This window comes from Suricata suricatta, chromosome 10 (genome assembly GCF_006229205.1).
Source record: "Suricata suricatta isolate VVHF042 chromosome 10, meerkat_22Aug2017_6uvM2_HiC, whole genome shotgun sequence".
Classification (NCBI taxonomy): Eukaryota; Metazoa; Chordata; class Mammalia; order Carnivora; family Herpestidae; genus Suricata; species Suricata suricatta.
In genome coordinates this window covers 98,069,070-98,212,903 of record NC_043709.1, presented here as the reverse complement: position 1 = coordinate 98,212,903, position 143,834 = coordinate 98,069,070, and the positions used below count along the sequence as shown (strand labels likewise).

The following is a 143,834-nucleotide window of genomic DNA, read 5'->3' as shown; positions in this document are numbered from 1 at the left end:
ATGCTTCTTTTAAAAATTGCACAGAAGAGGGGCACCTGGGCAACTCAGTCAGTTGAGCATCCAACTTTGGCTCAGGTTATGATCATGGGATTCGTGAGTTTGAGCCCCACATGGGGCTCTGTGCTGACAGCTCAGAGCCTGGAGCGTAGTTCAGATTGTGTCTCCCTCTCTCTCTGCCCCTCCCCTGCTTGTGCTCTCTCTCAAAAATAAATAAACACTAAAAAAATTTTTTTAATTGCATAGAAGATAAACTGGCTGGTTGACCATCCATGAGCCAGACTAACTGACCTAGCCCTAGTGCCCCCTTTCCATCTAGTTCCAGAATATTTCCAGTATAGTGTAGTGGGCATTGGAAGTTCCTAAGTGACCCTAAAGCCATAGGCCCCAAATATGATCCTAGTATCCAAGCTCAAGCCCCTGTTAGCCCACCAAAGTCAATGTGGCCTCTTGGGGCCTAAGGGAGGGGAGACTGTTATCTGGCTATTTGTCTTACAGTTTTTTATTCCACTATACAAACCATGGGAACCCAAAAAGTAGTAGCCAGCATATGAGCTGAGGCTGAGCTGGTCTTTAACTAAATGTGGAGCCTCTCCAGAGCTCATGAAGGATGGCAAAGACCTTCCTGCAAAGGAATAGATTGAGGTCCGGGAAGGGGAGTAAAGAGAAGGACAAAAGTAGAAATCAGATAGTTGGAGTTTGAATCCTGTCATCACTTCTTAGCAGCTGTGTGACATTGGGCAAGTTACATAACTTCTCTGGCTCTGCTTCCTCTTTTGTAAACCTCAAATAAACTGCACCTGCCTCATAGACTCACAGGTAATGCACCTAGCACAGAGCCCAATACATACCAAACACTATGAGCACAAAAGGAAAAATTATCAAGTGAAGAGCCAGTGTTATGAGGGGGGGGGGCAGAGGGGTGTGAGGCAGAAGGGAACTTCAGATGGGCAAAGTCTGCAGCAAATAGAACAGAGTTAGGGCTAAACAGAAGACCAAGTAAAGGGAAGAGATTATACAGCAATTTTTCCTAAGGAGATTTTCCAGGGAAAGGATGGGGTAGAAGAAATCATTTGAGGGTCTGATTTTCCTAGCTCCTGAGCCATTCTAAGATACTCCTATCAGGCATTCCAGAAACTTCTCACTCTGAGCTTAAAGAATTACTGGGCCCTTCTTTCTCTTAATTTTCAAAGAAGTGGCATCATCTTTGTTTAGTCAACTGTGACCTCACAGTCCTTACAGCTCATTCAACCATAATCCTTTGAGCAAACAGGTGACCAGAAAACAACAAAACCTTAGACCAGGTGCATTTTCCCCTTTCAGCTCCACAGATGTCCCTCTGCTGGCCCATGAGTGGGTTAGCACAGCTGGTATCGGAAACCACAGCTGTGTGCAGAGGCCACCTCCTCCCTGCCTTGAGATGTGGCCCTCCCTGTCTGGCAAAGATGACATACCTCCCCATTCAGAGGAGGGAGGGAATGAGCAAAAGGTCGCCTACCTGGGCATTCTTCATTGCTGCAGATCCAGAGGCTATTTCGGCAAATGCTGTTGGGGAGAGCAGCACAGGTCATGAGTAGTTGTGCAAACACAAGGGCACACGAACAGATCAGGGGCTCATCACAGATAGCACAGCCCCCGAAAGGAAGGGATCTGGGAAAAGAAGGGAGCTGGTGCGAGGGAGGATCCTTATGAGTTTGAAAGGGAACAGCACAGGGCTGTGGCCACAGAGGAATCTTGGAGATAATGCCAAGGGGAAGAAGCTCTGATGCAGAGAGAAAAGAAGAAAACCTAGGGGACCCAATGTCCCTGAAAATCCACCCAGCCACCCAGCAAATTCCTACCCCCCAACTGCCTCCTTCCCACACACACAGCTGGGGAAAGAGAGGACAGGGGGGCTGCTGAAAGGGATACCACCCAGGACCACGCCGGGCAGCCCATGGGGACTCCTGGGAGACAGCCAAGCAAGGAAAAGACAGCAAAGGAAAGAGGCCTGCGTGTGGAACGAAGGGTTATGTGCTCAAGGAGAAAACTGCCTGTGGCGTGGTGACTCATACAGCCCTTCCTCAGAGAGAGTCATTACCTAAAGCACAGTTTAGGGGAAAGCTAGAGATGATGTTTGCACCTAAAGGGTCCTTTCCTCCCTGACCCCCTCTCTAGGCCCATCTGTAACATCGTCCTTGCTCCCTGTCAATGACTTCCCCACCCCTCCCCAGCCACTCCCTCATCTCTGCCTCTTCTCCCTCACCCCAGCCAGGGCCTGTGGCACCTGCTACTACCCAGCACACCCCCGCCAGCCCACAGCACTCAGCCCTAGCTACCAGGTATTGCAGTCCTGCAAGAGGGAGGCTCCCGGGGGGTACCGCTTCCCAGCGTGCACACACGAACACTCAGCGCTTTCCAAGCAGCGGCCTTCATCCAGGAGCTGTCCGTCTGTGTTCAAGGGCATGGGGGCAAAAACTCAACTTACCATCATTGCTCATCTCCCAACTACAGAATTCCCATGGTGATCACAGCCAAGGGCTTCTTCCAGGAAGCGCAAAGGGCCTGTCCTGTCCTGTTGCCCTTGCTCCTTCGTGCAACCTGGGAGAGGGGAATTCTGAACCTCCTCTCTACTGCTGAAGAAATGGGGGACAGAGCTTGGCTCAGGGTCTGCCAGTGAGGGAGTCATGAGTCTAGGCTGAGGGCTTCTCCCAGGAAGTTCCAAGAACCTGTGTGATGTTGACCTTTCACATTAATGCAATGAAGAGAGGGCATTATTAATCTCCGTTCCCCAGGTAAAAAAAGGAGGCAAGAATTTTGTTCAAGATCTTGCAACTGGGCAAGTTAGGAGAGTCAAAACACACAGGCCTCATTCTCTGTAATTAAACAGGGCTTTTCACCAAAGCTCAGTCTCTCCTGAGAAAAACTTCCTAGTGCAAAGCTCTTTTTTAGCTGAGCTCACATGGCAAACCCAGGAGACATTTTAAAAGATCGTTCACTCAGACCGCTTCCCCGACACTTCCCTGAGAAAACAAAACCACAGCTCAGATTGGGTCACATGCTCCCCAAAGTCACTGTTGGAGCCCAGACCATCCTTCTGTTTCCTAGACACTCGCGCTTTCACGGGTACAGTACAACAGGAAAACATCAATTACAAATAAATGCCAGCTCAATCCTGATCACTTGGTACAAAGACTTTTTAAAAATAAATAAAAGGCTTCTGATTCCAGCAATGCGGAGCCAACACAAGTAGCCTTCATCTGGCTGCCCCAAGCCCAGGGCACTGGCAAGGTCTCGGATTTGTGAATAAAATGAGTTTATTACCAGGGCAGCTGCAGCCATCCACACATTGCTCCTGACACACTTCTTTGACGTGCAGGCTCTGGCAAGTTCTGGTGCAAGGGGACACGCACTCCTTATACTCCATGCCAGCGGGACACGCCGGTCCTGAAAGGGAAAAGCCAGGGGTCTCCCCAGGACAGCTCCCTCCCAGAGAGAGTCTCATATGTACTCAGAGCTCCATGATTTTTGTCTGCTCCCCTCTGTCTTCAGGGACCCAGGGGCCTTCTCCACCCCAATAGCACCCCAATGGCCAGCATGCCCTCCAAGACCACCCTGCCAACCACCCCTTGCCTGAAGGAACATCTTCCATCTTGTTGGGCCTGGCCAAGACTCAGTAGGGTCACCTGGGACCACCGCCCCTTCCCCTTGGTCATCTGGGATTTTTTTGTTCCCCAGTGCGCCGTCCCTTTCACCTAAAACCCTCTCAGAGTAATACTAAACTCCTCTAAGTTGAAAATAAATATCCTCCTGGGGGCCAAGCAAGGGGTAAATGTGTCCTCCATCACGTCCCTCCTCTAAGGGCCCCGTTTTTCTCATGAAATTGGCCCCAATCAAAGGCCCCACCCAGCATAGGGTGCACGCCATTCACTCCCACTTTCCCCACATGGGTGACATTCCCTCCATGTTTATCTTCCACTGTGTTGCAGGACTGCCTTTAGAGCCTTATCGTCTACACATCTGTCCCCTCCCACTGGACCCAGTTCCTCCTGGCCAGAGCCTGGCTCTCCTTAGTCTCTCGACCTCATGGCTAACTGATGCTCAGAGCAGCTGAAGAACCAGAACACATCAACCCTCTTTTCTGGGCTTCATAACACCAAACAGTCGCCCCCATACCCCTCCCCTCCAAGGTATGTCAGGCATTTCCCCCTACCCTATCTTCAAAAACCTAAAAAAAAACAAACAGCCACTCCACCTTGCAGAGGAGAAACCAGCGGCTAATAACCCCGTTCTCACACCCCCACAGCAAAGATAAAAGCTCTAATTTATAAACTGAAAAAACGCACATGGAGAAACGTGTGTGTGGTGTAAATATCGGGCCCCCCACTCTGTCTCTATCAGCCAGGATGGCCTGTGCAGTTATCGTAGACTGTCCACCTGCATGGCTTTTGATCCGGGGAAAGTCTGGGGGGAGAGAAAGCTTCTTGCAAGGTAACCAGAGAAGCTCCTACTCAATTACGATAATGTGGGGATGGTGACAATGACAGTGGCTAGGGACCCAGTGAGATTGGGAGATCCAAACCCCTGGTGTCACCAGGGGAGGTGGTGGTAAAACGTAAGCAGTGCAGCTGAAGGAGGGAAGACTGGGTTGATAAAAGGGCAGGACCTAACGACAGCCTGCCAGGCTCGCCAAGACCGCCCGGTGGACAGCTGGGACAGCGCCCCGCTCCTCGTCAATGCAGACAGGCAGGTGGTGAAGACGTGAACTGAGGTCAGGACAGCTGAGAGTCCCATGAGGGGAGGAGAATGTTTCCCGAGTCCAGGGAACAGATTTCCTGAGGGAGTCGGGAGGCACGGAGGCACAGAATAGAGGCACGGGAAGGTTGTTTAAGGGAGGGGACTCCCCTGCAGGCCAGCCCTCTGTGACCAGATGGTCCAAGCACAGGAGGCCCTGCAGGCACTGGCCAGTTGGAGTGTGGCAAAGGCCCAGGATTGTGACACAGTCCCAGGGCTTCCCTAGTGATGCCCCAGGACAGACAGCACTCATGCCCAGCTGGGAGGGGGGGGCACTGACTTACGGCATGCGGTGTGGTCGGTCCAGCCATACAAGACCATTCCCTGCTGGGCACAGGCCCGGGCATATTCCAGGAGGGCCGTGCAAGGGCACTGCAGCCCCTGGGCACACGTGCACAGAGTCTTCTCACACAGGGCCACAAAAGGCTCGGGGGCCACCAGGGGGTGGCAGCGGGCAAACACCGAGGCACTCTTCAGAAGCTGGCACTGCTCCCATGGGCCCTGCGAGAATGAGACACCACCTCAGTGCAGAATAGCACCCCGCAGCCCTGGTTTCCTGAATGCGGCTCCACGAAGAACCAGCCCTGCCCGGAAAACCGAGGAAGCTCCCTCACACCTGGCACCTAGGAGGTGCTTACCAACATCTGCCAGATTAACCGGTCCAGCCGTCAAAGGCAAAATCTTGAACTCATGCTACAAGAAATGGATGGACTCTCAGGTTACCTCCCAGACTGAGCCCTGAACAGGCAGAGCCCACAGTCTCTGAATGGAACAAGCAGAGGGAGGGGAGTGGAGGGCGCTAAGCTTGGAGCCGGGCAGTTCAGGAATGCTGATGGGGTGTCTGCTTCACACTGACCCAGCTGCCTCCTCTCCCTGGCTGGGTCTTCCCCACCATCCAGGAGGAGATGGCACCAGGAGCTGCATAAAGCAGGCACTGCTGAGATTTACCTTCAGTATATTGGGTGCAATACATTTTCCAAATGTCCACCAGGTGATTCCTGGGGCCAGACAGAACCAGTTCCCACCCGCAAAAACAAACTAGGATTCTCGAAAATGTCCCCAAGATCCTCTGCCAGGCAAGGGCTATCCTTGGATTTTACCGCCTTATTGATACCCTCAACCTAACAACACAGGACAGGTTCAGAGTTGTCATGGACTGCTCCAGTAACACATCAGCACAAACATCCCAACGTATTGTACTTGTAAACATCTCTGCGTTCTGTGTCTTAATGATCCTAAATGCACTTTTTTTTTTTGCAGTTTAAAATCTCTGATGTTGGGAGGCACGGCGTTAGAAGTCATTCCCCCATGAGCTCCTTCTTTGCTGCAAATAAAATTTCCTTTCTGTGATAAAATAAAAATATAATAAATCTCTGAAGTTAGTGTGCATCTCACAACAGATATCACACGTTAATTGGCACTTTTTTTTTTTGACTTCAGAATGTCTTCTGGAATCTCATCCTACAGATTTTCATTCAGCCCTCTTCATAACCACTAAGCCATTCGACCTGCTGTAAAAAACCTTCTTATTCAAATTGTCTAGAGTGGAATCTGTCCTCTGCGTCAGAATGTTGATCAGAACAAAACCCAGAGAGAATATACAGAGCACATAAAAGAATTTGTCTTTAATTTGTTCACAGTATTTTTAAAGTAAATCAGGCAACTAATAATCGCTCAGATGACAGGCGCCCCAGTGTGATTTCTCTCCCTCTCCCTCTCAGGTACCTCTGTCTCCTTCTCTTTGTTTCTCAGCGTTTCTTTCTTAGTGATACGCAGACTTGCCACAATACAGTATGGTCACCAGAAGTGCTCCCTGCTGGGGCATCAGCTCTTTCATGCACAGACTTGCTCTACGACTGGAGAATTAGTACCCGCACCCAAAACCTTCAGCCAAGGGGTGCCTGGCTGACTCAGTTGGTAGAGTATGTGACTCTCGATCTCAGGGTCGTGAGTTCAAGCCCCATGCTGGGCATGGAGCCTACTTAATAAATAAATAAAAACTTAGGAGAAAAAAAAATCTTCAGCTAAAAAGAAAGAAGTACAAGGGCATCTAAAGGGAAGGCTGAGTCCTGAAGGATTAACCAGAGCAAATCAGTATTCACAAAGGGGACAGTAAAAAAGAGGGAAGAAATTATAGGTTTGAAGAGAAGGAAATCCAATCTGCTTAAACTGTACTAAAGGATGGCCAGAGCAAGGCTGTGTAAATCAAGAGCCAGGAGTCAGGCCAGAGGGATGGGGTGGGGGTGGTGGGTGCTCTTTTGTGGCACCGTGGAAAGCCCAGAGGAATAGAAATCTGACCCGACGCTGCTCACCATCCAAAAGACCCACCCTGGCAGCTCCAGGGACAAGCTGTGGTGGAAGGGAAAATCCACATCCTGCCCACAGGGCCCCTGAGCTGGGGTCCCCGCACCCCACTGAGCCTGAACAGAGTCTGCCATCGGAACAAGACAGCAGGTCGGAATGTCACAGCTGCACCTGATTACAGCGGGCCTGGGGTGGGAGGGACTCAGAGGGAGGCCCAGGGCCAGCTGGCCCAAGCAGTTGGGTGTGGCTGGTTCCCTCTGCCCCTTAGAAAAGCTGCAGCTGAACTGTGAAGCTGCAGACTTGCGGGCACGGACAATTAGCAGCTCCATGTCTTGGAAGCCAACCTCTAAGAGCGGCACTCCCTCCAGGACTCCACCTTTCTGGCTTCCTTCCCATCAGCATGGAGACTCCAGGCCCACTGCATGACTGTAAGTGAGCTCTGGCCTGAGCCCAGCTCTGCTGCTTCCTGGCGGTGGGGACTGAGGCAAACCTCCTCGCCTCGCTGGAGAAGGGTATCCTTAGGTAACATGGGAATGACACCAACAGGCACTGCCTCGCAGGTAGTGGGAAGGTACCACAGTGCCTGGCACTGAGCAAGCAATCAATGAATGAAGATGGCTGTGGTGGGTCCCACGTCTGCTGAGGTCTTGGGTGATGGCACACATTCTTCCATTTGTGACACAGGGGAAACTGAGGTTTCTGAAGACAACTCCAGGAAGAGTCCCACCCTGGACTTGTTATGACTTCACAGCCCCAGATGTGAGCTTTGCCTCTTCCACCTGCTTAGCTGTGTGACCTTTGGCTATTTGCTTAAACCCTTCTCTTCTATAAAATGGGGGAAATAGTAACGGTTCCTATCTGATGAGATGGTAGTGAAGACTGAAAGAAATAACTCATGTAAAAGTTCAACCTAGTAAATGATGACTCCGTTTCATCATCATGGATCTTTGGCCACCAGAGAATCCTGGTCCCTCCTGTCCCTCCTGCCAATAGGCTTATCCTCCAGAATGGTGGGCAACTCACCAGCAAGACAGAAGGATTATCTTTGTCCCTTTCCCCCCATCTCCATCTCCCCAGCTGTACAGGGATGAATGGTTGCCATGACAACATTATCCCTCTTCTAGGGTCTTGGAGATTCCGAGGTAAACAGAGGGGCTGCTCTCCTTCATCTTGTATTTGGGAGGCTCACACTCCTCCAGAATGAAGTGAGTTTCTTTCAAGTGGGATGACAGGAGAAGCACCCACTCTTCTTTGCACTAGATAGGCCTACGACTCTCCTCAGGCTCAGGGGAAGAGGCTGAGGCCCACTTCCAGTTCTTTCCATTCTGCCACACAGCCTGCCCCATGAGAAATGTCCCTCAAAAAGTGAGGTTCCTGGACCCTCAAAGGGCAGCCAAGGGTGTCCCAGAGAGGGCCAGATGCTCAGGCTCTTGCCTACCTTTCTTCTTACCCACAATTTACAACCAGAGAAAAGCCCAAAAAGGCAACTCTAGAGGTTTTTTTCTAGTGATTCTGCCATTACCTGGGCTGTAGGACAGTGGCCCGGAGCAGCCCCTGGACCACAGGCACAGGAACGAGGCATCTAGGGTTCTCACAAGCCAAGCAGTGTCAACCAGAGGAAAGAAAAGACCCAGGAGTCCAGACATCTCCTCCCACTTTGCGAGTGATGTGGGGCAGAGGCCAGCCGGACGCATCTCCAGCTGGCCCAAATCTGTCTGTCTGCTGCTCAGAGGAAGAGTGGGACCAGTATTTCAGCACATTTCCTGGGAAGTCCCTTGAGGTATTAAATGGTTTACAGAAAGCTGCAGCAAGAAGGGTGTTTTCTAATTATTCACTTGCAGGATGGGAGTGGATTTCTGCAGAAACAGCCACCTCCCTCCTTAGAACAATGCCTTTGCCCTCTGTGTCTGCACCTGAAAATCTGACTAGGAATTCCTTCTCAACAGAGACTAAAGGAAAAGTTTGTCTTTCCATCTTGCCCTCCAGTCTTCCTCTGCTCAACTCTGGCCTAAACTTGGCCTATTAGGATGACCACAGTCAGACTGTGCACCCACGGTGTGGCATGGTGCCTCTGCCTCCCAGCCTTCCCACTCGACCACAGATAGCACTGCCAGGCCAGGCGCCGAGAGAGAAAACAGCCCAAGATGGAGCTGACCTCATGTCCTCTCAGATCCGGGGGAGAGATGTCATCAGGTAGGACCAAACCTTCACTCAGCAAGAACTGGTCATGTGGTCTCTAGGTCTCTAGCCTGTGCCCAAGTCAGGATACAAGGCAAATCTGACAATATCTGACAGCCTAAAGGGCAAAGTTCTAGCTCCTTAGAAAGGCAGTGAGGCCAGGCCATCCAGGATCTGACCCCGGCTACTCTACAGCTCATCTCTCCTACGCCCTGTCTCTGCCATCACCCATGTCCCTAGAGCAAATAGTTATTTCAGGGACTACCTCGGCACCTGCTCCCACAAACTGGCCCTTCATAAGCTTGCAACGCCTTCAAAGAACACAAATCCCCTCACAGAAAGGCAAGATAGACAGTCTTTCAAATTTGGAAACTGAGGCATAGAGAGAGTAAAACATTAGCTAGGTCAGTGGTTCACACAGTACGGTCCAGCAATCTTCTACAGATTCCCAAGATTCTTTCAGGGATCCATAAGATCAAAACTATTTTTATAATACTAAGATGTTATTTGGCCTTTATGCTCTCACTCTTTCATGAGTGTCCAGTGGAAATTTCCAGAGGCTACATGGTTATGTGATATCGCAACAGACTGACTACAGAAGCTGACATGGGAATCCAGCTGATTTCTCTTAAGCCAGATAGGAAAGAGATTTGCAAAACCATGAAATAATGCCATTCTTCTCTCTCCACATTTCCTGTTGGAATTTATACTTCTTTTTATTAAAAAGATGGCATCCATTTTAAATATAATGTGTTTATTATTTTTAAATGACTATGTTTTAAATTTCTGTTTTATTGTCTAATATAGTATGCACCAATAGATAATCCATAGAAAATCTCTTTCCCATCCTCTATCATTTTTGAGTGTCAGCTGAGTAATTTACAAACTGCTGCACCAAGCCGGGCTCAAAGCCTAATTCCATCCCACAGACCAGTCACCTGTCACCAAACCACCGGTTACATGACTTTCCACACCCTCAATGACCCCACCCCTCGCCACCTGTTTTCTCACAACCAGGTTAGACAACAGTGTAGTGCAGCAGATAAAGCACAGGTTTTAGAAGCATGTTGAGCCGCAGTCCCGACCCTGTCACTCTCAAAGTCTGCATGTGTAGGAAAATTATCTCATTCTCTGCACCTGTTTCCTCACCTGTAAGGAAGGCAGAATGTAGCAGAGATTGAAAGTTGCCCAGGATTTGTTCTTCCCTTTTTTCTTAATCATAGAACCTTCCATTTACAACTGTCCTCTGGGCACATGCCTACTAGGAACAAAGATTCCATTTCTTCACCTCCCCAGCTGCCAGGAGTGGACATAACTAAGCTTTGCCTCATAGGACATAAGCAGAAGAATCATGAGCAACATCCAAGCAACAGCCCCAAAAGGAGAGAATGCTTCTTTCTTAGCCCTTTTTCTTCTCACTGCTACAATGTGGTTGTGATGCCTGAGGTGTGAGCCGCCATCTTGGACCATGAAGTGGAAGTTCCACGTTGATGATAACAACAGAGAAACGAGACAGAAGGACCTTGGATTTCAACACTGTGGCACCCTGTGCTAGCCCTGGACATCGGTCCAAGCTGCTTTACACCAAGAGAAAAATAAACTTCTATGTTGTGTAAGCCCTTGTTACTTTGGGTGTCTGGTCACTCACAGCAGAACCTACTCCTAACTAACACACAGCAATACCTACCGAAGCTGGTTGCTGCAAAATAAAACTAAACGAGGTTACACAGGAAAGGCAATCAAGGGCTTATAACTACTATCATTGGCCTCTTGTCCCTACTAGCCACACAGCTCGAAAACGGCCACTCCCCAGCTCTCTGCTGAACCATTCTGGCAGAGATACTTGATGGTCAGCTCATTTGCACACTTCCAGCATCTCCCTGGCTCCAGTGCCCAGCATCGGCTACTTCTATCTTCCTTCATCTCTTGTCCGTGGTGCCAGGGGCTGGCAGGAGAGATCCAGCCCAGCTCCATCAGCCCATGACTTCATCCTGCCCGGATGGGTGTGCAGACCCAATTGTAGCCCAACTTAATTACATTTTCAGTTCATTAAAGAAGTCCAGGCCTCTTCCCTGGAGATGCCAAGGCGGTTCGAGGGAGGGAGAGAGAAAAGAAGCACATCTCCCCTGTGGCAGACAGCAGGGAAGAGAAAAAGCAGTGGCAAGAGGTCTAAAGCTTAGTTATTGTTTGTTCCCAAACAGCTAACAGAGAACAAGGGAGGGGGCATTCCTAGGACTGAAGTGAACAAAGAAAGGAGAAGCAAATAGATAAAGTACTAGATTGTTTACTCAAGCCCTGATCTTTCCAGCCCTGGGGTGGGTGTCCTGCAGCTGCCCCCGGAGGAGGTATGGAGTCCCCTGGCGCCTGAACTGGTCCAAAGTAGTGGGTTCAAGAATTCACCCCCGTGGCGGGGCACAGTTTCTCATTGGTCAGCCAGCAAGGATGGATTGGGGGGGGGGGTCTGATTCCATTATATCTTCTGGCTGGCCTGGGATTCACATCCACATTCCAAGATCTGACTCATAAAGCCTCTCATGAAACTGGTTGATAGGTTTCTACCAAATGGATGTTTTGTTTTATTTTGTTTTGCAGAGTCAGACATTTTTCTCTCTGAGATGATTGGGGTATAGCCCTCATGAGAAGTCAAGTAACTGGATGTGTCACAGAAGTCCCTATATCCCAAAGGACCCCCCTCATCCTCTGCCTTGGTCTCCTGGGAGGCATCTGAGCAATTGTTGGGGATCAGGGTGGGGCTTGGCTGGTTGGGAGGACAAGGGCCAAGCACCATCCCCAGGTTCCCAGTTTGTGGTCTTTCCAAGCTCTGGGGATGGAACCACACTACCCATCCTGCTCCCAGAAAGGAAAGATCTTAAGCTTTGTGATAGGAGCTGACTCCCTGAGCCAATAGCAGTCACCATTCTTTTGGTAATTCATCTTCTACTGACCCAAGATGGCATTTGTGTTGTTCTCTTTCATGGTTGTTCAATTTGTCATATGTGTTTTGTCCCCTGAACAGGACTGTGATCCAACTTTCACAGTTTGGTATCTCCCAAGCCACACAAAATACCTCAATAAATGGGCATCATTAGATTCTCACTCATTCCTGTCCTCACCAGGGGGGAAGAAAAAGGGAAAGAAAGCCACTTTTAAAGGGATTTTGAGATTCTTATGTTAGGAAGACCTTTGATTGAAAGCTTGAGTACTAAAACCTCATCTGACCCTCCTCAAGGACTCATCAAATAAGTACACTAAAAAGCCATGTTCTGCCTGATTTGAGGGGAATCTCTGAAAGCCCCGGGCAGCCTCAGTTCTGCTATAAAGCTAGCCCTGGTCAAGGTCACCCCCATCCCATTACAAGCACACGGGCTCACTGTCACTCTGAATTATGAGAAGCCTAAGATTCCTGACATCAGTAAAAAAAATTTCTTCTGCTCCCGACACCTGCCTGAGGTTGCTGCTGCTGCTGCTGCTGCTGCTGCTGCTGCTGCTGCTGCTGGAAAATTCACCACTGGAAGGCTGAGTGATAAATGGTATGCTCGGTTTTCTCAAGAAAGACTGGGCATCTTGAGGACCAACTCTGAGGAATACAGAGAGGACTCGGAGCCAAAGACATGAAAGCATCCTCACATTCAGATGGCAGCAGCAAAAGCAGGAGATGGCCTTCCCAGTCTGGGGGAGGTGATCCTGGTGAGGAGGGTGGCTGAAGCAACTCCATTTCCCAGTGGAAGTAAGGCCAAGGTCATGGCCATTGAGTAAATTTCCACAGGTCATACAGTGCCCTATGGCAATGTGCTGAGGGGTTATTGTTCACATTGTGGACACCATACATGTCCATGTACATTCTATGAACATTTCTAATGATTATTATGGTGATTTCCCAATAGGCAGAGGTAAAGTACCTTCAGGAAAGGACACTTTTTCCTAACTAGCAAGAGCACTGGCTGGACCAGCTGCAGCCTTGTGCTTCATGCTATAATGAGGACTGAGGACAAAGACAGTGTCCCTTTATAAGGTTCAACCCTTGCTGACAGTCCCCAGACTGAAAGAATGTGAATTTTTTTTAAAAAAGGCAACCTAAGAAGCTTTCCAAACTGTTCATTGTGGAGTAGAGTTAATTATCATTAATTATCTGAGCATTTAGAGCTTGGGGCTTCTTATTACTGGGTTTGCAACTCTGAGCTCCAGACTCTAACAGCCCTGCTTTCTGTTGTAAAGCTGAAAAAACTGTAAATTTGCATGCAGTCAAACAAGCCATTATTCAGTCCCAGTAGAGAGGCTCCGGGTTTTGTTGGCATAACAAGGAAACCTTCTTCCCCTAGGTATAAGTAATATGACCTGACCCAGAAGAAGCTGACTCCTTTGCTACCAGCCTGGAAAGAAGGTACACCAGAGAAGTGGGAGAATAGATTCTGGTGGCTCTCAAGAGAAGTTCTTAGGTCAATGCAGTCTTCCCCACAGAACATTCTGCCACCGCAAATCGTGTTTCCAGCCACAATGGCAAGCACTTGTAAATGATGCCCATTTACCAGACCTGACTCCTGAACCCAGGGGCCCAGGGGACTAATGGGCTAACGGGCTGTGAACAACTCCTTCCAAAGATGGCACTAATCACCTCCCAGGAGATGACTCACTGTGCTTCCCAACCAATAAGGGGGCCCCAGTCTTGAGTGAACACAAGATGATTGGCTGAGACAAAGCCAGGTCTCCCTTCTCAAGTAAACAACCCTGAAGCTAGTTCTGAGCTTGAAGAAGCTTGGGCCTCTGGAGGTCTGGCGCGTTTGGAGACCTTAGCCCAGCGCTAAGAACTTGGTAACCAATTTCTCAGGATGCTCCCTGGGCACTGGTTAGTAAGGACTTTAATGCACCCAAGAGACAAAGTGAGTAACTAGCCTGCAGCTGGAGCCTCCAAAAGGCACCCCCAGGGTGGGGGTGGGGGGCGGCCAGGAGACAAACAAGGTTTCTCATGGATTCTTCATCCCTCCCTCCCCTTTGTCTCCAGGAGACAAAGTCCCCTGTCTCCCTCCTCAACCCAGTCTGGTATCAAGTTCTCCATGTGAAAACCCTGTCTTCACCTCCCACTTCTCATGGGTAAATGGGAGTATTCCTTTGTACTCCGGGGGTGGGGGAATATTTGTCCAGCACTTACTCTGCCCTGGCCTGTGTTTGCAAAATAAAGTAATACAAAGCCCATGCCCTCAAAGAGCCATTCAATATTAGAAGGACTTATGTGGCCCCACCACCACCTCACCACTGAGGCATGCCCTGCCTTAATCCTACCCCTGCCTAGAAAACCCTGGAGAGCTGAAGGGCGGGCTGAGAGGGTGAACCACATCGGCAGCCACAAAATCATAAGTTAGGAAGTAGAAGACAGAAATAATGGAAAAAAAACTCTCTGTGCCCCTCACTGCACATGATTCCTTGAGGGGACTCAGTCTGAAATTCACTTGGGTTACCAAGCAGCTCTAGAAGAAAATATGGCTTCTGTCACTTGCCCACCCCTCCATGTGGCTGTGTTCAGACACCTTCTCTCTTTTTTTTTTAATTTTTATTTTTGAGAGAGAGAGTATGAGCGGGATAGAGGCCAAGAGAGAGGGGGACAGAGGATCCAAAGTGGCCCCATGCAGACAAGAGAGAGCCCAATGCGGGGCTAGAACTCATGAACCTCGAGATCATGACCTGAGCCAAAGCTGGACGCTCAACCAAGCCACCCAAGTGTCCCCAGACACCTTCTCTCCTAACCTCACGCTGGGCTCAGCTCCCCAAAAGGAACAGGGTTATAACTGGGAGGAGGGCAGGAGGAAAAAAATGAATTTCGGAGTTTATGCTTAAAGCCCTGGGGTGTCTGGCTTCATCCCTCTCCCAGGGTACGTTGCTGCAGCAGTGAGCAGACAGAGGGAGAACAGCAGGAGCCCATAAGTAATGATAATAATAACAAGAACGGCTCATAAGATTGAGCCCCACAGGGCTAAACACTCTGTACATATTCTCTCTCTCTCATCCTGAACGGTGGTCCTGTGCAGGGGCCACTCCTCCTGTGCCTGTTTCACATATGCAGAAACTGATGCTTGGAGAAGTCCAGTGTCTCACCCAGAGTTACAGAGCCAGGAAGTGGCCTGACCCCAAACCCATATCCTTAGCATAATGCTGAGGCTCATGGCTGAGAAAAAAAAAAAAAAAAACCGAGAAGCTACCAAAGGCAAGCACCAGATATTTCAAAGTTTTCCTGGAAAGAAGGGAAAGCGACCCTCTTCCACACAACACCCTCCTCGCAGTGTCAGAACTTGGTCTGCCTCGGTCAGTGGCCGGTACTGGGCTACGTTCCAGGTGCCATGGATGTTTATGGACTATCCAGAAACCTAGCATGGTTGAAAGACTGGAAACTCAAGAAAAAAGAGGCATTTGGAATGTATTTGTTTATAAATTGGAAATTGTGTTTAAGTTCTAGGCAGCTGGATTAAACATCAAGCTAGAATATTTTCCTGTGTCTGACATAGTCCTTGGTTCAAGAGATCAGATTGTTCCACAAAAACAGAAAAGACTCACTCACTGCATGAGTAACCAGCTAGTAATGAAGCTCTCCCATAGTGTGTGTGTGTGTGTGTGTGTGTGTGTGTGTGTGTGTGTGTGTGTGTGTTGTTTCTGGGGTAGGAGAGGGATGGAGTTTCTCTACTTCTGTGCAGACTCAGGAAGATCAGACTTCTGCAAGAGCTGACTGAGTGGGGTAAATACCAATCTCCAGATACATACCACCACCTACTCCTTATTTATCCACCCACTGAACATTTATTGTGATTTATTATAAACGGACTCTCTAGCCCAATATACAGAAACACACAAAGTCTTAGAGCTGAAAGGAACTTTAAGAATCCTGGAAGCCAACTCCTGAAGGAAAACTCAAGGGCCACACACAGAGATAACAAGCAGCCTGAGGCAATGCAGCCAGAACCAGGGGGTAGGGAGCAAGGAGGGTGAAGCCAGAGACAGTGAATTCGGACTCTGAAGCTTATTAGCCGGTGACTTTGGCAGCTACTTAACCTCCCGTGGCTGTGATTTCCTCATCGCCCTACAGAGTGGTACAGGCCCACTGTGGCCTGTCAAGCCCTGTTATGGCTGTGGTCCGGACTAAAGAAAGGACTGCCGCTCTCTTCCTGTGGGGTGAAAGAGGGTGGTTGCCCCCTGGGTGGGGGCTGGGAGATGACACTGTTAAGTGGCCGCCTCCACAGGGATGTAGGGTGCAGCTTAGATGCTCTTCAAAGCCAAGGACTTATCCACTCACAGCTTAAAGTGTTGGCTGCTAATTGCTCAGAGCTGAGTCACTCTGCAGCCATTGCCTGCAGTCCAAGCCTCTCTACACAAAGGAATCCTACATCCAGTGACCAGCAGATCAGTTCAGGCTTGTCCAGTGGGGCCACCCCAGCTTTCAGAGCTGAAAGGATCAGCTGAGGCCCCAGTTGAAATACGTTGCAGTTCACCTTCCCCACCGCCCAGCATGGCCTCTCTCTCTCCCCTACAGACGCTGCTCCTGGCAGGTCCCCAGTCATTCCCTGCACAGGGGCCTGACTTACAATACCTCCAAGAAAACCTTGTCCCCCAGACAGTGAGTCCCTGCCTCAGGAAGGCAATCCCTGTGCTGACAAAAGCCCCGCTTCACTCTCAGAGACAGGCTGTTTCTTCTCCCTCAGCCCCAGCAGCCCGACCCCCAGGGGAAGAGGGGTTATCCATTGAAGGAGGTCTTTCCCCACCTAAAGCATCATCTTCCCAACACCCTATCCACCAAGACGAAAAGGCCACCACCTGCAGAAGGTAGAGGCAGGATGCAGTCCTGTCCGCTCCCTCCTGCCAGGCCCCTCTTCTCCAAGGAGAAGGTTCTGGTAGTGGGGTCCTAAGAGGCAACTCTGAAGGGGAAGAAGCTTGTAAGGAGATACCAGACTGTTAGAAATACGGGCTGCGGGGAACGAGATGGGAGGTGCCACCATCTGTACTGAGTGTCAGGGCAGAGGCACACATAGACAATAGGAGGCCATGTGACCACAGAGGCAGCCACTGGATTGATGTGACCACAAGGAATGCCAAGGGATGCCACAGCCACCGGAAGCTGGAATAGGAAGGCTTCTCTCCTAGAGCCTCCCAAGGGAGAGCAGCCCTAGCAACACCTTGATCTTGGCCCACGGAAACTACATTCAGACTTCTGGTCTCCAGAACTATGAGAGAATGCATTCCTGTTGTTGTAAGCCACGAATTTTGAGATTAATTTGCCACGACACCTAGGCCCTCCTCTTACCTCAGCTTCCCTGACTATAAAGTAACCCCCTTCGGGATTTTGTGTCTCCATCTCTCTCTGGCCCTCCCTGCTCATGCTCTGTCTCTCTCTCTCTCTTAAAAATAACTAAACTTAAAAAAAAATTTTTTTTAAACAGAAAAGTCTATTTGTTCACTATACCAATTCACTGGAAAGACATTTTTAGAGTTCCAGGCCCAGAGCAATATTAGACTAGAGCTAACCTGACTCCAGCCATAGTTGGTTTTCAAGAGAAAAGGGGCCCACAGGAACCCTTCCTTGAAGATTCAGAGGGAACCGCAAGGGTAGGCCCACCCTACATCTCAGTGGAGGGCCAGAGACCAGATGATTTTCTGCCTCTTAATTCCAGAAGTCCCACTGCATTCAGACCACATACATCCTGGGCTGTACCCACCTTCTGCGTTTCCTCAGATGAGACGTTGCACGGGCTGCTGGGAGGGGATGCCCGTTTGCACTGTTGTTCTCCACTGCTCAGGGCCCAGGAGTTGGCAAAGTCATAGGGGTCTGAGGTCAAGGTCCCTGTGGAGAAAGTTTCAAGGAGAACGAAGTCACAGTTAAGCTTGACCCAGGACTTCTAAGGGAAAATTCTAGGTCTGTTGTCACCCGAATCAACCTTCCATTAGATTGATACATGGGCGTCAGGGTGGGGAGTAACATCCGTGCAGCACTCAGCATGACACCACAGTGCACGGGCTCCAGAGCTCAGCCAGTGTTTGGTGAGGGGGCGCCGGGCAGATGGGTACAGTGAAGAAGGCGACATGCAAGGCAATGCGGAACATGCCCATCCACTCTGTCTCCATGCCCTTGTGCGCCTTTCCCCTTTGCGCAGAACATTATCCACCCCCTTATTACCTTGACTCTCTCCATTCATTCTTTGAAATGCAGCTCCAGAGCCACTTCCTCCAGGAAGCCCTTCTGAACTAGTTCTACTCCCTGCTCCCCACCCGAACCTGTGCTTCCTCAGCACTATGGCTATCCTTCCATCAAAACTCTCATCCTCCTTTGCGTTTGTATTTCTTTTGTTTATATTCATACTCCATTCAACTGTGGGCTCCCTGAATCAGGGTACAGGCTGTGTCTCTTGTCTCTGAATTCTTAGCCAATGCATTGTAGACACTTGAAACATTTTTGCAGAATGAAGGTAAGAATGTGACATTAACCTGAGCCCCCGTCACCACATCCCCCGTGCTCTCACAGCATTTGTGCCTTAGTCTCATACAGATCATGCCACCATCTGGTCCCACAACAGAGGGAGGGCCTGTGGGCTCACATGGCAAAGGAGATACCTAATGTCACTGCTGAGTCTTCACTGCAAAGGGACTAATGAAGCATAGAGGCAAGTAGTGCTTTTGCATAGCCAGGTCCAGAAGAGTAAAGCATGTTTCAAGGTCAAATCATATACTCAAAAAAAAGAAAATAGAAAATCCTTGGGGAAAGAAAAGCAGGACCTTTGAAGTATTGTTAGTTGGCATCTGAGGTGTGGTAGGCAGGGAAAATGGCCCCCTTCAAAGATTCATTTCCTTATTCTTGGAACCTATAAATTATCTTATAAGGCAAAAGATGTGATTAAGTTAAGGATCTTGAGAGGAAGAGCTCATCTCGGATTACCCAGGTCAGGTTTAGATGCAATCACATGTATCCCTATAAGAGGGAAGCAGCAGGAGGTGACACCAAGATACACACAGAGATGATGTGGTGACAGGCAGAGATAGGGCTGATGTGGCCACATCAAGAATTTCTCACAGTAGTTGGAAGAAGCAAGAACAGATTCTCTCCTAGGATATCCGGAGGGAGTAGAGTCCTACCAACACCTTGACCTCAGACATTTGGCCTCCAGAAATTGTGAGAGATTAGACGTCTGTTTGTTTTAAACCATGGGAGAAACCAAAAGGAAGGGACCTTAAATTTAGGCAGTTTCTACTATGTACCAGGCATTATGATAAGTGCTCTCTGTGTTCTGAGTCACCATGTCACACAGGCTTATCTACTTTCTAACACACTGTGAGAACTCCAAAATCTTCAGATAATACCATTCTTGCATAGAGGTTATAAAAAAACAAATATACCTAAAATTCTTGTTACAGAGAAAAATTAAAACCTAATAAAAAGACAAGACAATAAGAAAAAACAATAGAGTTGAAAAAGAACCAGATTTACCTCCTAAAGTTACAAATATAGTCAAGGACATAAAAATAAAACTCAACTGATAGGTTAGACAGCATCTGGAGATTAGACAGAGTTGAGATAATTAGGGAAATAGAAGACAGATCTAAGTAGTAATGGGCTGATGTGCCAGCCGTCTGGAAAAAAGCAAAGCCTTGGTTTTTAGGATTTGCTGATTTCCGTGGTGCAAATACTCCAACCATGGCCAACTTCAAGGTACCAACATGACCGTACTGAATACAGATTTGAAAAAGATGCTCATAATCCATTCTTAGTAGCCAGCATGAGCACACCACCCAGAAAGCAACAAAGAGGAATAGAGAGATAGCAAAATAGAAGTAAGGCAATGAGAAAAAAAGGATGAAATATAAATATGCAATATACATCTAACAGCAGAGACAACGACTGGAATTTTTCTAAATATGATGGAAGATACAAGTCCTGAGATTCAAGCAGCACAGTCTCAAGCAAGATAATAAATGTAAAACCCACATCTAGACACAACATACACCAAAAACGAAGAGATGATCTACATACAATGATAGAAGATACTATATGTGACCCAATAACAATTGGACTGACAACCTTCTTCTCAACAGTATCAATAGAATGGCATCTTCAAAGCACTGTGAGAAATAACTGATGCCCAACAATTTGATACCAAGCTCAAGCATTATATAAGAACGCATGGCTGTTTATTTCAGTTATCACTAGTACCACTACCAGTCCCTTAATGAAGGAAGTACCAAAGGATATTTTTTAGAAAAATAGACATTGAACCCAGTAAAAAAAAGAATAAGATGCAAGGAGAAATAATGAGCTAAGAACCTGTGAAATATGAAGACATAGCTAAAGAAGCACTGATTGTATAAATCTATCATAGTAATGCCAAATTTAGGGGTATTCAAAAAAAGTAGGAAGGTCAGTCAGGTAGTAAGGAAAGAAATAGCATTTTAAAAAGCAGTAATGGTAGAAAGCACAAATAAGATGGTTAATAGAAACCCAAATACATCAACAACACAACTGAAAAACTGAATGAGAAGAAGCAAAACTTTACAGTGAGAAGACAGAAAAGATTAGTTTACATTAAAATATCAATAAGGAGAGGCGCCTGGGTGGTTCAGTCAGTTGAGTGTCTGACTTGATTTTGGCTCAGGGCATGATACCAGGGTCATGGGATGGAGCCCCACATTGGGCTCTGTGATGACAGCATGGGGCCTGCTTGGAATTCTCTCTCTCTCCTTCTGTCCCTCTCCCTGACTCACGCTTTCTCTCTGATATAGTGAGATACCATTACACATCTATTAAAATCACTAAGAGAATAAGAAGAAGATGAAGAATGTGGCAATTTCAATTTTTTTTAATGATTGTTTTTCATCGAGAGACAGAGCATGATCATGGGAGGGGAAGAGAGAGAGGGAGACACAGAATCTGAAGCAGGCTCCAGGCTCTGAGCTGTCAGCACAGAGCCTGACGCAGGGCTCGAACTCACGAACTGTGAGATCATGACCTGAGCCGAAGTCAGACACTCAACTGACTGAGCCACCCAGGCACCCCGAATATGGCAATTTCAAATGCTAGCAATGATTCGGGGCAACTGGAACTCTCACATTCCTGGGAGAAATGCAGATAACATGGCCAACGTAAGAAGCAGTCTGGCAGTTTATTATAATATTAAACATATGCTCATCATACCACCCACTAATCCCATAGCTACATATTTACCCAGAGAAACTAAAGTGTATTTCTAAACAAAAACCCACACATGAATACACCTCACACTTATTAGGATGGCAACTATCAAACAAAACAAAACAAAATAACAAATGTTGATGAGGTCGTGAGAAATTGGAGTCCTTGTGTACCGTAGGTGGTGGAAACTGTCAGAGCCACGAGAGAAAACAGTATGACAGCTCCTCAAAGAACTAAGAATAGGGGCATCTGGGTGGATCAGATGGTTAAACTTCCAACTCTTGATCTCAGCTCAGGTCATGATCTTGAGGTCTGTGAGTTTAAGCCCTGCATTGGGCTCTGCACTGATACTATAGAACCTGCTTGTGATTCTCTCTCTTTCTCCCTCTCTCTGTCCCTTCCCCATTCATGCACATGCACTCTCTCAAAATAAATAAACTTAAAATTTTTTAATTAAAAAAATTAAGGATAGAATTGCCACATGATCCAGCAATTCCACTTCTGGTTATATACCCAAAAGGATTGAAATCAAGGTCTCGAAAAAATATTTATACACCCATGTTCATTGCACCATTATCCACTGTAGTTATACATGAAAACAGCCCGTGTCCATCATTGTCTAAATGAAGAAGCAAAATATGGTATATACATACAGTGTACATTCTGCCTTAAAAATGAAGGGATTATAAGATAAATGGGATGAAGAGGTATGAATATCCAGCTACAAAACAAGTAAGTCACAGAGACTGTGGGGAATAAGTTTAGGAATGCCCTGAGCTTGCACCAATAGGTTAACAAGGCTTAGGAGGAAAGCATCCAAGACTAGGTAAACGGGATAAATTCCCCAAACATAGTACAAAGCAGAAAGCTGCTTTCATAGGACAGATGGTCCAGAATAGGTAAACAGGTAAACAGGGCAATAGACCCCTACAGCTGGGTCAAATTGCCAGGAGCAGAGCTAATTAGCAAAAGAAAGGTGCCTTGTTGACCCTGAGGTCATATGCTCGGTCTTGGCAAGTTAAAATAAACAGAGAGAGGGAAAAAAAAAAAAGGATAAACAGAAAGGTGCTCCACGCCTACCTTAAACTAAACAACCATCTGCTCCACACTGCGATTTTGTTTTGTACTGACCCAAATCCATAACATGGAAGATCTTCGAAACCCCCTTTTTCTCACGCAATGCATTCATGTTCACAGTTTCACTGTCACTTTATGCACGTCCGTCACATTTATAAGCCTTCTGATCCTAATAAATACAGAGTAAGGACCCTTACTTGGCACTCCTGTCTGCCCCCCGACATTAGTCTCTCTCGCAGTTAATTCTGCATTCACTGTCTTGCTGGACAAGAGAGAACTCCAGATTCAAAGTCTGTGACAAGAGACGAAAAGTACAGAATGGGGAATACAGCTAATAAGATTGTAAAACGTGGTTTGGTGGCAGATGATAATGACAATTATCACAGTGAGAACTGAGTAAGGTGTGGAATTGTTGAATTATTACTCTATACACCTGAAGCTAATATAACACTGTGTTAATTATACTGTGATAAAAGAAACTTTATTCCTAAGAGTTTATTATTAATAATAGCAGTACTGCTTCAGAATACCAATTTAAATGTACAGTGTGACTATGTAAATATTTTACTTTCCAAGTAAACTTGTGAGTGTATCACCACTTATCTTCGCAGCTCTTTGTGACAGGCACATGTATGTTTCTGAAACAGACAGGCCTTCAGCACTTTTATTAAATTGTTAACAAATAATCTTTCTATGCTCTTGTTCTCAAACCTGTTCTCTAGATGCTGAAATGTGTTACAAAACAAGGTGCAAATTTAAAACAATGTCATGTTGAAATAATTGATTTAAATACAAAAAAAAGGAAATTGTGACATGTTCTACAATGTATGGATGTATTGTAAAGACATTATGCTAAGTGAAATAAGCCAGTCACAAAAAGAGAAATACTACGAGACTTACATGTGGCAGTTGGAGCAGACAGAGTCACAGAGACAGAAAGCAGAATGATGGTTGTCAGGGGCTGGGGAAGAGGTCAGAAGCGGAAGAATGGGAAGTTTGGCTTAGTGGGTATAGGGTTTCAGGTCCAGAAGACATTAAGAGATGGATAGTGGTGATTGGTTACACCACAGTGTGAATGTACTTAATGCTGCTGAGGTGTGCGCTGAAAAATGAATAAGAGAGTAAATGTCATTTTATGTGTGCTTACCGCAATTTTTTAAATGGGCAGAGTGGCGCGCCTGAGTGGCTCAGTCGGTTGAGTGTCCGACTGTCTATTTCCGCTCAGGTCATGATCCCAGGGTTGTGGTATAGAGCCCTGAGACAGGCTCCCTCATAAGCCTGCTTGAGACTCTCTCTCTCTCTCTCTCTCTCTCTCTCTCTCTCTCGCTCTCGCTCTCGCTCTCGCTCTTCCTCCCTCCCTCCCTCTCTTCCTTTGCCCCTCCCCTGCATGAGCACATACTCTCTTTCTCTCTCAAATAAAAAAAAATTTTTAATGTCGATGGAAAGAACCCTATTCATGAATGTTTATAGCTGCTTTATCCATAATTGCCAATGACTAGATATGACAAAATGTCCTTCAACTGGTGAATGTATAAACAAATCGCAGTAGCACTCTTCAGTTATAAACAGGAACAATCTACTGCTACATACAACCACACAGATGGGTCCCTGGGGGAATGATATTAAGTGAAAGAAGGCAGAACTAAAAGGCAAAGTATTCTTTGCACAGTATTATTACAGTTACATAAATTTTGGAAAAATCAGAACTCTAAAAACAGGAGCTACCAGGGCTAGGAGCTGGGGGTCAGCTCAACTACAAAGGAGCACAAGAATTCTGGCGGCGAGGACTCTGCTCTATAGTTTCCAATGATTACACACTCTACACTTTGACAAAAGCTCACAGACTAGGAAGCATGGCTTTTACTACATGTAAAGGACACCTTGATAAATGTGACTTTTAAAAATAACAAAATAAAATCCAGCTATGTGCTTCTTTTATGCAATACATCTGAAACAAAACCTCACAGACTGCTTGAGAACATGAAAAAAGATCAAGCAAATACCGACCTAAAAAAGGTGAGGTGCCTATATATTACTGTCAGACAGATTTTAAGGCATTGTGAAAAATGACGAGTCATTACATAAGAGTAACACTCCACTAGAAAGATTCAACATCTCTAAAATCTAACTGCAAAGGCTTGAAACAGATAAAGCAAAACTTGACAGAATGACATGAAGTAATTGACAAATTCATCAGCATTGTAAAAAAAATTTAATACAGCTCCCTTAGTAATGGGTAATTGAAGCAGACAAAAAAGTAGCAAATATATAGAATATTTGCATAACACAATTAACAAACTTAATTCAAAAAGTTTATATAGAATCCTGCACCAATCAGAAAATACATTCTCTTGGAACATACATAGAACAATTGCCAAAAAGGTCATGTAGGTGGCCACCAACAAGTCTACCCAAATGTCTAAACTAGAAATCAATTTAGTTACAAAAGATGACTTTAGAAAGTCTAAACATCTGGAAATTTTGAACACACTTTATAGGTAAAGAAAGAATTCAATGGAAATTAGAAAAGCCATAGAACTAAATAAATGAAAATGAAAATATGTTACGTATCAAATTTGGTGTGGCTAAGATGGCATTTAGAGGAAAATTTATAGCCTTAAAATGTACATATTGGACAATATAAAGTTCGAAAAATTGGTGCTGGGAAAGATAAACATTATCTCTCATTATCTTCCAACATATACACTGAAATGAAAGGAATAGTCAACTGTTCTCTAGATACTAATTCCTTAAGCAGAGGGTAGTTGAGTCCTAAGAAAGAAGAAAAACTTAACATACAAATGTTCAGTTTTTTTAAGGGAGCACCACTAATTAAATGTTTATGTTGTTGAAATTATCTAAAAAAGATTAAAGGTTAGTGGTGGTTTCCACATGGCCATATTACCTTCTATTGTTCATAAACACACACATAAACTGGACTTTTTGGACAGCAGGCCACCCTTTGTAGATTTCATCCATGAAGTTCTACTGCCTCTACTTGAGGAGGGTCTGTTCAAACCATCCAGCATTTACCAACCATCTACCATATGTAAGCCGCTATGAGGAATTCAAAGTTGAACCAAGTCAGCTTTGAGGAGCTCCAAGATGCGATTTGCCAGGAGGTCCACGCAGTGGGGTGGAATGCTTCGAGATAAGGTTGGGAGGAGGGGCACCTGAGTGACTCAGTGTCTAACTCTTGATTTCAGCTCAGGTCATGATCTCACAGTCATGACTTCAAGCCTCACATCAGGCTCTGTGCTGACAGTGGGAGCCTACTTGGGATTCTCTTTGTCCCTGTCTCTCTGCCCCTCCCCTGCTCATGCTCCTCTTCTCTCTCTCTCCCTCAAAATAAATAAATAAACTAAAAAAAAAAAGTTGGCAGCATAAAGACAACATGGCAGGAAAGAAATGTTAGTGAAGGTTTGTAAGCACGGAAATTACATGTGTAACCACAGCTTCAGGGAAATGGTATTCTAGAAAAGCTTACCTTCTTGAGTCCTGAAGTCATCCTCAGCAAAGATGTTAAAGTTACCACACAGCCCACAGGTCTTGTTGAAGTATCTATCTGACAGCAGGATTTGAAAATTGCCACTGCCATCAATTCTGGCCACAAAGCCGTAGGCCTCACTGGACAGCTTGTAGTACCCAGCCTCGGTCTCTAGATACAGCCCGTTGGAGGCATAGGGCATGGAGATGCTAGAGGGACAAGGATGAGCTCAGGAAGTATGCTTCTCGTGAATTTCCTGGATGTCCCTCCCACTTTTCAACCTCATCCCCAGGCTCCAGGGTTGGGACCTTGGTACCAAGTCGCTGAGGACCTAGAACAGGAGACAGGAGACTGGCCTCTTGCCTAGCCGTGCCACTCACTATCCCTGGGCACATTTACTCACTCTCTCTGGCTCCAGTTCCCTCATTTCAAAAAATAAGGAGGGTGGCAAGAGGGAACACGGGGTCCTTTTTAATTCCGACCTTCAGGGCTTCTGACTTACCTTTGGTCCCCCTGCAGCACACTACCATTGACAAAAAAATGGATGTCAAAAAATTCCCCGAGATACACGGAAAGGCTTACTCTCTTGCCATTTTGGAAGTCTCCTGAAAGAGAAAAAAGTCAGTAGTGGTGATTATTATCAAAAAAGTTATACATTTAGTTCAATCATCTTATACACATCACTAATCTTCTCTCAGTGGGAAACTCCCCCCGAGGACATAACAGATGGGCAACAAAAATCTTCCCCAAAATATCATTTACTCACCCATTTTTTCATTCATCTAAAAATATTGAGTGCTCTCTGGATACATAACCCCCTAATAGTCTTCTATTTCTCAAATGAAAACTATGAAAGCATGACCCCTTCTTCTGGAAGCTTATGATCTAATAAGATAAGCAGGTGGCTATGGACTATACCGTAAAAAAGAAAATAAAAGAAACATTGTGAGTTACTGGTAACAGGTACCCTAGGATAGTGTAAAACTCTCTCAGGACAGCCCAAATCAGAATCCCTAGGCTCTCTGATTAAAATGGAGATTTATGGGTTCATGAAATCAGTTTACTGAATTTGATTCTCTGGGAGAAATTTAGAGATCCTGTCAGCAAAGTGCCTCACTCGGCTCGGGAAATGAAGTCAGGATGCAATAAATGATTGATACTGCCATTCGAGATGTGTGAATAGGTGAACACATGAGAAAATAGTCTGTGAACAAGGGTTCAGTTGTGAGGAAGAAACACAGAGGCCAGGGTAGGGGCAGTGACCTAAAGCAGGAAAAGAAGCAGGAGACCCATTTTCGCAGCACCATGGAGACTAATCCGACTGAGAGGCCCTGAGAACTGGCGGTCTCCAAAGATAACCGACTAGCCACAGGAAGTGAAGGAGCCAGAAGGAACAATGTAGAGTCTTCATCTCACGCCTTGGAGACTAAGAAGTTGATAAAAACAGGGAAGATGAAGGGCAGCAGTGAATACAGAGATAGAAGATACTGGAGAAAAGGGGGTCAAATACGGGACTCAGTGCCTGTGGGCCCAGCTGAAAAGGTTAACCTTGGAAATGAGGAAATATTCCCTCTCCTAGAAGAGCGAGGGCTCCAGCTGCTCAGCAAAGAGGCGAGAATGTCTGTAGAACTAAGTACAGGAGATGTGCATGAGGTGTGGCCGCCATGGCTTGGGCCACTGACAAAGATCTTGAGGAGGACTTCTCCAGCTGAGCCCGGGCTGGACCCAGCTGCTGGAGGACTGCGATTAGCTATTACACGCATGCGTGCACACGCGCACACCAACCAGAAAAATAGACTCTGGTGACATTTCTGTGAGGGAGTCACATGTAAATAACTGGCCTATGCTAAGAATAGATTCCTGAATGGTACACTGTTAGCAGCTCGGGGGCCCCCAGGAAAGGCCCACAGACCACCCACAGACCGCAGACCACATTTTGCAGAGCTCCGGACCAACGCTGTCAGGAAGAAAAGGAGATGCCAGCCACATTAAAGGGTTATTGTCTGTTAGCCCGAGGAGTGTTTTTCCCGTAGCCCTGCCTGCCCTGCATTTTCTCTTAGAGCAGTTTCTCAGCAAGCACATCTTTAAACAGTTAAGCAAACTTTCTGGCAGCAAGAAATTAGCCCAAGAAAAACAAACACAACCACACAGATAAGTGATCAGACAAATAGAGTCAAACATTAATGGTAGAATCTAAATGGTGGGCATATGAGTGTTCCCTGTCTTATTCTTTCAATGTTTCTTTTCTTCTTCTTTTTCTTTTTCTTTTTTTATTCTTTCAATGTTTCTAAATGTTTGGAAATTTCCGTGGTAAAATGCTGAGAAAACAAGCAAATGGGATAGCCTGGCGACGACCTCCAGTTGCCAGGCAGTCCTTCACCACCCCCTCGCCCCCGCCCCAGCCTTCCATGCCCCTGGGCATGCGCAGTGGACCAAAGACCAGCTGCCTTCCAGGGCCTGTTCTTGGGGCCAAACGCACTGGGCAGGGCAAGTCTTCACTCGCCACCTGCCTGCTGGAGACGGTGGGCAAGGAGCCCAAGAAGTCAGGGGCTCTGGGTCGCTTATGACCACAGAAACTGTCTCCTCATCAGTACAGTTTTCCCTGTCGTCCATGCCCAGTGTCACAGAGCAGATGGACAGGCCGGAAGTCCTGCCCCAGCTTCACTGGGTGACTCAACCAGTATGTTGCCTCTGAGCCAAAGGCCTCTCCCTGGCGCCTCTCCTTTGCAAGAGTCTCCCTCCCTCTCATGGAGATTCAAAAGGGCTCTGGAGAACAAGTCGGCCAGGGAGCAAGGAGCATGTGGCTGGAAGGCGGGTAGGGAATGCTATGCATGCAGCCAGGTGGCTTGGGGTGAGCCACTGCTCTGCGGATGCAGGTCTGCAGCTATTCAGAGCTTTCAAGTACATAGAATCACCCAAACAGTTGCTCTCCACAGAGGCCGGGTGCCATAGAAAAGCCAGAGCTCACTATCCCTGTAAGGTTGAAAGGCTCCCACTGTATGGGGGTACATGGGACCCCACCCTTTGCAAGTAAATGATGAAAGCAGCCTGCTCCCACAGACCAAGGGACTTGGGTTCACCCAGGTGGCTACACTCAGGGTAACTTGCCTGTCATCACAGAGCCAGTGAGTGGTGAGAGAGTCGGGGCTCGACCAGGCATTAGTTTAAGTATTTGAGGGGCTGGGATCACCATTAGGAAGCCAGGGAGCACCAACTGAGCAAAACACTGTGTGAGGCAGCACCCTTTTCGGGGAAGGTAGGGCTGGCTGCCCAGGATCTTCATTTGTCCAGGGACCCTGGGTAGCTGGGACTGAGATCCTTGGTGAGGACTGAGCTGTCCAGAGCCTGTGGAATTCCTGAACCTGGACAGTGGTGGGAGGCCCTAAGAGCCGACACTCCACACCCAAAGCAACAGGGCAGCGAGGAGATCTGGAAAATGTGTCCTGGAGAAGACTTCAATACAGAAAAAAAAATACACTATGACAGCAGGAAGGCTGTTGGGGATAGTCAAAACAGGTGGCTTTAAAACATTTCTGCCCCAAAAGCAGAGTACCGTTTACTGCATGACGCAGCATGCACACACTCACACATTTCACACCACCTACCCTTCCCGTGAGCCAGGCCCTCTGACTACTTTCTGAGGTTTTTCTATCCTATTTCATGTAATCTCTTTGAATACTGATTATACTCTTTAAATTATTTTTAAATCCATACGTTATGACTCAGTTTGAAAAACACTGAACTAGCCTGACTCCATTTTAGAACTAGAGAAACTGAAGCCCACGTTTACAACAGAGTCTGTCCACCCCAGCAATCTTGACATTTGGGATCAGACACATCTTTGCGTGGGGGCATTCAAGATCCCTGACCTCTACTCACTCGATGCCAGTAGCATCTACCTCCAAGTTGTTACAATCCAAAACGTCTGAGACGTGTCCTCTGGGGGAAAATCAGCCTGGGTGAGACCATTGCTTTACACCGTCATCAAGAGGCAGGGCCCATACACAGGCTTTCTAACTCCAAGGCTAAATCTAGAAACACAAAACTGCCTAAAGGGGCATCTGAGTGCTCTGGACTCAGTTAACCACAGATTCAGGTGAGAACTCAAGATTTTATTTGCTTCTTATTTTATTTGCTTCCTTCCCTCCCTGCAGAGCTCAGGAGCGAATCTGATGATGTGCAGCCATTAGGAAGATGAGCCCAAAAGGGGATCCCACACTCCACAGACGTGCAGGTTAGCACTTCCTGTAACCACTAGGAGAAGGTGGGCTCGGTGTCCATCCCAAGAGGCCAGAGGAAGCTCTTCCCCGGGGAGGCTCTATCTCTTGTCTGGCCTCTTGGACTCAGTGACCGAGGGGCTAGGTAAGGGAGTAAGACTTCCCCCACAGGGAGTGGAGAGCAAGTTAGCAGCTGGAAGCAGCCTCAGATCTGTGTGATTCCCTGGACTTTTTAGAAAGTGGAACTCACTACTATGCATTTCTAAAAGACACTCTACCTCCACTCCTGTGATTCTGATGTAGGTGACCATCTTCCAAACACTGAGAAAACAGGGATCTGGTCTAATAGCACTATTTACTGATGTGGAAACCAAGTGCACCCCCATCCCCCGAAGTAAGTGACTCAGCACGGCGTCCTGTTGTTCTATGGCTGTCTCTGGGCTAGCTTGGGAACCAGACCCTGCAGCGTGGCTTAGGAAGAGCAGCCTTTCTGAGCAAGGGGGGCGCCAGGACTCCAGTGCTCTCTCTCCCCGGTCCTCGTGCCAGTGGGCTAGGAGACCCCCTAGTAGCTTTGGCCTACCTGGACCTGCCCAACCAAGAGCCAGGATCAAGGAAAGGGCCCTCCCCTTGGCACCAGGTGGTGCTTCACGCTCGGACATAAACAACTCTACCCAGGATGTGAACAAGGTCCGCAGGCACTCTAGAGGAATGGAAATTTGGGATTTTGAAGCAGGGAAACAGGATATCATTGGAGAACAATGGGGCAGAGGCGCATGCGAGGACGCAGGCATGTGTGTGTAAACTGGAGCTGCTGTGTCCAAGCGCGCTGTACGGACGGACCCTGGGGCCTCAGGCTTTTGAAGCAGCCGTGCCGACTCACCCCCCCTCCCCACGCCTGGAGGTGCTATAGGATACACAGGATAATAATCCTCAGATTATTCCTCTCTTCCCAAAGCCTCTCACGCCACCAGCACCAAAAACACAAAACATAGCCTCCCATTCTCTCTGATGTTAGCAGCATGATTTGGGGTGGGAATTAAGCCAATCTCAGTTAAAGTGTGATTAACCCAGAGTCAATTACCTGCCAGAAAACTGACATCTGACAAGTCGTTATAAGAACAATGACCCAGAGGCGCCTAGGTGACTCAGTCACTTGAGTGTCCAATTTCAGTGCAAGTCACTCGCAGTTCTTGAGTTTGAGTCCTGCTTTGGACTCTCTGCTGTCAGCACAGAGTCTACTTTGGATCCCATGCACCCTTCTTTTTCCACCCCTCTCCCACTCACACTCTCTCAAAAATAAATTAAACCTTAAAAAAAAATAAGAACAATGGCCCAGTGAGGGTGGGAGCAGGGGTCCCAATAAGATATTTGAAACAGAGAAGCCTAACACAGCCCTGCCGTTTCTCCTTGGCCCCTGAAACCTGGGAAAGGATGGCCAGAAAGGCCAGGCCTCTGACACGAACCCAAGCAATGTTCCCCTGACTTTGACAGACACGCCCCCATGTCCCCCATGTATCCTGTGTTAAGATGCACAGCAGCTGCTTTCAGTCACTAAGGTTTGGGTAACACTTCACACTTGTAAATGGTTGTCTCTCTTGATCCTACAGCACCTCCATCTTAAAGACAAAGAAATGGAGGCTGGGAGACACTGTGCACTTCCCTAAGGGCACTCAGTGGAGAGGAAGAGCCCAGATGAGGGCTCAGATTCTCTAACTGCAACTATGGCTCTTTCTATGCTTCTGTTTCCTACTGGGGGCAGAGCCACCTGGTCCTAGGGGATGGAAAACAACCAGTCGCCACAAGTTGATGAGCCCAGTGCTGGATGGGGCCGGAGTATTAGGGGCAGGGGGTGGCTTCCTGGAGGAGGAGACAGTGACTTCACAGAGGCACTCGGGCAGCCTGAGTTTCCCTGCCTTCGAGATCCACCCTTAGCAGGGAAGTGTCCAGTGTGGGTTTAAGTAGGGAAAGGGGACTTTTCCAACATGCTACTTGCCTCCCCGAGCCCAGAAGATGAGCTCTGTGCTTGGCCCTAAGATTCCCTTACACACTGTTTACAAATCCACCTTGAGGGTAAGGAGTGTATAGCAGGAATCATGACAGCAACCCCCAGTGTCTCCATGGGTCCCCCTCCCTGGAAAGTCCCCTGAAGCCCAAAGCCACACATCGGAGAGGATGTCACTCTGTCTTCTTTTGAAATCTTTCTCCTGTCACACCTAACCTACTCCATTCCGCTGACACCCCAGAGTCATCTCAAGTAGAGGGTCTGTATGGAACCCCACTACAATTTTTTTAAGATCCATAGAATAACGGGTGCCTGACTGGCTCAGTTGGTAGAGCATGCAACTCTTAACCTCAAGGTCACGACTTCAGGCCCCAGGCTGGGCACAAAGCCTACTTTAAGAAAATGGTATGGATGCCTGGGTGGTTCAGTTGGTTAAGAATCCAACTTCAGCTCAGGTCATGAGTTTGAGTGCTGTGTTGGGCGAGGAGGCTGGATCCTGCTTCGGATTTTGTGTCTCCCTCTCTCTCTCTCTCTCTCTCTCAAAAATAAAATAAAAACAATATTTAAAAAAAAAAGAACTAAGTACATACTCCCAGAAAGGTCAGTAGATGGTGTCAATGTCAATTTCGTGCTTGTAATATTTGAGAATAATTTTGTACAATGTTACCAATTGAGGGATACTGAGTAAAGGGAACACAGATTTTGTGTGTGTGAGTTTTTACAACTGCACACGAATCTATTATTCTCTCAAAATAAGAAGTTTAACCTAAAAAATAAAAAATAAATCTTACATATTATCCCCATAACTTCTGGGTTTTAATACAGGGTTATAAGAGTCCATTATGGATTTTTTTTATTGAGAAACAAGAAACAGAGAGAGAAATGATTTTTTCCTTGTGATGAGAACTGTTAAGATATGTTTTCTTAGAGACTTTCAAATATACCCACAACAGTATTGACCAGTACCGTGCTACGCCTCCCAACTCCTGGACTGATTGATCTGTCTTATAAATGAAAGTCTGTACCTTACCTGACTCTGACAACCACAAATCTGATCTCTTTTTCTAAGAATTTGGGTTTCCTTTTTCTTTTCCTTTTTAGATTCCATGTGAAAATGGGATCACACAGTATTTGTCTCTCTCTGTCTGACTTATTTCATTTAGCATAATGGCCTCAAGGTCCATCCATGTTGTTGCAAATACACTATGGTTTTTAAGGTAGAGAAACCCACTTAAAGTAAACATTGGGCAGGGGACCCTCAGCCTTCAGCCTCCCGGGGAAGGTGAGGGGGTGCTTTTTCTCTGCAGCTGCTCTCCCAAGTCACTCTTCAGCTACTGCCTCTGAAGCAAAGGGGTTCCCAAGTTCAGTGTCCAGATGGCTTCCACCGTTTGTCATGCCCTGGGGATGTCTGTGGTCCATTTCAACCCCTGCCTGGTTATCATGTCCAGGACCACCCAGCTTCCTGTTTTTCTCCTTTCTGGACTGTTTTGGCAAAGTAGCAATTCCTTCTTAATCCTTCCAGCTGCACAAACCTCTATAGTAGCTCCTCACTGCTACTGAATCAGGAAACAAACTTTCCCATCGAGCTGTCAGCCTCATTCCATGACCCAGGTTCACCTCCCACTACTCCTCAGCCCTATGCTTCTAAGATTTGGTCCCCAAAACAGCGGCGGCAGCAGCATCCAGGAACTTGTTAGCAATGGGTCTTTCAGGCCCCAGTGACTCAGAAAGCCTGGGAATGGGGCCCAGCAACCTGTTTGTAACCAGCCCCCCCAGAGACCCTGATGCTGGGGGGTTGGGAGTTTGGGAACCACTGTACCAGCCACACTGACCTCCCCCGTGAGCTGTACTGAAGGAACATGCATTCCTTCCAGCCTCTTCCCTGTGCTCAGACTATCCCCACTGAGGCAGCCCCTGCCCTGTCCTCTCTGCCCAACCGAAACCCCTCACCCAAGGCTCTTCACATGCCATGGTTTTCACAAAATCAGCTCTTGGGTATGACAGAGCACTGCGCTTTGTGGATCCCCACCCCCTCACCTTCAGTGCTGCCAGAGACCCCAGTGAGCCAAGCACCAGGAAACAAAGATGAGGAGGGCATGGTCCCTTGGGGCGCTCACAAAGGAAGAGGAAAAATGGCAGTCTGGTGAAGGTCAGTGCCCTGAAGTCACACTGGCAGATGGTGAAGGCATCAGCAGCGGCCAAAGAAGCAGGGGAGCCTCATACTTAAGGCAGCGATCAGCTGATGTAGCTCCCATGCTGAGCACTGAGGGCTGCATCCAGCCTGGGAGACCCTCTGGGACCGTGGGAGCGGCCTCCCTGGGAGCACTACCGCCTGCATCTCGGTAAGGGTCTGGGTGTTGACAAAAACTGTCTTTGGCCAACCCTGGACCAGGCTCCTCTGAGCCCTTCTCTCAGTCAGGTCTCCACCCTAGGCTCTGTCCTTGGTCTGACTGGTTCAGTTTAGCAAGAATCCTGCTGGGTCCATTTATCAAAAATCCTCTGCCTCAATATCTGTCCAATTCCTCACACCCCTCCCTGGCCTGACTTCAGCAAGAACCCTATCACATTAGCTTAGCCAGATATTTCCCTTGGTACTTTTCCATCCGCTGATCCCCACCTGTCTGTAAATCCCCACTTATCCTTGTTATATTTGGAGTGGAGGAGTGGAGCCCCATGTCTCTGCCCCACTGCAACCCTCCCCCACCCCACCATTACAGTGGCCCCTCTTGAAATAAAGCTTTCCTCACTGTCTATACCAAATGCCATGAAGATTTTGCTTTAACAATGCGGGTCTGATCATTGTCGTGTCCTCTACCCAAGGCTGCGGACCCCGTCTTTGCTAGGTTTTGTAACATCCTCATCACACATCGCACACATCTGATTTGTTCTTGGAGTGTGATGGTCACCAAACCACAACCCCCCAACACTGCCTGCAGCCCCACTCCAGCCTTGGAGAGCACCCTCTCTCCGTAGTGCAGAGGGAAGTTCCTGCATCCTGACAAACCCAGCATCAAAACGCAGCTCTTCCTTTTATTAGCTGCCAACCATTGGGAGGATCAAACCACCTCTTTGGGCTCAGCACCTGTACCCACACCTCCGAGCTGCTGTGGGGTGCAGAGATGACACATGCACATAGCAGCACTTTTCCAGAAACACAGGAGGTGCTCAACATCAGCTAGATACTCTGAATTCCATCAAGAACACAGCGAAGACCCCTCCCATTTTTCTAGGGACTCTGTGTGCTACAGAGCGTCTTCTGGTACATCATTTCTTTTGATGCTTTGAAGCTCCCAGAATGCTGCCTGGACCCAGAGCAATGGACGCAACCACTGGAGAAAAACTTGCTCAATCCCACCAGACTCCCATGGGAGAGACCCAGGGGAGGGCTAAGGGAAGTTCTTGATTATAGAAGGCTATTTCCATCCATGCTTCCGCAAGGATCTGCAAGCTTGGGCCCTGCCAGAAGAAGACCCCCAGAGTCCCCCAGTAAGGTTGAGCTTAGCTGGCACCTATCCTGAATCCCTCCCTTCAGTGTCCCGGACTCACCGATAAGCGAGAAGGAGCGTTTCTCGCAGTCCCCAGCCAGGAGGTAACTGCAGTCTCCCATAAAGCTGTACATGCTTTCATCAAAGGTGTTGATGAAGTCACCTCCAAAGAGGCTGCATCGGGCCATCGACGACCTGCCAACAGCCTCTTTTGCACAAAGGATCCCTGGAGGGAGAGACTACAGGTGAACAGAGTTGGGACCACGTAGCCACTCCAGCCTTGTGCCTGATACAACTTGGGAGCTGTGGGGAAGTGTTTTCCATCTTAAGCCAGACTAAAGCTGTTGCTTTTGGGGGCGCTTTGATGGCTTAGTCAATTAAACATCCAACTTTTGATTTCGACTCAGGTAGTGATCTCATGGTTCATGGGTTTGAGCCCCACATCAGGCTCTGTGCTGTTAGCATGGAGTCTGCTTAGGATTCTCTCTCTCTCCTCACTCTATGCCCCCCAACCAAAATAAATAAGCTTAAAAAAAAGTGTTGCTTTGGCCCTCAAAAATGACCTGGGACCCACACCAATAACAGAGGAACAGCTTTTTATAACATCTGTTTGTTTTAATAACATTTACTTACTAATTTAAATTTGTGACACATGCTTTAATTGAGAAAATTCGGAGAATACAGGAAAAAAATTCAATCAAGGTAAAATCATTGCTAACCAACATTCCATGATAACTAGAGATAACATTTCAGTTATCTTTCTGTTCTATTTCACAGCATATGGATATATAATTAAAGATTTTCTACAAATCTGTGATCAGCCCATACAAACTATTGATAACCTGTTTATTTCTCAATGTATTGTAAAGAATTTATCATGCCATTGTATATACTTACAAAACATGTTTTGTAGTGACTATACCATATTCTGCATCTAAGTGTATACATTTATACATTATAATATTAACCTTATTATTAGGTTCTTAGCATTTTTCCAAAAATTTTAATCGATTGTAATGAGGATCCTTATACATTAATTGACTATATCTTGAACAGTTTACATTCAAACAAATTGGCTGGTGTGTCTAACTCACAGAATCTATGGAGTGTTAGCTCCTCTAGGTCCATAAGCTAATTCCTCCCAGGAGACCCTCTTACCACCTTTGCACTGTGTGTGTGTGTGTGTGTGTGTGTGTGTGTGTGTGTGTGTGTGTATGTGGTCAGGTGGGGCACCGCAATACAAAATTTTTGAGTTCTTCAGGTCCCCTGGCACAGGAACCTCCTAGTAGGAATTGTAGAGGGTATGAAAAATGTGAGCACTTCCTCATACTAAACTGTGAGAGGCAGGCTGAATTCTGCTGACCTGAGTAGTCAACGTGGCGACAAGCCAGAGTCAGAAAAGGGTTCCTCTTGTCATTCAGACTCAGTATCGCAGCAAGGGAAGGAAGGCAATGTCCAGTGAGAGTGGTGGTCTGGGACCCAGGAGAACTGACCTCTGATCTTTGCTTTATGTGACTTTGGGGCACTCATGTTTCCTCTCTGACCCTCAGTCTCTTCATCGGTACTATAGGAGATTCCACTAGATGACCTCTGCAACCCCTTCTAAAACTAATCATCTGTCCAAGTCTTGGATTCCTTCTTCCCCATCCTGCAGCCCTATCATAGAAGACTGCTCTGTGTGGCCCCTGTGCTTCTTAATTGTCCAATCAGAGAAAGCATTTGCAGGTGCTGCTCCGCGAGGAATACAAGTCAGGGGAGGAAACTCTGAAGAACCTTCACCAGAAGAATTAACCAGTGACTCTGGCAGGCGCAACACAGGACTGGGCACACAGGTGAGTTCCCGACACACCTGCTGACTCCTGGAAGGGATTTATTTCAAAATAACCCTGAGGTAGAGGTAGAGAATGGGAACAATTTAGTACCTACCTGGCAAGGCGAGGGCCAGAGCAAGTAACACCCTCGCAGGTCTGGCAGGAATCATCTGCAAAGAAGCAGGAGAAATGACTGGTGATCACTGCCCTCACAGATCATTGCTGGGATGTACTACTGTCTGTGTGTGAAGTGGGAAGAACAATTTTTTAAAGCAAGAGAAATTCAGCCCTTGAATATGGAGGACTGGTCCCCCAAAAAAGCCCCTGGACAGGCCCAGCCCAAGAGTAACCATCACTGTGAGCCAGACCTCAGGCATCCTTCCCCAAACAGCGGTCCCAGAGCCCAGGCAGGGGAGGAACCAGGCCAGCCTGGCCTCTCGCTCCCCTGCACTCCTGCAGCATCCAGGAGTCCATGCGCACCTGATCCCCTCCTGCCTTTTCATCCTTCCACGCTTGGCAGCAAGCTGGAGAAAAGCTATCCTATGCTCTGTTCCTACCACAGGCACCCAGACATGGAGAATGCTCAACAACCACGTTTGCAGGTCAGTCCCCAGCACTAAACCACTGCTCAGGCAATGTGTGCTGGGCCGAGCAGATAAATGGACAGGAGTGCGGTAGCCTGGGCCCAGGAAAGGCTCCCCATAGGGTGTCCCTCTCCAAAAGAAGATGATTGACCCTGGATTCAGAGCAAACCCCAATCCCTTAGAGCCCCTGCCACAGCCCTCTCCTTTTGTTAAATAGGTGTAGACTCTATCACCTGACATTTACTGGAGGTGACTCTTTTCCTACTCAATGCCTCATCCAATGAAAGAGAGAAAGCCCAATCTGTTATATACCCATGAAAGAAACACTTAGACAACCTCAGATATGGCCACGTCTTGGTCTCAGAACTGGTGACCCTCTACAACCTCCCAACACATGGGCTGCTCTCAGGACACACCCAGAGGTGAGGGCAAAACCCACTCCAGTCTTGCCTCGTCAAGTAGCACAACCAGCAAAGCCAGCCATGAACAGAAGCAGCCACAGGACTCCCCAGTGACAAGTGGAGAGTGGGCCTTACAATGGTCCCTGGCTCTGAGTCACCCTCCAAACAAGCCCTTCTAGCCCAGAGACAGAGGGCCCCAGATCCCCAGGGGCCAGGACCAGTCCTGATCTTCCTCTCCCAACTGAGCCAGCCCTGCTCCCAGAAGACCAGACCTTTCCCTGCAAGCGGGGGCTGCAGGTATCTCCAAGGTCCCTTGGGAAGCTCAGTGCCACACGATGTGCCGCCAGCCTAGGCCATGCTCCCCAGCAGCTGAGGCCACTGGGACTGCTCGCAGCTCTGGACTGTCTGGCTGTTAAGTGACTCAAGGGCTGCACACTCCCCGGGGCCAGGGGGAGATAAAGGCTGAGTTATGACGTCCACCAACCCCCCCTCCTTTCCCACCACAATAGCTCTGAGCTGCCACAGCAGGGGATTGGCCTCCTGTTAATTACCAAAAGGAAACAATGCTCGGAAATGGTATTAGAAATACCTCCAAGCCGATAAGGCTTTGAAGAGTTTGGTGGGAGACCTCAGTCAGCTGCCATAATGGGCTGCTTTGCGCTCCCCACACCCCCCACACCGCCACCCCAGCCCTCCCCATAACAGTGTTCCATATAGACGGGGATGATCACAAATGCTGGCTGGCCCAGAGCAGACTGGCCCAGGCCAGGGAAGAATCCTGACCTGATCCACACAGCTCCTGGATCCGGCGTCCAAGGCCAGACACCGGGGAAGTTTGGAACAACACCTCAACGAGAGCCAAATTAGTGTTTGGAGAAAGAAGAGAATGATGCTTCCTATCCACGCTAAGGTATGAGTGATGCAGGCCCGGCCCTGACAACAACAGGCCCTTTGATTCCCGACTAGTGTTCGTGGACGAGGTAAAGATAAGGGGCCTGGGCACAAGCCCAGGCTTTTGTAAAATGATAGCCAAGCTGGTTTAAGTCTAATCATCCCCTAAGGACTCTTTGCCCACTGCTGGAGCCTGACTCATCCCTGACCTTACACACACCCCACACCCACACGCAACACACATACCCCACATGCACACATATCACACACACCACGTGCCCACATATCACACATAAAACATATACACCACATACATATACCGACACCCCATACCACACACACATATTATACACACACACCACATACCACACACACACATACCACACATACATACCACACATGCACATACATCATACATCACGCATACAGACACACCGCACCACACACAACACCACACACCACATTCACCACTCACACATCACACACATACCACCTATACTACCTACAGCAAACACACACACACCACACATATCACATGCACATACACACATATGACACACACACACACATGTACACATATGCCCCCTTCCTTCTTCCCAGTTTCCTGTTCCTAACAGCCTAATTCTTTGCATCATCTACTAAACTCATTTCTCCTAAAAGAGGGAGCTGATAAAATAGAGGAGGAAGGTAACTGTCTGACTATGGGGTTCCAGGCACTGTGACAGGCAGCCTAAGACAGATTTCGGTAAGGAATCCCACATCATTGCTTCTCCTGCATCATTACCATTTGCCCGAAGACTCTGGGAGACCATTATATCCCCAACGTCCCCACCCCCCCACACACACCTCATGCTCTACCCCTCCCTTTACCACCCAGCAGGGGAAGATGAATGTTCTGAAGGAAGAAAATGGCAGTAGAGGCAGTATTAGTAAGAGAGAGTAGAAAAGATTCATAAAGACTTCCATTCCTAGTTTGTTTGTTTTTTTCACTTGATAACCTGAAAATCTACCCACTGTGAAATATCATTAAATGCCGTATTAGGGGCACCTGGGTGGCTCAGTTGGTTAAGCATCAGACTCTTGATTTTGGCTCAGGTCATGACTTCATAGTCCATGAGTTGGAGCCCAACGTCAGGCTCTGCACTGACCATGCAGAGACTGCTTGCTACCTCTCACTCTGCCCCTTCCCCATGCACATGTGCATGTGCTCTTCCCCAAAATAAACTTTAAAAATAAATAAATGCCATGTTAAATAAGACTAATGCTTTTTTGTCTTTTTTTTAATGTCTTTTATTTATTTTTGAGAGATGGACAGAGACAACGCAAGCAGGGGAGGGTCAGAGAGAGAGGGAAATACAGAATCTGAAGCAGGCTCCAGGCTCTAAGCTGTCAGCCCAGAGCTCAACGCGGGGCTTGAACCCACGAGCCGTGAGACCATGGCCTGAGCTGAAGCCGGACACTTAACTGACTGAGCCACCCAGGCACCCCTTTTTGTCTTTTTTTTGAATATTTATTTTTGAGAGAGAGAGAGAGACAGAACATGAGCTGGAGAGGGGCAGAAAGAGAGGGAGGCACAGAATCCAAAGCAGGCTCCAGGCTCTGAGCTGTCAGCACAGAGCCCAATGTGGGGCTCAAACTTACTTACCATAAGATCATGACCTGAGCCGAAGTCGGCCGCTTAACTGACTGAGCCACTCAGGGGCCCCAAGACTAATGCTTTTTTGAATACACACCTAAAGTAGGAACAAAATAATGAACACCTCCAAGGATCAAGGATCCCCATGAGCAGAAAGGGGTGCAAGCCTAGTGAATCCAAGTGCCCTCCAGGCTTGAGGCCAGGTATTGCAAGAACAGAAAATGAGGCTCTGGGCCAGACCCAGCCAGACAGCTGGACAAGACCCCTTCATAAAGCTGATATTTGAAGGGAAACCTTCCAAATGGTGGGCCAGGAAGAATTCGAGCCATCAACATAAAAGATAAGGAGTTTGCCTATCTCCATTGGTTTTGGAGATGGAAAAGTGAAGTCTTTCTCTAGAATTTGTAGCCATAGGCCTATACTCATGAAGGTTTCAGGTTCAAATTGACATTATCACACAAGCCAGGAGCTCTCAAGTTGAGAAGCTGACATAGAAGTTAGTCTTAGGCCAGTACCTGGGGCTCCTGGCAGAAACAGAATCTATCTAAAAAGATACACCTTCTGGGGAACCTGGGTGGCTCAGTCAGTTAAGCGTCCCACTTCAGCTTAGGTCATGATCTCACCGTTTGTGGGTTCGAGCCCCACATCGGTCTCTGTGTTGACAGTTCAGAGCCTGGAGCCTGCTTTGGGTTCTGTGTCTCCCTCTCTCACTGACCCTCCCCTGCTTGTGCTCTCTCTCTCTCTGTCTCTCAAAAATAAATTAAAAACGTTTTTTTAATTAAAAAAGAAGAAAGAGAAAGAGAAAATCCAAAGAGAAATGCTGAGCAACTGTGCTTCGATGTAGACGTCTATATGCCAGGCCTTAGCTTGAATGCACCCCCTCAATGCAAGCTCTGAGAATTCTAGTGCAGATCACTGATTTGATAGAGCAGGAAACACCAGCAGGGAATGGGGATGTGATGCGGGGAAGAGAGAGCAGCCAACAAAAGATGTTTATGAAACAGCCACCACGTGGGCATCTGAGCTTAATCCTGTGAGGAAAGTCTAGAGAAAGGGTGAGTCTCATGCTCAGAATTATCCCACTCTGGGGTCAAGAGAGCATGGCATTTCTAAACCTTCCCCGGGTGATTAATTGTCAAGGGCTTCTCCCTGGGGGCACTAGTTCCTGCACACTTCTGGTCCTCGGGCACAATGGTGCAGACGCTGACAGGCTAGAAGAAACATGAAGTTCAGAGGGGTATGGGAGAGGTGCTCTGCCTAATTAAATTATCATCTGGAGTTACGGGTAAGTAGAGACATTTTTTAGAAAAATGACAATGTATTTAACATGAAAAGTCCTTTCTGAGGGACGTCTGGATGGCTCAGTTGGTTGCATCCAGCTTTGGCTCAGGTCATGATCTCGTGGTTGATGGGTTTGAGCTCCGCATCAGGCTCTGTGCTGGCAGATCAGAGCCTGAAGGTGCTTCAGATTCTGTGTCTCCTCTCTCGGCCCCTCTCCCACTTGTGCTCTCTCACCCTCAAAAATAAATAAATAAACTTAAAAAAAAAAAAGAAAAAGAAGAAGAAGGAGTTTTTTTCTGAGAGCACTACTAACGAAAATACTTCAGAGAGGGAAGAGGGAGTTGCCTGGGTGCCTCAGTTGGTTAAGCGTCTGACTTCTGCTAAGGTCATGATCTTGCAGTTCATGGGTTCGAGCCTCGGGTCTGGCTCTATGCTGACAGCTCAGAGCCTAAAGCCTGGTTGGGATTCCATGTCTCCCTTTCTCTCTGCCCTTCCCCCACTTACTCTCTGTCTCTCAAAAATAAATAAACATTTAAAAAAATTTTAAGGAGAAAAAAGGAAATTAAACCCAGAAAGAAAATGCCAGAAGAAAATGCAAACCAAGAAATTGGTAAATATAGAGGCAAAAAAGAGCAGGCAGTGACTGCATAAAACATTAACAATCACAATGATTAATTAATTAGAGAGTTTAAAAAAATACTATAGAACTAAAATACTTAAGAAGGGGAGTGGGTGGTGGGTGTGAGAGTGTATTAATATCCTAGAATTCCACAGCTGAAAGAAAGTGATAATCGTAGATTTGGTTAAAACTACCACGAATACCAAAATTTTAAGAGATGCTACTAAGAATAAAACTGAACGTACATTTTCCAAGCCAATGAGAAAAAACAGGAAATAAAGAAAACTAGACTGACCTAGGGGGAAGTAAAACACAGAAAGAGCAGGGCAAACAGTGTAAATTTAGACAGTAAACAAAAATCCAAACACTGGTGGGGCGCCTGGGTGACTCAGTCGGTTAAGCATTCAGTTCTTGGTTTCGGCTCAGGTCGTGGTCTCACGGTTCATGAATTCAACCCCCACATTGGGCTCCATGCTGACGGTGCAGTCTGCTTGGGATTCTCTCTCTCTCTTTCTGCTCCTCCTCTGCTTGCTCTCTCTTTCAAAATAAATAAATAAACTTTTAAAAAAAATTTTAATCCAAGCATTGGTAATTAGCAGTAAAAAGAAAGATTATCAGACTGGATTTCTTTTAAAAGTCACACAATCCAGCAATGTTCAAGAGACAGACCTAAAACATGAAGACACAAGACTGCACAGGGGAAAAAAAGCAAAAGCTCAGTTGTAAGATTTGAGGCAAATCAGACAAAACAGACATAAAATAAAGGTCATCTTTAGACATAAAGAGGATAAAAAATTGGTAAAAAGATGAACACTCCAGGAAGTGATAATTATAGATTTATGTACACTTCATAATATAAGCTCCAAAAGTATTTTTTAAATGACCAAATTATAAAGGCAAAGTGAAAATGCTTTAGGTAAAAGTAAACCACATTTACCTACGGGAAACAAGCAAACAAAAACAGTAGTTAGCCACTACAATAAGGGAATGCTCTTGACCTAAGAAAGGGCGCAAACTTCACAATTACAATAAATTATAAGCACTTTCCCATCGCAACTGGAAGACAAAGATGTCCCGTATCATCACTGCTAGTCAACATTGGGTCAGATGTTCAGGCCAGTACAGTAGAAAAACACAAGGGTATATATATATATATATATATATAACACTGATGGGGAAAAGCAAAATAATTATTATTTGAAGGTATGACTGCATAGAAAAATTTCAGAGAATTGACATAAAAGAATCGTATTAAGAATTCAGCAGTGGCACCTGGGTGGCTCAGTCAGTTAAGCGGCTGGCTTCGGCTCAGGTCATGATCTCACCGTTCGTGGGTTTGAGCCCCGCGTCAGGCTCTGTACTGACAGCTAGCTCAGAGCCTGGAGCCTGCTTCAGATTCTGTGTCTCCCTCTCTCTCTGACCCTCCCCTGCTCACATTGCCTCTTTCTCTCCAAAATAAATTAAAACCATAAAGAAAAAGAATTCAACAGTTTGTTAAAACAAGATGAATTTTCAAAACATATTATATTCCTGTATAATTATAAAATGCAATCTTTAAAGTGACTCTACGGGCACCTAGGTGGCTCAGTCAGCTGAGCTTCTGACCTCGGCTCAGGTCATGATCTCACGGCTCCTGGGTTCAAGCTCCGCATCAGGCAGGCTCTGTGCTGACAGCTAGCTCAGAGCCTGGAGCCTGCTTCAGATTCTATGTCTCCCTCTCTCTCTCTGTCCCTCCCCTGCTCACGCTCTGTCTCTCTCTCTCTTAAAAAATAAATAAACATAAAAAATTTTTTCAAATAAAATAAAGTGACTCTATCAGTAAAACAAATACTGTAAGGCACTTAAGAATGAATTCCAGGCGCTCCTGGCTGGCTCAGTCGGAAGAGCTCATGACTCTTAATCTCGAAATTGTGAGTGCAGTACCCACAGTTGGGTGCAGAAATTACTAAAAAAAGTAAACAAATAAACTTAAAAAAGAAAGAAAAAAAACCATTGAAAGAAAACAGTATCAGGAATAAAATGTTGTCATTAAAAAAAGATAAATTCCATAAAATCTGTTTAATACCATTTTGCAGAAAATCATAAATTTTGTTATAAGACATCAAAGACAATGAATAAGGAGATATACTGTGTTCATGCTTACTAAATTACAGTAATGTCAACATACCAATTATCCTCAAATTACTCTAGAAATTAAATGCAAATCCAATCAAAATGCAGCAACATTTTTTATGAAATTAGATAATCGGATCAAAATCCATATGGGAAGCAAAAGATTAAGAATAGTTCAGACAGCTTCAAACTTGAAATTGTCAGTAGGAAATGAACAGTGGCCAGCATGAAAAAGACAAGAAGTAACAAGCGTTGGCGAAAATGTAGAGAAAGGGTGTGCTGCTGGTGGCGATGTAAACTGGTACAGTGGGAAGTTCCCCAAAAACTTAAAAATAGAACTACCCTGTGACCCAACAACCTCGCTTGGGTATTTATTTGATGGAAATGAAAACATTAACTCGTATATATACATATTCATCGCATCATTATTTGTAATAGTCAAGACATGGAAGAAACCTAAATGTCCATCGATGAATGAATGAATGAATAAAGAAGATGTGGCATGTACATCCATAGGAATATTTCTCATCCACGAGAAAGAAGGAAATCGCATCCATGACAATATGGATGGACCTTGAAGGCATTATGCTAAGAGAAATAAATCAGTCAGAGAAAAACAATGTGATTTCACTGATATGTAGAATCTAAAAGGAAAGCACAATTTAAAAAGCAAGCTCATAGATCTGAGGTGGCCAGAGTTATCTTTCTACCAAAAGATGCAAGCTTCTAGTTATAGAATCAATAAGTCATCAGATATAATGTACAAGGTAATTATCGTTAATAATTCTGTATTATATGAAAGTTGCTGAGAGGGTAGATTTTAAAAGTTCTCATCACCAGGAAAAAAATTTTAACTATGGATGGTGTCAGATGTCAACTAGATGTATTATGGTGATCATTTCACAATACATATAAATAGAAAATCATTATATTGTACACTTGAAACTAATATAATTTTATATGTCAATTTTTTTTAATGTTTATTTGTTTTTAGAGAAAAACAGGCAGAGCACAGCAGGGGAGGGACAGAGAGAGAGGGAAACTCAGAATCCAAAGCAGGCTCCAGTCTCTGAGCTGTCAGCACAGAGCCCAGCATGAGGTTCAAACCCACGAACCAGGAGATCATGACCTTAGCTGAAGTTGGACCCTTAAGTGGCTGAGCTGCCCAGGAGTCCCTCCCTGTATGTAAATTTTTTAAGTAAAAAAAAAAAAAAAAGGACAAACAACGCAGTGGCAATAGATAAGTGATACAGAAAAACAATTCACAGAAAAGGAAGAAACCCATTTGGCCAGTAAACATATGAAAAACCATTCAACCCCGCTGCTCATCAGGAAAATCCAAAATAATACCACAATTAGTTATCTACCCATCAGATTGGCAAGGATGTGGGGCTACTGGAACTTCTATTTGCTGTTGTCGTGACAAATGGTGTATCACTTTGGAGAAAAATATGGAAATAGCTATTACATTTAATAGCAATTCCCCATGACCTAGCAATTGTACTCCTAGACATATCCCCTGGAAAATCTTTTATCCACGTGCACAAAATAACTTGCACAGAATGTTTACTTGCAGCAGTGAACGTAGTCACAAAAATGCGTAAGCAACCTAAATATACCTCAACAGAGTGCATAAATAACTTGGGATACAACCATCTTATAAAATGCCAAATAGCAGTCAAAAAATAATCTGGGCTCTGTGTACCAACATGGATAAATCCCCAAAATGATGGTGAGTGAGCAAGAAATAAAAGCAAGTATCAGAGGATCTCTACAGCATGCTAGCATTTACGTAAAGTTAAAGACCATGTAAAATAAAACTGTATACTATTGCTTATAAATATGTTTAATTGCCAGAAAACTAAACATACACATGCTCGGTGTGATGATGAGTAAATTCAGGATAGTGGCTCCTTCTAGGGGGATCAAAGAAGATTAAATCCAGAGCGCAGTACATAAAAGGCTACTCTTCTGTGTATATACTTTATTTATTTCATCGTTTCAAAAACATGGGGCAAATATGGAGACATGTTGAGATGGGACCAAGCTGGGGGTATTATCTATGTATCTAGTATATCATCCTCTTTGGTTTTCTGTAAAGTTGAAATTTTCATTTAAAAGTAAAGCCCTGAGTCCAGGGATCTTGGCATGTGTGACTTTGCCCTTACAAGCAGCAGAGTAACTGGCATTCTTGCACACACATTTTTGCACACCTGGGCTATTGCCTTAAAACAAAGTCCTTGCAGTAAAAAAAAAAAATCACTAGGTCAAAAGGCACAAAAATTCTTAAGACTTTTATATATTCTGCCAAGAATTATGCCAATCTACCTTTCCAAAGCATTTTATTTTTTTTTAATTATTTTAATGTTGGTTTACTTTTAAGAGGAGAGAGACAGAGTGCAAGTGGGGGAGGAGCAGAAAGAGAGGGAGACACAGAATCTGAAGCAGGCTCCAGGTTCTGAGCTATCAGCACAGAGCCTGACGCGGGGCTCGAACCCACAGACTGTGAGATCATGACTGAGCTGAAGTCAGATACTTAACCAACTGAGTCACCCAGGTGCCCTCAGAGCATTTTATTATTATTATGAACTGAATGTGTGTGTCCCCCAAAATTCATGTGTTGCAGCCCTCCCTTTCAGAGTGATGGTATTAGGAGGTGGGCCTTGCCGAAGTAATTAGGGCTTAGAGAAGGTCGTGAGGGTGGGGCCGATGATGGCGTTAGCCCCCTAATAAGAAGAAGAGACACCAGAGTTTTCTCTCTCTGACATGTGAGGACAGTTGAGAAGGCACTTGTCTGCAAGCCAGGAAGCAGACTCTCACAAAGAACTGGATCTGCTGGCACCGTTATCTTGGACTTCTAGCCTCCAGAACCATGAGAAATAAATATCTGTTGTTAAGGCCACCCAGTCTGTGTTATTTTGTTATAGCAAATTACCATTAAAAAGTCAGCATCTTGGGCACCTGGGTGGCTCAGCTGGTTAAGTATGCAACTTCAACTCAGGTGATAATCTTGCAGTTTGTGAGTTCGAGCCCCACATCAGGCTCTGGGCTGACAGCTCAGAGCCTGGAGCCCGCTTCAGATTCTGTGTCTCCCTCTCTCTCTGCCCCTCTTCCTGCTCCCACTCGCTCTCATTCTCTCTCTCTTAAAAATAAATAAACATTAAAAAAAATTTTTTAAGTCAGTAGCCTGAACTAAGGCCATTCTTTTTTATTATCTGAACTTAACTAACAAATACTGGTATAAGATTATCGTTTTAATATTTATTCCCTTCATTGTTGGGAAATATTTTATACTATTTGTGTTTCTACTATTTGTGTTTCTTCTTTGTGAAGTTCTTGCTTGTGTCTTTAGCTCATTTTCAACTTGTCTTTTCTTGCTGATTTGTTTAAGCTCTTTATAGATTAAAAATATTCTTTTTTTCCTCACATTAGGATGCAAATGTTTTTCTCCATTCTTCCTATACCTGTAACTTTTATTTATGAAGGATTTTTTATGTACGGAAGTTTGAAGAATCATTTAATGCTTTTTTGATGGTGAGGGGAGCTGCTAGGTAGCATAGATCCAAAGTAAAAGTACAAAACACAATATGTTGAAAAGGGTGCACAGTGAAAAATCTTCCTTCCTCCTAGGGGGATGACAACAGTCCCACTTTGCTGTGAACTGAGGGACTATTGGGGGCATGGGATTTTCATTACTAAAACTGAGACAGTTTTCATCAAACTGGGACAGTCGGTCACCCTACCGGCCCCCTAGTTTCCCTCTCAGGGGCAGTGCCGGTACGGGTTTCTTGGGTAGCCTTCCAAAAGTCGGAAACATTTATCTTCAAGTCTGTTGTGGGGACCATGAATATTAGTCTACAAACTTGCATTCATGGGATATGTCACGTCTTTTTTATTTGCTTTAAATCAAATTAAATGAAATCTTCTTCACAAGCAAGTAACACAAGAATCCAAGAGGTGCCATGTGCAAGGTCAAGTTTCTCAAATCGTAGCCCAGCCCCTTACACTTCCTCCTTCCCAAGCCCACCAACTCCTCTAAAGACTAGCAGCTCCCAACTTCCAGGTCCTGTTGCCATGACCTCTGACTCCCCAGGCTCCTGCTCCATTCTGAACCCCAAAAAAGTGTAGGCAAGGCAGAAGCAACCAAAGTATAGGGGAACCACCAACAGAAGGCAGCAGAGCGAGTTCCAAAGCCCCTACTTCTCTTTCAATACGGCTCTCCTTCTGGGGCCTTGTGCTTGATAGTCAATATACTTAATTGTCTCCTGAGCCCTGCTGTGCACCTCCATCCTGGCGCCACCATGTACCCCAGAATGTCTGCTCTTCACCCACCTGTGTCATTTCCAGACCCATCCTGTACTCAGCTCACCTGCTTCCATTGTCCAAAAGACCATACTCTTGTCCCATTCCTCCCTGCTATCATCATCCTTCCACGTCCCTCCCCTGTAGGGAGCCACCCAGGTGCCCTGTTATAGTCTTAATATTCCAGTCAAGAGTGTTATACTCTGATAAAATAAAAATTCCAGTGTCATATTGAAATAGGCAGTGCCAGGGTGCCTGGGTGGCTCATTTGGTTGAGCATTCAATTCTTGGTTTTTTCTCTGGTCATGATCTCATGGTTCATCAGATCAAGCCCCACATCAGGCTCTGCACTGACAGCCAGGAGCCTGATAGGGATTCTCTCTCTCCCTCTCCCTCTGCTCTTCCCCCCCTCACACATGCACTCTCTCTTTCCCTTTTTCAAATATATAGACATATTTTTAAAGACTACTTTCTCTAACTAAAGGGGAACATAGATGGTTGCAGCTGGGACTCCTGAACAGCCACACAGAGGGCTGCATAAACCACATGTCCAGGCGTCCCAGTGTGGGGAGCACCCAGGGCTGCAGGTGCAGGCTGTCGAGCCCTCAGCCCTCCAGCCCCTGACTCCCTTAGCACACCTAGAATTGGGCCATTTGCCACAAGGACCATACCTGAGGAAATCCCAAGTCAGAGACCACACCACCACATTTTACATTTGCCAGCATAAGCTCCATGATTTTAATTTTACATATTAAATACAATTGATCACTTAATAAATTTGAAAATTGTCCAGGGAGCCTTTCTGAGTAAATATTTCCACTAAGGTTGTTGCTTTCCTGGGATTCTGTGAAGTTCTTTGTGTATAAAAGCACATTATATGAAATGAAAGCTATAGACATTGGCCAATGGCCCTGAGCTGTGTGTTTGAGATACATTTATATGTAGTCTCGGGATCTAATTGCATTGGCCTGCTGTTTTAACAGTCCAGAGCATGTCCCCCTATATGACCTCTCCTTCCTCTTCCCTCATACTACTCACAAGATATTTGTTGGCAATTTTTGTATTTTTTATAAACATGTGATATGTTTTTGCCTTATCTCCCTAATCAGACCACCAGGTCCATGAGAACAGGAATAGAATTTGGAAAGCAGCATGCCTTCCGAGACTCCACCCCACCTCCAAATATAGGAGCAGAACCCTTAGCAAAAGTGACCCTCCAAAATCACTAGCCAGCAGACACCCTGCCTTGCACCCTGGCCGCTGCCTGCGCGGGGTGTGGGGTAGGGGATGTATGAGTGCTCCCTAGGGCAGAGAGCAGCCATCAGCCTTACAGCACAGTGATGAAGCTCTATTCCCAGAGTTTGCTCTGGAGCAATTTCATAAATAAAAAAAAATACAGAAGGTACACTAAGTGGTTACAAACCATGCTGGAGAGTGAAAGGAAGGGTACTCACCTTCGTCCAGGATGATGGCTAATGAAGACTAACCAAAACCGGAACAGGTGGAGTTTGAACTGACCTGGGTGGGATGGGTAGAGTGATATTTTAACAATGCTAATTGCTTTTTTTATATAAAAGTTGCATCTGATTATAAAGTACTAAGAGGGAAAAAGTACAGACAAATAAAAATAAGAAAATAAAAATTGTCTATAATCCTACTACACAGAAACAACCAGCATCAAGAGTTTAACATGTTAAAATTAACAACTCCGGAAACAATGGATGTTGGCAAGGATGCAGAGAGGGGGAAACCCTCTTGCACTGCTGGTGGGAATGCAAACTGGTGCAGCCACTCTGGAAAACAGTGTGGATGTTTCTCAAAAAATTAAAAATAGATCTACCCTACACCTTAGCAATTTCACTACTAGATATTTATCCAAAAGACACAAAAATGCTGATTCAAAGGGGCACATGCACCCCAATGTTTATAGCAGCACTCATGACAATAGCCAAATTATGGAAAGAGCCCAAATGTCCATCGACTGATGAATGAATAAAGAAGATGTGGTTTATATATACAATGAAATACTACTCAGTGATCAAAAAGAATGAAATCTTGCCATTTGAGACAACATGGATGGAACTAGAGGGTATTATGCTAAGTGAAATATGTCAGGCAGAGAAAGACAAATATCATATGATTTCATTCATATAAGGAATTTAAGAAACACAACAGGGGCGCCTGGGTGGCTCAGTCAGTTGAGCGGCCGGCTTCGGCTCAGGTCAGATCTCACGTTTGTGGGTTCAAGCCCTGCATCAGGCTCTGTGCAGACAGCTAGCTCAGAGCCTGAAGCCTGCTTCAGATTCTGTGTCTCCCTCTCTCTCTGCCCCTCCCCCTCTCATGCTCTATCTCTCTCTGTACCCAAAATAAAATAAAACATTAAAAAATTTAAAAAAAAAAAGAAACACAACAGATGATCATAAAAGAAGGGAAGGAAAAATAAGATATAAATGGAGAGGGAGGCAAATCAGAAGAGACTCAAATACAGAGAACAAACGAGGTTGCTAGTGGGGAGGTGGGTTGGTGGATGGCATAAATGGGTGGTGGGCATTAAGGAGAGCACTCGTTGGGATGAGCACTGGGTGTTATATGTAAGTGTTGAATCACTAAATTCTACTCCTAAAACCAATACTACACTGTATGTTAACTGACTTGACTTTAAATAAATAAATGTGGGGCGCCTGGGTGGCTCAGTTGGTTAAGCATCTGACTTCAAGTCAGGTCATTATCTCAAGGTTTGTGGGTGCAAGCCCTGCGTCAGGCTCTGTGCTGACAGCTCAGAGACTGGAACCTGCTTCCGATTCTGTGTCTCCTCTCTCTCTGCCCTTCTGCTCATGCTCTCTCAAAAAGTAAAATTAAAACGTTAAAAAAAAATAAAAATAAATTAATAAATAAATGTAAAATTTTTAGAAAGAGTTCAGCATGTTACTTTCCTTTTCAAATATATATATTCTATACATATCAAATTTTTTTTGTCTATTTTTGAGAGACAACACAAACAGAGAAGGGGTAGAGAGAGACACACACAGAATCTGAAGCAGGCTCCAGGCTCTAAGCTGTCAGCACAGAGCTCAATGTGGGGCTCAAACTCAGGAACCAATGAGATTATGACCTAAGCCGAAGTCAGATGCCTAATCGACTGAGCCACCCAGGCACCCCTAAAATATAATTTTTAAATAAAATCTTTTATACAGATGGTTTCATAACCTGGTTTTTTGCTTTTGACTATATCATAAATATTCAATTCACTAACACTTTTGTATTTTTTTTCTTTTGTTGACTAAATAATGTTTCACTTCATGATATTTTACAATTTATGAGACCAATTCAATATAGCTGGATATCTACTTAGGTTGGTGCTACCTTTTCTTTTCCTTAAGGAAAAGTGAACATCTTTGAAAGATGCAGTGAACATCTTTGAAGCTGTATGTATGCGCAACCCTCAGGATTGTTTCCACTGCCTGAAATTCCTATGGAAGTCCTGGATCAATGGTCATCTACATTTTAAGGTCTTTGATGATAAGGCCGAGCAGGATTTCAACAGGTGAAAATGAGGGAAAAGGGCATTTCAGATGCAAAGAAAGAAGTAAAAGCAGAGAAGCAGGAAAACTCTATGCATGTTAAAATAAATATGTGACAAAATAGGCTAGTAGTTAAAGCAAATAAAGGAGACTTGTGGGAGATAAGACAAGAAGAAATGGGAAGACAGTCCGTCAAGAACCTTGAGCCAGGGGCAGGGGCTTGTGCTTATCCAGTAGTCTCTGGGGTAGACACAGTAGCTGAAGAGGACACAAATTGTAGAGGAACCAAACACTGATCAGGTGGCTGATGGACTCTTCCAGAAGATACACAATGAGGTCCTAAAGGGGTCCCTGGGGCTTGAGAAGATATAGCCAGCAGATACCTTTGACAAAAGGGACTTTGCAGATCCAATTAAATTAAAAACTGAGATGGGGAGACTGTCCTGGATTGCCCAATCTAATCAGAAGGGTACTTATGTGAGGAGGCAGTAGGGTCAGAGTTGGGGGAGGAGATGTGATCGCAGAAGCAGAGCTGGGGTGGTAGGGGGCCACGAGCCAAGGAATGTGGGCAGACTCTGGAAGCCAGAGTAGACAAGGAACAGATTCTTCCCTAGAATCTACAGAAGGAACACAGCTTTACTAACACCTTGATTTCGACTCGTTTCAGACTTCTGACATCCAAAACTAGAAGCTACAAATTTGTGTTGCTTTAAGCCATCAAGTTTGTGACCATTTGTTACAAGAACAATAGGAAACTAACTCAGGCAGAGCCCCACATCCCTGCTCTCCAGGCAGCCTTGCTAAGTTAGTGTTAAGAGGACAAGAGGTGCCATGAGGCTCAAGGAAGAGTGTTCTCTGAACGGTGAACTGATGCCTAAACAGAATCACACACATGGAAGGGTGTGACCCTTGGGGGCACTTCTGGAAATGCTGCCCAGAGGCAGGGGGGTGCAGGAGTTGACCTCTGCCTACCTGTGAGAAAATTCTCCAGAGTGTAACTAATACAAATGCAAAAGAACCTCAAGATAGGAAAGATTTTCTAGTGGGGCTTGTATTTGCCCTTTTTTTTTTTTTTTGGATATTTGGAGCATTTCTTCTGTGCAAACTCCACAGGTAAGAGAACTTTCTCAGCAGTTCACGCCAAATGAACAAACGCACCAGATTTTTCAAGTCAGGCTCCCAGCTCCCAGCATAGACTGCCAGCACCTGAAGGGAAGCCATCCTCCTCCACTTCCGTTCTCCTAGGGACATGTGTGGGGGCAAAATAGTATGCTCACTTCCTTCCTCACAGACATCATCATGGTGATGATGTGCCTGCGGTCCAATGTCAAAACAATGGCACAGCTTCAAACTAATTCTCTCACATTGTTGGTAACTGTGATACCACATTATTAATGCCATAGAGTGAAAGAGTCTCAAACCACTACATCTGGTGGAGTATCTGATCCTCACAGCACCAAAGGATTCCTGAACCCAGAACCACTATCCCAGGCCTGGGGTTCAAGCTTTACACACACAAAGTTATGACAATTCTCACCTCGTGGGCATCTTATAAAATAGCTTCTAAAATACATAAATCACGAAATCAATTTCAAAGTCATTCTCTTTTTTTAATGTTTATTTATTTATATTTGAGAGAGAGAGAGAGAGAGAGAGAAAGCATGAGCAGGGGAGGGGCAGAGAAAAAGAGAGGGAAACACAAGAATCTGAAGCAGACTCCAGGCTCAGAGCTGCTGGCACAGAGCCTGACGTGGGGCTCAGATCCACAAACTGTGAGATCATAACCTGAACCGAAGTCAGACACTTAACCGACTGAGCCACCTGGGTGCCCCTCAAAATCTTTCTCAGATATATATAGGTCCAGCAGATCAAACTGGTAAAATATAATTTTTTTTAACAATTAAACCCACTCATTGTATTCCTGGACATTTAGGCAGGAGAAATGGAAACTAGGCTACACCAAATCCTGTATGTGAATGTTCATAGCAGTTTTATTTATAATAGTCAAAAACTGGAAACAACCCAGATGTCCTTCATTGGGTTAATAATTAAACAAATGATGGTCCATTCATACATGACACACTGCTCAGCAATAAGAAAAAACCATTGATATACACACAACATGTAAGTGAAAAAAAAATCCCCAAAAGTTGACATACTGTATGATTCTTTTTATGTAACACTCTTGAAATGACAAAAATTACAGAAATGGAGAGAAATGGAGAACACATTAGTGGTAGCCAAGGGTTGGGGACAGAAGAGCAGAGTTGGGGGTGGGGATACAAAAAGGAGGTGCTTGTGGTTACAAAAGAGCAATGGGAGGGATCTTTTTTGTGATGGTGTGGTGGTGGAGACACAAACCTACATGTGATAAAACTGTACAGAACTAAACACACACACACATGAATACAAGTAAAACTACTGAAGTCTGAATAAAATGGGTGGACTGTCTCAATGTCAGTTTCTTGGAGGTGATGCTTCACTATGGTTTTGCAAGATATTATCATTAAGGGGAATTGCAAAAGATACAATGGATCTCTGTACCACTCCTTACAATTGCATATGAATCTATAATATTTTCAAAATAAACATTTTAACTAAAAGTTGTTTATAAAAACAATAAATAAGCTTGATTCTAACAATCTATTTAGAACTCTGCACCAGTAATTGGAATCCACAGTATCCTCAGGTACATAGAAGGTACCAGTCCCGTTTGCCCAGGACTCTCCTGAGTTTAGCACTGAAAGTCCTTCATCCCAAGAAACTCTCAGTCCCAAACAAATGGGAATGGTCAGTCACCCCGACAGTTACAAAAATTAATCATGCACAATTCTCGGCACATTTCAGAGAATAAATAAGTAACATGTACTATGTATTCTCTGACCACAGTACAATTTACATTGAAAAGTCAACTTAAATATTTTTTAAAATCCTCATATATTTGGAAATTTCAAAGCATACTTCCAAATAACCTGGAGGTCAAAAAATAAATCAGAAAAGAAATTTTAAAATGCCTCAAACCAAACAATATGAAGATACTCTGTATTAAGCAATATTCAAAGTATGTAAAGAGGCAATGAAATATGTTCTTTCATGCTCTCAGCTCAAGCTAGTGGGAGGATAAAAATGGCACCTTGGGAACACATGATGTACTAGACTCCTGTAATGTATTCATACTCTTGATCCGGTTAAGTCCACTTCTAGGAATTAACTGAAGGAAACTACCTACAATGAAGGCAAAGATCTGCATCCAAGATAGTCACTGCGGCATTGTTTCTAATTGTCAAAATGAAAGTGTAAGCATCCTACATGTCCCAGTTTAGAAGATTAGTCGAATAACTTTTGGCACACACATGGGATGAATTATCACGTAGCCAGGAAAAACAGCCTTGAAGAACAGTTACAAAAGACAAGGAGAAATACTTATGGATAATCCTTAAGTGACAGGAGAGATGAATATGCATATTTCATACCATTGCAACTATGTAAAATATATGGAGAAGACACTAAAGAGATATGCTAACACAGAGTGCACGCCTGGCTGGTTCAGTCAGTAGAATATGAGACTCTTGATCTTGGGGTCCCCACGCTAGGTGTAGAGATTACTTAAAAATAAATCTTTTTCTAAAAACTATGCAAACATACTTACACTTACTCTGGATGTCAGGACATTTTCATTTTCCTCTTAAATGTCTCTATATTTTCCAATTTTTTCATAATATGCTTATGATAGTACTTAATGTCTTTAAAATGTTCTTTACTTTTTTACTGTTAAAAAAAAGAGGGGAAAATCAAACACTTAAAGTCATTGAGAATTCAGCTTCAAAGTAAAGTTGCACAAGAGAGAAGGAGGAAGGATAAGTCACCTGTGAATTCTGAGGAAAAAGGATATGCTCTTTCTTCACCCTGATTCTCACTTCCCTAGAAAACAATTTTGAAAACAAAAAGTGTAAATAAGCACAATGAAAACCAGCTTGATTTACCTTTTAATACCTGTTTATAACGAATCAAACTCATCAATGCTTCTATTTGTAATAGCCCCAAATTGGAAACAACTTAAATGTCCATCAACAGTAGAACGGATAAATACAATTGTGCTGTGTTCACACGATGGGTTATGACATAGCAATGAGAATAACCCCCAGCCACACACAACAACGTGGATGAATTTCACAAGGATAATGTTGAGTGAAAGGAGCCAGATTCAATAGAGTACTTACTGAATATTCCCTTTACGTAGAACCGAAAAACTGGCAGGACCAATCTAAGCTGTTAGAAGTCGGGAGAGTGGCCCCCTTGGAGGAGGGGGTAGTGACTGGAAAGCAGCATGAGAGGACTTTCTGGGGTGCTGGTGTTGTTCAATTTCTTAACCTGGGTGCTGGTGATGACAGGGAGTATCTAGTTTATGAGAAAGTATTGAACTGTGTACTTAGGATCTGTGTATTTCCGTTATGAATATTGTACATCAATATGAGATTTTCAAAATGAAAAAAAAAAACCGTAATTGTGCTTGGAAGTGTACTTGGAATTTATCTTCCCTTAATTGGATAAAAGTTCCTGAAAAGCTAGCAGACTTCCTAGAATTTTTATTAATAATTCAAGTCTCCCAAGCAGTGTTCCAGACAGAGCGGCATCTACTAACGGATTTTGTGCTCCTTGTTCCAAAACCTACTTCTTGCTCTGGCTGGCTGTTCTCTGGACCCAGAGCTATTTGCCTCTCCTGAAGGAAACAGAGGCATCCCCTGCATCTCATGATCTGATATATACAATATATATGGGCATCAATATGTCATCACAAAGTGGGGCAGAGCTTGGCTCAAAGGAAGGGGAAGAAAAGTGCTAACATAGAGCTTGTTCAGAGAGGAGACTCTCCTGACTCTTCTCCCTCTTTCTGAGGATTCCTAACCCAGGCTCCTAATCCAGAATCCCTGTTACCCACCCTCCTCAACATACTCTACAATTACTAATATTTATCTGTGATCTGGGCTAGGCTTTGGGAATACAAAGATGATTCCCTGACCTCATGGAGGCTTATGGTCTAGTGACAAGGACTGACCTAAATCTAAACAAATTAGAACTGCAAAGAGTGATAAGAGCTACATTGGTAAAATAGTGATGCCGCAGAGGCACACATGTAATAGAGGATTCCAGCCTAAACTGTTAGGGGCAGGGGACGGAGTGGCTGCCAACTGAACTGAGTTCTATGTGATGAGTAAGAGTTAAACCAAGTAAAGAAGCACTTCAAACCAGGGAACCAGCAGGTTTAAAGGCCTAGTGGCAGAAGGGAGTTGCCTGCAAAGAAACTGAAAGAAGGTTTGCATGGCTGGAACACAGAACACAGGTAGAAACATGGTAGGTGATAGGGCCGGGGAGGTATACATGTGCTGGATATAATGTGAATCCTTTCTGTGGTGCTTTTTAGTTTTCAGGGCACTGTCACAAACATGACCTCCTCCGAGCCTTCTGCCACCACCATGAGTTAGCAAGAACAGGCAGTGTTATTCCGAATTTGCAGATGAGGAAGTAAACGCCCAGCACAGTGACTTGCCGCTAGCCACACATGGAGGGAGAGGAAAAGCCCATGTTCACCCCTTGGTCCAGTGCTCTCTGCCCGATACCATCGATGCCATCACTGCCTTCCCCTCCATCTAGTCCAAGCTGAGACTTCCTGCTGGCTCAGTCATCAAATCTGAAAGCAGAGGCATCAGGTGTCACAGGTGGAGGAGGTCTTAAGGCTGAGCACTTTCCCCAGGACTCTCCCAATGGGCCGGCGCTGAAGGGCCCTAGACTCTCTGGCGAAAGCCTCTCTGGTTTACTGTGAAACACTGGTTGGAATCCCCTTGGCTCAGACTTTGCTGGTGGGAAAGAGCTTTGGGATAAGACGATTTGGCTGGACCAAGCAATCCCTACTTTTAATTCAGTTAGTCCACAGGTCCAGGCAGGTACTTGGAGACATAGAAAATGGCTCTGCAAACCCGGCCACGCCCTCCCGCCAGAGGCTTTTATTCCCACATTCCTGAACCCTGGGGTTTGCCTCTTATCTGTGCAGCTTCCAGTAACACAATCTTTATCTATATGAAATGGTGTCCCCCATACTACAAAGCATTTGTTGATTTAGGGAAAAAGTAGGTATCTCTTTGTGCCTCCCCAAATTCTTCTGTCCTATGTTTTCAAAGTCTCTCTTTCTGTGAATTGAGTTACCTGCTATAGTTTGCATGGAAAACTTAATGTGTCCTAAACTATGGGCCTTGAGTGAGCTGCCCCCCACCTCCCTCAAGGCATTCTTGGAGAATGGAGCCTCTTGCTCAAAGCAAAGGCCACAGGCATTTTGGAGCTGCCCTTGGAGCAAGCAGTGAAATCAAATCACACCCTTCATTTGAATAGTAGCTGCATATATTTAATCACAGATTCTCAGAAATGGAAGAAGCCTCACAGTCAGAGTCTTCACCTGCTTAGTATCGGCCTTGAGAAAGTGATTAAACTTCTCTGGTCCTCCCTCTTCCCAAAGTCCCAAAGTATCAGACATATGTGCACATGACATATTGTGCACATATGTGCATATATGTGTTTCATTTCTGTATGCATTTATAAATTTCAAGCCAATATTAAAAATTCTGGATCTTTTATGCTAAAAGATGTGGATTTCTGGCATCATTTGGAAGACTGGCACATCTTACATCATGGGGCCACATTCTCATAAAGGAAAGGTCAGCTGGAAAGGACAGTCTATTCTCTTTAGCTGGGCACGTTCCCTCCAACTTTCCAGTCTCTTCCACATGTTATCATGTCTCCAACAATTAAGCCCCAAATCAGTTGCCATTTTTGGCCATATCAAATGCCCTGTCATTTTTTTTAGAGTGTAGAAACATTCCTTTGTAGTCACTTCTCTATCAAAAGTGAAAAAAAAATACGACACACCAAGAACGCTGAGTGTCAAGAAAACAGGAGACAATATTTCATTGTGGATGCTGAGAAATAGTCCTCTGCATTTGGCTAGCCAGCTGGGACCCCAGTCATCTGAAGGCTTGAATGGGGCTGGAGAGTCTGTTTTCCAGATGGTTTACCCACAAGGCTCACAAGTTGGCGCTGTTTGTTGTCAGGAGGTCCCAGTGCCTTGTTGTGTTAACCTCTCCATAGGGATGCTTAAATGTACTCATTGTATAGTGATTGGCTTCCTCCAGTGCAAGTGATCTGAGTGAAAACAAAATGACAAAAACACTGTCTTTTATGACCTAACATTGGATTCCAAATTTGTTATTTCCACAATATTTCCCACAGGTCAGCCCTTTTTATTGTTGGAGTAGATATAGGAGGGGTGTGAATACCGGGGGACAGGACTCATAAGGAGTCTATCTTGGAAGCTGCATACCACACAATTCTATGACATTTATGAGAGACATACCCAAAATTAAGCATAGGAAATATTTGAAGTTGGGGTACTGTATTAAAATTAAACAAAATGGATTTTTGAAAAATGAGATTAAATAATGATAAAAAGTCCAATTTATTGAGAAGGTATTATTATCATTAACCTAATAAAATAAACAATAAAATAGGCCCGAAATATATAAAACAAAAAATTAATAAAACTCAGGAGGAAATTGGAGGTGCCTGGGTGGCTCAGTTGGTTACACTTCCAACTCTTGATCTCACCTCAGGTCTTGATCTCAGTGTTGTGAATTCAAGCCCCCCATTGGGTATGAAGCCTACTTTAAAAAAATTGGTTCAGAACTCAGGAAAAGACTGGCAAATTCATCATCTTGAGGGAGATGTCAACCTACCTCTCTCTATTAGTGTTAGGTTAAAGAGACAAAAAGAAAAAGAAAAAAAAACACAAGAAATTTGAACAATACAGTTAATAAATTTGATTGATTGGACATATATAGAATTCTATACCCAACAATTAGGGATGGCACACTTAGAACATTTATAAAATTTGACTAAGTACTAAACCACAAAATAGGTCTCAAAAAATGTCAAAGAATCAATATTAAGATGTTTCTCAGGATAACATAATTAACTGGAAGTAAATAACAAAATCTAATTATTTTTAAATTTCCATATGCCTGGAAAAATTTAAGCACACTACTAACTCATGGGTCGAAGAAGAGATCATCATGAAAAATGAAAAGGTCAGTAAGTCATGCTGCATTCCATGATAATTCATTTATTAGTTATTATGATTAGTTTAATACAAAAGTTGCAGGAGTTCATATGTCTAGGAGCAAGCTTTCTTACCATCAGAAAAAAGTCTTTAAAGATCTTTGTAAAAGCTGAAATGTTTCATAACTGACATCCTTTCACACAAATGGTTGCCGTTTAGTGACTTCAAGAATTGATTTTTTTTTCCACTTTGTTAAGGTATCTAAAGAAGCTTGGGGTGCCTGGGTGGCTCAGTCAGTTAAGCATCCGACTTCAGCTCAGGTCATGATCTCATGGTTCGTGGATTCAAGCCCCACGTCAGGCTCTGTGCTGACAGCTAGCTCAGAGTCTGGAAACTGTCTTCAGATTCTCTGTCTCCCTCTCTCTCTGACCCTCCCCTGCTCATGCTTTCTCTCTCTCTCTCTCTTTTTCTAAAAAATAAATAAAACTTTTTTTTAAAAAGCTAAAAATGTGTATCAAGAAGCAATGAAGAAGCTACCCTCTTAGCGCAGCCGGCAGCATGTCAGTCTCATAATCTGAAGAAGCAATGAAGATCATTCTCTAATCCTACCGCAAGGTAGAAAATATATATTAGTATATAATAATATTTATATTATTATAATATGTGCTCATTATTAGTAATATTTATTAATATTTACAGTGTTAATTGTTAATTACTAATTTAAAATATTTGTAATGTTTAAAATACGCTAGATCATATTTTTAGTTTTAATGAACTATTAGAAACAAATGCCCCAAGAACCAATTTCTTAATGCAAGACATTAATCCCAGTGGTTAAGGTTATAGAGAAGTGACTTAACAATAAAGAAACAGGGACCAAAGCTTAATCACGTGAGGGAAGCTGGGAAATACAGTCTTTAGTTCTGTTGCCAGCTGAAAGTTGGTGTTCTGTTCAAGAAAGACCAAATAAACTATTCAAGAACCATCAGCAAACTTCCATGAAGATAATTATCCTTAATTCAGGACTATGAATCCAATAGGACCTTAATGACAAAACCAGACATGAGAGATGAAAAGTGAAAAAAGAAAATCACTGGCCAGATCACTCATGAACATAGAGTAAAAACTAAATGTAAAAAGTCCTAAACAAAGTATTAGCAACTGAAGCCAACAGTATGTTAAAAAGATAATACATTATGACCAAGTTTTATTTATTCCAGAAATTTAGGAGTGGTTTAGCATTAGAAAATCTATATTATGACAAACCACACTAGCAAATTAAAGGGTAAAAATATGAGCATCTCCAGAATGGCTGTACCAATTTACACTTCCACCAGCAGGACACAAGTGTTCCCTGTTCTCCACATTCTAAATAACATCTCTTATCTTTTTAGTAATAGCATTTCTAACAGATGAAAGGTGATATCTCATTGTGGTTTTGATTTGAACTTCCCTGATGAATCATGACGTTGAACAACTTTTTATGTACCTATTTGCCATTTGTAGGTTTTCTTTGGAAAAATAACTATTCAGACATTTTGGTGGGAATGTAAACTGGTGGAAAACAGTATGGAGGTTCCTAAAAAAATAATAAAAATAGAACGTCACATGGTCCAACAATTCCACTTCTGGAAAGTTATCCACAGAAAATAAAAACCCTGCCTTGAAAAGATATATGGACTTTCATGTTCATTGCAAAATTATTTATGGTAATTTGGAAACAACCCAAGGGTCCATCAGTGAATAAATGGATAAAGAAAATGTTTATTTCAGAAGCATTATTCAGCCCTTTAAACACAAAATCATACCATTTGCAACAATATGGATGAATCTTGAGGGCGTTAGGCTAAATAAGTCAGAGAACAACAAATAATACTGTATGATCTCACTTGTATCTAGAGTCTAAAAAAAATAGCTCATAGAAAACAAATTGGTGGTTACCAGAAGCAGAGAGTGTGTATGTGTTGCGGGGGTGGGGGGGTATTAAATGGGTAACAGTGGTCAAAAAGTACGAATTTCCAATTATAAATCATGAAGATGTAATGCCCAGCATGGTGACTATAGTTAATAATACTGTATTTCATATCTGAAAGTTGCCAATAGCATAAATCTTAAAGTTCCTATCACAAGAAAAAAAATTTGTTAACTATGTATGGTGACAGATGTTAACTAGGCTTTTGGTGGTGACTATTTTGTAATTCATATATGTATAACAAATCATTTATGTTGTGCACCTGAAACTAATATGATGTTGTCAATTATACCTCAATATAAAATAATTACTGATTAATATCAGCATCTCATTTGATGCAGAAAAAGCATTTGGCAAATTTACTCAGCAAACTGGGAATAGAAGAAAATACTTTAAGTTAACTAAGATTAACAAAAACCTCATCATTCTAATGAGAATGTATAAGAAATGTAAAATCATTCCCATTAAAATAACAAGATAGAATGCCCACTCTTACCATTTCTATTAAACTACTTGGAAATCCTGGCCATTGCAACAAAACAAGGAAAATAAATTCAAGTCATAAAGAATGAAGTCTTTAAAGAAACAAGCCTATCATTAATCATATATGATATAATTATCTCAAAAATATCTACAAACAAAATATTACAAATCAATAGAAATTTTTTGGAAGGCAACCAAATATAATAAGATCAATGTTTGAAAATCTACTGCGTTTACTTACACTAGCAAAATAAAATACAATTGTAAAAAAAAGAAACTCATTTAACATAATTCAGAACTGTGAGAACATAATAATGGATCGAACAAAAGATGTTCATTACATGTAGGAAAAAAATAACAAAATATTATGACACTAATAAGACCTAAATAATGAGATTTATGTCATGAATATTTAGATTCAATATCACAATGATGTTACTTCTCCCCAGTTTAGATGTAAACCCAATACAGCACTGATCAAAATCTAAACAAGCTATTTGAGAACTCAACAAGCTGGTCGATCTATCCATTGATCAATTGATAGATCGAGGGCTCTGGGCCAAAAGTAGCCAATATACTCCTCAAGAAAAGAATGGGATGGGAGGTCTTACACTACAAGATATCAAGACATATTAAAGATCTATAGCTTTTCAGACTAAATCGTATTCGTGCAGGGTTAGACAAATTGAGCAGAGGACTTGGATCAAGAGCCAAGGAACAGACCCACGGTTATACAGAAATTTTATATATGACAAAGTTGACATCATAGATCAACTGAGTGAAGTTGGACTTCAATAAATAATATTGGAATAATCAGTTATGCATGTGGGAAAGAAAATGAAATTGGATCCCTACCTAACACCATACTCAATAGTCAATTCACAGTGGATTAGGAGATTAAATATGAAAGATGAGGGCTGCCTGGGTAGCTTAGTCACTTAAGTGTCTAACTTCGGCTCAGGTCATGATCTCTTTGTGTATCTGAGCCTGCATTGGGCTCTGTGCTGACAGCTCAGAGCCTGGAGCCTGCCTCAGATTCTGCGTCTCCCTCTCTCTCTGCTCCTCCCCTGCTCCTGCTCTGTTTCTCTCTCTCTCTCAGAAATAAATAAGCATTAAAAAAATTTTTTTAATATGAAAGGTGTAACTTTAAAATTTTTGGAAGAAAATATCTTTGTGACCACAGAGTAGATTTATTAAGCAAGTAAACATACTAATCATAAGACAATTGATGTATTTAGCTGTATTCAAATTTTTAATTTTTGTTTATCAAAAAACAAGAGATAAGCTGGGAGAACATATCTATGAAACATACAACCAATACAGACTTAGTACCCAGAATATATAAAGACCTCCTACAAATCATTAAGATAAATAACACAAATGTGTAATGGCCAAAAGATAAGCAAGCATAGGTGTTTCTTTTTATTTTTTTAGTGCTTATTTATTTTTGAGAGAGAGAGAGAGTACAAGAAGGGGAGGGGCAGAGGGAGAGGGAGACACAGAATTGGAAGCAGGCTCCAGGCTCCGAGCTGTTAGCGCAGATCCCAATGCAGGCCTCAAACCCACAGACCATGAGATCAAGACCTGAGCTGGAGTCGGAAGCTTAACCAACTGAGCCACCCAGGTGCCCCAAGCAGAAGTGTTTCAAAGAAAAGAAAACCCACATGGTGAATGAGTATATGGAAGTATCCTTCCATAGAAAATGAGCTAAGTCCAAAATAAAATACCATTTTACATTAACTAGCTTGGCAAAAAACTTAAGTCTGCTATTGCTACGTGGTTGTTAGAATGTCCACCAATGTGACCCCCTACATACTGCTTGTAGGATTATAAGTTGACGTGATCACTCTGAACACCATTTTATTTGATGAACAGCAATATTATTTATAACAGCAAAATATCTGCACATATGTGACTATATTTTCATAATTTCAAAAATAAGCAAAAGAAAAGACTCAGTTTGTGGATATACACATATGTATATGAAGCTCCTCTTAAAAACAAGGAAATAATAAACACAAAATTCAGGATGGTGGGAGAGAGCCATACAGAGCAGGGAAGGGGGCGTCAAGACAGGTGGAATCACACGATCTTATTCTAATTCTTGGATAAGCCAGTGCTCAAAGATGTCCATTTTGTAAATGTGTTTCATCATATGCATTTTACATTTATTTTTATATATAAACATTTTTAAACAAAACAGAAAACTCCCTCAAAGAGAACAGCCACCCCATTCTTAAGGAGCAGATACGACTCGTTACAGAAGGTAAAAGACTTAAGTTCTTAAAGCAAAAATTTCCAGCCAAATTTGACATGGGCTGCTAGATTGGGCTTGAAACCTGGGCTGGCAAGACATGAAGGTGAATCGAGCCAAGGGTGGAGAGTCATTTTGTACCCTGGGAAATAGCAAAGGCTTCTCCTGGTGCCTGCCGGGTGTCACACAGCTCACTGATGGAAACCCAGAGTTCAGGAACCCACCGGTGATGTGTCAGGAGCCGGGAGGGAAGACGTGAGGACTGATGTGTAGCACCAAGGCTGTCCAGCCAGGCAAGGATGGGGGCTGCAGCCAGCTCTGGAATGCATTCCAAGACTGATCACAATCTGATTCCTGTTTGAGCAAAAGAACAGGGACTGGCCAGAGCCACCGCACGGGTCGAGCTGAGCCTCAAATAGGAACCAACTAGAATGTCCTTCATCTTTGGAGATCAGAGTTCCTGGAAAATACAGGAGCCAGGGACTAGACCTGGAGAAAGAAGAATGAAGGAAAAAAAACCCTCACTTTAGGACGGTTGCGAAGGTTGTATCCCCTGTACCAGTAAAAGTACTCCCCCGCACTCTGGGTCTCTCTTCCCGTCCCACACTATGAGTCTAAGGCTGATGGCATCATCTTATCTGTCTTATGATGCCGACTGAGGGCTCTGGACACGTGGACGCTTCCCCAGTTACTGGTCAATGCCTCTGATGCCGTAAATTTCTTAGTTAAGGCTTCCTCCCTCCTTTTATGTTCTTAAGGCACCAAAGCTGCTTGTAACTGTCCTGTCTCAATCACATGTGGTGATATGGTGATATAAAATACTTATTTCATCTTAGTCCCAGTTCCCAGCAAGATCCTAAAACCCTTCTAATTCCCTGAATGAGAGGGTGACAGAGCTTCCAAGGCCCTTGAATTCTCTAGAATGATTACAGTACCTTTTTGTATGCTAATGAGATAACCAGTGGCTGAGGTCCCTACAGAGCTTCAGGATACAGGCTAGTTACAAAAGGACCCAAGCATGATCCAAGAGTGAGGACTTTCCGTCCCGCCCCACAGCCCCTAGGGAGGGGAGAGGGGTCCAAGATTGAGCTAACCACCAATACCTAGTGATTTATTCAGTCGTGCCTGTGTGATGGAGCTTCTGTAAGAACCCTGAGCAGTGGAGGGAGAGAACTTCCAGACTGGAGAATGTATCAGGCTGTGGGAGGGTGGCATGCCCAGAGAGGGCATGGAAACTCCATCATACCTTGCCCTATGCATCTGTCCTGTTTGGCTCTTCCTGAGTTATATATAATAAACTGGTACATGTAAGGAAAGTGTTTTTCTGTGAAGAATGAATTCTGTGATGCACTCTAGCAAATTATCAAGCCAGAGGGCAGGATTGGTCATGGGAACCTCCAATTTATAGCGTTTTGGTCAGAAGTACAGAAAGCCTGAACCTTGCAATTGGCATCTGAAGTAGGGTCGCTTTTGTGAGTCTGAGTCCTTGAACTTGTGGGATCTCTTGCTAATCCAGGTAGATTGTGTCACAATCAAATTAAATTGTAGGACACTCAGCTGGTATCATAGAATTGGTTAGCAGGGGAAAAAACCCACCTACTGGTGTCAGAAGAGTTCCGTGGATGGAAACAGATCATAGTATATGTTCTATCTCATTTCATGATTATATGTATGTCCACAGATTGTACACCCTTTGCTGGGCTATAGCATTTTATTTCTTTGTTTGTTTGTTTGTTTGTTTGTTTGTTTGTTTGTTTTAAAGGCTAACCCTTCGTTTTCTAAAGACTTTTTTAATTTTTTTTTTATTTTTTTTTACTGTATATTTATTTGAGAGAGAGAGAGAGGGAGAGAGAGAGAGAGAGAGACAGCATGAGCAGGGGAGGGTCAGAGAGAGAGGGAGACAGAGAATCTGAAGCAGGCTCCAGGCTCTGAGCTAGCTGTCAGCACAGAGCCTGACGGGGGCTAAAACCCACTAACCGTGAGATCATGACCTGAGCCGAAGCTGACGCTTAATCGACTAAGCCACCCAGGCGCCCCAAGACTTTTTTATTTTTAATCTTTTTAATGTTTGCTTAGTTTTGAGAGAGATACAGAGCATGAGCATGAGCAGGGAAGGGGCAGAGAGAGAGGGAGACAGGATCTGAAGCAGGCTCCAGGCTCTGAGCTGTCAGCACAGAGCCCAATGCGGGGCTCAAACTCACAAACAGTGAGATCATGACCTGAGCCAAAGTCAGACTTTTAACTAACTGAGCCACCCAGGTGCCTCTAAAAACTTTTTCTAATGCTTATTCATTTTTGAGAGACAGAAACAGAGCATGAGTTTCTGTTGGGGCAGGGACAGAGAGAGAGAGAGAGAGACAGAGAGACAGAATCTGACACAGGCTTTAGGCTCTAAGGAATCAGTCCTGATGTGGGGCTCGAGCCCATGAACCCTGAGATCATGACCTGAGTCAACTGAGCCACCCAGGTGCCCCTGGGCTATAGGCATTTTAAGGTTGTGCTATGTCTAGCTTCTTCATATTCCCTGTCAGCTTACTTAGAAACTTATGCATAAATATCTCAATAAATATTGATAAATTTTACCTAAACTTTAAATCTGGGGAAGAAGGAAAATACTTTCAACTAATATTTTCAAAAAAATAAAATAAAATAAAACATTATTTTCAGCCTCTAACCCTTTAGTACAAATTCGTTTTCAGGGTTTTTTAAAGGTAGATTTTGATAAATTGAGAGAAAGTTAAGAGAAATAGATTTAATTAAGAGGTTTCCTGGGCATCCTGGGCCACCTAGATGGCTCAGTCAGTTACACATCTGACTCTTGATTTTGGCTCAAGTCATGATCTCACAGTCATGTGAGCCTGGAATCTGCTTAAGATTCTTTCTCTCCATCTCCCTCTACCCCTCCCCAGTTTTCACTCGCTCTTGCTCTCTCTCTCTCTCTCTCTCTCTCTCAAAAAAAAAAAAAAAGTTTCTTAAAGCAAAAAGGGAAAACACTATGTGTCCATTCAGAGCGATGCTTTTTTTAAATTCTGATTCATTCATGCCCTAAAAGACTGTGGACACCTTAAAAATAATTAAATCTCTATAGACTGACGTGGAAAGTGATCGCACATACTAAGGAAAAAAACTTGCAAAACATTTACGACGTCACTCTACTTTTATTCAAAAACAAAACAAAACAAAAATGACATGCATCTATTTAAACAATGAAACTATTCTGTATGATACTGCAATGGCAGATACAGGTTATTAAAAATTTGTGCAAACCCGTAAAATGCGCTCACAAAGAATGACTCCTGCTGTGAATTATGGACTCTGTATCAGCCTGGGTTCATCAGTGGGAACAAATGTACCACGCTGCTGAGACATGTGGATCTTCCTGCATGGGGACAGGAAATAAATGGGAAGTCCTTACCTTCCGCCCAATTTTGCTGTGAACCTAAAGCTGCTTTAAAAAGTAACATCTAATAAAAAAGAACTTTTTTTAAGAAAAAACCGGAAAAACATAAAAAATTATAAGCCTCTGCATTGTGCAAAAGTTCTAAAAGATACAAACAAAATCATAAACAGTGATTACCTCTAAGGCCACATTTCTCAAACTCTGACATGTACACAAATTATTAGGACATTGTTAAAAGTGTTAAAAGTTCCTATTATGATTCAGTAAATCTGTTGTGGTGCCTATGATTTGGCATCTCCGACAAGCTCCCAGGCATTGATAAGGTGGCTTGCAGGATAGGATTGTTACATTTTCAGGAATTTTGTGACTCAATCATTAAATGCAATCATTATTTAAAATTAAGTTATATAAAAGCTTATAATTAAATGATATTTAACACAGAGACAATAACTACTCAAAACTCATTTCTTAATTATTTTGCGTTTACTATTATCTATGCTCTTGAGGTTATACAGACTACTGTGTCTGCATGGTGGATGTGCCACTATACAATCTACTCTGGGCTACTCTGTCCAGTTTTGCATTTAGTGACATCGCATTGTAATTCAGTGACATCACATTGTAATTCAGTGACATCACATTATAATTCAGTGACATCACATTGTAATTCAGTGACATCACATTATAATTCAGTGACATCGCATTGTAATTCAGTGACATCGCATTGTAATTCAGTGAGATCACATTGGCCGCATGAAAATGTAGCCATGTGAAGCCATGGTGAGAATACTTACACCATGTTAATCAACTACAGATCATATTTCCGGAGAGTCACATGTGAAACATTTACCAGCATACCATTTACCAGCATCTCCCAATTAGACAGCACCAGTGCAGGCCATGGAATTGATGCATGGAGAAATTTCAAGAGTCAGAGGGGGAAAACCACTGAACAGGTAGACCATGAACAATGAATACAAATTTTGGCACACTAAGGTTTTCTGCATTCCTAGCCTGCTAGTGGCATGGAGTGCTTAGTAAGGGTTTGCCAGACAAAGGAACGAATGAATGCCATGAAGAAAAGTTTCCACTGGAACACACTTCACTTCTCACAGGGCTGGGGATGAAGGAGTTAGGTGTGTGCTCCTGGGGGCCCCTGGGCGGGAGAGTCCAAGGACTGGCCCTCTTGCTCCCCTCCCACCTCAGCGTTTCCTGTATGATTTTAGTTCCCGTATCTGGGAGCCAGTATTTACTTAACTCTGCCTCCAGAGTTCAGCAATAACTATTCTGCAAGGAAAGGCCAAGGTTGCCCAAAGTTCTGGCCAAGTAAACAAGAGCCTGGCCTGGATGCAGACAGCGGGCGCCGCAGCGGACGACGGACGACGGGCAGCTGGACTGGAAAGGCTGGGCCCACACCCAGATCCCTTCTGCTGGCCCGCCCACCACCACTCCTGCTCCTGCCCCTCCCCTGCCGCCAGCACCCTCTCTCTTATCCCAGCTTTCGATCCTGCCCCTGCCTCTCACCCTGCTGACCACCCTGGACAAAGTTCCTCACTAACGGAAACATCTAGCCCTCCAGCTCCTGCCTGATGGCTCCCTGGTCACCAAACTCTCCAGAACCGAGGTCAGAGCAGTGACCTGGCTGGGCTACTGGGCCATCTCAGTGCACCCAGGCAAAGCATTCCCCCCGTCAGCCTCCAAGGCCCAGGTCCAGTTGTGTTCTCTGGATCCCTGGAGGGGGCAGTTCCACTTCTGTGCTGTTAGCGCATTTCATCCTGCACTTCCTGCCCCCCATCTAGTGACCATGCTGAGCCCCAACCACGCGCTGGCATCACTGCAGGCGATGGAGATCCGGGGTGCCAGACATTCCATTCAAAGAGCTTATACTCAGTGGCAGGAGGAAGTCGATGATCAAGAGCCATGGACTGAACTGTCTGTGTGCTCCTGACACTCACATGTTGAAACCCTAACCCCCAGCATGATGGCGTTTGGCAGTGGGGCCTTTGAAAGGTAATTAGGCTCACGGTAGGTCATAGGGTGGGGTCCTCAAGATGAGATAGTGGCTTTATAAGAAGAGGATATAAGACAGAGATCTCCACGTCTGTGTGCATACCAGGGAAGCCGGTGTGAGGATGGAAGGCAAAGCAGGAAGACAGTCTCCCCAAGAACTCACTTTTCTGGCACCTGAAACAAATAAAAGTTGGTAGCAAATGCCAGGAAGCAAGGAAAGTAGGGTAAGGCAGGCAGCAAGTGATGGGGCAAGTGATATTTATGGAGGGTAGTCAGGAGGTCTTCTCTGAGAAGGTGATGTGAGAGCAGAGGGCTGGATGATGGAAAAGTCGTGGAATATCCTGGGGAAAATAATCAAGGCAGAGAGAGATGCACACAAATGCCCTAAGCTAGAAGCCGTGCTCGTGGCAACCCCACATGAAGTGAGCGAGGGGTGAGACTCGGGGGGCCCATTACCTGGGGTTTTGTGGGCCAATGAAAGGAATGTGAGGTTTACTCTGGCAGAGAAGTGACACAATCTGATTTATGTTCTAAGAAGGTCCTTCTGGGTGCTCTTTTGAGAACAGAATAGCCTGAGAACAGACTATGGGTAAAAGGATGAGGGTTAAAAAAAAAAAAAAAGCATAGAAACCGGCAAGGGAGCTCAGGGTAGTGGCTTAGATCAGGATAGTAGGCATGCAAGGGTGGGTTCTGGTTATTTTATATACTTTTTTTCTTTTTCTTTTTCTTTTTTAAGAGAGAGAGAGAGCAAGCTAGGGGAGGGGCAGAGAGAGTGGGGAACATAGGATCCAGAGCAGGCTCTGTGCTGACAGCCCGGTGCATGGCTCAAACTCACAAACCATGAGATCATGACCTGAGCTGGAGGCAGACGTTTAACTGACTGAGCCACCAAGGTGCCCTGTGATTCTGGTTTTATTTTGAAAATAGGTCTGACAAGACGTGCTGATGAATTCTTTGCAGGATATGAGAGAAAGAGAAGGGTTGAGGGTCACCCTGAAGTTCATGTCTGCATTATATCATGCCTTGAAGGCAAGGACTGTGTGTTATTCTTCCTTGCTGGATTCTCAGGGATATAAAGTGAGTACAATACATGGAAGAGGAAGAGAGGAAGAGAGCCAGGAAGAGAGGGAGACATAGGGAATGGGTAGATGGAGGAAGAGTATTTATGCCACCGATACCCCTAAAGTCTTACCTGGTGATCAACTTTCCCAGGATGAACTGAAGATGTCTGGCAGCTTGCCAAGTCCTTCTCAAGGGTACTCTTTTTTTTTTTTAAGTTTATTTATTTATTTTGAAAGGGTGGGGGAGGGGCAGAGAAAGAAGGAGAGAGAATTTCAAGCAGGCTCCAGGCTGTCAGCTCAAAGCCTGAGGCAGGGCTTAAACTCACAAACTGTGAGTTCGGGGCCATGAACCAAGATCAAGAGTCTGACACTTAACCTACTGAACCACCCAGGCACCCTTCCAGGGTATTCTTATATCCACCTGCCCTTCCCAGCCCAACACCCATCGTTAAACAAAAGCAATACACTGACAACAAGCCTACTGAGAATCGGTTTACCATTTTGACTTCACTATCAAGTTCACCTTCCCATGGTTAGGCTATGGGTCTGACTGCTGTAAGACAATCTCAATAACAGTGATGTAAATAAGATAGAAAGCATTTCTCCCTCGTGCTCTGCTCTGTACATAGTAGTCCAGGCTGTTAGAGCAGCTCCTCATGGTGGAGACCGGGCACCATCTATGTTACCTCTGCCACCCCCGGGTGGGGGTGGGGGACAGGCCATATCTCATGGCCTCAGACAGTTGGTCACCACATCCTGGCTCTGGACTGCCAGGATGAGGAAGGAAGGGGCAGGGTGGGGGAGGAGTGTAGAAGCAAGAGTCCTGCCCTTTAAGGACATGCCCAGAAGCTGCGCCCACCCTTTCTGTGCACATCCTATTGGTCAGAACTTAGCTGTGAGGCCAAAGGAAATCTGGGAAATAAATACTGGGAAGTCATGTTTCCAACCCAAATCCAATGACTGTGGAAGGGAAGGAGAATGTGGGGATAAGTCACAGTTCTGCCACATGGGTATCCAAAGCAGTTCCATCTGACCTAAGCATCAAGCTCCTGCTCCCTGCGTGAGCCTCCGGGGATAGAGCCCAGCTCAATTCTTTTCATCTGATGTACAGAATTTTTCATCATATGAAGCATGGTCACCTGTAAAACTGTACTCAGTCTTCACCACACCTCATGAGGTGGGTCATTTTATCTGACTTTACCCCTAAGAGAACCAGAAAGGCAGAAATACTTGCACCAGGTCACACACTGATGGACATCTCAGATTTGAACTCTGACCTTCTCTCCAGATTCCTGGCCCTCACTCCTCACTAATGGGGCACTTCATGGATAATTACTGTGATGTGCAGGAGACACAAGCCCTACCACTAATACCCCCCTACACACACACACACACACACACACACACACACACACACACACACACACTAGACTTTTCCAGGAAGAGCACCTGGTAAAGATTCCTGTGACATGACAGAACACAGACAATGACACCATTCTTGCTGAAGAGGAAAAACCCACCCACCTCCGCACATCCGTGTATGTGACACAGAGGCCGAGGGGGCAGAACTGAGCAGCTGGGACATCCCCAGTGCAGAGAGCCTCCTTGTCTACAGCAGCGTCCCGGGTTACTGGCCGATGGCTGTGCCACACAGGTATTGAATGAATAGTTTTAATATCATTCCTCATGGGATCTGTTATTGGTCTGTCTGAAGGTGTCCTGTCCTCTTGGAGAGCTTTCTCAGCTTCAAGTGACATTTCTGTGAAAGAGAAAGAGCTTATCATACCCTTCCCAGCCACCTCCAGTCAGTGAGAATCCAGCTCTGAAGACATTGGTACAACCAGGAGCAGTGACAGCCGAGTTTCTTTCTCGGTCCCTCCGGGACACAACCTGATCCTATGTCATATTCTACCCCAACATGCTCCCTCCCATGCCCACAGCCTGTCCACCCTAATTTCCACTCCTGAAACTTCAACTCCTCACCCACTGGCCTACAGACCCAACCCACTCCCACAAGCTTGGAAGAACTGGCAGAAATCACAGACCTTAGAATAGCAGAGCAGAAAGGCCTTCAGAGCCCATCTAATCCCAGGACCAGAGTGGCCCTGAGTGGCACAGCCTTGATGAACACACACGATGTGTGGGGCGCTGCCTAAGGCTCTCTGCACATCACTTTACTTCGCTGCGAAGCCAAAGCCTGGCTTTGATGCCAGCTCAGTTACCTAGGGCTGTATGGCCTCAAATAAACTACACAACCTCTCTGTGCCTCCGTGATAGGTGATAATGAGAGCTCTACCTAGTAAGGTCATGATGATGACCTGAGTTACTCCAGTTGATTCTTGGGATCCAGGGAAGTGATGTTCTGTAAAGCTGCTGCACACTGAATCAGCAAATATCAAGCCATTGCCCCTGGGGAAGTACAGGATGGTTAGTTTCCTGAGAGCAGTCACGCTTTCATTTGACATCTATTGTTGATTCATTCACATGAACTCACAGCCTACAGTTCTGCAACTCATGCCCAGATGAAGCTTATCTAACACATCTTTTTTCATAAGGTGCATTACAGACTTCTTGAACTTATAATCACTGTTCTTTTTTTTATTGAAGGATAACTGGAGTACAATGCTCTATCAGCTTCAGGTGTGCCACACATAAATTTGACAATTTTATACATTACTCAAGGATCAACACGAGAAGTGAAGTGACCATCTGTCACCATATGTTATGATGATTTTATTGATGATATTCCCTATGCTGGACTTTTCATCTCTTCGACATGTATTTTATAACTGCAAGTTTGTACCTTTTAATCTCTTTTATCTATTTCATCTCCCTATTCCCCTCCCCTCTGGCAACCATGACTTTGTATTTGAGAGTCTCATTGTGTGTCTGTTCATCGTTTTGTTTAGATGCCACATATAGGTGAAGTCACATATTTGTCTTTCCTGTGTGACTTATTTCACCTAGCACCTTCTAGATCCAACCATATTCTCACATATGGCAAGATGTCATATTTTTATGGCTGAAAAATATTCCAGTATATATATATATACCACCTCTTCTTTATCCATTCATTTGTCAGTGGACATTTGGGCTGCTTCCATATATTGGCTATTAAAAGTAATGCTGCAGTAAACATAGAAGTGTGTACATCCTTTGGAAGTAGTGTTTTCATTTTCTTTGGGTATTTATTTCTATGGGTAGTGGAATCACTGGATCATGTGGTCTTTCTATTTTTAATTTTTTGAGGTACTTTCTGTTTTCCACAGTGACTGCAAAAATTTACATTCCCATCAACAGTGCACCAGGGTTCCCTTTTCTCCACATCCTTAATAACACTGTTATTTCTTGTCTTTTTATTCTAGCCATTCTGATAGGGGTGAGGTGACACCTCACTGTGGTTTTGATTTGCATCACTCTGACAATGAGTGATGTTGAGCATCTTTTCACGTGTCTGTTGGCCAACTGGATGTCTTCTTTGGAAAGTTATCTATTTAGGTGCTCTGCCCACTTTTAAATCAAATTGTTTGGGGTTTTGTTTGTTTATTTGTATTTGATATTGAGTTGTAGAAGTGCTTTCTATGTTGTGGATTTTAACCCCCTTATTGCCTACATCATTTGCAAATATCCTCTCCCATTCAGCAGGTTGCCTTTTTATTTGTTTGATGATTTCCTTTGCTGTGCAGAAGCTTTTTATTTCAGTGCAGTCCAGTAGTTTATGTTTGCTTTTGTTTCCTTTGCCTGAGGAGACATATCTAGGGAAAATGCTGCTACAGCTGATGTCAAAGAGATTATTGACTGTGTTTTCTTTTAAGAGTTGTATAGTTCCAGGTCTGACATTTATGTCTTTAATTCCTTTTGAGTTTGTTTTTGTGTATGGTGTAAGACAGTGGTCTTTTGCAAGTAGCTGTCCAGTTTTCCTGAATTGGGAGTCACGTTAAATGTTAAAAGGCCATGAAAATGACAGGATCTGCCGAAACAAGAAGGCTGAGCATTGCCTTGTTCCACCTCAGCTGGCAACACACACACCAGGCAACTCCAATGTTTCACTGCTCACACCTGTCTTTGAAGGACTGTGAAAACCCTCAGAGTATTCATTTGGGGGTTAAAAATAAGTGTTAGTAAGGAGGCGAATTTGCAAACATGGAATCCACAAATAGTGAAGAAAGACTATATACCAAAAACCTTTGAGAATAGTGCCTGGTGTGTAAGAAGCATTTAATAAATAGTGTTACTGTGTATGCTTTATGATGCCTTTGAGACCGATATTGCTATTCTCATTTTATAGATGAGGAGAGTGAATGTCTGAGAGGTTGAAGGACTGGACCCACACCACATAGTTGGCCAGTGATGGCGTCGGGTCTTGAACCCAGGTGTAGGCCTGGCCTAATGCTTTTCCATGCCGCCTAGGCTCCTGCTCCTTCCATGCGGCCTCTGCACAGGCACTGGTTGAATATGATACACATGCAAGGCAGGCCCCCCACACACAAACAGAATCTCCTGTGTTTACACAAGAGCTTCCTTTCCCAAACCTCCTTAACTCTGAGACGCCTTAGGAACAAAGAGGTTGCCAGGCTTCCTGCCCAGACCACGGCATTCCTCCCTTCTGGCAGCAGCCCTCCCATGCCTTTTCTCCTTCTTCTACCTCAGTATCTCCCACCCCATGCCAAGGCGGTCTGGCAAAGAGAACAAGTGGCTGATTAGGGATCTTCTCAGCTGGTTTTGCCCAGCCAAGAACAGAAGTCCCAGGAGAAAGGAGAGAAAGATAGGATGGGGAGGAGGCAGAGATGCCTGGGCCCAAAGACCCCGACAAGGCTTTCCACAGAGTAGGGAGAAGAGGGGAGGCTGGGCAGGCAGAGGGGCAGGTGTGAAGGGCATGACTGCCCAATAGAACAGGCAATTTCAGAGGCCCCAGAGCCCACATTCCAGTAGGTCTTCAGCAAACAAGCACCCATCTGGACAAGACAGGTCATCCTGCCATGCTCCTGGGCCAGGATCCTCTAAATGGGATTTAGACCCCCTCTGAAATCTGGGAGGGCATACGATTCTGCATTTCCATTTACGTGTTACCAGGGGTCAGTAAGCCATGGCCTCCAGGCCAAATCCAGCTGTTGGCCTGTCTGGTTTTTTACATTCTTAAAGGGTTGAAGAGACAGGGAGAAGGGAGAGGATAGGACATCATATGTCACCCATGAAACCTAAAATACTTTTTATAGGAAACGTTTGCCAGCCCCAAACCAGATTGATGCAGCCATGGAGGCCCTACACTCACCCGTCCCTGGCAGGTGGCATTGCATACACTATTTAACCTCTAAAAAGCTCAGCTTCCCCAACTGTGAAGTCAAGGCAATAACCCAATGCCCCAAGGCTGTGAGAATTAAATCAGGTATAATCCTGCATGGGACAGGGTAGCTAGCTGATGGTGGTCATGGCAAACATGGTAAAGGCACCGTGTGTGTGGAAAAATGAGGGAAAGGGTCCCCTCCTCCTGACCACCAGACCATTAGAGAGATGTTACAGAGAAATTGAGAAAACTGAAGCATGGGGGAGTGACTCATCTGAGGTCAAACAGCTATAAATAGGATGTCACTGGGACACTTTTCCACAGACTCATGAATGTCCTGGGGGCCTCCTTTCACTGCCCCAGTCTGTGTCTTCCTACCCCTGCCCCTTGCAGCCCTACCTGCCATCCTTCTCCAGACGTCTGTCTTGGCGTCCTCTCTCATAAGACCTGGCTCTTGTTGGGAAGTTGGCTAACCTCCTCTGCTGTATTCGTAGCCAACAGTTACAGTGATTTCATATTCTAGAGGTATTATCATTTAACAAGTAACTCCTAGACCCCTAAATACCCACAGATCGTTCTCTCTAATTATTGAATGTTGGCACAGCGACAGGCTTTTGGAGCTCTCCTGAAAATCATAGATGGCCACTTCCATCCAAAGTATCCCTTTATTTTCCCACATTCTTCCCAACATTGGTCCCAAATCTGGCCTGCCAGGGCTTTGCTTCTCAGATCAACTAAATGTCAAATTCAATGTCACACAATTAGCTCAGACAGATGAATGTAATTTGTCTGACAGACTAATGTAAGCACATGACTTGGCCACAGAGTTCCATGCAGCTCTGGTCCAGCTGGCCCTCCAAGTCCAATAGGCGTGGGGTTCACCTCTCACCAGCCCCTGAGGTGTGAAGGAGGCAGGGTCTCTCAGGGGTCCCATGAAAGGGCCAGGTCACTGCCATCTTTTGAGATTACCAGTACATATATTTTAGAAAATAAAGAAGTGCCCAAACAAGGTTGTAAAACTTGTGATCTGTTTTAAATATTTACAGTGCAAAATGTATACTTTCAGCCTAAAAGTATAATCTCATGGCATAAATCTACAAAATCATTTCAGGATTTATAATAAATACTGATCTTGAACTCTTACCCAAAATGGTCCAATGGTAAAGTAGATGGGAGTTTAAAGTTGAATAGCATGTATCTTTTCTGTGTGCTGTCACTGTGTCTGTCTCCGTGTCTGATTATCACTTATGGAGAGAGGAGGTGCATGAAAATGGGACCCAAGCTGATGGTGAGGCCCATCTTTTTTGTTTCTCCAGGGACTTGCCTAGGTAGCTCTCCTAATCCTGCTCTGCTCTGGCTCTAATCCCAGACCTCACTCTTTCTTGCATCAAGCCTGACTCAGAGGCCACCAGCTTCTCCTCCTGGGCACGTATAAATTCTTTCATTCTGATGCAAGAGACCTGCCATCACCCTGCTCTGCCCTCCCTACCCTATCCCTGCTTCTAGGAGAGTCACCAGCTTCATCTCCTCCTAGTGCTCAAAAAATACTTCTTAAGTACAGTATTCGAAAGGGAGAGTAAGTTTACAATGGACAAACACTACCTCAGCCATGTGGTCAAGGTCAGCACCAACAGTCACAGGTCATGTTGATCATATATACCCTTGATATGTAATAAATCAACAGTCACAGGTCATGTTGATAGTATGTATTCTTTTTTTTTTTTAACATTTATTTATTTTTGAGAGAGAGAGAGACACAGAGCATGAGCGGGGGATAGTCAGAGAGAAAGGGAGACACAGAATCAGAAGCAGGCTCCAGGCCCTGAGCAAACGGGTCAGCACAGAGTCTGACGCAAGGCTCGAACCCACGAACTGTGAGATCACGACCTAAGCCGAAGTCGGCCACTTACCCAACTGAGCCACCCAGGTGCCCCAATAGTATGTATTCTTGATACATAAGGAAAATGGCATTTTACCTCTGTGGTCTCTTCCCTAAAAGCCTTAACCCCAACCTAATCATGAGAAAAGTATCAGACAAATTCTAATTGAGGAGCATTCTAAATTTTTTTAATTTTTATTTATTTTTGAGTTAGACAGACAGACAGACAGACAGGCAGACAGAGTGGGAGCAGGGGAAGGTCAGAGAGACAGGGAGACACAGAATCTGAAGCAGGCTCCAGGCTCTGAGCTGTCAGCACAGAGCCGGCACGGGGCTCTACCACAAACTGTGAGATAATGACCTAAGCTAAAGTTGAATGCTTAACTGACTGAGCCACCCAGGTACCCCAGTCTAAAAATATTCTAAAATAGGGGCGCCTGGGTGGCTCAGTCGGTTAAGCATCTGGCTTCAGCTCAGGTCATGATCTCACAGTTCGTAGGTTCAAGCCCCGAGTTGGGCTCTGTGCTAACAGCTCAGAACCTGGAGCCTGCTTCAGATTCTGTATCTCTATCTCTCAGAGACCCTCCCTGCTCACGCTGTCTCTCAAAAATAATTAATTAATTAATTAATTAAAAATATTCTAAAATGAAAACTTATAAAATAAAAAGACTCATGAATGAATGGCTCTGTTTCATCCTTCCCCATCTCCAGAGTACAAACTCTCAGGCTAACACAGAGGGTAAGGCGGCAGGGTAGTTAAGAGCGTAGGCTACAGCCTCAGATGTGTGAAGTCTGACGCCTGGCTCTGCCACTCACTGTTGATGTGTCCTTGGCGGAGTTACTGGACCCCTCCATGCTTCAGTTGTCTTCATCATAACAGAAAGGGAGTGATAACAATAGCATCTATTTCATGGAAATGTTGACAAAATTAGTATGTAAAGCTCTTAAGCAGAACCTAAATCAGAAAATATTTGCCATTATGTTAATATTTTGTGTAGCCAAGAGATAATGTCTAGAAGGAGGGCTGCCCAACATGGAGAGAGAAGTATTGCTACAAGCCTTCCCACAGCCCTCAGATCACACCATGAAGAGCCGTCGTCGGGTCCTGAAGAGGATGGCGTCCAGGAGAGGAAGAGGAAGGGGGTGTCTGGGAGACCTCCCATAAGTGACCAAACTCAGGAGCCTCCTTGGAATGTGGGGGAAGTACAGGGTGCTTCTGTGACTTCTACAAAGGCATCCTGGACTCTGTGTTCATGACCCGGGGCACTGGTGAGCACAATGGCCGGAAGAGCTATTCACGGACCAGCAAACAGCGTCTGAGCCTCCCCTTGCTGCCTAAGAGAGGTTGCTCACCAAATCCTGCTGTAGCAACCCTCCCCCCTACCACAATAAACCACTGGGTAACCTGAGCCTCCAGCGCCCCCACCAGCCAGGCCACAGCAAGACCATCTCAGAGTGGCCAGACCAGCACCAGCCTTGACCTTGGGACAAGCTGGTTTCCTCTGAGCCTACCCCTCAGCATTTATGGAGCACCATTTGTGAGCAAGTCCCTAAGGGGCACTGGCTTTCCTGACAGGTGGGGCAGAGGCCTGTGCCAGGCCTGAACTGTAAGTCACAAAACTGGGTGTGAATTGTTCCGTGTCTCCGATTAGCTGGATGGCCTTCAACAGGCCATTCAACTTCTCAGTGCCTCGGCTTTCTCCCTGTGGCTGGGAGAAATCTCTCGCAGCCTGGGAAAAAGCACAGGAAGTGGTGTTGACGAAGGCACCTGGTGGGCCTCACCGCACACAGCTCTCTCCTTGTGCAGCGCCTGCAGTGAGATTATATGGACAGAATACGTCATTATTTAGTTAACCAATTACAATTTTCAGCATTTCAAGGTAGTCAATTATATTGTAATACACAGCAGTTAGTTTTGGTGGGAACCTATCATTTTAAAGTTCTTTGTTCCTTTAAAATGACCAATCATAGTTAGACACCTAAGATACTGTGGGGCAGTGACTGACCTTGCCTTTGACCAGGTCTTAGTAAAAGGGGTGGGGGAGAGTTTTGCAACCTAAGTTATCTATCTAGCAGGTGGGTGTTGTTACAGAATCAAGATGAGGCAGTTAGTCATTAAGCTGAACTTATATACAGTAAGCTCTCTGATATCTTATAAGTTGACCTATTACATTCCATAAATTGACCTCTTACAATAGTAGGGTTCATGGGGTCCAGAGCCGATGACCAAGAAAGGGTTCTTGAAGGCATCTCTGGTGCCAAAAGGTGATTTTATTGAAGCACAGGAACAGGACCCCTGGGCAGGAAGAGCTACTCAGAGAGACTGTTATATACAATGGCACTGAGGGAGGTCAAGTCCAAGGGAAGTTTCCAATGGGATTTTCACATGCTAAAGAAGACCCCCCAGGATACTGGAGGCCTAGTATTGTCAAGCTAAGGTTATTTGTCCCCCTAGCAAAACATTTGCATTAAGACAGTAGGGAGTTCCTAGAGAAAGTTTTACTCTGCCCGCCTCAAGTATTTGTCAATGGGCTGCAGGTTAGAGGAAATTGAGTTCTATCTGCCATTTCCTTCTGCCTTTATTTCCAATATCACTATCAAGGGGTGATGTTGGGACTCCAGGAAACGGAGTTGATACGTTTCTGGAAATTAAGCTATTGAGAAGATCGCCTTTTTCTTGTGACTTTTTCAGATATTTGTCAGTAGACTCAGGTCCTGCGTGACTATGATCACTATCAGTCAACTATTCGTTTTCCCCTTTCTTTTGTTCTTGCAAAGCCAGGAGTGCCCCTGAGGAATATCACACATCTCACCTGGGGTGGGGGTTGCACCTGTCAGCTTGCCCACTGAGGCTTAGAGGTGAGGACTAACCTCGTTTAAATGATGAGGAACCAGGGCTCAGAGTGCTGACTTGATTCCTCCAAAGTCACCCCGCAGGCTAGTGAGTGACTCTGGTGTCATCTCAGAGAGAGGGAATGTCACTGAGGTTTGTGGCCTCAGCTGAGTTCAAGGACAGGATTCCTGAGTCTGCTTCTAGAATGTGGCTCAATCACTTATCTCTCTCTGATTCCATTTTCCTCCTCTATAGTTTGGACAGAATAAGCAGGAATTTCATTCAATTCGATTCAAAGTTCTAGGAGTTTTATTGCCCACCTGCTTTGTGTGACGCACTTTAGCAGTCTCTGTTGTACGTACAGAAACAAAAAACACCCTTGCTCTTGCCCATGAGGAGGGCACAAGAATAATAATTAAAATCTGAAAACACCTTACAGTTTTTCTTTCTTTTTCTCACTTTTCCTTCAAAACAGGCCTGCATTCCTGGCACTGTTTCACAAACACCGACCTGAGACAGAAGGAGCTAGCCCAAGTGGGGAATTGTGACCTTCTCACCTAATCCCATTACACTTTCCAAGAGGCACGCTCTCTAAAAAACTAGAATCTAAGACACAATTTGATACTATCGGTTGCTTCATCGAGGACTCTCTCAGCTGCCAGTGACCAAAGGAAAAAAGAGAAAGGCAGAAACCAGAGATGCGCTCACGGAATTGAAAAGTCCAGCAGCAGGCTGGGCCGTTTCCAGTGTCACCTGATGGGGGGTTCCGCTACCACAAACCCTGTTTCTCTCCCTGTCTCAGCTCAGCTTTGATCTCCTCCCTGAGCTGGTGTCTTCTCAGGCCACCTCGGATGGCAAAATGGAGACAGTGATCCCAGCGACCATGCTTCCAGGTTGGGGGCGGGGGACGCAGGCAGGCGGGTGGGCAGGGGCGGAGCCTGCACTTCCCTTCCAGAAAGTCTCATTGGCTCTGATTGGAGCCCAGGCCCCTCCCAAGCTCATCACCAAGGCCTTGAAGACAAACTGTGGCTTTGGCCAATCCAGCTGACTCATAGAGTGGGATCACTCACACCCAAAGCATCAGTGCCAGAATGGCGGTGGGGGAAGGGAAAGAGAGGGAGGTTCTTAAAGGGCATGTGAGGTGCTGTTTTACCCAAAAGGTGAATGGATACTCAGTGGCCTGCAATGCAGATGTGTGAAAATGGAGTAAACCTGTCACCCACCATGACTTTGTCTCTGATTCAGTGGCTTTGTGTCTGGTTCTTTGAACCACCTTTTGTTGGATAACAGTTTAGTGCCCCATGGGCATCTAAACCACAGCCTCCAAGGGGACTTAATGTGTTTTCAAGATAGGAGAGGTGAAGCAAAAGCTTCACAGTCCCAAATTTAGATTGGAAATAGCAGAACTCATGGTGTATTGGGCAGCAATTGTAAACCGATATTTTCTGTCTTCCAAGCAGGTCCTGGGGGTCCATCTTTCCCTTCCACTTACCTCCCCCCATCTAGCCAGTAAGTCACCAAAATGTGACAGTTCTAATTCAGAAATGCCTCCCAGCTCTGGCCTCTCCTGTCCATCCCAATGTCACTGGGTCAGTGCCAGCCCATCACCGCTCACCTGGACTTTATTTAATTTTTTCAGTTTATTTTTATTCATTTTGAGAGAGAGGGAGAGCAAGAAAGAGAGAGGGCACACCAGGGGGAGAGGGACAGGGAGAGAGAGGGACAGAAGATTTGAAGCAGGCTCTGCCAGAGCGGAGAGCCCAGTATGGGGCTTGAACCCACGAACGACGAGATCATGACCTGAGTCAGTCAGATGCTTAATTGACGAGCCACCCAGATGCCCTCTCTTACCTGGACTTTAAAAGTGTCTTAACTAGCATTCCTGGCTCCGTCTCTCCCCACCCGTCTGTCTACCTCATCACCAGGGCTACTTTGCCCACCAAATGCTGACTAAGCCACACCCCTACTGCATCAGGCAGGCTGCTTGAGAAAAGCCAAGGGAACACTCAAAGGGGTTTTCTAATAAGAGTTTAATCCAGGGTTCCGTAAACAGACAGGCGTGGAGATACAATTGGGGACTAGCTGGGAACTAGCTGCCTGAGGGACAAAGAGAGGAAGCCATGCTACCAGAGCCCAAGGAAAGCCAGAGCTATGGCCACAGAGGGACACAGCCACTATCTAGAGTGTGCCAGAGAAAGAGGGATAAATACCCCAACCTGTCTCTCCTCCTGCCCTCCAACCAGGGGGCCAGGGAGCCTGGGGGAGGCAGTGTACGGAGAAGGTGAAAGGTGAGTGCGTGGGCTAGCAGGAAGAGGGGCAAAGAGAAAATAACAGCACTCACACACACACACACACACACACACACACACACACACAGGAGGCCGAGATTCAGTCCCTCTCACTCTCAGGAGCACGCCCAAGTTGGTGAGTCCGGTACACCAGGCACTCTGGCCACACCATCTCTCTACAACCTCCCACCACCCCCATGCTTAAGGCCGCGACCCCAGATCTACATAACCCTTTTGTGATTTCGCACCTTGCAAGCTGCTGTGTCCTCTGCTTATACGATGCTTTCCTCTCCTTTACATGTCAAACTCCTATTCATCCGTCAAGGGCTTCTCTGATGGCACCTCCTTGATGCACCCTTCACCAAGTCTCACACTCAGAATATCTCCTCTGCTCCCACAGCCACCTACAGGGATTCCATCAAAGCAGCCATGGCCTTATTCTGGGAAGTTTGCCCATCTACCTCCCTGTTCAGGCTGTGAGCTCCTTGAGGTTGTGGAATAAGTCTATTCACCTCTCCATCCTTGGTCTAAACAGTATCAGGCACATAGTCAGTCCACAAATAGTCATCAAATCTATGAATAAAAGATGAGGAGAGGACTCTGTCTCCTACTTCTTGCCCCCACTCCTATTATTTTGCTCCCATAACAGAGAGGCAGGGTGGGTCAGGAGTAAGAAAGAGAAAGAGGAATGTGCACTCGAACACCCACCCAGTACTCTCCTCTTCCAGGTGTCAGGATGGCCAAGCGGGCTAAGGCGCCAGACCCAGTACTCTCCTCTTCCAATCCGGCTCCAGGCTCTGCCTGACCTCATATGGGACATCCTTCTCCTTGGCCTTTCTATACTGGACAAGTGCTAGGTGTTAACTGAGTGGACCTAAGGAAAGAGCTTTGTCCACCAGGCCCCTGACCTGCCCCCAGGACTTTCTGCGGTAGCATCCACCCCACCCAGGAGAGATCCCAGTCAGCTGGCATGGTCACAAGGGGGACTCTACTGCCTCTGCTCTTCTAAGCACATTTTGTCAACACGTGTCTGACTGGAAGGGTGGGGGTGGCGGTCATGACAAGACTCATTCCTCCCCCTCCCTACAGAATTCATTCATTTACAATGGATGCTCCAAAGGGCCAGGCACTGAGAACACCGCAGCAAATGAACACAAAAGGTCCATTGCCTCCTGGACCCACAGTCTAGAGGGAGAGACAGACACTGAACAAGTAATTGTTCATATATTGCGACAGGACCGTAGAGAAGGGGGAGGAGGCACTGGAGGGAAGGAGCAACCAAGAGAACAAATGGAATGAAAGAAAAGCAAAAGCAGAAGAATCCTCACAAACAGGCTCCTCTTCTCTGTGAATCTGAATTCCAGGAATCAAGGGACCCTGACAGGAAGCATTTACCACCAGGAGAGGTATTGTATCCATTTTCTGGGGCTGCCAGAAACTACCACAGACTTGGGAGATTAAACAACAAGAACCTGGGGGCCAGAAATCTGAGATGAAGAGGGGCAGGGTTGGTTCCTACTGAGGCTGTGAGGGACAGCCCCTCATGCTTCTCCCCTACCTCTGGGGGTTTGCAGGCAATCATGGGTGTTCTTTGGCTTGTCAATGGTGTTCTCCCTGTCTTCACAATGTCTTCCCTTTGTCTGTGTCTCTTTCTCTTCACAGGACCTTGGCACGAGTGTGCTTGTGTGTGTGTGTGTGTGTGTGTGTGTGTGTGTGTGTGTGTGTGTGTAAAATACACATAACAAAACAATTTACCATTTCAACCATTTTGAAGCCTAAGAATTCAGTGGCATGAAGCACATTCACAATGTTGGGCAACCATCACCGCCATCCATCTCCAGAACTTTTGCATCTTCCCAAACTGAAACTCTGTCCCCGTTAAACATGGACTCTCCCATTCCCCACTCCCTTAGCCCCTGGTACCCACTGCTCTGTTTTCTGTCTTCATGAGTTTGACTATTCTAGGTCCCTCAGAAGGGGAACCATATACTATTTGTCCTTTTGTGTCTGGCTAATTGCACTTAGCATCATGTTTCCAAGATCCATCCCTGCCTGCAATTGTGTTCTTTTTATATATGGACAGGATCATATTGGATTAGGGGCCCACTCTAGCCCAGTATGATCTTATGTTAACTTGACCGATTATATCTGCAATGACGTGATTTCCAGTTACAGTCATCTTCTGAGGTACCCGGCGGTGGGTACCTCAACAGATGAATTTGGGGGGAATGATTCAACCCAGATATGCACTGACCAAAAACAGAGGTGGGAGATCCAGAAAAGGCACCTCTGACGGGCAGAGTGGGAGGGGTGCAAGTTCTTGTTTTGTTGACCCCTAACCCTGCTGTACTCCCGACTGGGGCCATTTCCCTGGCCTACTTCCCCAACCTGGCTGACTCACTGCACAGGAAGGGACGGGCAGGAATGGCTGGCTGGGGCCAGGGACACCTCACCTCTGGCTGGGCTGGGTCCCACACACCAGCCCTCCCCACTCTGTTTTCTGCCTAGACAGTGGGTGGCCACTTAGCCTTCAGAGGGAGGCTGAGTGGGCCCCTCTCTCTCGACAATGTCCTTATCCAGGGGCCGAGCTGTCACGGTCAAGAGGCATCCTCTGCAAGTCCCATCCATCCACACATATGAAGCACTTCCTTTTCAACAACTATGTATTAACATCCACTGAAGGCCTGGTCTAGGCCCCAGAGGTAGAGCAGCTAATAAAAGGACAGCCATTGTCCCTGTGAAGTTTACATTCAAGGGGAAGGAGACAGAGGCAAAACAAATCCATGTACTTCAGGTGCTGATAAGGGTGATGGAGGAACAAAGCAGGGAGGAGGACAGGGAATGGGTAGGCTGCGCTGGGCTGGGTTGTGTCCCCAGTAAACCTGAGAAGCCATCCAATAGCGGTGCAGCAGAGCAGAGGTCCAGAAGGCCGGTTCCTGGGGGAACAGCACATGCCCAGGCCAGAGGGGGAGTGTGCCAGTTGATTTCAAGAACAGCCGAGAGTCCAGGGTGTATGTGTTTGCAGAGGTGCACCATATACCGTGGGCCCCAAGGAATTGGACTTTACCCTGAAGAACTGGGGATACAAAAGAAATGAGAACAAAATGTCCATGCTCTCAGGGAACTTCCAGTCTTGGTTTGGAAGCAGAGCACTCCCCAGAAGTGGGATTCATGCTAAATGTGCTTGGAACTCCGCTTGCTTCAAAAGAGATGAACATGGACTGCCAGGGCCTGGGGAAAACACTGCATGTCTCAATTTAAAAGCCTGGCTTGCTGTGTCACTGATGGTTGAAGACTCTTTGTTCCAAAGGGGGTTGTTTGTTTGTTCATCTTAAATTTAAATTGGGAAGGAAAGTGCAGTAATCTCTGGGTTAACCACTTTTGCCTCGGAAAGCAAGCTAATCCACCCACAGTCACCCCCGCTGCCTCCCGCCCGCAGAAGGCAGGACACTGTGTGTGTGTGTGTGTGTGTGTGTGTGTGTGTGTGTGTGTGTGTGTATACGCATTTGTGTGCACACGCAGGACGGTGTGTAACACCCTCCCCAGCCGACCTCTTGGGGCCAAGAAGGAAATGATGTCTCCCTCTCCCCATCTTCCCTTGACCCCTCCGGCTTCTGGCTTCCCTGGACGGTTCCTCTCTGCTGGAGGGAGGGACAGGGCAGGTATGGGAACTGAGGAAGAAGCTGGGGAGACACTCTTGAAAGTGTGTGTGGCAGAAACAGATGTGCACAAGTAAACCAGGGGACTGGGAGCAGTGTGGGCACAGCCCCTGTAAATGTTGTGACCGCAGTGCATTCCTGTGACTCTACAAATGTGGGAAAACAACTTGCAGATCTGGACAAGTTAACAAAGAGAGCAGTGCAGTGGGATGGACCAGGGCCAGAGCTAAAAATAAGGAAGTATTTCCATGTCGAGTAAAAGCATTAGCATCTGTGGGCTTGTGTGGCGGAGAGAGTTTAGCCCACCATCTGGCACAGGGAGGCCAGAGAAGCAGGGAGGGTTGGGTGGGGCCTCCATCTTCGGCAGTGAGAGGACAGTGTGTCTCCCAAACCCCAAAGAGGAAAAGGGTGTTCCAGCCTGGAAGCAAAGCAGGGAGAAGGCCCACGGTGGGGCGGGGAAGGGTTGACAGCAAAGACTATGCTCAGCAGAAGATTCCAGGCAGTTATGGATCCCTGGAGACTGGCCCTCGGTCAGTGCCCTGCACTCCCCAGTAGCCAAGGGGCGGGGCAGACTCCAAACCTCCTCCCCAAGGAGCAGTTAAGGTGTGGCCTGGAGTGGGAGAGAAGGGAAGTAGAATTTACTGTGCAGGGGTTATTTTCTATAGGGCCCCACAATGATGCTGAAACATCGATATTTTTGTTTCTTTCCTACGGGTTATGGAAACAGAAAAGATTCACATAATCCCAGGGCCATTCACAGCGCGCCCCCCCCGCCCCCCCCCCCAGCCTAGGACACTCCTTCTCCTGCTCCACACCCATCTTAAAAGCAGAAGGGCTGCCTGTGGAAGGGGAAGCAAACCCATTCCATGTGGTGACAGAAGGCAGAACATGTATGGGGGTCACAGGGAGGATGAAAACCTGTCCAATAACCAAACCAACCCAAGAGGAGAGTGCCGGCCTGAAGAGGAGGTGAGTTCGCACAAACCTGACTACCAGAGACATGGAGAGGGATCCTGGAAGTCCCCATCACTCAGAGAAGCTATGCCATGTGGGAGCAGCCTGGGAGCCGTGCCAGGATCCATTGGGCCTTTGATACACCCTTTGTGTGGAAAGAAAGGAACTTTGGAAAAAGTAGGAGAGCAGTGGTGGCCACCGCTCTCAGACGCACCCCTGGAGCACCCAGGGAAAGATCCGTGTTGTAGTAATTATGTTACTAGTATTACTAGTAAAAACTTAATTTATCATTATTATTATTTTAAATTTACATCCAAGTTGGTTAGCATACAGTGCAATAATGATTTCAGGAGTAGATTCCAGTGATCGGTCCCATACGGATAAGCACCCAGAGCTCATCCCAACAAGTGTCCTTAATGTGCCTCGTCCATTTAGCCCATCCCCCTCCCACAACCCCTCCAGCAATCCCCAGTTTGTTCTCTGTATTTAAGAGTCTCTTATGTTTTGTCCACCTCCTTGCCTTTATATTATTTTTGCTTCTCTTCCCTTATGGTCATCTGTTTTGTATCTTAAATTCTCTATATAAGTGAAGTCATATATTTGTTTTTCTCTAATTTTGTGTAGCATAATACCCTCTAGTTCCATCCACATAGTTGCAAATGGCAAGATTTCATTCCTTTTGATTGCCAAGTAACACTCCATTGTGTGTGTGTGTATATATATATATATATATACACATATATACATATACATATACATATATATACGTATATATATATCTCACATCTTCTTTATCTGTTCTTCCATCAATGGACATTTGGGCTCTTTCCATACTTCGACAGCTGTCCTTTTTATGTGCATTTACTATTGCCAGGCACTATGCTCAATGTTTACATGGGCTGTATGATATTTTTAATGTTTATTTTTTATTATTGAGAGACAGAGACAGAGCGTGAGTGTGGGAGGGGCAGAGAGAGAGGGAGACACAGAAGCTGAAGCAGGCTCCAGGCTCTGAGCTGTCAGCACAAAGCCCTATTTGGGGTCTTAACCCACAGATCGTGAGATCATTACCTGAGCCAAAGTTAGACACTTAACCGACTGAGCCACCCAGGTGCCCCATGGGCTGTATGCTTTAACCCTCCAAGCAACCCTATGAGACAGGCGCTTTTATTACTCCCTTTTTTACAGATAATCAGTCTCAGAGAGGTGATGTGACTTTCCCAAAATTGCACAGCTCCTATGTGGCAGAGCTGAGACTCCAGCCCAGATCTGTCAGACTTCAGAGCCAGTGTATAACCTGGGGGTCTAATGCTGCTACAATCTCGGTCCTGATACAGAAGTATCTCCAAGAAAGAAGGTAGTACCTTTCCACTGCTGCTATAACAAATTACCACAAGCTTAAACACACACTTATCGTATTGTGCTTCTAGAGCTGACACATGGGTCTCATTGCACTAAAATCGGGGGCCCGCAAGGCTGTGTTCCTAGTTCTGGGGTCTTTAGGGAAGAATTCGTTTCTTGGCCTTTTCCAGCTGCTAGAGACTGTCCTCCTTCCTTGGCTTGTGGCTCCTCTCCTCCAGCTTTCAAGCCAGCAGTGTCCTGTCTTTCTGACCTTTTGTCACATCTAACCACAGCCAGGACCACAGCACCGATTTTAAGGATCCGGGTGCTGAGACTGGGTCCATCTGTATAATTCAGGATAATCTTCCATCTCTAAGTTCTTAACCTTAATCATATCTGCAAAGTTCCCTTTGCATTGTAAAGTAACAAATGCAAAGGTTCTAGGGACTAGAATGTGGACATTGTGAGAGGGAGTGCATTATTCTGCCTACTGCACATAATCAAGATGGGAAAAGGCAAATGCACCAGAAGGGGGCTAAAAAGTAGTGGGGAAAGGGAGTGAGTAATAATACATATTAGTATTTGCATGAAGAACCATGCAAAACACCGGCACTAATTACTGAGGGACGGGCGGTAGGCTGATAAGGGATGGGAGGTTGGATAGAGATTTGTCGTTACAGAAGTCTTCAAATACACACAAAAGTACGAGAGTAGTAAATGAATCCCGTGTACCTTCACCGTACATCAACAATGACCACCATTTGCCATTCGTCTTTCTTTTGCCTCTCCACTTTTTGGCAAGGGGCTGAGAAGTTTTAAGAAAGTCCCAGATGCCGGATCATTCCAGCCTTAAAAACTTCAGGATGAATCTCTAAGAGATAGGGTATTTCAAATATATACCACAACACCATCATCCACTTTAAAACATTACAATATATTCTTAATATCATCTAATGCACAGTCAATATTTAAATTTCCCTAACTGACTACAAAAAAAATTTAATAATTGATCTGGTTGAATAAGGATCCCAACCAGGCCCATATATTTCCCTAAGTTGATCTGACTCCTAAACCTTAATCTAGAACAATTTCCAAGAGGGACACTTCTCCCTCTCTTTTATATCTTTCTGTTTCAATCATCAAAATGTTAAACTTTAGATGTTAAATCACCTAAAGATAAATTTAGAGGAAAATACACACTCAAAATGCTTCATGGAGAAGTTAGCCGCCCCCCGCGAACATCCCCAAAATGTGGTGGGTGAGCGGCAGCACACCACGCAGTGGCGACTTGGGGATGGGGCAATGGTGGGGGGTGCAGAAAGCCCACCAAAGCCCCAGGTGGTAGATGGAGTCAGGAAGCCCAGGGGTCTGGCATTCTGGGGCATTTCCTGGACTGTTGGGCAGAGGTGGGTTGATGGGTGTTGGGGACACCAGCCACAATGTAGCCTGGACTAACCAGAGGAAAGTCCCCAAAGTCAAGGATGATACGATCATTCTAAATATGCATGGTGGTGAGAAACCACAGGAAGCCCATCATCCACCACACTGGGCCAAGGGTTATATTGAAACATACCCAGATTGGACAATGCAGGACAGTAGAGACAGGTCAAGCACAAAGGATGGAAGCAGCCAGCCGACGAAACTGGAACTCAGAGACCTGGGCACCGGCCGGCTACACTATCCTATGAAAGTCACCTGTGGACCTCGAGTAACCACAGCTGGGAGAAGGGGGAATGAGTAGCAATATGTGTTAGTATTTGTCTGTATTTGTGGAAAGAATATATAAAACCCAAATGAGAGTAAAATGAGATCCTGGGCATGGAACGGGGAGTGACATTTTCCCCACTTAATACAGTGAAGAACCAGATACCCAAATCCCACACCTATCAAGTTCCCCACATTATTTTTGACTCAAAAGAAGGGTTGCTGCAGGATGAATAAGAGTTTGCTGTGAGCAGAAAAGTTACTGTGACAAAGAAAATGACAGAACCCAAAGCAAACAGGAGGGCATGAGCCCAGTAAATTCAGAGAATTAAAAGAAATGCAAGATACTAAATCACTGTGAGATCTTAGATTGTGAACAGGAAATGGACATGAGTGGAAAAACTGGTGAAATCTGAATAAAATCTGCAGTCCAGTTAACAGTATTGTATCAGTGTATTTCATAGTTTTGACAAACAACCCATGGTCATATAAGATGTTAACATTAGGGGGAAGCTGTACTATTTTCACAACTTTTCTGTAAACCTTAAGTTATTTCGAACTTTACAAAAGAAAGAGAGTAAGAAAAAAGAAAAGTAGAGTAAAATGTCTAGAGTGTATCAGTTTCTGGAAGTGGGGAAATGGGTGACAGACATCAGCACAAGAAGATCGCCTCCTACATTGTGCAGGAGGGTCCAGACTTTATTGATCTGCAGGCAATGACCTTGTGCCAATATTTTCCGTGTGCCAACCCTTCTCACAGACCCCGGGTAGATGCTGTGACAGCTTCTTACCCCCAGGTTTACCTTAACTGTATTTCACCTGCCCATATCTACCTGAGCCCACACACACACACGAGGGTCCCAGGTCTTACACACACACACACACACACACACACACACCACTGCCCTTCTAGTAGGAGCCTGTGTCTAGCCTCTGAGCCTCCTCCTGAATCCAGAACTACCAACCAGAACAGAAGTCATCAGCCATCCCCACTCTGCATGGTGGAGGAAAAAGCAGTAAATCGCCCAGCTCACACCTGTGGAAAGGGAGGCTCGGAAAGACACTAGAAGAGGCTGGACAAGGTGCAAATTTCATCTGTGGCCAGCCCCTCAGACTCAGAGAGTCAGCTTGCTCAGAGGGACCCTCAGGATGGCACAGCCCTCACCATCTGCCATGATCAAAGGCAAAAAGTATTAAGACACCCACTTACCCAGGAAGAGGCAGGTTAGCGCCTGGGCTTTGGAGCTGACCACCTGAGTTCAAATCCTGGCTCTGCTGCTTCCTAGCAAGTTAATTAACCTCTTGTGCCTCAGTTTACCCATTTGTAAAACAGAGATAATAAGACTATCGACCTTAGGGAGCCATTTGTGGGCTACATGAGTTTATATAGCAGGTAGAACAGCACCGGGCACATCACATGTGCCCGTCCAAGGGTTATTCTGTGGACTCTTTGTTCACTGAGCACCTGTAGAGCCCCTACAGTGGGCACCAGATGGACCGATACACTGGTCAGGGAGATTTTCCTTAAAGACTCCTGAAATGTGATATTACCATCTGGGACCGTGTCTCAACAGAGCGTATCGGAGGATTCAGAAAAATTGCTACAAGAGTACTGGGGGGTGGTCAGTACCCACAGTCACTGGGGGGTAACCAAGGGTCCTGGGGAAGGTGGGGGCCCCGCTGGTCTCAAAGCCGGTCAGCTGCACACAGGGGAAGAGAGGAGGATGTTCTGGCTGAGGACAGAGGAAGTGGGAACTCGGGCATAGATGCAGGAGTGTGCGCAGTGTCCTAAGAGAATTGTAAATATCAGTTAAGACAAGAGAGTCAACGGCCTTTGTGATGATTTTAGAATTAGAACATTAGCTTTTCGTGCGTTCAATAAATAAATATTTCTCAAGCACTTACTGTGTGTCAGGCACTTTCAAGGCACTTGGGACACGTCTGCAAACAGGGCAGTCCAAAGCCCCACTCTGTTGGAGCTTATATTCCTTCCAGCAGGCGGAGGCAGACCATAACAGTACCTACACTAAGAAAAGTCCCCACTCTATTAGAGAGTGATGGCGCCGAGGAAAACAGTGTAGACACAGGGTAATTGGGAGGTTTTTGAGCAGGAAAAAATGAGTAGGGAAGACCAAAGCAAAGCTTTAGGAGTATGACAAAAGTTGATTAAACATCCATTACTTACAACCTCTCCCTGCCCGCCCCCCTGGCTTTTAAGAAGGACGGATCCCGGGGCGCCTGGGTGGCTCAGTTGGTTAAGAGTCCAGTTTCAGCTCAAGTCATGATCCCACATTGGGCTTTGTGCTGACAGCTCAGAGCCTGGAGCCTGCTTTAGATTCTGTGTCTCCCTCTCTCTCTCTCTGCCTATCCCCCACTCGTGCTCTGTTTCTCTCTGCCTTAATAATAAATAAACATTAAAAAATAAAAAATAAAAAGGACAGATCCTGAGAAATAGGACTTGCTTTGTAGAGCTGGGGTAGTGGGAGTAAAGGATACAAACTGGAAATGCCAAGGGAGCGCTCCATCGCTCTGCATGGAGAGAAGGCTGGCAGGGGTTGCACTGAGGGGCAGGAGTGCCCACAGAATGCGAGCTTGAAGAAAGAGGCAGCCAGAAAGGGGTTTTAGAATGGTGTTCTTTCTTTCTGGGGTGCGCGGGTGGCTCGGTCGGTTAAGCATCTGGCTCTTCATTTCAACACAGTTCATGGGATTGAGCCCCAGGTAGGGCTCCACGCTGACAGCTCAGAGCCTGCTTGAGCTTCTCTCTCTCTCTCTCTGGCCTGCCCTCCCCTGCATTTTCTCTCTCTAAAAGTAAACATTTTTTTAAAATAAAAGAATGGTGTTCTCTGGCCCGTGAGCTGTCATCCCTCATCCAACTCTTCATGGCCAACTCTCCACGGTATCTTCATGAACTGCACATGGGTGGTCTCCCATTGACTGCATGTGTGTTTAATGCAGTGGGAAGAAGGTGTGGGTAGGAGTGAAACAGCCCAAGCCCAGTGATAGCACAAGGCAATCTGTCGAGAAACATGCGCAGACTGGACAGGGGAAGACAAGGGGTCAGAGGAGGTGGGATGGTTGCGGACCAAAGAAGAGTTTTGAAGGCATGGCCCACAGGAGGCAAGATGAACGAAGCATGAGAAACCCACCCGGAGCTGGAGGCAGAAGGCCTAGGCCTGATCTTTGCCACAAGTCACTGTCTCCTGCCCTAGCCTTGCTTCCGTATCTCTAAATTGGACAGCCTCTGCGATGACTGCCAGCCGTGGCGTGAGAGATGCCCAGAAGCAAGATCCACATTCTCGAAGCAGGTGTGGGACTGGAGGGAGAAGCCACCACAGGTGAGGTGAATTTCCAGGCTGACGGATGAGAGGGTGAGGAGAAGGCTTCTGGTGCAGGGAGGCCCTCGAAGTCATGAATTCTAATCTGGATGTTAGTTTTGAGATTCCTCTTCTGTAACAAATTAAGACCTGATATCTAAAATAGGTTGTTCCTTCTGGGTGCTATACAGGAGAATCGGCTTCCTTGCTGTGTCTCCCTCCCTTGCTGTTGCCAGCTTCTAGAAGCAACTGCTTGCATCCCTTGGCGCGTGGCCCCACACCACTCGGACCTCTGCTTCTACATTCCCATCTCCTTCTGTGATTCTGACCCTCCTGTCTCTTCTCATAAGGACTCTCATATCACACCTGGTCCACCAACATAATCCAGGAAATCTTCTCCACCTCAAGATCCCTAACTTAATCACATGTGCAAAATGCCCTCTGACGGGTAAGGTGACATCTTCACAGATTTGGGGAATTAGGATGTGAGGGGCCATTAAAGTAGAAATACCCAATAGGCCCTTGGATATCAGGATGAGTTTTGGGCGAGGTCAGCTCACAAGAGAAATGGTGAGGGGAGGAGGGTGAGTGTTCAGAGAGAATCTAGAGGGGAGCAGAGGGCAGAGGACTAAAGTCTGAGGAAGACCAGTCCTCTGCAGCTTTTCCACACACATGTCTAGAGGACCTGGCCGGGCCAGCAAGGGACTGGGAACTACAGATGAACCAGAAATTAATTAAGTGAAGGATCCTCACAGAGTTCAGAGTTCACTACCAAAATGTGTACCCACAAGAGAACATGATGAAGGTCAATGAAGGTAATCCATGGAGGGAAAGACTGGGATGTTCAAGGAAGGCTTCATGAAATGGGGGCACTTGAGCTTAGTAAGAAGAGCAGGAAAGAAGTTTCTAAAAGTGAAGGGAGTGAACCAAGATGGTACGGCACCTCCTAGGAACACCAAAAGAGAAATGTCTAGACAGAAAGGATGGTCAGCAGCATGAAATGCTGCAACAGCATCAGGGAGAAAACAAGCCACAAAATGATCACTGGTGTGACCCTAGTGGCCAGGAGGGCGTTAGTGGCCAGTGAGAGTGTGGGTCCTGACTGTTGGGTGCCACAGCTTAGAGATGGGTGTGGTGGGGTCATTAGGGGGCCTCACCCCCGAGGCTTCCAATCTTAACACCAGGGGGCGCACAAAAGCTAAATTGGATCTTCAGCCTGAATCTGGGTTTTTCCAGAAACAGGATGCCCTGAAGGAAGGGAGGAAAAGTTTCCCACTCCCTGCGCCACAAAGCCTGGAAGCCCTCTCTGCCCCCATGTGATCTCTGACTCAAGGGCTTACCCAGATTTTCCCCTTTCAGCTAAAGCAAACCACATTTTTTTCCATCTCTGCCTTTCCTGGTTGCCTGTAGAACCAACTGTGTGTAATAAACATACTTTTTGGCCTGGAGGTTTGTTGCACCCTTAAATGTCACAATGGAGAGTCCCCCGTCCCCCCTCCCTCGCCATCTCCTAATCCAAAATGCTCATTTTACAGGTGAGGAGCTTGAGGCCCAGAGAGAGGAAGGGACTTGTCTAAAATAAACCAAAAGGTCAATCTATCTCCACACTCACATGAAAAGGACCCCCTTGATTGTAAATTGGAACTTAACTATGCCCCCCTCCATTGTTTCTTGTGTAAAAATAATAATATTATAGTAACAACAGTTAACATTTCTTGAGGACTTGTGCGGCAGGCAACGTACTAGGTCCTCCTAGTGGATTACCTCATTCAATATGCACATCACCCTAAGAAATAGTTTCTATTATAAGCTTAAATATTTACTGAACTCCACCCATCTTTGCTTGTAGACAGGAGGGGTGGGGGGAGGAAAGGAGAGAAGACTATAAAAGATAAAATCTTCTTTCTTTAGACCAATTCTCCCTAAATAGGTGGCCTCTGCCTGAGAGCAACACAATGGGACATTGTCTGGTTTGTTTGTTTTTTTTTACCACCCCCACATACTGCTCTGCCCCAACCATCCACAATGGACACTAGAATAGGTAAGTGACTGAGGTAGAGCATTACCAAAATGCCTCCACTGGACAGCTCTTGGTACTATGCGACACTGCAGGGAGCCCTGTTTTCCTGGCTTCTCCTTCCTCATCCCCCTTTCTTCCCCATCTTACCCACTAGTGGCAGTTTCCCCAGCTCGGCAAGCCGCCTGTGGTTTCCTGTTCTATGCCTTTGCATATACAGTTCCCTGGGCCTGGAACTCCCTCCTCCCAGCCCCCCAAGGTCAGCTGCTGCTGTGTCCCCTGCAATGGGAAGCCTCTCCTGACTCTAGCAGGCTTTGGGATGCACCCTGTGTCCCCACTTGTTCCTAGACCACATCTCCCCTGAATCAAGATCCCAAGAGCTCTCACTCTGCCCTACACAGCTCCCTCAGTTTCAGTATATAGTACGGTCCAGGGCACAGTGCACTCCCGAGAAGCACCAGAAGCAGTGCATGGAGTCCATAATCTGGCTCTTGCTGTTCCGGCTGGCATCTCTGTTCGCCCCTCCACCCCTGTGCCTACACACAGGCTCACGCGCAAACACACACACGTACACACACGCACACGTGCACAGACTGTCCCCTCGTCTGGTCTTGCTGCACTCTCCAGCCCTACCTCGTCCACTTCTCTTTGTCTCTCACCTGAACTATGCTAGATCCTCCTAACTGCTCTCCCCATGTTCTCACCTCACCTCACCTTTGTGTCCCACGCCCTCACACTACCCAGTTGCAAGCCCCCCCATCCAACACCTGTCACCTTCCATACAATCCCCAAAGCTCTGAGCCACAGTCTGCACAGATAAATAGCCCTTAGCCTCAAGGAGCCAAATGCCTGTTCCTCCTGCCCTCCCCCACCCAGCTGCCTAAATACAGGTAGCCATCAACCTAAATCACACAACAGATGGGACCCACTCCCTGCCCAAACCCTTCAGTGGCCCCATACCTCAGGGTGCAAAGTACAGACGGGAGGCTCCCCCTCACCTCACCCGGGCTGGGTCTCCACCCTCACCTCCCATGTACCCCCTCAAACTGTGAGCTCCAGCCCAGACCCCAGACAGCCCCAGCCCCAGGCTTTGCCCAATGTTCTCCAGTGATTACAGCTTTCTCCGTGGTTCTGCAGCATTACTTCCCAGTCTGTGTCAGAGACCCCTCCTTTGAGCTCCCTGAGCCCCCAACCCTATCTCTGTGACCCCCCCAAACAGCACTCTCCCCCCTTGTCTGGCTGCCTGAATCCCCCCACCAGTGGACATCCAGCCCCTGCCCCTGATTCCCCTTATAAGTAGACACTGAAGAATGTTTTTGAATGAATGAATCAATGAGCCAAATCTGACAGTGATAATAAACAGAAAGATAAGAGCTACAAAGTGCTGACACCCTCGGTTTCTAGTGGGTGAAACTGAGTTATATTCTTTTTTGCTTGTTGGTACTTTCTGATGTTTATTGCTTTTGTAAAGGACACTTCATTTAGAAAAAAAATACAAATAGCTTTTAGGACTTCAAAAGAAGACGGAATCTCCTCATCCTTTAATGAGAAACAGGAAAGGAATGCTAGGGGAGCCTCAGAGTTTCTACATCTGAAGAGGGTAGGGCCAGCCAGCCAGCCAAAGGGCAAGGCCATGAAAAGGTGAGGAGTAAATGAGGCAGTGTGTTCCAGGTAGAGCTGGGTTCAGCGCAGACACAAGATGAAGAGCTGAATGCAAGATCGGGGATTCCAACTTGGGGCATTGAATAGGGGGAGCTACAGAAGGTTTTTGAGTGGGGGAGAAACAGGTTGAGAACTCAGCATTCGGAGGTCAAAGTGCAAGAGGGAGGGTGACAAAGAGTAAGGGCAAGAACGGAAGCCTGGCTACAAACTCTCCTCCTCTAGGGGCATTTAAACCTCAAGGCCAGGAAGCACTCCAGGACCACCTGACTCTCAGCCATATTACCATTGGGTGATTTATATTTGAAAATTACTCCCATAAACCGCCAGCCTCTCTTCCCACCTGTACTGCCAGTTTCTAATTCCACCTAGTCTGCATGAGGTGCCAAATAAGTGTACTCCAATGAAAGTTTGCAAGGAGTCGCCTCAGGGAGAAGTAAAGCCAGCCATCTTCTCATCAAGTGGAGCCCAAAGCAAGAAGAGCCCTCATTCTGCGGGCAGCCTGCCTTGAGTTAGGGGACTCTACCCCCAACGACCTGTGGAATGTCTCCCCAAAGAGAGAGCTCAGGCAGGAAGCCCAGAATCAACAAAGGGCGAAAGGCGAGGCCTCCATAGAACTCCTAGGTAAAAGGGGGAGGGGGGCAGTCTGGAGTGATCCCAGGACCTTTAAGAGGAAAAGAGGGAGGCCGGTGGCGGGAAAGAGGGTATGGCCGACTCGGCTGGGGAGAGAGCTGTGCGGGAGGCGGGAAAGAAAAGGGGAGTGCAGGCTCCAGGACTGCTGAGCCCAGAGTCCCCCGGAACCTAGGCTGTAGCCGGCCGCCAGGCATTGGCCGGGCAGGTGGGGCCAGGGGCGGGGTCGGCCGGGGGCGGGGTCCACGGCACATGCGCACCGCAGCCCTCGCGCGCTGTAAGGAGTGGCACTTTTTAAAAGTGCAGCCCGGAGGCCAGCTCACAGCTGCCTACAACGCGGTCCGAAGCCTGGTGCCGCTTGTCCCGGCCGCGCGTGCCCCCACCAGTCTCACACCAGTTCGGTCCAGGCCCGTCCAGCCCGCACCATGCCGGTCAAAGGAGGCACCAAGTGCATCAAATACCTGCTCTTTGGATTTAACTTCATCTTCTGGGTGAGTGAGTGCGACTGCCGCGCGCTCCTCTCCGGGGCCACCTGTTCGTCCCGGGGACCCAGTCCGCGGTCGGGGGTGCTGTTTACGGGCGCTACCGGCGCCGGATGAACTCCGGGCGGGAGGAGAAAAGGCACTGGCGGCCGCCAACTGGCTCCTTGACGGGGTCCGGGAACGAGCTGGGCGGGCACGTTCATAGGAGGACTCCTCCGAAGCCAAGCAGGCAGGGGGCCGCGGGGGGCCGTAGTGTGCTGGGGCGCGGAGACAGGCCCCGGCCCTCTCTTTCGCCGAAGGTTTGGGGTGGGGTTTGTGTCTGCTTGCTCCCACCCCAAGCCCCTTCGAGTGCAGGAGGGGAAGGCGGCAGGGAGAAACGGAGCACCCCTCTTCTGGGAACTTAGGGCCCTGGCCAAGGAGGACTGCGGCGGGCAGTACAGTTCGTGATCTGGTTAGCGTCTCGCAAGTGGCAGGGGCCTCGAGGAGGAGGGATGCGGGCACGCTGAGGACCTCAGCGGCGCATGGAGAGCTCAGCCCAGAGCTGTTGACACTTTTGCACTGGAAAGGGGGAGGGAGGGAGGACTGGGATTCTGTCCACCCTCGAGGAGGTACCTGCGGGCTGGATTCTGAGCCGCCGCCGTGAGAAAGTCTGAACTGTCTCGAAACTACCTGAAAGACTAGCTTGTCTTGATTTTTTTTTTTTCAAAGGCGATAAGTATCTGAACTGGAGAGAACTCTGGGAGAGTCGGGGAGTGGAGGGGCAGACGCCTGTTGGCGCTTTTAGTCCAGTGTTTCTCCATTTCCGGGGGGAAGATCAGGTGCCGGCTGCCCACTGCCAGCCCCAGGCCTATGCCCCATGCCAGCCCACCCAGTGGCAAGGCGGGGCCTCAGAGAGTGGAAGTTCACCTGGAGAGGACACCAGGCCAGTAAGCTACGTGACTCCCACTGCTGGCCACACTCACCCTTTCTGCAAACGGAATGTAAGAGGGAAGCAGCAGAAAAGAGGATGTCCCCTCCACATCTTCTCTTGTGGGTTAAGGGACCGCCCAGAGACAGAAAGAAGCAAGGTATAGGGAACGTTTGTGTCGTAAGTCTGAGAGCTACATCCCCTGCACACAAATGAGCAGTATTTGCTCCTTTTGAAGTCAGGAAGGACTTTGGAAAGGCAGCCTCTATGCTGCTTGAAAGATGGCTATCAAAACAGGCATGCCACCAGAGCCTTGTATCAAAATATATACTGTGCTTATTCCCCTGGAGCTGGTCACTGGGGTCCCCAGGAACCTTGGAGCAAACCTCTTGAGATTTTAATCCTCTCTCCAGAGTTGACAATAAATTACCATACCTAACACATGTTCTAGTGAAGACGACACATAGACTTGCCCCTGTCCAACACTTGGCCTGTTTTAGGGAGACCCCCTGGTGGTGGACATTCCTTCCTCCTGGTGTTCCCACCAGCCCCCAGCAGCCAGCCTGCCAGCTAGCTCCCAAGCTTGGCTTCCTCTTCTCCCCAACTGCTGACACCAGAAAAGAATGTGAGAAGGCGGGTTAGCCCCGCCCCACCCCACCCTTGTCCTTTGGGGAGTTTTCCTCTCTCCTCTCTAGCACAATCTCCCCCGCCAGTCTGTTGGTTAGTCCTCAGCTATCTGCCTAGGCTGCATCAGGGTGTCAAGCTGGGAAGGAACCCCAGACTACCAGGGGCCTTCATACCCCACCTCAAGTCTGCCCTATAGTACATGCAGATGCCTGATGGGAAGCTTCAGGGCTCCTCCGGTATCTGTAGTCTCTTATTGTCTCCAGCCTACCACCCCACCCACATTCAGAGCTGCCCCTGGGTGCTGCTGATCAGCTATGTCCTCTGAAACAGAAGTGACTCATTCTGGGAACATTTGGGTCCGGAATTAGGAGTGGCTCTAGTGATCATCCAGTCCGGCCCTTATATTCACAGTGAAGAAGCAGAGAACCAGAGAGGGGTGATTGGCCCAGGACCACAGAGACGGAACCAATAACCGCAATTCCTGGGTCCCTTACTTGAGTCCCATCTGCTTCTGTCTCCAACATGAAACCAATGAGGGGACCTGTTTCCATCATGAAACCAATGAGCTGGTGTAGGGGGTAAGCTACATTCTCCTAGATTAGTGATTGTTCAGTTGTCCTGTATCAAAGCCCTTGTAGAGAGAGATGCTGGAATAAATGAGTATCAGGATCTACTTGTGCAGCCTGTCGAGGCCCCTTCCAAGTCCCATGATCTAGCCAGAGCAGGACGCATCATCCCCATTGTACTGATGACCAGGAAACGAGTCCCCAAAGAGGTTAAACGACTTACCCAGAGTCATGTGGCAGGACAGCAGAAGTAAGTTTGAAGGCAGGTCTGGTTTGCCTGAAGTCCAGTGTGCTTTTCATCCCAACCTGCTGCCAGGCCCCACTGGGTAGGAACAAGCTCCCAAAAATATCTTTAATGGGAACTGCTTGGATTGTTAGTATGACACCAGTTACCTTTCTCTCTTGAGACCAGGGATTTATAAACTTGGCATTTGGGATCTGATGTGGGCCTTGAAGAACAGGAGTTGTGAGTCCAGGAACCACCAGCACCTCCTGTACAAAGGATGCTGAGAGGGATGGCCTAGCAGGGACCCAGAGGGAAGACCACCTCAGTGCCAGTGGGATTAGGAGGGTGGGGAGATGGTATACCTCTTCCCTGGCCCTGCCCTCGCCCTGGGGAGCCCTCAGTGACAGCTGAGCTGACACCTCCTGCCCTCCCTGAATAGGGCCTCCAGTGCTCACTGCCAGACAAGCAACCATGTCTGTTCATCCAGCACCCCGACAACCCTAACTTCTTGGCTCTTTTTCAGTTGTTTCTGTATTTCCTCCAGACCGCCCTACCTACCCACGCCCCAAAAAACAGTGGGAACCTGGACAGGGATCTAGGTATCAGTCTAGGTTTGTCCTCGTGTCACTCTGAAACCTTGGGGAGGTTGCTCTTGTGCTCCAGACCTCAGTTTTCTCATCTGTAAAACCAGTGGGTTGAAACAAATGGTTGCAGAACGTCCCTTCAGCTCAGCCTATGAGCCTGGCCCCGCCCCGAGTACCTGCAGCAATAGGACTTTCCCACCAACCCAAAAATCAAAATCGGAGTCAGGGGATGGACATGTGCAGGGGTGACCAAGGCTTGTCCTCAGAGCCTGGCCTCATTTGCATCTTTACCTCTTGGTCTCTTTCCTGTTCACCTCACATTTCCCTCTGTCCTGCCTTGGATGGGGTCCCTCTGTGTGGGGGCTCTCAGTTTTCCTCCCCCTTAGCCATTTGTGGTAGTGCTGCCCACTGGCCAGCGCTCTGCTCTGGGCTGTCTCCCCATCACTGGATGGAGCCGGCGTCTACCCCATGGCGTTGTTGTGGGCTAAATGAGAGAATATACGTGCTGCACTTGGCATAGTAGCCTAGTACTAGACACACAGTAAACTTTCTGTTTACTCTAGATGCAGTTGCTCCTCTGTAGAGCAGATTGGGGTAGTGGGGAGGGTGGGAGCATTTCCCTAAGAAGTGTGGAAATTGAAACCAGGGACATAGGCAGGAATCCACATTCAGAATCCACACACATCCCCCCCCCCTTCCTTTCCTTCTTTCCCTGCATCACTGCCAGTCTCGTGATCCACTCCACCTCTGTGATTCCTGCTGTAGGACACCCACTCCATTTTATGTGTAGCTACATGTTTGCCTGTGGGGCGGCGTCCCACTTCTGAAAATAAACTACACAGCAGAGGAACCCTAAGACATCAGGCTTTCATGCTTCTGGGTCAGGGCAGGGTATGGACCTTGGTGGGGGGGGGGGGGTGAAGCCCTTCCCACCCAACTCACCAATTCCCCCAGAAGCTGTTGACCATCAACATGGGGCTGAGCAAGCAGCTAGGACTGTTCCCTAAAATGGCTCCCCAACATTGGCACACAGACAGCCGGAGCTCTGGGAAAGCTGGCGGTGTTTGTACTGAGGCTGGCAGGTTTGGGGAGAGGTGAGGTGAGGCCAGGTGTCTGCCATTGCTAAGGAAAACAGGACTTCCCTTCTCCTCTGCCCAGAATTTCGATGGCTTTCCCCGTACTTTTCTCTGTATTGATTGTCAACAACAAAGACCAGACTTCTGATTTAGGGGGAAGGGGATTCCTCTACACACACACACACACACACACACACACACACGCTCTCTGTCTCTGTATTTCTCCCCCTTCCCTTTCAGAGTGCCCCATGGCACTGTTCCAGACCTGAGTCTTTTGTACTCCAAAGAAGAGGTTGCTGGTTAAGAATTTGGATCCACTTTGATAAGCAGTCCTGCAGAGGGCCATCCCTGCCAGAGCACTTAACTCTGCTCAGTGAGTCTTCTGTGGTTTCTAACCTCACGAGTCAGTGCTCCCACACCCTTTGGTATTACATATGAATCTTCCCTGTTAGACGCAAAGCTGTGTGTCTCGCGTTTGTTTTCCGGTTTGATTCAATTTTATAAGAAGGCATGACTTTTGCTCTCACAGTCTTGAACTTAATAATACACCTTGAACTTGCAAAAGCACCTTTTCTTCTAAAGAACACAGCCTTGACAGGTCTTCCCTGGGCGCGCCTGGCTGCGAGGCTAAGGGACCTCAGACCACGGGTTATCGTGGCTCCCATAACCTGTTGTCTCCTTGGTAGCTGAATGTTCTCAATACAACTGTGTCCAGCTGGGGGAAAGAGTGAAGCTTGAGGAGCTGTGTGTTTATTTTCTGCAGTCCCCCCCTCCTCAGGCGGGAGTCAGTAGGATTTCCTTCCACAGGTCTTTTTAACCAAAGCCATGCAGAAATCACCTTTCCATCTCTCCCATATGGGAGAGTGACAACTTCATTGTTTAAGGGGAAACAATGAAGTTTTGAAAATCTGGGGGGAAGAGCCTGTTGGCCCTGTGTTCTCAACTACTCAGAAATGTCCTCTGCAACTGAGGGAATTCTGGAGATGAGAAGAGCTGATCTCAATAATACGTTTTTTAAATTTATGTTTTTGAAGTCTGACTGCAGATCACTTGCCTGTTTTATTCTGTGGAAAAAGTCATGCTGGTCCAGGGACATTTTCATTTTCCATCAAGTGATGGCATCCAGCTGTGGAAAGTAGCATCCTGCCTCCAGATGAGATAATTTTATAATAATTACATCCATCCAGTAATTCCAGTCCCCCCACCCCACTAATCACCACCCCAAAAAAGTACTTGGTTCTAGATAGTTTATAAGTACTGTGTGTTATCATCCCAGACTCATGGGCCTTAACCAAATTTTTAGGGAATCCCACAAAATCAATAGGACCTGCCTTCAGAAAAATGTTAGGCCTTTTTCATTCTTTCTTTCTCTCTTTTCCCCCACTGGATGTCATTGGACCTTAGTTATGAATACCTCCTTTTAGGTTTTCTGTCTTGGTTTCCAAGCAACCTCTTCTCTGTTCTAAATCATTTTTTTTTATTTTTTTATTGTTTATTGATTGTTGAGAAAGAGGGAAATGCAAAACAAGGTCCAGGCTCTGAGCTGTCAGCACAGAGCCCGAGGCAAGGCTTGAACTCAGAAGCTGTGAGATCGTGACCTAAGTTGGACGCTTAACCGACTGAGCCACCCAGGCACCCTGTTGTGAATCCTTTGTTTCAGCCGTGAGCAGCGGGTTGCCCGGCCAGTACCCAGGGACAATGTGGAGGCGCTGGGGATGATTTAAGAAAGGCTGAGTTCCCTGATGATCAAGAACAGTGTAGACTGGACAGCCAGCCTCCCCACCCATACTTGCTCTCTCAGCTTAATCATTGCCCAGGGAGTGGCTTTGACTCTGGATTAATTTAACGAGTGTTCTGTATTTCTAGTCCACATGAAGAATCCAACTTTATGAGCTTCTAGCCAAGTTTTGCTTCTTGGGTTAGGTTTTCCCTGAGCTTGGGTGATTTGCATTTGTTTAGGAAGAACTGAGTTGTGTCTTTCCTACTCCTCCTTCCCATCAAATGAAGACTAAAATCAGCCGACCTTCCCTGGCCTTGCCCTTGAGGACTTTGGAAAGGGAGAGGTGTCTCTGGGGGATCATGTGGGGATTTGGACTCCTGAGGGAGATAATACTCAGTCTGGTTGAGTTGCAGGGGAGGATGAAGCCCTCTCACTTGGAGAGGGGCCTGGATTCATTAGATTCTAGCAAAGATCTCTGGGTAGAGAGGTTTGGGGACTATTTATTGACCTGGAGAAAAATCAGAAATCTGGGTTTTAAAGATCCTTCTTGCTCAGTCATCTTGCCAGACATTGTACAGGGGAGCACTCTTACTGGTGCTGTTTACAAAAGTAACCCCTCAAAGCTTAATCCTGTTCTGTTATGTTCAACATACATTCCAGGTTCCACTGAACACCTCTCAGACCGGGCAAGCCAATGGCCCGTGACTTCTACGAAGCCCCCGCCTCCTGTGCTCAGGACACGGTCCCTTGCTTCTGTTCCCAGTATGAGCTACATGTCAGTGTCCAAGTGTAAAAACCGCACAACACATGGATCCTGGCAGCAAATCCCTGACCGGAGCTTAAAAATACAATCAAGTAAATCAGGCAGTTTCACCGACTTCAAAACAGATTTCTGTAACACTCCAGTTTTATCTTTAAACCTACAGTGATTGAATCAGTAGCATGATAAATGATAAAATTGATTTATTAAAACTAAATGAAAAGATCGGCAAACTCATACTTAATTGTGAACTCATTGCTTCACAAGTCAATAGAAGTTTGGTGTTTTTAGAAGAAAATTCACTGTAGACTGGAATGTTTGTGTCCATCCCCCCACCCCAACCAAATGTATTATGTTAAATCCTAAAGCACAGCGTGATGGTCTTTGGAGGTGGGGCCTTTGGGGTGATTGGCACCCTCATGAATAGGATTCATGCCCTTATAAAAAGAAGAGGCCCCTTCCTTCTACCATGTGAGATTAGAGCAGGAAGACCACTCTGTGAACCAGGAAGCAACTCCTCACCAGACACCAAGTCTGTTGGTACCTTGATCTCAGACTTTAACTGTGAGCAATAATTTTTTGTTGTTAAGACACCCCATTGATGGTATTTGGTCATAGCAGCCCAAACGAACTAAGACATAGCTATTACACATTCAAAATCACCTCTTCCCACCTAGGGAACTGCACACACAGCTCACATCGGTGCCCCCCCCTCTGGTGGGGGACAGGCCAGCTCACCCCCACAGCAGCCCTGCTCCTGGAGCAGAATGCACAGTCCAGACACAAGAAGCCCTTCTCACGGAGACTGTCTCCTGCTCTCCCCCATGCGGTGTGAATGCTACATGTTGCTTCTTGCGATAGGGGGCTGTGCATTTAAATCTGTTACTATTATGCTCAGGCTTTCTAAAGCCTCCTCTCTCCAAGCCTGGGAACATCTCCACATTCCCTACTTCCCCTCTGTCCCTCTGTATTACAGCTCTGACTCCCTAAGACACATAACCCTTAAGAGACCCAGAAAGCTGATTTCAGATAGGAATTAGATTCTCATCCAGTGCTGGGAAGGGACTGTCAGTATGGGAAGCTGGCATTATCCTCATGTGGCTGGTGCCTCCCAGGACCCCATAGCCAGGGCTGTAACACAGGCCTGCACTCATGCCCTCTCGTAGCCTTTGCTGGCAGGATGGTGCTATGGGGAAAGGGCAGAGGTTCTGGGCCTCACCTTAGGGCCATTCCTGTAGGGGATGTGAGGACGGTGGCCAGTGGGCAGCTCTAACAGCGTCTGCACTTGCCAGGCTTGTGACAGTAGCAAAGCTAGGATAAAAAGAAAACATGCCAAGTTACTCTGGGGAATCTATTTCCCAGTGCAGTCCTTGTGTCCACACGGACTTCCTGGCCAGGGTAGTAAGGGCGTGGACGCAGCTCTCAGGCCAGAGGCCAGGAGGAGGAAGTGCATTCTCTCTAGACTCTGTCCATCAGGCAACTGGCCTCGGAGAGAGGCCAGGTTCAGGTGGTGTCTGAGGCCAGGTGGCTGTTGGTTGCAGGTGTTTGTCTGTCCTGAAAAGGTAGCGCCCTTTGGTGGGCTCTCTTGGGGCCTTTAAGGATAGAAGGTACACTTATGGAGTGGGATCAGATGTGGCTAGGATGGAGACAGCATGAAAGTGAAAAATTCTGGCTCTGAAATTAACAAAACTGATCTAAAAGACAGTTTAGCAGAACGATTGAGAATTCAGGCTTTGCAGTCAGACTGTCCAGGGTTCGAGTTCTAACCCAGCCACTTATTTGCTATGTGATCTCAGATGAGCTGTTTCTGTGCCCAAGTTTTCTCATCTAAAAAAGGAAAGTAAACAGTACCTACTTGGTGGGTCTACCGTGAAAATGAAATAATACAGGTAAAGTGCCAGTGTTGTCGTGCTTGCTGTCCGGTGACATACAGTTGGCCCCTGAACAGTGTGACGGTTAGGGGCACCGACCCCCACGCAGTCAAAAATCTATTTATAACTTTTGACTGCCTCAAAACTTAACTACTAATAGCCTCCTGGTGACCAGAAGCCTTACCAATAAGTCAATTAACACATGTTCTGTATGTTATATATATTACACAGACTGTTCTTGCAATAAGATAATCAATAGAAATGAAAATGTATTAAGAAGATCATAGGGAAGGGAAAATACATTGACAAGACTGTACTATATTTATTTTAAAAATGCGTATAGTTGGACCTACATATGAGTTGAAACTCATGTTATACAAATGGCAGCTATAATTAAGAGACCTAAAATGTAAGCAGGGATCATGGCAAAGGGATAGGATAGATGCTGGGTCAGACACAGTAGTTGGGGACCTTGCCTCTTGCCCCTCTCCTGGCTCTGTGCTCAGAATGCGCCATGATGAGGAAGGAGGTCCATTTAACTGAGCCGTGCTGGGAGTGCCTTTTGCCAATACTGCCAATCCACATACCACATGGCATTGTTTCAAAGGCATAAAAAAGAGGGGAGGGGCATTTCCCACCATTCAGGGCCATGCAAGCAAATGGTAACCGTTCCCACAGATGGAATGAAAGTTAGCTGGTCCACATGGCTCAAGTGTATAAACAAGAGTGTGTGTGAGTGTGAGTGTATGTGTGTGTGTAATTGCCAAGCATCTTAGTGAGGCATACACAATGGAAAATAAATGTGTGGTATTCTGGAATTTAAAGCAAAACATCCCCCAAACAATCCCCCACATCAGATGATTTTGGTTAAGATCAGAATGCCTGCTTTCAGCAGAAGACAGATTTATGGGCTGGCTGATGTATTATGCTGCATGTCTGGCAAGCAGGCAGTGGAAACTTGAAATGAGGTTTCTTGTTTAGAAAGAGGTTATCTTGGGCAGAGGCCCTTTCTCTCGATTCTTCATCCCCAAACTACTTAATACTAACCCATCATATCAGTTGAAACTTTTCAACCCTCTTGGGCAGAATAAGGGCTCTGGTTTTTAAATGATGCTGATGTCCTTGGAAGGAAGGATTTCTCAACTCTTGAACTGGTTCCGAGCAGGTTGCTGCCTAATGACCATTAAGGTGTGCTGAGAAAAGGTTACAAGCTTCACCTCACGCTAGCTCCCTTCCACCAGGGACGAGACAGGCAGCCGATAATTAACCTCTGCATGGCATGTGCTGTGCACGTGACAGAGGGAGAGAGTTGATGGCTGAGTTGCTCTATACCTGCTCTGTGACCTTGGGCAAGTCACTTTACCTCTCTGAGCCTGTTTCCGTATCTCACACTGGAATGATCAGAACTACCTCAAAGGATATAAAGTGGTTCTACCAGCCCTCTTAGACTCACAGGGGGCAGCAGGACCTTACTGTAGAAATCTAGCTCCCTCACATTCCTCTTCTCCCCGGGAAATCCCACTGTCACTCTGATAGGGATGTTTCCGTTAGCCATGCACCAGCCTTGAAGTCAGACTGGAACACACACTGGCCCAAAAGAGCCACTCTTAGCAAACCGATGGCACCCATAGGCTGTAGCTATTGAGCCTCCTTCACCCCTCTACCCAGGAGACCCCCCCAAGTGCACTAGAATCCCCAGAAGTGAACCCCTACAAGGTCAGGGAGCAGGCTAAGCAGGTGCTTAGAATGTCAGCAATGCAGGTGAGCCCAAGGAATCATGGAGAAAATAAGAACTTTTTTGAACTTTTTTATATTTATTTTATAATTTTGGTTTTTGAAAATATTGAATTATATGGGTGGTGGGGTAGGTGCCATCATTTTCTCAGGATTTAGGGCTTTAAATGGTCATAAGAGGCCGAAGCGTGCCTCCCCCAAGGGCCTGGCTTCTCAGGGACAGTTGGGTTTGACTTGCTGTGGTGCCCGGATGTGGTGTCAAAGGACAGCACATGCTAGGGGGACCCTTTGTGACCCACGGCGATTGTTGGGTGTGAGAGGAGTTGACTTGTCAGGAATGCAGATTCCTGGGGGAGATTGGTGACTCTCCTTAAGACGCACTTCCCTTATTTGAGTAATGAAGGTAGTACCACCAGAGCCCTTGGGGTCGTTGGAAATGATGGCATGTTTAACATACAGCGCATTGCAGTGCCAGGCTCAGAGCACGAGCTCTGGTGTTGGTCCGGCAGCTATTGCTGTGGTTACTCCTGTCTCTCGGGATATTTCAGAGATTGAAATTGTCCTAAAGATTCACATTATTCCATGTCTTCGTGCTTCAGTTCGGTAAAGCCACCTCACACAGGATTGTTCAAAGCTGAAACTTTACCCCTAGGCTTCATCCCTTTCAGGAAATGAATTAGTCTTTCCATCTGCCCACAAAATGTCTCCATTTCAGAGATTTCCCCAGTATGGGAAAGGTGGGTGAGGAGAGGGACCAGTTTTGCATATAGCTGGAAGTGGCCCCAGCATCAGGGCCATTTGGTAGAGCACCCCCCACCCCCCACCCCTGCCTTGTGGAGTTGAACTGGGAATTCAAAAACTGTAAGAACAAGAAATCTGCTCTGCCTCCAAACCAGGAAGGATAGCCTTGGCACCTTCTCTGTTCACTTCTTGTGCTTCCCAAAAAAAGGTAGCTTCCTCTTATCTAGAACTTTCTTTTTTTTTTTTTAACATTTATTTATTATTGAGAAACAGAGACAGAGAGCATGAGCATGCAAGGGCAGGGAGAGAGGAGGACACAGAATCCAAAGCAGGCTCCAAGCTCTGAGCTGTCGGCATGGAGCCCGATGCGGGGCTCCAACCCGTAAGCGCTGAGATCATGACCTGAGTTGAAGTCAGACGCTCAACCAACTGAGCCACTCATGTGACTCTATCTAGAACACCTTGAAGCCAGGTCTCAGAGTAGGCATGGCCAAAGTCACTGTTGCTTCTATGTGGACCCCATAGGAAGGAGAAAGAAGATGGAGCTGGCCCTGAAGGGTGTATTTTCCCTGGCACCCAGTGATGGTGGGTTGAAACCACCACCTCTCCCAGCCTTGAGAGAGAGAGAGGGAGAGAGAGGGAGAGAGGGAGAGAGAGAAAGAGGAGAAGAGAATAAGCCCCAAGGAGAAGTTAGTGGTCAGTGAGCTCTGTTCCTCTTGGCCTTCCCCTAGGCTGGGGTTGGCACCCGAGTCTGAATCACTTCACCACAGCAGACAAGTTAAGGTTTAGGTCGGAGCATTTTGCTAAATTCAGCATGTCCACATGACCTTCTTGTCCCCTGAGAAAAGTTCCTAGGGTTTCCAGTCATCCCATTCACCAGCTGGCCAGGGAGGAGCACAGTGTCAGAGAGGGTAGCTCTGAGTTGTCAGTGTGGATCTGGTTCAGTGTGAATGCTGCCTCTTGCCTCGTCCCTTCGAGCGAGTTGTTACTTAACCTCTTGGAACCTGTTTCATCTCTAAAGGTGACGAGAGGATTAAATGAGATGAGGTACGTCCGTCACCTCCTATAAGGTGAGAGTGCATGGACGCCCATAGAGAGTAAAGGCTCTTATGACTATATTACTGATTTTCCCTTCTCTAGCCTCTGGAGGAATTGCTCATGGACAGAAAAGTATACCAGAAGTCAACTCAACACTAACCTATAACATCATTGACCCTCAGCCTCTCCATCAGGGGGAAGTCTTTACCAAGACCTGCTGTGGCGGCCGTGGGAGCCATTTTGGCTTCTTGGGGCGGGGAGTTCACAGGGCCGAGCCTGTACGATGAATGCTCATTTGGAAGCCAAATGCAGGTTCTAACGTGAACTGTTTACTATGACTTCCCAGGCTCAGTGGGTTCAAGCTAGAGCTGTCCAGCCATTATCTCTTTCTTACCTCTTGCTTCCTTCCACTTACCAGACCTGTGTCCTCCCCCTTGACTATCACCATGCAGCAGTTCAACGTACTCCTGAGGCCCAGTCTGCATGGCGCTAAGCACTAGGTGAAAGAGCTGAGCCCAGAGAAAGCTCCAACTCCCCCTTCCCCCCTACTCCGTGGCTTCCTGCCCTTCAGCACTGGCATTTAGAAAGGTAGTCTCTGGAGCTGCCTGGATGGCTCAGTCAGTTAAGCGTCCAACTTCAGCTCAGGTCAGGATCTCAAGGTTCACTGAGTTCAAGCACCGCATCAGGCTCTGTGCTAACAGCTCAGAGCCTGGAACCTGCTTTGAATTCTGTGTGTGTCTGTCTCTCTCTCTCTGCTCCTCCCCCTGCTTGTGCTCTGTCTCTCTCTCTCTTTCTCAAAAATAAACAAACATTACAAACATTTTTTTAATTCAAAAAAAAAAAAAAAAAGAAAGCTAGTCTCTGTCCAGAACTCCCAGAGGAAGCTTCCCCATGTCATCCTGATTGTCCGGTGTTTACATAAAGGCCCAGAACAGTGGTTCTCAAACTGGAGCAAGCATCAGAATCATCTGGGAGGATTGCTGGGCCCTACTGCATTCATTTCTAATTCAGTAAGTCTAGGATGGGGCAGTGGATTTGCATGTCTAACAAGTTCCCAGGTGCTGCTCCTACTGCTGGTCTGGGGACCACACGTGGAGGCCCGCTGGGCTAAAGACGAGTTTCCCGGCAGCCCAGCTTCTGTCCATCTGAGCACTGCCCCCAGATGAGTAGCTTGGTCAAGGCCTCAGAGCAGAAGTTGTCCAGAGGGATGAGATGACCCCCCCCAGGACTATCATACTCACAGAGGGACTTATTCTCCAGGACTGTCCCCTCTGCAACTTTCAACTCGTCTCCAATAAAACTAAGGTTATTAATAGGTCCCTTGTTGCTATCTTAAAACTCTGCCAGGAAGTAACATTTTACTTGTGATCCTTAACTAAAGCAAGTCGTCGTAGTTTTGTCTCCACTCAGGAGAGTGGTGTTTGGTTTTTTTTGTCATTATTTTCCTGCGAGGTAGGACTGGGGACAGGAGGACTCCAGCCTCTGCTCCTGCCCAGCGACTTTGCCCTTCCAAAGATGACAACCTCAGCCTTCATTTGGAGGTGGGAGTCGGGGGTGCCAGGAAAGGATCAGAGGAGGTGGTGGGGACTGAGCTCCTGTTTGTGCATGCTGGCAGTGCCCGGCCCAGCCTCCTGATGGGTGAATCAGCCCATCTGAGGCTTGGCAGTCAGCGGTAAGCCAGGGTTGCCATGGAGATGGGTGAGGCCCGAGCCCACAGGTCTGGGTGGCCTGACTTGTTTTTAAATGTTGAGGCCTGTGTGAACATAGAGGCCCTTATCTCTACTTCTGAGGCTTTCTTAAAGCGTGCCTGGTATTTTGGGGCCCAGAAAAGGCTGGTAGGGGAAACTCACATCCTTGGTATTCAATCTGTTACTGACTTCCCAGGTGCCATGGGGAAATATGCCTACTGGTCTCCCAGGCTTAGTCCTTTAAAATAAATAAATAAGGGGTGCCCCAATTTTAGAATATTTTTAGATTGGGGCACCTGGGTGCCTCAGTCAGTTGAGCATTCGGCATCAGCTCAGGTCATGATCTCGTGGTTTGTGCTTTCGAGCCCCATGTCAGGCTCTGTGCTGACAGCTAGCTCAGAGCCTGGGAGCTTGTCTTCGGATTCTGTGTTTCCCTCTCTCTCTGACCCTCCCCTTCTCACGCTGTCTCTATCTCTCTCAAAAATAAATAAAAACATTAAAAAAATAATAAATAAATAAATAACCAGGGTTGATATGTATCTTACTGAAGGAGGGAAGTAAAGAGGTAAAATCGCCTCCCTCTCTGATCTGTTCCTTTAATACCTCCCTTTTGGGGAGGTAATTCGCCTGTGGAAGCAGCCTGTGATCCCAGGGCAGACAGAGCCTACAGTCCTAGCTGATGGTCTCCTTTAACCTCCCTGCCCCCCGTTTGGCCGTTCCTGTCTCCTCCTAGCAGAGCTCTGGGTGGTGGGTGTGGGTGTGGAGGAGGTAAATTTATCCATTGTCCTCTACCGCACCTCGCTCACACAGACCCACAGAAACCAGAACCCCTGTGTCCTAGATTGGCCTATTCTCTCCTGCCCAGGCACCCTCTCCAATCGTAGAGGGACACAGCTGATAGCCACCGACTGCCGTAAATTGCCCCCCTGTCATTATGTGTTTTTCTCAAGGTTTATTATTCTTATTATTGTCATTATTTTCCATATGGAATCTGGCTGGCTATGTCACATTGTGGTCATCGCGGTCTTCAGAGTGCATTGCCTCATTTAATCCTCCCCTTCAAGCTAGATTAAAGGCAGGAGGGGGCTCCCTGCAATCTTTCTGCCCAAATGAGAACTCTTAAGGGTTGGAGAAGCTAAGCAAAGTGTTTAATATCAAACAGGTGGCAGACCAGAGTTACGCCCAGAGTCTGTGGCTGTCTGCTAATCTGGGGCTTCTCCACAGAGGTGTGCCAGAGAACCCCCCGGGAGGAGGGGGTGCTGAGACAGATGCATGTGGAGAATTCCCCAGGTGATTCTGACATCCACCCCATGTAGACCAGGCCTTGGCTGGCACAGGCGTGCAAATGACAGATGATAGAGCCAGGCCTCCTAATCCTTCGCTTTGTCATTCTTTCTGCCCCTTTGCTGAAGAATGTTGAAGCATCTCACTGACAACTGGTTCACCAAGGTAACCCCATGGCCATTGCTTTTCCAGAAGGACAACGGAAAGCAAGAAGGCAAGCACCCCTCATTCCCCTACCCCTCTCTTTTTACTACAGCCCACCTGCAACCCCCACAAAGTGCAGATGTGACCACCTAAACTCTGAGGCCAGCCTTAGAGAGAAACCTCTGGTGGAGAATGATCCGCCCTCCCCCTTCTGGGCTTTCTAAGGCAGTTGGATAGAGAGAGCCTGATGAATATATTGTCCTGTTAACTAAATGTGTGTCTGGTCAGGTCATATTACAGAAGGAAAAGGGGACCCAGAGGAAAGGGGGAGCCTAGCCAAGACTACTTAGTTTGTTTGCCATGAGATTTGTCTTTGAAGTGGGATTTGTCCGAGGCAAACAGGGCTGTTTCCTCTAGAGGGTGGGCTGCAGCACCATACACACACGCACACATGCACACACACACACACATGCGCATACAGCTGCTCTCATCACAAACTTCTGTGGGCTTTCTCCAAGTGTTTCCGTCAGTGGGGCCGCCTGCACGTAAATACCTCCTCAGGTTCTAACTGGAACCAATTTTGCAAACTTGGCACAGGGTCCTGAGCAACCAGGTGCCCCTAAGTGGCATTACGCTTTGATTTGTTTTCAATCCTCCTTTGGAACTCAAGACACTTCCTTTAACTCCAGGTGAGTTTCAGTGTAGGATTTCTGGGCCTGGCCCTCTGGCGAGATTCCTGGTGTGACTCACTGAAACACTCAGCTTCAAGTGGCTACCTTTTTCACGAGTGGTGCTTTCCGTGACGGCAGAGGAGATGACCAGGAAACGATTCGCTGTGAGCCTGAGCTCGGGCTCTGCTGGGTTGTCATGGCCCCTGGAATTGGCATAAACTCCGGGTGATGGGGTTACCTGTGCACTCCCCAAAGACTGGAGTATCGAACTGGACTTCTTCATAGGATGAGGACAGTGACTCATGGACTTTTCATAAACCCTCATTTTCAAAAGACTTTTTATATGGCTCTATTCCTAAATCTCACTGCGATATTTATCACATGCCCTTGTGGGTCTTTCTCAGGTTATTGTTCTTGGCAGTTTCTGACTTGGCAGTTTCTAGTGAGAAACTAGAAGTTGAAATCTGGATGAAAGGCCAGATGGGAAAGGAAGCCTGTTGCAGAGAAGGACAAGAGAGAGCGGATTCTGGTGGATTTCAGAGTTTGTCCCATTGCAGCAATCCTCTCATTTGTTGGATGATTATTTGTTGATTGGTTGATCATTTATTCATGAATTCATAATTTGTTTTAATGTTTTTATTTATTTTTGAGAGAGAGATAGAACACAGGCATGGGAGGGGCAGAGAGAGGAAGACACAGAATCTGAAGCAGGCTCCGGGCTCTGAGCTGTCAGCACAGAGCCCGACGCAGGGCTCGAACTCATGTCATGAACTGTGAAATCATGATCTGAGCTGAAGACGACACTTAACTGACTAGCCACCCAGGCACCCCCATGAATTTATAATTTATTCACCGTTGCATCCAAGGTGTGGATGGGGCAGGTGAGCTGCCAAAATGACTGAGAACCAGCCCTGCCCTGAAGGAGCTGGCGCTCTGGTAAGACCCGAGCCCAGCACACCCACGAGAGGAGTGCGCGTGTGAGGACGCTGGAGCTCACAGGGTTGCATTTCCTCCAGAGGAGACTGAGGACATCTTGATGGAGAAGCAGCAGGCCCCGGGTGGCCTGGACGGCATTCTAGAAGGAAGGGCTGGTACGAACCGAGTCGAGGATGCAGGAGTCTTATTTGGGAACCCGAGTGATTCCATCGAAGGGGCGGATGAGGAGAAGGTAGGGTCAGCATTCAGTGCTGTCATGCTGTGGAGAGATCAGAAAACGTGAAGACACAACTAACATCTTAAAACTCAAAACTGAGCGACTGACCTAAACCTTTCCGGGAAATGGCTGCTGTCCCACATGGAGGGCTGGGTGTACTATACAGTGCCTACCTCGTGGGCAGCTGGAGGGGGTAAGCCACTAGCTCAGGTGTAGAGCGCGGGGCCGCCAGAAGGAGCAGCGAGCCTGGAGGAGGAGAGGGTTCGTTTCCGTCTGGAATCTGAGAATAGACAGGCCTGGGAGCTCTGAAAGAGAGGCTCCAGCTAGCTTCACATATACACACACGTATACTCAGTTTTAGGACCATAACAGACCTACAGAAAGCTTGCAAAGGCAGTGTAGTGAGCCCCCTTGTGTCCCAACGGTTCCCCCTGTGGCTAACCCCCACATTACGTTTGTCACAACTAAGAAACCAATATTGATAACGTCACTGTCAACTCAACTAGCCTTACTCAGATTTCACGTGTGTTACCAGTCATACCCTCTCTCCGCGCCAGGGTCCCATCCGCGGTACCACATGACGGTTGCCATACTTCTTCATCTCTGATCTGTGACAGTCTGTCTTCCCTGGCTTCTCATAACCTTAGCAGTTATGAGACGTGCTGACTGAGCAAGTATTTTGTAGAATGTCCTCCTTTTTAGGTTCTTCTCATGGCTGTCTTCTAAGAAAAAAAGGAACATGCGTGAAGAATTTAAGAATTTCCAATAAAATAATGGGGAAAAGCTATCCTTTTTCTCTCTGCACTGCCCCATAGATGGAACCGCTTTTGGCCTGAAGGCAAAGGCCCTTTTCTCAGCAAACCCAGAATGTTTCCCTTTGGCTTCCTTGAGAATGAGGTAAGCAGGCAGACGGGGCAGTGCCTCAGGCTAGGAGTAGAGGCTCAGGACTTTTCACTTCTTTTTTTTTTTTAATGTTTTAATTTATTTTTGAGACAGAGAGAGAGCATGAGCGGGGGAGGGGCAGAAAGAGAGAGAGGGAAACACAGAATCAGAAACAGGCTCCAGGCTCTGAGCTGTCTGCACAGAGCCCGATGCGGGGCTTGAACCCATGACATGAGATCATGACCTGAGCTGAAGTCAGAGGCTTAACTGACTGAGCCCCCCAGGGGCCCCTGGACTTTTCACTTCCATCCCCAGCACCCAGCTGGTGGTCTTGGGCAGATTGCTGTCCTTTGCATGGGGGGGAAAGGTGGCCGTGAGCAGTGAGCAGGAATCAACTCACTAAGCAGGTCTACATCACACCTGCCTGGATCCTGCCCTGGTACAAAGCAAGGAAGCCACCACAGTGACTGTGGCCACCATTCCTACGCACGTCAGCTAACTAACCTGGGAGGAGACCACAACTTCTTGGCCTCCCAGACCCCCATTTTCTTTATGGAGTCCCTTCATAATCGATTTGGTGCCCTTCTGTCACAGTTAAAGCTCTCCCTGGTTCTTGCCATTTGTTTTCTCCTAGTATTCCAAGTAGCTAGAGGGGAGAGCCAGGTAGGGGACTGGGGCCCTGCTCAGTGCCGCACCAAAAAGTGAATTCTTCTAGAAAGTAACTCTAGAGCTCCTTAGATAGTACTGTCTGCACAACCATGAGCCATTATTAGGTGACATCCATTATATGTGGCCCTGTGACCCCTACCGATCCATTGTTACCATTGTTACCAAGTCGATGAAGCAATTTCTCCAATAGCATTACAGAAAATAGGGCAGCTAATGGCTTGCATAGCTTCCCCTCAGGCCAATTAACTTGGTAATTCAATCCAAAAAGGCAGCAGGGCTCATTCTGATTTTTGTGAACAGTGTACTCCCAGTTCTGCCCCTGACCCTCCCTTCCACCTGGGTTGCTTTCTTAAACCGTCTTCCTCATCTTTTTTGGTGAGTTTATAGGCATAAGACACTAAGATCATTACTGGTTTTCCCATTTCTCCAGAGCCAGCCTCTTTTTCTTCCTCCTTTTAGTAAAGTGTTGTGGCTTTGACAACCCAGCAGCCTGACGCCAGGTTTTGGGTGGGGTCCAAACATGTGGGACTCCTGACTCTCTCTGGCCTTGTTTTTGTCCAGGGTGAGACTTGAAGTCTTTTCTCTCCTGGTTCCAATTCTCCAGCACAATGTCCTTCTTGCCACCTGTGAAATAGACCAGATAAATGACTGGACTTCTACACATTGGCTCAGGCTCCATGAAATTTTAAAATTGAAGAGGACTTACCACTACAGGTTTTATGTGGGTACCCTGTTACCCATGGAATCATTCCCAAAGAGAAATAATTGAAGCTAACTTGTTTTTGTTTTTAAAAAAATATTTTTTAATGTTTATTTATTTTTGAGAGAGAGAAAGTGAGAGATAAGAGTGTAAGCGGGGGAGGGGCAGAGAGAAGATGGAGACACAGAATCAGAAGCAGGCTCCAGGCTCTGAGCTGTCAGCACAGAGCCCAGCGCAGGGCTTGAACTCATGAACCACGAGATCATCACCTGAACCGAAGATGGTGGCTTAACCAAATGAGCCACCCAAGCACCCCTGTTTTTGTTTTTTCAGGTAGGCTTCACGCCCAGCGTGGAGTCCAACATGGGGCCTGAACAAACATCCCTGAGATCATGACCTGAGATCAAGAGTTAGACCCTTTTTACCAACTGAGCTACCCAGGCGTCCTGAGGCTAATTCTTTGATAAGCCCAAGCATAGAGCAGAAGCGACAGTAAAGTACATGGGCCTCTTTTAGGTCCCAGGTGTTCTCAGCAAGAGGGAGGACTGAGGACAAAGTTTGTGGCCAAATGCTGACTGAAACCGAGAACTACCTCCAGGACTACCCCTGCCCGCCATGTTCTCAGGTTAGCACCGTCATGTCCACAAGGTGGCCAGAAGCCTCAGTCTCCCATTGTCCGGGGGTCTCACTGGGCCTCTACATGTTGTGGGGCAAGGAAAAAGTATTGCCTTCTTTCTTTTAACTCTCCAGGAGCCCAGAGGGGAGCCAGGCCAGAGCCTGCCCACCACAGAGTCAGGACGCAGTTAGTGGGTGCTTGTTCTGCACTCGGTGTACAGGGATGTCCCAGCTTGGCCCCACCGTGTCTCTGCCCCAACAGTGGCACTCCTGAGTCAGAAGAACTCAGTCTGTACCAGAGTATCCAGGCTAGACATGGGAAGGGAGACTCCTACCTTTCCCACAGAGCCTTTTCTGCCTTCTTGGGATGAGGCCAGGAGACCCTCACTCACCTGCAAGTCTCCTGTGAATAAGTGGGAAAGCCTGGCATCCATGAGTTTTTCTTTCCTGCACTGTCCAGCCACGGGGCAGCCAGAGTTATGTACTTCTTACCGATGTTTGGTGGTCACCTTCTGTCACATGAGGTCTCAGAGGTCTGGGGAGATGCGGAATGACTCTCCTCCGAGGGGAAAAGTGCGATACTGGTGGCCTGCATGCTGTTAAAGTTCTTCTCACAAAGCCCTTCGGTTCCTCTTTCAGAAGTACTTCTAATATGATCTCCTTTACCTTTAGCCATACTTCAAAGACAAGGAAGGGCCATGTCTCACCATTCCTGTTCTACAGATGGGAAAACTGAGGCAATAGAGTTCTGAGCCAGAAATTCCAGAGCCTTACTGTGGAAATACACCACCGGAGGCAGGGGCATGGTTTTGACCGATGGCAAGCTGAGGCCCTGGGTCGTCCTTTCTACTGCCACCACCTCCACCCCCACCACCAAGTCCTGGGAAAAAGAAGAGGAGCAAACAATTAAAGAGAGGCCTGGCCACGCTGTAGGCCACCCCAGCTCCCAGGACAGAGACCCAAGCTCTCTCAGGAGCAGGGCTCTGACATAGGCTGCCTCTGTTGAGGAGGTATCCAGCAGGCCCTGCGCTGCAGCCTGGGAATCACTCTCACGCAAGCCCTGGTTCGAGTGAGACACCGGGAAGCCGATCTGGCCCAGGGGTCAAGGACAACCTGGCAAGGGACCGCCTGCACAGGCCTCTAGTTCAACAATGCCAAGCTGGCATTTGGCACCTCAGTTCTGTCCCTTGGTGGGAAGGCTGCCCTTTGGGGTCTAGTATCTCAACTTGCCCACATACAAAATGGGATTTTCAAGGGACGCCTGGGTGGCTCAGTTGGTTAAGCCTCTGGCTTCAGCTCAGGTCATGATCTCACAGTTAATGGGTTCGAGCCCCACATCGGGCTCTGTGCTGACAGCTCAGAGCCTGGAGCCTGCTTCCGATTCTGTGTGTCTCTCTCTGACCCTCCCCTGTTTGCGCTGTCTCTCTGTCTCTCAAAAATAAATAAAAAACATTTTTTAAAAAATGGGATTTTCAAAAGATTGGGAGATTACTCAGAACTGTCTTATCTGATATTTTTATAAGGATCACTCATAAGGAAGCATGCATCTGAAACCTGGAATGAAGCAAGTCAGCCTGTGAGGTTTCCCAGCGTGAAAGGGAAGGGACAAATGTGGGCCACTCAGGGGAGACACTACTATATGTTACTTAACAAGCCATGTGATTTTGTAAGGAATCCCAGCTGCCCTTGTTGGTGTGTGGCTGTGCCCTTTGAGCAACCTTCTTTTTTTATCATATGGTATGTACACAGAGTAGTGCCTGGAACATGAACAGATTAAAGAAAATCACGAAGGGAATATCCATCCACGTTGCCACCAACCCAGTCAAGAACTAGAATATTGCCAGTGGTCTAGACCCTGCCCTCCCAAGTGCTACTCCCTTATCAGAAGTCCCTTTCTCCCCTTACAGGGCACCACACACTTGACTCTATGTTAATTCCTTTCTTTTTCTTTTTCTTTATCTTTGTCCTTTTCACCCACCTCTGAAAGGTAGAGCAGTTTTTAACAGTAAGGCGTCACATTGTATGTTTTTTTTGTATCTCTTGCTTCTTTTGTTTGGCATCATGAGATGCACTCATTGTATTGCACGTAGCTACAGTGACTCATTCTTCACTGCTGTAGAGTATTCTAGTGTCCATAAAGTGCCCATTCTACCATGCTAGTAGGTCATTCTTCCCAGCTTGCTGATATTTTTAGCAAATGGACTGATCCCTACACTGGGCCCCTGTTACTACCAGGTGATCAGTGAGAGGTAAAGACCACCAAGGGTGGTCCCAGAGCCCTTTGCAAGTGTCCCCTGTGGTGTTGTGGGGCTGTGCTCCCACCAGCAGCCAGGACTGATGCCCACATCCTGTATATCTTGCAGCTTGCCGGGATCGCGGTCCTTGCTGTTGGACTATGGCTCCGATTCGACTCTCAAACCAAGAGCATCTTCGAGCAAGACAGTCAGCCTTCCAGCTTCTACACAGGTGAGCAGGGGGAGACAGTATGCCCTCCAACCCTGGAGATTGTGTTGATCTAGAGGTGGGCCTGGGGAAAGACTTTTGCTCTGGCCACACTGGCCTGTCGTGTCCCTTTTGGGCAGTGTTTTGTATTGCATGTGCCACAAATTGGCATCGGACTGATGCGGTTTTTTTCTTCATGCTAAGTCTGGTGTTCCGACGATTCCCCCAGTAGAAAATGGGCTCTGCCAAAGTTGCTGCCACTCTCGAGGGTGTAAGAACCTCAGTTCTTGTCCCTGACCCTCTCTCTTCATGTCATGTCTTCTTAGGCTTGATCATTTCTTTAATTCAAAAAAATTTGTCCTGGGGATCCAGAGTCCCAGGAGTAGGGGAGGTGAGTCCTGTCCTCCCCACTGTACCGACAGGGGCTCTGAGACCCAAAACACCTGCCTCCCGCATAGTACCATCAGGATTAATAAGAGACCAGCTGAGATGCCAGCCCATCAGGCCCACAGGGTATTTGGTTTTATTTGTTTTCTTTTTTTTTTTCTTTTTTAATGTTGGTTTATTTTTGAGATAGAGGCAGAGACAGAGCGTGAGTGGGGGAGGAGCAGAGAGAGACACACAGAATCCAAAGCAGGCTACAGGCTCTGAGCTATCAGCACAGAGCCCGATGCAGGGCTCGATTTCAAAAACAGTGAGTTCTTGACCTGAGCTGAAATCAGCCACCTTATCAACTGAGCCACCTAGAAGGCCCCTATGTGTTCTTTTCTAAAGGTTTTTTGCCTTAGGGCAAAAGTTTGTAGTTAAAACACAAATAGGCTTAGCAGCTTACACAAGGCTCCTGGGCACCCTGTTATCATTTCTATCATTATTCTGTCCCTTTCACCTACTGGGTCACCACTGAGGGTCACCCACTGTAAGCCCCCAGTTTCTAGTCAGTGCAAAATCCATAGCCCTCTTTTCTGTGGTGGGGAGAGGAAACACTTCATTTACGACACGGAGGAGCCCCTATTTTTAGGATAATGCTGCCATGTCATCAGGCTCAAAGTCTAAGTTTGGTCACTTCCTTCCCACCCACCAAAGGAGTTATTTTTAAAAAAAGATGGAGAACACAGGCTGACAAGAGTTCTCCCCCAGGCCTTCTGGAAGGGCTGGCGGCCACACACACCCCCTTCCCGCCTTCCAGAGGCCACCTGGGCCGGGCCTGCGCTGCCTGCTTGGCCACACACACCCAGGCCCTCTGGATGTTTCCCTCTTATTGCTTGTTGCTGTTGTTGTTGGGGTTTTTTTAGGGTGTGTCTCCCTATTTCCAGAAAGAAAGTGAAGGAAAGAAAAGCACAAGTATGTTTTTGAAAAACAAAACAAAAACAAAAACTACATGCATGCGCGCACACACGCACAAGGTTTTAGGAAGCAGGTTTCCATAGTGTCCTGACTTGTTTTAGCAATAGCGTTTTTGCAGGCCTGGAGCTGGGAGCCTAGAATGCCATCCTGTGGGGAAGAGAGCAGCACGGGGGTGCTGTGCTGAGGGAGGACCTGGAGCACTCCTCGCTGTCACTCCAGGGAGCTGTGAACCCTCCAGGCGAGAGAGGAAGGCATATCTGCAGCATGTGGAAGCGAGTGGCATGCTGTTGGGGCCGGTTGTCCCGAGAACAGCCTGGCTGCCTGCTTGTCTGCACTGTTCTCTGCACGGAGCCGGGCAGCACCTCCCCCAGCGGCCCCACAACCCAGGTTCTATCTTTCGGCCTCTATGACTCTGGCTGATTCCAAGTGGAATTATGGGAATTATTCCATTTTATTCCAATTATTCCAAGATGTGGGCGGCAAGGATCTCCCTGGCAAGTGGAAGTATTAAGGAGGAAGACAGCCCCTCGTTGATGTGTCGCTCACTATCTCATGTGTATTGTTACATGATTTAATCCTCATAATTCTGTAGGGTACATGGAATGATTTGCATCTTCTCAACAACGAAAGCAAGGCCTAGAGAGGTTAAAGAGCTTGCCCAAGCTCGCACCCCTCAAGAGGCAGGGCTAGGGATTCAAACCCAGGCCTACAAAAGCTGCTTCTTTTTTATTTTTTTTATATTTTTAAACATTTATTTATTTATTTCTGAGAGATGGAGCATGAGCAGGGGAAGGGGAGAGAGAGAGGGAGACACTGAATTGGAAGCAGGCTGCGGGCTCTGAGCTGTCAGCACAGAGCCCAATGTGGGACTCAAATTCACAAACTGTGAGATCATGACCTGAGCCAAAGTTAGATGCTCAACCCACAGCCATCCAGGTGTCTCCAAAGGCTGCTTATTGGAGTATCCATTGTGGGGATTGTGGGGAGGACTCCCCATGTGGGAATAAAAAGGATCTCATTGACTAGATGTTCCCCATTGAGGGAACCCTGGCCTTTGACCTCACCCTAACTGTAGTTGGGAGAGAGAAGCCACCACCTCTGGTGGCCCTAGCCAGCAGTTGACAGGAGGGGGAGTCGTGCAGGGTGGCAGGGGAGGGATAAGCATGCAGCTGGAGCAGCCACAGCCTGCCTCTGGGAATCTCACAGGATGCAGGAGGCCAATGGTCCTACCTGAAGTGACCAGGAGGGTGACTTGAAGGCACAGTCCCAAAGAGACGCAGGGATCCCTGGTTGAAGGCCAGTGGCCACTGCCCCCTCAGCTCTAACAGAGGAATATTAACGCTTCGCTTTCCTGGGGAAGGGCTCCGCTTTGGAGATTGTATTCTGCTTGCAGAAGCCCGAGCCAAGGAGGGTAACTCAAGTGGCACTAGAGCATCAGTCAGATGGGTGACCACCCGGGTCTGGCTGGGCCTTACAATTCACCAAGTGCTCTGGGAAACTGAGTCGTCATCATCATCCATGGGCAAAGGGCCAAGGAGGCTTCATTCTCTGTGTCCCCTTCCCCCTTGAGCTGTGACACCAGCCTTTGTGACACCATGGTCCCTCTTCCAGCAGAGTGTCAGCTCCACCCTGACGATTTCAGCATCATGGCTGGGCACCTGGCACTGGGGGCACTAGCCATCTGCAGGGCAGCCTACAGGCCAGCCTGACCATGCAACGTGGCTCTTCAGAAAAACTGAAGGACCCAGGAGTGTCTTTTCTCCAGAGGGGCAATGGCTTCTAAAATAAAGAAAGAACACGTAACCAGGCAGAGAAACAAGTTAAAAATGAAACTTTCCAACATTCAGAACAGTCTATAGTGAATCCAGAACAGCTGACAGCCTTATATGGGCCTTCTTTCCAATTCAGGCCCTGGGAGATTCAGCCCGTCAGCAGTATCCCTAATCCCAGGCCACAAACATGTTGGGGGACTTCACTTTCTTGGTCCCGGGCCAGCAGCCCTTCTTAACTCCTTGGTGTCCTTCCAGAACCATCACCACTGAATGAGGGCATCTGTGGGCTCCAGCCAGAGGCCACGGATGGCCACTCCTCCCCAGGGACATTCCTCTTTTTATGACAAGGCGCCTGTTAATTTCCAGGATACGTGGCCTTTGCCCTCAGTGTGCTAGGGCAGTTAGCGGGCCCTTTGTCGTGTGGCTCTGTGCCCAGTCCTCCCCATCCTGAAACTGGCAGAGCTTACACACCCCACACCTCTCTGAGACAGAGAGCTACCAAGCTTGGCTTGTTAGTGCCAACAGCCATCTGTGGGAGGAGGCGGGACTGAGAGAGAGAGAGAGAGAGAGAGAGAGGGAGAAGGAGAGAAGGAGAGAGAAAGAGAAAGCCAGTGGGGAGCTGCATAGGGTTCCTTTGAACCCCTGATTATTTGGAAACAATAAACTGTTGAGAGTTGCGAGATGGGCTTGGGGTGGTGACAAGAGGCCAATGTGTCACTCTGTAGCTACAGCCCAGAGCCCTGAAACACTGCTGCTGATCCAACTCTCCTGAGTTTCGTGTATAAAAGGACACCCCGGCATTTGCCTCTGCTGCACCAAAGGCTTTTTCTCTCTGGCCAGGCCTGTACTGTCAGCCTGAAAAAGGAAGAATAAACAGCCCTTAAGCAAATTAATACAGTAATCCTGGAGAAGGCTCAGTGACGAATAACTTTTTCCATGAGTCAGACAGAAAGCTAACATTCACTTGCTTTATAAAGGGGAACGCTGTGTCATTTATCATTGCTGCCTTTGCTAACAAGCTCAGGATGCAGGCAAGGAGGAGCCTTCCTAAAGGAAAGCCCTGCGTGGCCCTGTAAGAGGTGGCCAAGCCCTCCAGTGGTTCCGTGGCTTCCGGGGGGTGCAGCTTGCAGATGAGCCACTGCTCCGGCTTGATGGCCACTGCTCACACCCCCTCAACAGCTACCAGGGAATTGCTTGTCTTCGTCCCCAACTGGAGAGGGTAAGCCAAGACACCCCAGATCTGCAGCTCTCCAAGCAAGATTTAAACCCAGCAAGACCCTTTGTCCTACAGGCTTCATCTGCTGAGCCCAAGAAAGGAATATTTACTATTCACTAGGAAGCCCATTAGGAGAAGAATATTCTCTCTAACTAACTCTCTCTCTCTCTCTCTCTCTCTCTCTCTCTCTCTCTGCATGGGAAATGCTTTTTCATTTAGTAGTTATCCACTGCTGCTGATCCAACTCTCCTGACTTCTGCCAGGGCTGTCCCAGCTTATGAACTGGGGTCTGGAGTTAGAGAAAACATGTCTGTCTGTTCCCACTCGACTCTATTCCATGTGCTTATAAATCCTTTTGATCTCTTAATACCCCCTGTTTATTCAGCCCCTGCCTTGGAGCTCAAAGGAGTGACTTCATCCTTCATTGTCTTGCCCCAGTGAGATGGGGAGAAACCAGGGCCATTTGACTGTTGCAGCTCTCTGGTGCCCCCGTGGCAGAGCTCGGAGCTGAGGGAGGCTGTCCCTCCTAAGGCACCCATGCAGTCCGCCCATGGCCCCACAGTATTGGACAGCCCAGGAGAATAGGACTTGACTCCAGGACAGGCTCCATTTGTCCCCTTACCCAGTCTGGGCTGGGCATGCATGGGAATAATAGCCATATTCATACAACATAGGGGTTTGCCAGTAAACCCACGTGACCTGACATCACGACAGATGTGGGGGGAAAAGGCAGAGACACAAATGCTCCCTTGTGTGTGCTCCGCTCAGTGCTGCCCGTGCGCCTCAGCTGCAGGCAGAGTGCACGGTTTGTTGCCTGCAAAGCCTCAGCCCTGGGACTGGGGGTGCAGATGTGGGACAGTGAGGTCACTGTGTCACCTGCCAAGGTTCCCACTGCAGTACCCTGTTGTGCATTGTGTGGAAGCATCACAGACAATCTCTCTCAGCTTCAGCCTGCACTTTACGGAAGCCTCCCTAGTCCCAGTTAGCAGAGAGGGATCCGGAAGTATGTAAAAAGTCATCACTGGCTATTAATAATTGTCGTTCATCCTCTGTATTACTAAGACTAACAGTAGCTAGCATTTGTTGTGCACATTAGGATTAGATCACTTAATCTTTACAACAGTCCTTGAGGCAGGCATTATTACCACCCCTGTTTTGCAGCTAGAAAATTGTTGCACAGAGAGATTAAGCAGCTTCCCTAGGGTCCCAGAGCTGGCTCTCACACTCAGACATGCTCTCACCATGTGACAGGAGCCCCTCCCAAGGTTGGACAGAATATGCGTGCAAGACATGGGGCCTGCATGTTGGGGAACTGGGAAAGGGCATGGTCCCCACAGACAGCTGTGGCTTTTCAAGAATATAAGAATATAAGTGCAAGACGGGCCCTTCTGGGCATTCCTGGGGCGGGAGGAAATTATAGGATTACTAAATCCAGGCTCCAGTGTTCCCCTCCCAGGGGTTTGCTTCGTGTTGGGCCCAGGCAGAAGTCACTCCCTTCTCATGCCCACCCCCCTTAAGTTACTCAAACTGACTTAGAAACAGGGTCATTCACTCACTTCCTTTAAAAGAGGATCCTTTTCAGCTTTCACTTGGAGCAAATGATTTGCAACTGTAAGAGCTCTTTAGTGCATCCTAAGGGATGTTTTGAAGTGTTCTAGCACCATCCTCTCATTCTACTGATAAAGAAACCAAGGCCCAGAGAGGGAAAGTGTCTTCCCCAAGATCACACAGCAGTTAGTAGCACAGTTGGGATCAAAACAAGGGTCTTCTGACACCAGACCTGTCGGAAGTACTTTGCATGAGAGCAAGTATTCCTACCTTTGCCAGCCTGTGCCCTTGGGTGTTAACTAACTGCACGCGCCTCACTACCACCTGGAAGCAAGGCGGGAATGAGGCAGGGCTGGTCCGCCCAAGCGTGGATGTCTGAGTGTACACAACCCGTGTCCTACGGAAAGCTTGCTCTAACAGACTCTTCTGTCAGGTGGAGGCCAGCAGGAGGCTCGTCAGGGTCCCAGGAAGTTAGCTCCAGTTGGGAGGGTCTGTTTTCATTAGTGTGAGTGGATTCGTCTTGCTGGAAACAGCTAACAGACTGGACCTGTTTACATCCTGCGTCGAACCTGGGGATTGCGGTGGGTGTCTTTGTCTTAGTTGTAGAAGGTAATGAGCACCTTTGAGGAAGGCGAGGGTAAGAGAGGGGTGAGGACTTCATGGGGCAGGGTACTAGAAAAGAGATTGGTGGGGAGGAGGCGTAAGAGCAGAGGTGGAAGAGGTTGGTTGTTGTTGTTGTTTTCAATTTTTTAGTATTTATTTTTGAGAAAGAGAGAGACAGAACGTGAGTGGGGAAGGACAAAGAGAGACACAGAATCCCAAGCAGGCTCCAGACTCTGACCTGTCAGCACAGAGCCTAACATGGGGCTCAAACTCAGGAACTGTGAGATCATGACCTGAGCCGAAGTCGGATACTGAACTGACTGAGCCACTCAGGCCCCTGCGGAGGCTGTTTTTAAGGATGGGGGGAGGCACAGATTCTTAGAGAGGGGAAAAAAGAATCACAGGGCATATCTGGGTCTCAACAATGCTCTGCTCTCTGCCGTCTTTCCTCAGGAGTTTATATTCTGATTGGAGCCGGTGCCCTCATGATGCTGGTGGGTTTCCTGGGCTGCTGTGGGGCCGTGCAAGAGTCCCAGTGCATGCTGGGATTGGTGAGTACCCCTCCTGCTCCCCCACAGCCTCTCTGACCCAAGGGCCCTGCCCCCAAGATCTCATAGAACAGATGGGGTGGGATGGGGTGCAGAGGGTACCCTAAAGGCGTGTGCCATCCTCAGCCCCCACAGTGTTGCTCCATTCCAGGCCCTGCCCCAGCCTTCCAGCCATGCAGCCATCTTGCCCTCCGCCCCTATAGTGATGCCTTGCTTCTCTTCCGTTCTGGAGCCTCTCTGTCTTATCACTTCCCTTAGGCAACTAACTGCCAGGACTTTGTTTTCCCCTTTTTCGAGGACCACGTTTGCTTTTTTTCCCTGAATCCACAGGTACCTTTGCCTTCTCTTATTTTAAAATTTGTTAACAATTTCCTTCAAATTTCAGTGTATTCACTTTCTTTATTTCCTCAAATCTCTGTGGGCTTCATGAGTAAGTGATGGTATCTTATCACTGACTCTTAATTAACACCTTAGAAATATCAATTGTGGGGTCAGCTCTTCCCCATTCTTTCCTCCTGAGTGGAAATCTCTTCTTACTACTGCTCTCGCTCCTTGCCTTGGCTTAATGCTCACGGTTCCATAAACTTCTCCCATCCCTTCCAGGCTGTTCATTTGCGCCCCCAGTTCCTGACTCCCAGAGAGTTACCGTTCCTCCTTATTCCCCAGGATACCCTTTGAGGCTGGCTGGCTGGGATTTCCCCTCATCTTACCCCTTCTTTGCCTTCTAGTTCTTCGGCTTCCTCTTGGTGATATTTGCCATTGAAATAGCTGCGGCCATCTGGGGATATTCCCACAAAGACGAGGTAGGTATCGCCCATAAGATCTCTCGAGAGCTATACAGGTTTGGGAATTAGGGGGTAGGGGTGATGGGAGCGACAGGTGTCCCAGCTGGCCTCTTTGGTCAGTTCCAACCATCAGACGTGCCTCCTACTTCACCACGTTCCCAAACACCCAGCAGAGCATGAGTTCCCCCAGACAGGGGGTGTGGGTGTTACACCAACTACAGCTTCCAGGTCCCTGAATGGTGCTGGCACAGAGTAGATGTTCAGAAACTATGCATTGGCTCTGTGTGTGTGTGTGTGTGTGTGTGTGTGTGTGTGTGTGTGTGTGACACCTCAGCCGCCCTGTCCCCGACTCCTCTGGAAAGATGGCTTAGGAAAACAAGCCTTTGTCGGAGCTGGAGCCCCTGCTCCTCCCCCTAGTCTATGAATATGTGCCACCCTGAGCCAAGACTTGCCAGACCCGGTGTGGGTCCAGAGACACACGAGCTGTGGTGCCTGCACTCTGTCACTCAAATGTGGGAGAAGATGTGCATTTGATAAATGTCTAGAAGTGACTCATATCCAGAAGTTCCATGGGGTTTGAGAAGGTGGCGTGCCAAAGGGAAATCTCTTCTGGCTTCATGGAGAAGGGGACACCTACCTAAATCTTGGATGAGAGATAGGATTTCAGGAGGAAAGTTGGCAGGAGACCAAGTACTTTGCAGCAAAGACAGCTGAATGTGGGTTCCTGTGGGCCAGATGGACCATGTCAGAACGGTGTTTTAGGAAGGGCTTGTTTAGCAAGAGTGAGAAAAGGATGTAGGAATGCTGTTAAAAAAAGAGAGAGAGAGAGAGAGAGATTTAATTATCCAGATACAAATGCTGCAACTGAAGAAATAGGAAGGGATGATCATGACAGCTACTGGACAAATTCTGGATGTTTGTCAGTTAATTGCTTGGGGGTAGGGGGCCAGGGCCAGGCATTTGTTAAACTAGGGTGTACTAAGGTACCCAGGTGCAGGAAGATAATACAGCCTTCGTGTTATAACAGCTAACACTTATGCCACATTTACTCTGTGCCAGACACTGTGCTAAGTAAGGGCTTAACAGGCAATATCTCACTTAAGCCCTCGCAGTAACCTCTGAGGCATGGACTGCTATAATCTCCATCCTAAATATGCAGAAACTGAGGTACAGAGAGCTTTGGTAACTTGCCAAAAGTCACAAAGCCTCTAAGTGAAGAGGTAAAGCTGCAAGCCTGAGGAACTAGCCCCATCAGGAGTAGACATTTTTATTATTGTTGTTGTTCTTCTTCTTCTTTTGCTTGAGGAGAGTCCATTCCATGCACAAGTAGAAGGAAAGTTGTCAAGTAGGGCGGGAGGGACCTGCCAAAGGTGCAAGAGCAGAAGAGAAAACCAGTCGGATTGGGTTGCTAGGGATGTGGGAGGAGACAAGAAGGGCGCCGGAGGTGCTGGGAGAGGCAGGACCAGTCTGGTGGCTTCAGTCTGCTCAGTGACGTTTTCCAAGCACAGGAGTTTGTTGACGGAGTGTGAACAAGATGGAACAGGTGACGTTTATTTGTTCTGGAAAAAGCATCTCTGCCCCGCTCTTGTCTGCCCATCGTAGGTGATTCAGGAAGTCCAGAAGTTTTACAAAGACACCTACAACAAGCTGAAATCCAAGGATGAGCCACAGCGGGACACCCTGAAAGCCATCCACTATGCAGTATGTCACCTGCACCAACACCACAACCTCCCCCACCCCTGCTGACCTTCCCTCAGAACGCACATGCACACGGGGTGCCCATTGCCTCAGGCCCGTGCGCCTCTTTTCTAATCATCATTTTGTTGTTGTTGTTTCTCTCGCCCCATCCCTGCACTTCCCCCCCACAGCTGGACTGCTGTGGTGTGGCTGGTGGAGTAGAACAGTTTATCTCCGACATTTGCCCCCAGAAGGATATACTGTCCTCCGTCACAATGAAGGTAAACTTAAAAACACGGTGAAGGTGAACTGTGGCACCCATGCCTAGCTGCTCTGGACAAATCCCAGAAGGGTTGACGGGAAACCTTGCTCTCTCATTCTGGGCACCTAAGTGCTTCAGAACTACCCCTTCCAGCTGCCGAAGGGCCCCATGGCAACACCCACAGCAAACGTCTCTTTCCTCCCCTGCCCCGGGGCCTCTGTAATAGCAAAAGGTTCTAGTGGCACTTGGAACTGCCAGCTGCTGGCTTTTATCCAGCCTCTCCAGGTGTGCTCTGAACCTGTACTCCCCCTTCTTAGACATATAAACGACTCATGACTGTAAGCTAGGACTAATTCCACACTTCACAATACTAGGAAGGAGCCTGATGGCCTGATAAGAAATGGGCCCCAAACCTTTCTTCCTTTCCTTATTTCTTACCCAGACTTTAGGGACGTACCACCATATGTCTTGGTTCTCCTTTCCACCCATCAGCCAGGACACCTGAGCACTCCTGACCTGAGTCTTTTCTCCAGGCTCCCCAATGTTGTCATTGTGAATCAGGTGCTGTGGGAGGGAGGAGGGGTACCTGGAGCAGGGATTGTGTGTGACCTGAGTCTTGGTTTGCCATCCCCAAGCCCTGCCCTGAAGCCATAAAAGAAGTCTTTCAGAACAAATTCCACATCATCGGTGCGGTGGGCATCGGGATTGCCGTGGTGATGGTGAGTACTGGGGATGTTGGGAGGGAATGATGTCTTCGCAGTTAACATCTGTGAAGCACATACCCTGGCCAGGCACTGTTTTAATGAATCAATTCATACATCAACTAGTTTAATCCTTGCCATACCTATGAGACGGGAGCTGTTAGTATTCCCATTTTTCAGACCAGGGAGCGGAGAGACCGGTTGAGTTGATCAAAGCCTCTGAGTGAAGCCTCTGGGACTTGAGCTCTGTGTGTCTCCAGAGTGCCTTCTTTTAACCATTAGGGTTCAATGCCAGTCTGGCAGGTCCGTGAACCGTGCTTTGAGTAGCAAGGGTGTAGATCACCTAGCCCTGTTAGTGACCCTGGGATAAGCCTGGGACATGTTTTTGTTATGTGCCTGCTTTCCTTTTCCCAAAGAAAGTAGTTCAGTAAAAGTTGCATGGGTGAAAATTGTTTCACACACACGCATTACACCCATAGTCTGAAAGGCATGCAAAGGTGGACAGCCAGAAGGAAGATTCCAGGCTTTAAATAAGCCAGTCTTGCTAATCAGCTCCTAGAAACCATGAAGTGCAAACAGGTTCCCTGGGGTTACTCCCGCTTTCCCCAAGAGGGAACTCTGTACAAGGCCTTCCTCTGCCCCAGTAAGGCTATCCTAAAAGTGAGAATTCCTTCCTTTCTTAGTGGTTATTTACACCTAAGAAAGGCTTTGAGGCAGCTTTCAGTAAAAGGCATGAGAATACCTTTTAAAATAGAATATCAAACAACATTCACAAAGATGGGAAGTACAGGCCTCTGTGGATTATCGGAATGTCTGGCATTTGAGCATTAAATTTAGCTCTGAACTGGGGCTCCTGGGTGGCTGAGCGGCTGACTTCAACCCAGGTCATGATCTCACAGTTTGTAAGTTTGAGCCAGCGTGGGCCTCACTGCTGTCAGCAGAGAGCCCTCTTGGAATCTTCTATACACCCGCCTCTGCTCCTCCCCCATTAACACACACTCCCGCTCTCAAAAGTAAATAAAACTTTTTTTTAAATTCTAAATTTAGCCCTGAGCTTATTTGTCACACTCTGGAAGTTCTTCAGGGAAGTCGCTTGTGCCTTTCTGTTCACAGGCAGCTGCAGACCCGCAGAACCCCAGCAGTCAGTGGCTCTCCCCACTCCCTAGCCTCAGTCTCTCCTGCTTCGGCTCTTGTGCACGACCGGCCACACGGTCACCCCTCTTCTCATCTGTCCTGGCCCGAATGACTCCTGTCTTTCCTCTCCCTCAAGCTCCCCTGAGCCACGCCACCCTATTCCTCATGTTCCCTTTTGTCTTGTAGATATTTGGCATGATCTTCAGTATGATCCTGTGCTGCGCTATCCGCAGGAGCCGGGAGATGGTCTAGAGTCAGCTTGCACCCCTGAGCAGGAACGTCCACCCCTAAAGATTGTCGCTTATTTTCTTGGGGTTTTGTGTTTTTGTGTTTGAGTTTGTTTGTTTGGTGTTTGGTTTTTTTTGGTGTTGTGTTGTTTTTATTTTTTTATTTTTTTGCCACTAACTTTAGTATTCATTCCGCATTGCTAAACAAAAAAGTTATTCCATGTCTGTCTTTTTAATGCTTTATTCAATATTGGTATTTGTAGTTGAGAGATTTGGGGATTTGGTTTGCTTTGGTTTATATTTTTTGGTTGTTTGTTTTTGCTTATTATGTTAAGCAGAAATCCTGCAATGAAAGGTACTATATTTGCTAGACTCTAGACAAAAACATATTGTACATAAAGAGAATTTTTTTGTCTTTAATAGATAAAAAAGTGTCTATCAAACTTAATCAGGTTGTAACTTATGTTGAAGACAATTTGATACATAATAAATGATGATGACAATATCCTGGACAGGTTTTTGTTTTTTGCTTCTTTTATTTTTTTTAGAACTATTTATTTTTCACATGTCTTTCAACTGCTATTTGGTCTAACTACATTTATATGGAAAATAGATTGGAAAGTTGGTCTCCCTACTTGACTAATGAAGAAAGCAAGAGATGAAGGGATTTTGATCCAAGATCACACAATTAACAGAGTCCACACCAGACCTAGCCCATGACTCTTTCTTGTAGCATTGGGTTGTATCTTGGGGGGACAATGGTGACTCCCTGATGGCAGGGACTTTATTCTATTCACTGATGTGCCCCGAGCAGCTAGAACCTATTGTCTAGTGTATAGCAGGTGCTCAATAAATAGTTGTTATTCATTAATATTCATTAGTGACTAAATGAGAGCACACACATCAGGGCTTGATCAGGGAAGTGAAATATTAATGTTAAATATTATGTATATGTATATATAATGTGTGTATATAATTTGCTACAGGGATTTGACCTTGTACAATCATTGGAGTTGGTTACAGTCTCTTTAAGACCTTAGTCTTAGGGCGCCTGGGTGGCTTAGTCGGTTAAGAATCGGGCTTCGGCTCAGGTCATAATCTCACAGTTCCTGGGTTCGAGCCCCGCATTGAGCTCTGTGCTGACAGCTAAAAGCCTGGAGCCTGCTTCAGATTCTGTCTCCCTCTCTATCTCTCCCTCCCCCACTCATACTCTATTTCTCTCTATCTTAATAATAAACATTTTTTAAAAATAAGACCATTGTCTTTAGTCTGGGTGGCACAGTTAAGCATCTGACTCTTGATCTCAACTCAGGTCTTGATCTCAGGATGGTGAGTTTCAGTCCAAAGGCTTTAAAAAAAAAAAAGCCATTGTTTTTGCATCTAACACTGGATCTAGAAGCCCACAGGGCAGACCGTTAGGAAGGCCAGAAGATGGATGCAGTTGGGGAGAGCAAGAACAGGTGAGGACTCAAACACAAGCTAGCATCCATGAAGACAGACAAATCAAGGGGTGCCTGGGTGGCTCAGTGGCTTAAGCATCTGACTTCAGCAATGCTTCATCTTGCAGTCTGTGAGTTCGAACCCAGCATCAGACTCTGTGCTGACAACTCAGAGCCTGGAGCCTCCTTAGACTCTGTGTCTCCCTCTTTTTACCCCTTCCTTGCTCGCTCTTTCTCTCAAAAATAAATAAACATTTTTTTAATTAAAAAAAAAGAATCTGTACCAATTCTTCCTCTGATGGTGATGTGGGTCCTATGGAGGCCAGGACCCTATGTGGTGGAGCTAAATACACACTGACCACGAGCTGGAGAAGCGGACATGAGCCCTCAAAGAAGCAACAGTCTTGTGTAAGCTGCAAAATGCTGCCTCATTTCCTTTCAGGCCTCCCCTGTGAGGAGGGGGAGAAATCAGAGTTAGCGTGCTTGCATCTCCTTGCTTTCTGTAGCCCCAGGAGCCCTATTAATCTGAGCATTTGAGAGCTAACTGTACCATTTCAGTGTGGGACGGTGTAGGAATAACAGGTCCATTGTTTTTGGGTTTTTTTTTTTATGACAGTGCCAATGACACTGTCTTCACTCAGACATCACAATCCCTGATTAACTCTAATACCTGCCTTGTTGGTGACTGCCAGCTCCCTCTAGGAAAAGCAGGTCCCATCTGCACACTTTCTGCTGCTTCACTGAAGAGTGGATGGACTCAGAGTGCAACGGCTGGCCACTGCTCAGTCGAAGAACACTTCAGGATTATACCCTGCCTTTTCAGTTTGGCATAAATAAAGGTTCAATTGGCTGGCTTAAGTGAAAGCTTAAGAACACAGCTGGTGCCCCATGGAACCCAAGAATGGAAACACGGTTGAGCCATAGGAAGTTCCTGGAACCATGGGCTCTGCACTGCCGCTCTGCACTGCCGACTGCTGTCTTTTGCTCTACAAAGAGACCCCTTGTCTCTGCTACTCATTCCACACGGGTTGGAAAAAGGCCTAGGCTTCAACCCCCAAGTTTACACAGACAACCCCCGGTGGCCTCACCTGAAGTCTCAGGAGAGAAAAATCACACCCAGTTTTCAGTGGAATATCTATCCCTGACTCCTCGGTAAGCAGGTTGGGGGAGGAGCGCATGTAGTAAAGACTTGGCCACCCTCTGACCTATCGACTAAGCCTAAGACCAGAAGAAGAGGGGTCTCTGAGAGCTGGCAGACACCCAGAAAGGAGCCAGCTGGTCCACTCTGCCCTCGATCCAGCCAAATGAGCTTGCCCTGACTCCTGGAGGGTGGGGCTAGTTGAAGCTCTACGATTAAGGCAAAACCAAGCTGGTCCACAGCTCTCAGGGCCTGAAGGGCTTTTGGAACAAAAAGGTCACAAAAAGGCAATAGACTGCCAATAGCATTTATAACTGTGAGTCCAGAAGGAACCTCCTTGAGCAAAAGAGGAATGAATACACAGTTAGTTGGGTATATTGGCCTCTTGGTTCAGCTGGGAAAGGCAGTGCAGGGACTATAAGTTTGAATATAAGCAGGTGGATAGTAAAGGTTATTAAAGGTTATTACTTTACCTGGTGCCCTTCAAGGACTGAACGTGCTTTAAAATCCCCAGACTCCATGCCTTCTGGGGTGGAGCTGAGCAGTGTAAGGGTGGAGGCGAGGCCACAGGCATCCTGGCACTCATTCCATGCTGCTGCCATTTCCCGAGGGAACGGTTTTAACTAGTGCATTAGGACACTCCAAAAGGACAGTGTATTTTTGTTCCATGAAAGTTAGGGCACCTCATGAGCTGCTTGGGTACAGGATAGAGCAGGAGGGGTGGACTTACAGTGCAGCAAGGCAGATCCATAGCTGGACAGACGCTCCCATGCAAGGGCAGAGATCTCTTGGTAGTCTGGGGGGTCCTGCTTTGCCCTATCCTAGTCAAATGTTTTAAATAACTTGAAATATTATCAAATAGTGTAGGTTTCACAAAGCTCTGAGAAACACCCAGCAATTTGAGTGACAGAATTATAGTTCAAAGAGATGTTGGGATCTGGAATAACAGATTACGAAACCCAAAGGTTATATCTTAACAGGAATAAATAAGTAAAAGAAATACATAGTATGTTTTAACACAGGTCCTCCTTCATACACTTGGAGCTGAATAATATGTGAATTGCATGTTTGGCTGGCTAGATGATGGGGTTTTTTACCTCATATATTAAGTCTTGAGGCCACCTCAGGTGTTGAGTTAGCAGCAAGGCACTATCAAAGGTGGTGTTTCTGTAATTTCTTGGCTTCTCCCACTCTGTCACAAGGTAGCTGCCACAGCTCCAAACATTTCTGTTTTCACAGCAGAAAGTAGGGAAGAAGAGCAAATACTTGCTACAACTTTTATCTAAAATGCAAAAGCTTCCTCCAGAAGACTGGAAGCGGACTTCCATTCATGCATCATTGACCAAAATCTGTCACATGAATACTCAGCTACAAGGGAAGTAGAGAACACAAGTATTCAAGTGTTCCAATCTTAGAAACAAAGAAGGTGGGAGAGAGACAAATGAGTTATGGGTGTCTTTATTCCATTTTAAAGTTGGAGGACATAAGGTTTGGAGAAGTTAAGTATTTGTCCCAAGATCATACAGTTAATATATTAAATACAAGTTTGAATCCAATTCTGTTTTTCCCCAGTCTTATTGCACATTTCACACAGTGGTCCCTCCAGGATTAACATCACAGGAAGAAATTTAAAAGGAACACATGGGAACCTCTTTCTTTCTTTCTTTTTTTTTTTTTTTTTTAGTTTTTTAATGTTTATTTTTGAGAGTGAGAGACAGAGCACACGCAGAGAGTGGAAGAAAGAGAGGGAGACAGAATCTGAAGCAGGCTCCAGGCTCTGAGCTATCAACACAGAGCCTGGTGCAGGGCTTGAACTCATGAACCATGAGATCATGACCTGAACTGAAGTCAGATGCTTAACCCCCTGAGCCACCCAGGTACCCCTTGGAACACATTGGATCCTCTTGATTGGAATTACTTTTTACATAAATTCAGGTTGGAGAAAGAATTTTGTTAGAAAAAAGACAAGGAAGTATAGCTTACCACAAACTTAACAGAAGCCAAAACTGTGAGATAAGGCTCTCTTGGGCTCCATTCAGAGAGGAAGGTGCCCAGATGGAGGGAGATAATAAAGCCACAAAAAAAAGCAGCAGTCAGGCCCTAAGGCAGTATGATGTTCTAATCTGGGGGCCTCTCCTCAAAAAGTAAGGCAGCCAACTATAAAGACCTAAAGATGAGGGGGACCTTCTTGGCAAGGGGCCTAAAACCATGTCATCCAAGAGTAGCATGAAAGACCAAGGGATTGTAACCTGTGCAGGTTGGGGGGGAGCCAACAACACAACAATCTTGGTTTCCAAATATCTGAAGTGGTACAAGGTGGACCAGTGGCATATGTTGTCCCAGCGGCCACAGTGAGAACTTGTGGTGGAATTCACAGGGAGCAGATATTGGCTTAATACAAAAAAACTCCTTAGAACCTTGAGCTATCCAACAGAGTAGTGGGCCCCAAAGTGTGAAGGAGGCTCCAGGAGAGGTTGGAGATGGGGTGTGCCAATTCCTGCACCCATGGGGCCTTGAGGGACTCCTATATCCCTCCCATCTCTAAAATCTTGTAAAACTATAAGTCTCCAAGCAAATATTCAGTGTTGGGGTGGAAGAATTTCCTCTGCCCTTCAAGGTATTTCTAGTGGATTAAGAATGCAATTGGCATGAGACAGATTAATAAGAGAAAATCAGATTTAATAGCATATGTACAGGGAGTTCACACTGACATGGAAATTCCAAAGACAGCCCAGCAACATGATGCTTACATGAGCTAAGGAGAGGGGTAGGGGTTTCAGGATACAGAAGGGAGAAAAACCAGGAAGGTGAAAGAAGAGATGTTTGGAAAACAGTTTGCCCTATTATGTAGATAAGTTTCTTGGGTAAAGAGGGATCTTTATTAATAGCTTTGTTCTTAAAACAAGGAGCCAGTTGAAAAGGAGGTAGAGAACTTTTCCTGAATCTGCTAGATTTTGATTGCTTTTAACTAAAAATAATGTTCATGCCAAAGTGGCCCATCTTGGGGTTGCCTGCCCTTGGTCCCTGCATCAGGAAACCAGTGCTCTGTCTATATATGTTTTTCTTTCCATAATTGGGGGTGGGGAGCAAAATTGAAGGGGGGGACCTCTAATAATGGTTAAAGTAATAGGAACTGTGAGTAGTTCTACTAGCAACCAAAAATATTTCAAAATAATGTTTTATATCTGAAACTTGCATTTTTCTCACACTCAGTGCTATTGTTGGACTCTTCAAGATGCAAGGAAAAGAGCCACCAGCCCTTAAGTAATGGGGTTTGTTGAAAGGATAGTCAGCATCTCAGCCGCCATACCACAACTTCTGCATTTCTGCACTTCTTGCCTGGACGGTGCCTAGTAGAGGCCTGAGATGGACTCATCCTGGCTCTGTATGTGCATCTCTGTTTCTCCCTGCATCTCACATTCAAGCTTCCTTAGTAGGGAGGAACTAATGACTAGTTTGGCATTACCCAATAAGAAGCATCCCCATTGGCATCCTTTGTCAGGACACCGATCCCTGGTGCCATGGTTGTGGCCAAGGGAGCAGTGTTAATGTTACTTACTTGCATAGCCTTCCAAACACAGGAAATTAGGCAGAAAGAACTCCCCAGGACGCCTTTCTTGGTCAGAGCTAACCAGCTCAAGGATGCCTGGGTCAGTCATGCTAGATGAACCCTGCCACCTTTTACCCCAAGGGGATCTGCAGTGGAATTCTCTGAGTAAACACACCTAGTGAGACTGTTCTCCTTCAGCAGGTGGATTGTGCATGTGGGTCTCTGAGAAAGGAAAGTTACAGAGAGGGTCTGTGAACCATGAAAAGTCAATGGCAGAGGCAGAGGCAGCTTCATCAGTCCCTTCATCATCAGAGGCTAAGGACTTTTACACCACCAAGCTAAGTTCTCTCCTCTCCCCCTCCGGCCACCCCACCTGCGCTCAGTATTTATTCTAGCTTGGAGACGCCTGAGATGCTAATGTAATAGTTTTTACTTAAGCATTGGCCAGCAGACCCCTGGAGAGCTAATTCAATTTCTTTACTTTTAAATTGGATTTCCCCAAACCATCTGCTTTCCCTGTAGCCATGCAATAGAATCAGATCTAAATCCCAATGTGGAATCTCTACTCCTCTGCAGGGTGCTAGGAGTCGGAGCTGACCTGCTCAAGCAAGGCAGTGAGGGACCCAGTGAGGCTGTTCCAACACATCCTGCAAGGACAGTCACAGAGTTTGGGATGTCCAACTGACCCTCAGCACTCCCCTTGGAGCTAGGAAAACATGAGGATTATTCTCTATTCTTTTTTTTAATGTTTATTTATTTTTGAGAGAGAGAGAGACAGAGCGCCGGCAGGGGAGGGGCAGAGAGAGACAGAAACACAGAACCTGAAGCAGGTGCCAGACTCTGGGCTGTCAGCACAGAGCCTGATGTAGGGCTTGAACTCACAAGCTGTAAGATCACGACCTGAGCTGAAGTCAGACATGAGTCACTCAGGCACCCCTCTCTGTTCTTAATACATGGGGAAACTGAGGGCCAAAAAAAAGAAGCAGTGACTTTCCCAGGACCAGAAAGCTCAATCAAGCCTAGAGAAGCCCATTGGCTATGGAGGAAAGGTCAGAATGAGACACTGAAACATATCTGCATTCAAAAGACGGTCCTAGCATTCAGCTATCATGGTCTTGGGCCTTGGTTTCTTCGTGCGTAAGTAGGAGCTGATAAAACCTGTCTCACAGGGAAGTTTTGCAAATTCAAAGTATTAAAAAGAAGTGGGCTACCAAGCTGTTGAAAACACATGGATGAACCTTAAAGGCATATCACTAAGTGAAAGAAGCCAATCTGAAAAAGCTACAAACTATGTGATTCCGACTATATGACATTCTGGAAAAGGCAAAACGAAGGAAACAGTAATAAAGTCTGTGGTTGCCAAGGGTTAGGAAGGACGAGAGAATGGATAGGTGGACCACAGGAGATTTTTAGGGCAATGAACCCATTCTGTATGATAACATATATAATAGTGGATACATGACATTGTGCAATTGTCAAAACCCATAGAATGTACAATGTCAAGGTAGGCTCTAGTGCCCTCAGGTAAACTACAGGCTTGGAGTGATGACAATGTGTCAGCACTGGTTCATCAGTTGTAACAAATGTACCACATCAGTGCCAATGTCGATGGTGTGGGAAGTTATACATACAAGGGGTAAAGGGGAGGAGGAGGTATTTGGGAACTCTTGGTCAATGTTGCAGAAATTGGTCTAAAAATAGAGTCTGTTAATTTAAAACAATTTTAAAATGTCAGTGTATATGTAACAGGATGATAACATGGAAGTTTCAACTGAGATATCAAAATGTATCTTATATCTATATGATTCCAGAGTGGGGTGCCAGGTGCAAATTTTCTATGGATTCATTTAAAGACCAGTTACATTGACTCTTGAGCCTACTTACCCTGGTGGTACTGGGTGGTGGCAGCTTCCATGAACTTCCATTCATGGAATTCATTTGAATTTGGGGGCTGTTCATTGGCAGCCATCAGTAAACCAGAATAATGATTTTTTTTTCATTTTACTTTATTTTTCATCATGAGGAGTATACTCTTTAACCCCCATGCCCATTTTCCTAATCCTTCAAACCACCTTTCTGGTAACCATCGGTTTGTTCTCTATGGTTAAGAGTCTATTTCTTGGGGAGCCTAGGTGGCTCAGTCAGTTAAGCCTCTGACTTTGGCTCAGGTCATGATCTCACATTCATGGGTTTGAGCCCCGAGTCGGGCTCTGTGCTGACAGCTAGCTCAGAGCCTGGAGCCTGCTTCTGATTCTGTGTCTCTCTCTCTGCCCCTCCCCCTCTCATGCTCTCTCTCTGCAACAAAAATAACTAAAGCATTTTTTTAAAAAAGAGTCTATTTCTTGGTTTCTCTCTCACTCTTTTCCCCCTGCTCATTTTTTTTAACTCCATACACGAATGAGATAATATGTTATTTGTCTTTCTCTGACTGACTTATTTCACTTAGCATAATACTCTCTAGCCCCATCCATGTCATTGCAAATGGCAAGATTTTGCTCTTTTGGATAGCTGAGTAGTATTCCATCGTCTATATACCACATCTTCTTTATCCATTCATCAGTCAATAGATACTCTGGCTATTTCCATAATTTGGCTATTGTAAATATGCTGCTATAAACACAGAGGCACATGTATTCCTTTGAATTCATGCTTTTGTATTTTGGGAGTAAATAGCCAGTATTGCAATTCCTGGATCATAGGGTAGTTACATTTTTTAATTTTTTGAGGAACTGCCATACTGTTTTCCACAGTGGTTGCATCAGTCTGCATTCCCAACAGTGCATGAGGGTTTCTTTTTCTCCATATCCTCACCAACACTTGTTGTTTCTTTTGTTGTTGATTTTAGCCATTCTGACAGGTGTGAGGTTTGCATTTCCCTGAAGTTGAGTATCTTTTCAGGTGTCTGTTGGCCATCTGGATGTTGTCTTTGAAGAAATGTCTGTTCATGTCTATGTCTTCTGCCCATTTTTTAATTGGATTATTTGTTTTTTGTGTATTGAGTTGTATTGGCTCTTTATATATTTTGGATACTAACCCTATATTGGATGTCATTTGCAAATATCTTCTTCCATTTCATTAGTTGTCTTTTAGTTTTGTTGACTGTTTCCCTTGTTATGTAAAGGCTTTTATTTTGATTTAGTCTCAATAGTTTACTTTTGCTTTTATTTCCTTTGCCTCAGGAGACATATTTAGGAAAATGTTGCTACAGCTGATGTTGGAGAGAGCCTGTGTTCTCTTTAAGGATTTTTATGGTTTCAGATCTTACATTTAGGTCTTTCATGCATTTTGAGTTTATTTTTGTATATGGTGAAAGTGGTTCAGTTTCATTCTTTTGCATGTGGCTGTCTAGTTTTCCCAACACTTTTTCCCATTGTATATTCATTGCTCTTTGGCCAAAGATTAATTGATCACATAATTGTGGGGGTTTTTCTGGGTTTTCTGTTCTATTCTATAGATCTATATGTCTATTTTTATGCCAGTACCATACTGGGGTTTTTTTTTTCTCTTTTTTAATGTTTATTTATTTTTGAGAGAGAGAGAGAGAGAGAGAGAGAGAATGAGTGGGGGAGGGGCAGAGAAAGGGAAGGGACAGAGGATCTGAAGTGGGCTCTGCACTGACAGCAGAGAACCCA

General features: G+C 46.4%; 2 protein-coding genes, 2 long non-coding RNA genes and 1 other non-coding gene across 6 annotated transcripts in view; 4 read left to right on the top strand and 1 right to left on the bottom strand.

The window, feature by feature from the left end:
- VWF (von Willebrand factor) overlaps positions 1-38,993 on the bottom strand; it is a 130,458-nt gene extending 91,465 nt beyond the window's left edge. The window contains exons 1-10 of the mRNA XM_029953391.1: positions 38,743-38,993; positions 37,601-37,655; positions 35,736-35,900; positions 26,473-26,575; positions 25,971-26,179; positions 17,946-18,070; positions 5,055-5,271; positions 3,301-3,423; positions 2,316-2,427; positions 1,496-1,542 (exon numbers count right to left, since the gene is read on the bottom strand). Of these exons, the coding sequence (XP_029809251.1) occupies positions 1,496-1,542; positions 2,316-2,427; positions 3,301-3,423; positions 5,055-5,271; positions 17,946-18,070; positions 25,971-26,179; positions 26,473-26,575; positions 35,736-35,900; positions 37,601-37,655 (1,156 nt within the window). The 5' untranslated portion in view covers positions 38,743-38,993. The remainder of the gene's footprint in view (positions 1-1,495; positions 1,543-2,315; positions 2,428-3,300; positions 3,424-5,054; positions 5,272-17,945; positions 18,071-25,970; positions 26,180-26,472; positions 26,576-35,735; positions 35,901-37,600; positions 37,656-38,742) is intronic.
- LOC115303582 lies at positions 4,950-6,164 on the top strand. Its single transcript, XR_003914134.1, has 2 exons — positions 4,950-5,488; positions 6,031-6,164. It is a non-coding gene; the product is annotated as an uncharacterized LOC115303582 (long non-coding RNA).
- On the top strand, positions 6,670-6,742 carry TRNAE-CUC. The gene has a single exon. It is a non-coding gene; the product is annotated as a tRNA-Glu (tRNA).
- On the top strand, positions 8,204-10,862 carry LOC115303579. Of its 2 annotated transcripts, none has more exons than XR_003914131.1 (3): positions 8,204-8,279; positions 9,061-9,267; positions 10,586-10,862. It is a non-coding gene; the product is annotated as an uncharacterized LOC115303579 (long non-coding RNA). The 2 variants fall into 2 exon arrangements; XR_003914132.1 differs by having other exon boundaries at positions 8,219-8,279; positions 9,021-9,267.
- Positions 38,994-99,965: 60,972 nt separating the features above from the next.
- Positions 99,966-134,587, top strand: CD9 (CD9 molecule). Its single transcript, XM_029954900.1, has 8 exons — positions 99,966-100,169; positions 122,180-122,282; positions 129,195-129,292; positions 130,018-130,092; positions 131,677-131,775; positions 131,943-132,032; positions 132,649-132,732; positions 134,035-134,587. Exons 1-8 carry the CDS (start codon positions 100,104-100,106, stop codon positions 134,098-134,100), a joined length of 681 nt encoding a protein of 226 aa, XP_029810760.1. The 5' UTR covers positions 99,966-100,103; the 3' UTR covers positions 134,101-134,587.
- Positions 134,588-143,834: the final 9,247 nt, after the last annotated feature.

What these genes read in the sequence shown, in the direction of transcription:
- CD9 (XM_029954900.1), top strand. Translation starts at nt 100,104, where the DNA reads ATGCCGGTCAAAGGAGGCACCAAGTGCATCAAATACCTGCTCTTTGGA. An exon ending in GATTTAACTTCATCTTCTGG is followed by an intron (nt 100,170 to 122,179) that starts GTGAGTGAGTGC and finishes TATATCTTGCAG; the next exon opens with CTTGCCGGGATCGCGGTCCT. An exon ending in GCCTTCCAGCTTCTACACAG is followed by an intron (nt 122,283 to 129,194) that starts GTGAGCAGGGGG and finishes GTCTTTCCTCAG; the next exon opens with GAGTTTATATTCTGATTGGA.